Source organism: Argopecten irradians, chromosome 8 (assembly GCF_041381155.1).
Source record: "Argopecten irradians isolate NY chromosome 8, Ai_NY, whole genome shotgun sequence".
NCBI classification, from domain to species: Eukaryota; Metazoa; Mollusca; class Bivalvia; order Pectinida; family Pectinidae; genus Argopecten; species Argopecten irradians.
Window position 1 is genome coordinate 19,804,378 of NC_091141.1, and position 144,179 is coordinate 19,948,556.

Here is a 144,179-nt window from a genome sequence, read left to right on the forward strand (position 1 = left end):
GTAGATTCCCTTATTTTAGTCCATTCAAAAGTGTTTCCAATAGACATCAACTGTAATCGCTAGCACGGCAATTGTGACGACACCATAATATCTATGATGACGTCATGATATGCGGATGGTACAGTATAAAGTTGTTTCATACCTTATTAGTCAACGGTCAAAACTCTTTTCCCGAGGTGTTGGGACCGATTCCCGAGGCTGCCCCAGATGCCCCAACACCGGTGGGAAAGAGTTTTGACTGTTGACTGGTTAAGGCATGAAATAACTGTTTGGTAACCTGAATAGTCCAGAAACACCAAATCGGTGTTCAATAACGCAAAAAAAAGAACTTGAAAATTCGCTAGATTTGTATCATACAATACCGTGCGAAGTTGTATTTCGCATGATTGATGTTCTCCGTATTTACAGCACTTCTGCTTTCCGTATGTCATCGGCCGGAGATTTTATCAAATCATTGTAACGCAATTTTAAAGTTATTAAATATTTGGAATAGGTGTAACGTTGAAAATGGATCTCCGTTAAAGATGCTCCACCTGCGACAGAGCATAAATGGTACTCATCATTTGAGCAATAATTGGTGTTTAATCGTGTATATATATATGCCTAATTAACACAAAAAATAACATAAGATATTTTTTTGCCTTTGGTGCATGCGCAATCATTACTTCATTCCATATAGAATACAGTGCCACGGAATTTTTTCGGGATGCAATTAATTATTTTTCATATTTTTAACTTGAAGTAAAATTAGAAGCTCAAACTTTTCAATAGTGGTAATGATGTAAAGTTAGTAACTTTTATAACTGAAGAAAAATACTAGGTGATTCATACATGTACCATAGATTTTCAGAGAAATATCTTTCATCTTTTTAATTGTTCTTACTTTTTCTTAAAAGCGAAAGGAATAAATTTACCATCAATTTGTAATTCTTTAACGTTTTTTAACGCTTAACAATTCAACTAATTTTAAAAACAAACTTAGTCTTCTGTAATAATATTTCTTAACAAAGATTTGGCATAAATCTACATAATATGGACCAAGGATTTATAAGTGAGATTCATCATCAAGCTCACTTGAATCGCAACATGTACACAATCTATTCTCTTTGAATTGTGTGACGAAAGTCTTATTTTTGTTAAATATCTTTTACATTCCGTGTCAACAGGCTTTGTTAAATACAGTTGAAAAACAAATTGTCTACTAAATGTTTATAAAGTATAGAGTGTGTTTTGTGTACCTCTTGTTGTATTATTTACATTGTTAATAACCTCTTCTCTATACACAGCATGAATTCTATTCTCAATAATGTTATATGTAAAACAGTCAGCAGTATCCCAATCCATTTTTACTAGTCCATGTTTAATGTAAATAATCCATTCATCATTAGTTTCAATTATACTTTAATTATGTAAACATTCTTTTAAAATATAGTTAGAAGTACCTTTTATTTTTATTCTGTACTCCAAAATTCTTATTTTTCTAGGTACAAAGATAATAAACCTTCCTAATTCTAAATGTACAAAATTATTACATTTACATGCTGTTTTATTGATAGGGTCCCGGTGGCCGAGTGGTTAAGATGTCTCGACATACATTTATATATACCACAAGCCCGGGTCTCTACCTCTTGGTCGCAAGTTCTAATCCCATGTGGGGCAATTGCCAGGTACTGACCGCTGGCCTGTGATTTTTCTCTGCGAACTTCTGATTTCCTCCACCAATAAACATGACATGTCCTTTCTTGACCCTGACTGTTAATAGGACGTAAAACAAAATGAACCAAAATCAAACTAAGTAAGGTCTTGGTCCTATGACTATTTGCTCATTTCTGTCCTTAATTGCTTCATAATATCGTTAAAAATCCAATAAAAAATGTACAAAAAGGAATCTTGGCGTTTGAAAATTATGCATCGAGTCGACTTTGGCGAATCATGGGGAAAGCGTTGTAGCGTTGGGTTACGTAATGATAAACGAGTTCTTATGGGGTCACTTTTCAACGGGGTCCATTTCCAACGGGTCGGTGTAAAAAGTGCGCTTAAAGTTCAGTTTTCAACCACAGGGGCCAACTCAATGAAATGGATGTTGCCATTTTTGTATTATGACAGTCGTGTGATTTTTTCAGAACATACGAGATTATAGAACATACGGAAATATCCCGTTTTTTTTAATAACTTTTCAAATCTCGCGACCGGTCAATAGTTTCTAAGGATTTGTATACTGAAAGTTTATATGACGATTTTCAAGCAACTTCCTGTGAAAACAGTCGAAAATATTTCAATTATATTTAATATAGAGAGAGTCAGGTAACAATACAAATGCAGTTTATGCATTGAGCAACGCCAATCGCGTTTGGTAAGGTTAAGTAGGGCTACTATACTTTTTTTGTCCTACAATAAAAAATAAGTTTTATGTCACCTCTGTGATGTATGTCCAATCTATAGATAATGATTGTGTGAGAGATCATCTACAACTATATATGTATGTCTTTAATTTCTGTATGTATCTGAACTGTATCTGTATCCTGCTAGAACCACATCATACATATATGTTTCAAAGAAAGAAAGACTCGTCACTTCTTTTAATATAAACATCACTAAAATACAACTTATATTTTAAGACTGATCATGCATTTTCTATACATACTGAAGTACAAAGCAGTTTGTTAAAAAAATAAAAGACATTTTAAAAAAAAATTGGCATTTAAACTCAAATCACATATATAAAAACACAATAGCAGACTAGCTATAGATAATAGCAGAGATTTAGAGTGTATTAATTTATTTTGATAAATAACATAAATTTAAAAATGAAACAATTAAAAACATTATTTTTTAAAACCGATCACTCAGAAAACATGTCATTCCGGCGAATCCGGATTGTTTTGTCGTATCCGGACCGAATCGTATATTGTAACGAAGACTTCCGCACTAAAAACAACTGTCAACGTGAGTCGTTGGCAGTCAATTTCCAGACGAAATCGTTTTATATGACATCGATGTGTCAAAAGTGAGATGTTAAAAGTGTGGTAGGTAAAGACAATATCTTTGAAAAATTATGTTATTATTATTTTGGTTTTTAATAAATCGATATCGATTCATCGAATCGACCACAGGGCCTCGTTACTATTGATGATATATATAAGATAGGTCACGTCTATTTACATGTAAATAGACGTGACCTATCTTATATATATCATCAATAGTAACGATTCATGTGAATCGACTAAACATTTGTTCGGGTAACAACCCGACAACAACTGACAAAAACAGGAACTGTTCAAATATCAGTAACGTTAACGTTACTGCACTGTTTACGTTTAATGTAGACCAATTCTGCAATATAATGCGAACTCTTATTTTAAAAAGGTAGATTTAGCCTTTAAGGGCAACTTGAATTGGTGATCGGTGACCAACTGGCCAGCTGGTACAATTTGTGGATCTGCCTAATGATCAATATTGGTGAAAACATCCATGGCCCAGTTTCATCAACATTCCATTAATCTAAAGAATTACCTAAGTTACAATTCTCTATAGAAAAGCATTACAGAAGTTTAAATGCTTTCCTGTGGATAGTTATAGAATGCTGTACACTACGTATACTGGACATGTACAGTAACGTGCCAAAAGTCTTCATAATTTTTTGTTTTTCCCTATATATTCTATGTATTTTTTACATTTTTTATTTGATTTTTCCTGATCTCATCTATTGGCAGGTTTTAAGCAATTTTGGCATACTTGTAGAAAATTTATAATTACAGTTTAAATTTCAGCACATAATATTTGAATGTATAATTTTCCGTTATTTTGTTTTCAAAATATATTTTTTTGTGCACCACTTAAACTTATGACAACATTTCCTTCTTTATTCTTACCAAAATGGCAACGAAAAAGCTTTGCGTGGTAATAAAATACGGTTTTCTCAAAGAGTGCATTAAGGAAAATAATGTAAATATAATTTATGAGCTGAAAGTGTAGATAATTTTCTACAAGTATGCCAAATTTGATTAAAATCTGTGACTAGATGAGAGCAGGAAAAATCTAAGAAAAAAAGTAAATATGTGAATATATAGAGAAAAATGAAAATTACTAAGACTTTTGGCACACAGCTGTACATGTACATGTAGAACGAATATATACGTACCCGGCCTACAATACCTTTAGGCCAGATACGAAATGGTCCCTAACGTTATGTGTCCAAGTGAAGCACTGTCTCTGAAAATTCCAAATTTTGCCATTTTTATGATAACTTTAAACAAGAGATAATTTGGTAATCATGACATTAGATGAACAGCACATCAATAAGATAATTTTTTATAACAATATTCAACCAATAAAAATTCTATTCCACATGAGACCCTTTTTCCAGTACGGTTCTTTGGAGGGGAGACAACTTCCTGTGGGAGTATCAAAGAGATTGACTTGATAGAAAATGTCATTTAAAATTTAAATGTTATTAATTAAATTTGTGTCTGATTTCACACAGTGTGGAATGAATGGATATTTAATAATCAAATGCATGGACATTATAAACTTATATCAATTAACATTTAAATCGTCTTTATTTATCAAAAATGGCGAAATACATGTATGGACCCCCTACAGGAAAATGGTTCCTGAAATAGAGAGGTATTATAACCCTATTCATACAAAAATATAGTATTCATACTTTTGCAAGTAATTAGATTTTGTAAGAATATACGGAACCTATCATTTAGATCGTTAATTTTATCTCCTGTACAAACAATAAAAATCTACTCCTGGAAAAACAAGTAAAAACAGTGAAATATGAACACCTGCTATATATATAGATTTCCAATTTTTTTATGCGTATACATGCACATTTATAAATCATTTTTGTCAAAAACATACATAACCACCCTTCTTAATATCTACCGTATCCCTCAAAAGACATTGAGTCCACAATTTGTAGACTTAAATTGCCATATAAATTCCCTCCGGAAAGACCTTTATTGTGTATATACCGGTATGTAAAAAAAAACCTACTGTCTCGCTGTGAATTTGTTTTTTATATGGTTTAGTTTTATTGCTTTGTAGGTAAGAGATATAAATCAAGTACAATAAAATACATACAAACGCTTAATAATAATGTTTTGTATGATCATTACTTTGCTACATGAACAGTATAGGCACCAATTGTATAGTTCTAATTAAAATAAAGATGATACCATTTTCTGTCTAAAAGTCTTTTGAGCTACAATATTGCAGCTAATATACATGTACAATATACATAGTAATTCACCAAGTACATTGTACATGTACGTACACTGATCATGAAGTACCAATTCCCATCATGATCATTGCATGTTTATTTGTATAATATATCAACCTTCATGTAATTTTGGAAGCGATCTGTTTTGGAGCATACATTTTACAATGTCCACAACTATTATATATTGATTATTACTTCTTTTTATATCTTGTTTTTTTTCTTTTTACAAATAATCATGTTTAATCAAACAATATATATATTGTGATGGAGGGAGTAATTATAACGTTACATGTAGTTACCTATACCGTACAATGTATACACTAGGTACCCAAAGAGAATTTATTGCCAACCCATGATGTACAGATCAATAGTGTACACAGTCCTTGGTGTACATGAGTGCTCTATTATCTATATCTTTAATAATTTCTTTATGTTATAATTATATAATAATTGTTAGTTGAGGTACACATGCCCCCCTGTTTGTATTTATGTATTTAGTTTGTATTTATATAGAAAAAATAAAAACTAAAACAAAACTGCCATCGATCTGCCGCTGTTCTTCATTTATATTTTGTTTGTTTGTATTTATATATATATAGTTGCAACTCTACATGACAAAAGTAAACCTCCATGTAGAATCAGTTTTATCGATAAGACAGTTTTTAATTGAACGCTTTTTGTACTGTCTTTAAAGTGCTTATAGTCAGTTATTTCCTTGCAGAATTTGGAAATTCTGAAAAAATTATGAGGCCATGGATATGTTTAACAAAATCCGAAGTGCTGTAAGCAGTGCCCTACCGGGTAATCCCCTATCAAAGGACTTTGATGTTTTAAACCATATAGCCAGTGGAGGACCTGGCTTATCCTGGAAAATCTACAACGGCATAAAACGGACATCAAAACAGGTAATTAAAATGAAGTAATTAACACCATTCTAACTCCCGTTTCTAATGCTTTCAAACATCAAATACATGATGATCAGTATATACTTTTCAACTCACTTATTAGCCTAAATAAATTAATTATGACTTCAAATTTGCCTTACAATACATAGGAAAGCAAAATCATTTCCATATAAATGCACATTAATTAACAGGACACATCAGAACTTAATTAAACTCGATCCTTAACATTTTAAGCCAGCTGGAGGTCAATCCTAATTGGCATGACATGGACATGAAAAGTGATTCTTTTCAGGGTTTTTGCCAGGCCTTATAGGATCGGTCGATGGACCCATTACGGGTAATTCCAAATTGAAAAATAGCACTGTATTTTTCAAATTCAGTCAGTATTTTTCCAATCGCAGTAAAGTTTAAACCCCAAATACGACATCAGTAATAAGTATCTTGCAAATGTTGAAGAATATTAAAATGATATTGAAAGAAACAATTAATTGTAACTTTATTTCCCCACTTTTAAATTTTTCAACTAAATTGTGCTGAAAATTTAATAAAAATGATGATATTTTCCCAAAGTTTGCTTATGGTCTTAAAATAGCTGTCCAAAATCCTTTTTATGGATAATATAAAGAGTCAGCTGCCTATAATCACATCGGTTTTATATGGGTGCTAATTATATATATCCATTTCACACTTACACAAAATTGGGCCATTGAAAGTGTTTTGCAAAAGATCTAAAACTTGTTTTGAAATTGATGTAAAAAAAAAAGTTTATTGATAAATTTGGACCCTGCTGAAATCTGTTAATGTGACTCAAAATGCATTTTTTATCTACGACTGTTTATGTACCAAAGTTCATGCTAAGTGTTTTTCGTTTCTACAGGAGGCTGCTGTGTTTGTCTTTGATAAAAAGTCTTTGGAAAAATATTCTCGACGTGATAAAGAAATAATTATAGAATCTTTAAAGAAAGGGGTATCCCAGCTGACTCGACTACGTCATCCGAAAGTGCTGTCCATCTTAGCTCCTCTTGAAGAATCCAGGTAATTCTGATTATAGGCTGGTATTAGTAAACCTGGCTTTATATAACAATGAAAGTCGATTGTTAAACAACTGAGCTTTAATAACAAAATATAAAGGCAGCCATTTTGGACTCACCAGGAATGTCTCACAAAGGATTATTGATAATCTGAATCTTCATTAGTTTTCTTTTACTTTATATTATAGTTGTATTATTTTTTACTTGCATTTTTAGTACATTCCTCATCATGATGAATTTGCTGAAAAGTTTTGATTTTGTTGGGAAAATATTCAAAGCGTTTTCAGAATATAATCTCATAATTACACTGTGTTATATAATTTCAGGGAGGCACTAGCGTTTGCAACAGAACCAGTGTTTGCCTCCTTAGGTAATGTTCTTGGTTTCCATGACAACCTACCCAGCCCATTACCCAGACAGTTGGCAGATTTTAGTCTGTACGAGGTGGAAATAAAGCATGGACTCCTCCAGGTAACATCTCTGTCGATATAACGGAGTTATCTGCCCTTCTGGGTAGTATGTCAATTGCCTATTATCATAATAAATGTTTAAAGATGCTCCACCGCCGACAGAGCATAAAAGATATTCATCATTTGAAAAATAATTGGTGTTTAACTGTGTATATATATGCCTTATTAACACAAAAAATAACATAAAATAATTTATTTCGCCTTTGGTGCATGCACAATCATTACTTCATTCTATATAAGATATAGTGCCACGGAATTTTTTCGGGATGCAATTAATTATTTTTCATATTTTTAACTTGAAGTAAAATTAGAAGCTCAAACTTTTCGATGGTGGTAATGGTGTAAGATAAGTAACTTTTGTAACTGGAGAAAAATACAAAATCGTCTGCTCCTGTTTTTGATAGTGAAAAAATACCATTTCTCAGCGGTGGAGCATCTTTAAATTACATAAAAAATAAAAGAAAAATTGGTAGCTCAGAAAAAAATGTCACAATCAATACACACATCGTGTAAGAGTTGATAACTCGATTGGTGATATTGATATACAGATTGAATAGAATCGTAACGGAAAAAAAATCACAAAATGCGCTTTTCTCAACTATGTCATTTTTTGTATAAGTTTAAATAATAACAGGAAATAAGTAAGAAAGACTATTATCATTGCTCTGACCACAGTATTAAACTTTTCCTCTGTAACCTTTTATTATTAGTTTAAATATCTTATTACTCATTCATGGAGGAATTTAATCTGTTGTCTGTACAATGATGTTGAACTATCCCATATTAGCCTTCTTTTGTTATCAGCTGGTTTATTGTTTATTTTTTTCCCTAGTTGTCGGAGGGGATCAGTTTCCTACATAATGATGTTAAACTGCTCCACAGTAATCTGTGTCCAGAGAACATCATCATTAACAGAGATGGCTCCTGGAAACTGTTTGGGTTCGAGTGTTGTATCCCGAACTCCAACACACAGGACCAATGTGTAAGTTACTTACAGCCACACAACATCAGATTTGTCCTTAAAATACTTAGGCAATTCATCTGAACTGTGTGAAAAGAAACATTTGTAGAAAATTAAATTCCTGAAAACATTTGTGGAGTTTATCCAATACAATCCTGATCTAGTAATAGGGAAATTTTTAGTATAACAGTCATTGTGATGCCTTTAATTAATATCTCATATTTCAGTCGATTAATTCAGAGGATTTCTCGTATATGTCATTTAGCTTTAATATTGCCTCTCAAAGGAAATTAATTCATTAAGTTTACACATTTATGGTGGACAAAAATTTCAGGATCCTCTAAGACCAAAAAAGGTAAATGTATGTGGATTAAAAAATTTTTGTCATCCATTCATCCTGGTTCTTTTCACATTCTGCTGGGCTAATTTTTACAACCATAGATAGATAGATGATCCATGAGACAGTCTTACACATGCAGTGATGATATCCATTTCACCTATGACAGACATTTTCTGCTTTGTATTGAAATTCAGGAAGATTTTGCATATGCTGGTATTAAATTCCTCAATCCTGCCTAACTCTCTCGAATACTTTCTTTCCATTAAATATGAATCAAATCAAGGCTTTCGCTAGACTTGCTTTAACTTCTGTCTAGGTATTGTGATACAAAGTTTATAGAAAAGGTAATATTACTATGTCACTGATCATTTCACATTGATCCCTTTTCATCCCTATAAGGTTATTTATGTCAGATGGAACCTGAGAGTGGGTGCTCCTCTCTTTTAGTTTTTCTTTCTAAACAATGGAGTTTGGTGTTCTCAGTGAAAGGCTTTGGTGTTTTGCATGCTATATTTTGGGGGAATCATTGTATTGATTTAATTATTTGTCGATATACTGTAAACAATCTTTTTTTCACGGCTAATATATATACACATAATTTTGCAGTATCCATTCTAAAAATTAATTTTCGCAGATTTAAAGATATGAATTGAAATATAGGTCATGTAGATATCAATTCGCAGAGATAAACTTTTGTAAATGTTCTTGGATTATCAAATCCACCAAAGTAATTTACATGTGAAGTGTGAAAGAAAATTGGTTTACATTGTGTATTTATATATATTATGATTTTTTGAGAAAAGTAGGTTTCCCAGGCACCGTAAAAGCGGTTGGAGAGGCCAAGGGATTATCGACGTATGTCGGTATCGCTTGGTAGGCAAAGGTGGTGGTAAAGGGGAGTGTGTATTTATATTATGATTATTTGAGAAAGGTGGTAAAAGGGAGGCAACTTTTACATTATGGATGAACAAATACCTTTTTCTTAGAATAATAAAGTGAGATATTAAAAATTGATATTTTAATAAGAAACAACATTTTCTGCATGTTAAAAATGTAGGTCTAGTCACTGTAATTCTATGTATGCATATATGTGTTAATTTTAAATAGTTTATTTGATGTAAATAATTGGAAATGAGAAATATGTGATCAAAACATGGAAACTATTGTTGTAGCCACTGTTTTCTTTCCGAGAATGGGATTCTGAAATGCCGCCTGTGGCCCAGCCCAATCTGGACTATCTAGCCCCAGAGTATGCTCTTACAATGAACTGTAGTTTGGCTAGTGACATGTTCTCTATTGGAGTTCTAATACACACAATATTTAACAAAGGGAAGCCACTCTATGAGTGTAAAGATCAACTATCACAGTTCAAGAAGTTTGCTGCAGAGGTAATTATAAAGTACCAAATATTGACTGAACTATACATTTGTACCCTTTTATTTTGTATTGGTTAATAATATAAGAAGACATTATATGATTTAAAAAAAGGAAATGAGTGTGTACGTAACCCCTTAACATCTTAACATTCTACTTCTTTTATTTTTTTAATTAATTATAGTAGAATTCTAACATGTTTTTCAATATATACAACTATATGTTAAATATTACTGTATTATTGTTTCAGTTATTTTTGTTTCTTTGTCTGTCTTTGCCTAAAACACACACCAACAGTTGACTTTCGATATGTTTATACCCACTTTGACAGATACAGAAGTTTAGATCCTCCTTACTAGGAAATGTACCGAGTGAGTTACACGAGTATGTCAAGTTGTTACTGAACTCAGAGCCAACAGTGCGACCTGATCCAGACCAACTGACTAAAGTAAGTATAATACCAGCAATAAACAGATGATGCTCTAATGTAATGAAATAGTAACTTCTAATGACAATAATATCTGACTGGTTTTTGACAAGTTACTGGTTTGTTTTACAGATCCCGTTTTTTGAAGATGTGGGTTGTATGACACTGCAGTACATGGATTCCCTATTCCAGAGAGACAATCTACAAAAATCTCAATTTTTTAAAGGCCTTCCAAAGATTATTTCGAAACTCCCAAAGGTATGTGCATGTCAAACCTTGTGTCTTTGATATATTAGATTAAATAATTTGGTTTGTAAAAGTTTTAAAAGAAATAGCTGGTAAGCAGAATTTTAGGTGTCTGTTTTTTAGGTAGATTTAATACATTACAGACCAAATAGTCTGAATGTACTTATTAAGTCTGACTTCTATTTAAGATTGACCAAGATCATGCCAAGTATTTTCCCTTTGCTTTTTCACTGAACGTCTATCTACCAGAGATACAGCTAATGATTTCAAGTAACTGTTCCAATAATTTTGACTGTACACGTATAGGATACATGCCAAATGTTTTCACTCAAGACATCACAATATCATTTATCATTGAAATTTCATATCGAATGCATCCTTGGAATTGAAAAAGTTTAAATGTGTTAAAAAGAGTAAATAAGTTAGAGCGGTATCATTGTTTCAGAGAGTGAGTTTACAGCGAATCCTGCCTCCCCTTCAGAAGGAATGTGTTAATCCGGAGATGGTACCATTTATCCTGCCAAACATTCTACAGATCGCAGAACAGAGCACAGACGATGAATACCTCACCCATATTCTACCTTTACTTAAACCGATGTTTAAGATTCGTGAGCCACCACAGGTAAGAAGAAATTCTTGTTTTACATAATGCAGCTTCCACACCAACCCCAAGATAAAAGAAACACACAAAAACTGTGTTAAAACTTTGTTTAAATTTCCAGAGTCACTGAAAATCTTGTTTAAGCTCAGAGAAGCACTGCAGATGGAACCTATTTTAGATAAAGTATCACTGGTTTTGCTCATTAATTAATGAACCTAATTTACACTAATCATGGTCATCAACAAAGTCAATTAATGATAGACAAAAATAATATCTATTGTAATGTAATGCCTATTGTTTTCAGATTCCTTTGATCTTCATGCAAAACATGACTTTGCTATTGAAGAAGACGCCCCAGAGTGAAATTAAAAACCATGTGATACCAATGATTCACCTGTGTTTGGAGGCCGAGAGTCCACAGCTACAGGTACATATTCCGTCTTTGTATATTACAGAGTTAGCTCCATTGCGGGTAGGTATCGATTGTTACGTCATTATTTTGTGAGTGCAATTCATGTCATTTTCTCCAAAAAGTATGACGTTACGCTCGCAAAAACATGACGTCACAATCAGTACCTACCCGCAAATGCAGATAACTCTGTAATATGCAAATCCGGAAAAGTTATAAACATATCATTTAGTGAATTCCTTTATATTGCTTCCCCCCTTACCTTGTTGGAGGTATCAGAGGGTATATTTAGTCAGTTTGATGAGGCATTTGATATACAATTCTAACTAGAGATTAATTACCTTAATAACATTCAGTTTTGTGTAATAACTTTAAAGATGCTCCACCGCCGACAGAGCATAAATGGTATTCTTCATTTGAAAAATAATTGGTGTGTTATCTTGTATATATATGTCTAATTAACACAAAAAATAATATAAAATATTTTTTTTTGCCTTTGGTGCATAAACAATCAATACTTCATTCCATATAATATATAGTGCCACAGAATTTTTTCGGGATGCAAATAATTATTTTTTATATTTTTAACTTGAAGTATAATTAGAACTTCAAACTTTTCAATGGTGGTATTGGTGTGAAGTAAGTAACTTTTGTAACTGAAGAAAAATATCAAATCTTCTGATCCCGTTTTTGATAGTGAAAAACACCATTTGTCAGCGTTGGAGCATCTTTAAATAACACTCAGTATTGTATATATAATTACCTTAATAACACTCAGTATTGTATATATAATTACCTTAATAACACTCAGTATTGTATATATAAATTACCTTAATAACACTCAGTATTGTATATATAATTACCTTAATAACACTCAGTATTGTATATATAATTACCTTAATAACACTCAGTATTGTATATATAATTACCTTAATAACACTCAGTATTGTATATATAATTACCTTAATAACACTCAGTATTGTATATATAATTACCTTAATAACACTCAGTATTGTATATATAATTATTAATAACACTCAGTATTGTATATATAATTACCTTAATAACACTCAGTATTGTAATATATAATTACCTTAATAACACTCAGTATTGTATATATATATTACCTTAATAACACTCAGTATTGTATATATAATTACCTTAATAACACTCAGTATTGTATATATAATTACCTTAATAACACTCAGTATTGTATATATAATTACCTTAATAACACTCAGTATTGTATATATAATTACCTTAATAACACTCAGTATTGTATATATAATTACCTTAATAACACTCAGTATTGTATATAATTACCTTAATAACACTCAGTATTGTATATATAATTACCTTAATAACACTCAGTATTGTATATATAATTACCTTAATAACACTCAGTATTGTGTAATTACCTTAAATAACACTCAGTATTGTGTATAATTACCTTAATAACACTCAGTATTGTATATATAATTACCTTAATAACACTCAGTATTGTGTAATTACCTTTTTATAACATTTAGCATTGTTAAGCATGGCTAGGCGAGATTTGTTCTTTGTGGATCACACATTGTTGTCATGGTTTTTGTAATGATTGTATATAACCAATATAGCTTATGTAGTCTAGTTTATTTACATGGAAATGGTGTAATTGCTCTTTAATTGTTAATGGCCAGTTTGGGCAAAATATAAGTTGTAGGCTTTAAATATATGCTTTCATTTTATCATGCTTATAGTGTTTGCTTTGTTTTAAATGAAAATCCAACAGTGATTCACTCTTTAGTATGCTTTGTTTGAATTGAAGGACTAACCCATTAGTATACTTTGTAATGTCTAGGAATTTATTACTATACAGAGAAACCAGCGTGCACGCATACAAGTATTGGTATGTTGAGAGGGACTGGCTGCATGTTTATTTTAATGCACGATACCATTGTTTCAGTGGTAAAGAGACTTATATTGAAAACTGTTGAAATCATTAAATTCTCTTCATGTATTGGACATATATAGTTATAATAGTGTTTATTACTGTAATGTGCTGTGTATTAATTGCATTGTAAATGAGTTTTTTTGGTAAGTTGAATACATACAATGAAAATATCAATAACATACATCAGTGTTTTTCCTGGGTATTTTGGGAAATTGCCACCTGATGAAAATTAGGAAATTTAGTGCGATATAAGTAGGAAATGAAAAATTTGAACAGTGTGTATGGAAGTTTTGGAAAAGGTAGAATAGATAATTATGCTTCTCTAAGAATCAAGTGTAAGAATGGTTACTAAAATACCACATTCAGACTTGGGATTTCCTGATTTTTTTAGTTTCGTCGCACAAAATACGCGTCAACTCTCTGATTTGGGAAATTTAGACATAGATATGGGAAGAAATAACAAGAAATACAATTGGGAATGAACCTTATTTCGGCCCCAAATATATGGGCAGGAAAAACACTGTACATTGTATAATTAGATATAAGTATTTGATTGAAAGTCTTACAGATAACATATTGATTTGCATGCCAATGGATATTTGTGAGGGATCCGCTACACACAGTGTACGAACTGATCTATTTTTTTTCTCTAATTCAATTTTAACAGGCATCTTACATGTAGTCCTAATTCAGTTTCGTACCTAAAGGTGGAGTACATAATCAAACCATTTCGTAATCACACAAAGTATTTGTATGTCTTTCCCTGTATCACAGAATATCATGGTAAAGTTTCTTTTGTCTGTTTTAAATTCAAGATATTTATACAACAGTCTATCATTATATTCTTCTGAGGGGTCATCATGGACACTTTGGTTTGAGAAATCTGTTTAGACTCACTTAATTATAACAGGTTATTATAAATACCATTTTAATGCCCCATATCATTTGCTAATCAATTAGTCATTAGTCAGTTTAAATTTTAACAATTTTGACCATTGTAATACTAAATTATAAATGTAAGTAGTCTAAAAGTTATACACATTGTTTGTAGACAAGTGTTTGTTGATACTTAAGTAATCATATTCACTATGTGATCATGACTGTTGAAAAATATTCTTATAGTGGTAATTTGTAACTCCTTTCTTCCTTCTAACTCTCATTTGCTTAAAGACAGAAGTATGGTATAAGAAGAATGCAGTAAGGAAGGAATATACACTGATTTATATGATATGTTTTCTTTGTTTCAGGAGTTGTGCCTGTCCATTGTCCCAACCTTCGCTGAGTTGATTGAATTCAGCTCTCTAAAAAATTCAATCATTCCAAGAATAAAGAAGTTGTGTCTTTCTACAGGCGTATTAGCAGTAAGTAGTGATAGCGTGAGCACAATTTATAAGTATGTATATATGTCTACATGTATTAATACACATGGTTGAAACAATGAGTCATTTATCAACCGCATAGTCAAATGATACATGTTTTATGTATTAATTTAGATTCAAATTGTATTCATTTATACTTTATGTCAAGATATTTTTATTTTTAGTCTGTAATAGAAGTTATTTTTGTGAGCCATACTGTTGTACTTGATCATTTCTCTGACAACATAAAGCCCAGATAAGGTCTTTCCTGGTACTGAAACTCTGTTAGCTATGATATAACTTGGTGATCTCTTTTATAGATGCATTAATCCAAGTCATTTTCTTTTTCTGACCTAACTTATCACAATGTCTTCAAATATCTATTTGAACTTGGGTAAGTTAAAGATCTCCTTTAAATTAAAACATTGTAAACAGTGTTAATTTAATAATGGTTCTGACAAAACCTTTTTATGTTTAGATTTCCATTTAGTATCTTTGACTTGAATTCCCTGATAACGACTGAGTATTGGATTCTTAACTTTTGAAAAAATGTTTCAGATAAGAACAAATTGCCTGCTGTGTATTGGTAAGCTGTTAGAATACTTAGACAAGTGGACGGTACTGGACGACATTCTGCCCCTCCTACCACAGATCCCGTCCAGAGAGCCGGCCGTACTGATGAGTATACTGGGTATATACCAGGTCACGCTGTCTCATACTAAACTAGGAATTACAAAAGACATGATGGCCAACAAGGTTCTACCATTCATCATCCCACTGGCTATGGACAACAACCTCAACTTATCACAGGTAAATCTTCCTCACTACGGGATATATACCAGTGTAAAAGGAGCAGGTCGGCAAAGTTTGTACATAGTGTTAAATATGGTTTCTGTCACTCAGCTGGTCGAGCATGCTTAAAAGTATACACAGTCTCATTATATTATTTGTTAATACTTTTACACATTGCATTGCCCTTAAAGATTCTTCATGTTTAATTAAGTAACAAAATATTATTTAACATCCTATTAACAGCCAGGGTCATTTAAGGTCATAATAAACTTTGAGGGACACCTGGAAACTGCCCTACATGGGATTCAAACTTGTGACTAAGAAGTGGAGGGCTTGTGGTAATATGTCCGCCCTCTTAACCACTCAGCCACCATGGCCCTTTTTCCTTAATTAAACTGTGCTTATTGTATTTAGTGTATTTTGGTTTTTATTTGCCAGTTTAATGCCTATATGTCGGTGGTAAGAGACATGCTCGGGCGTATGGAGAAAGATCATCGTCAGAAATTAGAGCAGCTGGACCAGATGAAGCAGGAACAACAGTATGTTGATAATGTTTGGTATTTAATAATGACTTTTGTAAAAATAATATTATAATAATTACTTTCATTGAGTACAGAAGGAATTACACTTTAAACAATACTTTTAATTGATTGTTTAATCACAATTCAATTTGAGTAATTTAATTTCTCGTAAAATAAAATAAATATGACAAAAGGAGTCATGATATCATTTGTTTCCCTGTATTATTTTCAATGATGTAAGGGATGTAAGAGATGAAATTTTTTCAATTATATTGGATACAAATTGTATTATGTACATGTTCACCTTATTGACCATGATATATGTATAATATAGGTTTAATTTTTCATGATACAATTCAGAGTATATTCCTAATAAATCACTGTCACAGAAATCAATAGTACCCTTAGCTAAAGTTCACCTTGAATTGCTTTATTTTGGAGAATTGATTTATCATTTTATGTAGTATTTTGAATGCGTATCATTTCAAAGAATTGATTTATCATTTAATGATGTAAGTATTTGTTTTGTAGGAGTATTCACATAACAAAGGTTGAATCAACAGACAACACACAATTAGTCACAGGTGTGGAGCAGGGACAACAGTCAATGGTAATTAATATCTGTCAGAAATAAAAATTGAAAAAAGATGGAATTTTGGGAGAATGGTTTGATGTACATATATGAATTGTATGTATTTTTTGCAATGTATTCGGTATGGAGAGACCATGACTGTGAAAATAGTATGAAAAGTCCATTTATTATGTGTTGTCTAAAGACAGATATTGTTAGTTATACTGAGAAGTCATTTAGTTAGAATAGTAATTTGAAAAAAAGATAATTGATATAATACAAATTTTTTTATTGCAGATGGACAAGTTTTTAAGTGGATTTGGTATGGGTGGTATGATGAGTGGTGATAAGGTCACACCTAAGTCTAGTAGTCCCGCCCCGCCCCCGGTACGACCGAGCAGTGGGGGTGGGGAAGTGGTGAAGATAGAGGAGGAGGACCCTAAGGCAGCGATCCCCATCAGTCAGCCGTCCAAGGTATTCATAGAACTATAACAGGGAACTTATAATGTTTTAATATAGTTCTAAATACAAAATTATTTTACAAAGCTATAGGCTGGTTATACCATGATCAATGATGCACTTTCAGCATTATTCTACCTGCAGATGCTTTGATAAATCAGAACTGATCTTGGTGATATTGCAAATAGATTCAATGATAAGTCTAAAAATAAACTTTCAAATGTTTCAGTTTCTGTTTAATTGCAAATTAGAAGAAGTCTTTTGATTCCATTGACTAATCATAACATCACTATTAACTTGGAATGATTTCCCTCTTTTCAGACATTATCGTTGGAGGAGAAGCAGAAACTGGCAAAACAGCAGGAGCAACAAAGGATTTACAAAGCTCAGAAGCCTCTAGCTACTTCAACCAAAGGTTCTACCATCAAGTCACCACAAACTTCTTGTGCGACAAACTCAGGGGTCAAAGACCTTACTTCATCTCTAATGAGTTCTAATATGATGGGAATGCCAAGTTCATCTAACAAAACATCCATGAATACATTGGCAGCAAACAATTCTATGACGTCGAATGCAGTGAGAGGAACTGGTTCATCAGCTCCAGCGTTTGGAACAAATTCTATGACAGCTAATAGAACTATGGCGCAACCTTTAATAGGTCAAAGTTCAATGAGTTCAAGTGGCATGGGTCAGAGTTCAATAGGTATGACAGGCAGTATGGGACAAAGTTCATTAGGTATGTCTGGGGGTATGGGTCATAGTTCAATGGGCATGGCAGGAAGTATGGGTCAAAGTTCAATGGGTATGTCTGGGGGTATGGGTCAAAGTTCATTAGGTATGTCTGGGGGTATTGGTCAGAGTTCAATGGGTATGTCAGGCAGTATTAGTCAAAGTTCAATGGGTATGCCAAGTAATTTTGGAATGAATACGAAACCAGCAATGACTGGTCAAAACAATGCAAATATATCTTCACTAGATAGTCTTTTACCCATGTCAGCAAGTCAACAACCAAAACTGTCCCTAAACCAAATGTCCCAGTCAGCTGTCAGACCCCCCCAGACTTCAAATCAATTTGGAATGATGGGAAACAACATGGCCGCCCCGATGGCTGGTATGGGGCGGGGAATGGGTGTTGGACAATATGGTGGAGGTTTCCCCCAGAATCCCTCTGGTATGCTCCAGCCAATGGGATCGCAGCTACAACAGCCTCTGATGGGTCAAGGAATTCAGCCAATCAAATCACAAGGAATGTCAAACAACTCGTCATCCAATGATCTGTCCGATATATTTGGTTAATTACTGTTTGATTAACAAGTGCTAATATAGGAAGAATGGGACGTAATGTTTATCTCTGGATGTTACTGTTTAAGTGGGAAGAGTCCAAGTAAGATCAGTATTTGAATTGCATGCTTTCAATGGACAGTTTGTAATTATAGAGGAACTTAAAAAGTACTTAAATCAATTAGGGTATTTAGTGAATTTACAAATTTGTGTCAAAAAGTGTTCAGCCGTTACGTTGACCTAGTGAATGTGGTGACAATAAGTGTGTAGTGAGAAATTTTTTGAAACTATCTTAATGGTTTATTCTTTTTAATCTGTTCTCAAATTTTCAGAATTAAACTGATATCATAAATTATGTACACAATGTGATCAATACATACTTTATCAAGCTACAACTTGTATTTTGTCAGGAAAAACTAAATTAAAATCCATGATCATGTTTAGGATCATACAAGACTTCATAATGTAGTTCGTATTTATGACTAAGGGTTATACTACAAATAGCTACAACGACGTCTGTATGATAAAGAATTTCTGATACGATGTTTAATACTTGTCCACTCTTCCACTTGTCTATATTTTCCATCCTTACTTGGTTAGAGTAGCTGTGCAATGTTTGAAATCATTTCATTGAATTAAAATTTGATTATGGCCTTACATCACTTACCATTATCTTAACTGCCACATTACAAGTTACAATGTAATATTGATGTCATTCTGCCTGTAGCATATAAAAGTTTAGATACATTATATGTATATATATCTACTTCCTTATCATTCCACAATAGCTCCAGATAATTATATGTTATGACGATGATGATATTCTGTGATAAACAATGGTCAAACCATACCCTTAATATTACTTTGTGCAATTTATTTTAATTTACATATCAATCATTTATTACTGTATGTTCTGTATATTACTATTATGTATTTGTCAAATGATGGGTTTACTCTGGACATCGATGCAACAATTGTTTTCACCTTTTTCTTGTGTTGGACTGAATTCCTCTATTCAATATATTAGCAATCATTACGTTTATTCTGTGTCTAGGCATTGAGAGACCGCAAAACTTGGATCTTATAATTTTTTTACTTTACAAATGATTTACGTCTATCCCCTTACGTTTGGTGTTGCTTTGTGCATTCAAACTTTCGAGAAAGATTCGGGATTCTATCTCCTAGCCAAGACTATATATAATCTGATAGGCCTATAGGGGTTCTTTTATCGTACTGACACAGTGAAAATGGATGGGGAGCTGGTTTGTCCTATCATGTCATTACAAATGTGACTTGAGTGTGGTGTGATGTTCTGTGTCTTTGTAAGGTAGCGTGTTTCAGATAGTACTTTAAATGGGAATTACAAGAAGACGTACAATAGCACAGATACATCACAAAGTCTCCCACAGCACACATACGTACCTGTCCTCTTGATTTCTCTAAACAAATAATGCTTCTGATTTTGACTGAAGTATTCAGTTCACGTACTGAAGTATTCAGTTCACGTACAGTGTAGATCATCCTGAAATGACCATAGCTGGTGATAAGCTGTCAAAAACACCCGGTAGAGAAGTTAAAAACGTGTTGTTCACAAGTACACGAAACCTGCACCTAACCTTACTACTCTTACCTGATACATGTTTACATTTCATGAAATATGCTATCAAATAAACTTTTAAGGTGGTATTGCGACAGCGTTATGTATGAATGAATATGTATCCAAAGAATACAATAATACAGTGTACCTGTATTTTATTTTTCCTCTATCACTTACGACAGATGTGTGTTGTATGTATTATGTATGGAACATAAATGAATAAAGAATTATTGGTGATAAAACATGTTTATTTAGTGATAAGTAAAACAGAGTGCACAATCATATAAACTTAAAAAATATACAATTATATCAACACATAAATAAATCGCTCACGGATCTACATCGAACCCGGACATTAGTAATTCTCTCTGGCCAACCTTTCAGAGCAATATTGTTATAATTGTTAACATTACCACCATAACTTGCTTCCGTGTTGTTTTTCAAATTTGTCAAATGTTGGAGAGAAGTACGGTGGCTGATTTATGCCATTTCGTCTTTTCGTCTTTTCGCCCCGAAACGACTAAAATTAAATTTCTGGACGTCAAAAGTTTAACTTCAGTGAGGTGGACCATAAAATTCGAGTTTTGAAAATTGTTTTGAGTCGTTTTTGTTTCCATTCATAATGCATTTTGCAGTTACTTCATTGAAAGGGTCTTCGACGGGATAAGTTCGTTACGCATTTTATAAGTGACCTAATCCGGAAAAATATTGGGTCTAAAATAAACATGTATCACGTACAAGTTTATTTTAGAGCCAATATTTTTCCGTGTTAGGTCACTTACAAACTGTGTGACTAATATTCTCTAGAGAAGGTGAAAGGCCAAAGTGAAACATAACGTTACAGCGAAACTTTCCTCTGAAGATCAATAACAAGCCACATTACGTCCATCAAAATATTACATTACATTCGTTCCTTTCCACTTAAAGTTTTCACAAATGAACTAAATACACTGCTCGAAGTATGTACCATTCATAAGAGTGTAAAGTGTAAAATGCTACAGGAATAAAAATGGAATTCAGGAATAATTTTGATCGTATCCCGCTACAATCTAGCACATACAATGTATACCTGCGTAAAAACAACATTTTAAGCACCTACATTTAAAAAAAAAGACATGGAGTTTCCATAACATGTGTATATATTAAAGCGTTTTCACCACCTGTCTTTGTAGCGATGTGTTAAATAAATCATCTAAAATATCAATTCATCAATTGTAATGATGGAGTTGTAAACACGTTTAATTCATGATCTTTTGAAATAAAATTAGATTATGCATAAATACACAAAAAAACAAAAACAACAAAAAAAAACATAAAAAAGACAATGATATGTACATTATAGATCTAGTTGTATTATAAACACGCTTGTATTCCTAAACTGGGAAAAGAGAATACGATTATGCATAAATAATATAAATAACTCCATTTCGACATCCACAAATAAAATATCTACAGCCTTTAACAGCTACATGTGCAAATGTTAATTACAAAGCCTTCGGTTTAAAATCTATAAAAATAAATGTTGAATCACATATCTTCTCAAATTCTAAATCAACTACATCGTGACTCGTGGTGCTGAATAATTTCATAATATGAAATTTTGGTATCTTCACTTTTCGACAAAATTGCTGATGATGTCCCACGCGAAGTGGGAAACACTAACGATGGTGGAGTTTTTCTCGCTAGCGATGTCGTTGAGCGTCTGTAAGATACCGAAGCTGAATGGCGGCTGGGGAAGCGGCAAGGATTTCGGACGCCTCCTTCAAAGCAAGAGACGAACTCTGCTCTCCTTCCGCGGCTATGACCTGTAGGCAACAGAACGCGGAGATAAAAGCGAACATTAAGTTCTACATATCACAATTTAGGTTTTCTTAGAAAATTGACCATATATTGTTTTGTTCTGTTGATATGAAATGACATAAATACCTTGGCCCTAGCCTGTCGTGAAGCCTCCGCCTCGGCCGCCATGGCTCTCTGTAACTGGTGTGGTAGCCGCACGTCCTTACTGAAGACAGATGATAACGATATCAATCAGTGCAGGGTCATAATAATATACTCTCATCTTAGCGAGAACATATGAATGTTGTTTTCGTCGAAATGCGTAATGGAGACCTATCAAAGTGCATTGGCTTCATTTGAGATAAATAAATTGATATGAGACTTAATATTCCTTTGGTTGATACAATTTACCAGATAGGTTTCAATTTTGGATTCAAGGGTAACAAATAATTGTGAGTAGAGCCCCCACAGTTTAACCACTATTATCAACCATTTGACGGTGGACCGAGATATTACTATAAAAACTAAATGCATCATAATGGAGAGGAAAACTTACATTTCTACCCGGTCTACCGTCACTCCCCAGGGTTTAGTCGAAGTGTCCAAAAGTTGCTGGAAAATGATACAATAATGAAGTTTATTGACATAATTTCACCATTGCTACAGGACGTCGTAACACCATGTCATACCTAAACATAACAAAAACCTGTATGCTATCAGCCACCACTTCACGATACTCCAGATGTTACTCTAACTGTCTTTATATCCACTCCTGGAAGATGCCATAACACATTTTCATATTTTATGTCCGACAACAGATGTTTCATGTTCATAAAAATGTGATTGACTGGTTTTGAAGTTGGGCGTCGTTGTTACTGTAATCTTCCAGTGAAGTTTATAAGCTTGTGATTGGTTACTTGTGTTTTCTCCTGAACTGTCATCAGTGTTACTATGCATATCTCAGGGGTGGATATAATGACAGTGATAGTAACATCTGGAATATCGAGTAAGTAGACTCCAATGCCAATACATATATGTTGAAAGGTTGATTACTTACCTTCATATGCCTCGTGATGGAGTCCCTATCTGACAGCATTTCAGCCATGTTCTTCGTACCCAGGACATTCCGCAGAGTGGTGGCAGCTAAAAGTTTAGTGGACTCGAAAGCGTCCTGCACATTACATACTGACATCACAGCGTCAAAAACATAACAATATATTACAGCGTCAACCGCCACCGTAACGGAGTCCTTGGATAGGATCTTAAAAGACAAAAGGCAGTGTCAAAAACATAATAGATTAAAGCATCGACCGTTACTGTAACGGAGTCCTTGAATATGATCTAAAAAGGCAAGAGAAAGTGTCAAAAACATAACAGTATATTAACAGCGATCACAATCATTGTGAAGGATGTCTCGGATAGAATGTAAAAAGACAAAACGTAGTGTCAAAGTGTGAAAGTCTCAAAACACAATAATAGATTAAAGCGTTGACCGCCACCATAACGGAGTTCTTGGATAGGTTCTAAAACGACAAAAGGTAGTGTCAAAAACATACTAGATTAAGATTACCAAGCACAATATCGTGTATATATGCTAGTCTTATAGTGAGGAAAAGTAGTCGAAAAGAGATGCGATGATGTTTAACTTTGGTATCTGAATATAAGTATTTTGTATAGGCCTTTAGTACCGCGTATACCCGGATACCACAACTCTTTAAGAACATGACCTAATACACAAGAAAACGTCTCAAAATGCCCAAAGTTGACGATTTCAGTCGGAGTTATCGCCAAAACTAGTCTATGCACGCAACTAAGTACAATCAGAGATGCATACCTCTTGAGGCGGAACGTCGAAGCTAAGAGTGCGCATGTCAACCTTCTTAAACTCGTCGATACATGGATATAGACAAAATAGACCTGTAAATAAAAATTGACCAGAATTATGGTGCATTTTACGTTTAAAGTTTTATCTTCATATGGAATTAGTATCAGATCTTATAAAGGACATTCAGTTGATGATATGCTGAAGTTTTCTGATACCTATATCGTAGTATTTCATTTAGAGCATTGTTTCTATTATACCTAACTGACTTTCCACCTAATGCACTCCCTGTGGATGTCTTTTTTTGTGACGTTTCATTATCTAGTAAGATGTGTATTCTGTCACCTTCACCAGAAAGACCAGGTAACATACGTACACAAAGTGAAATGAATATCGTGATCGATGATCAATTCTTAATTGACTTTGCAAAAAGTGTCCAATGGGACGACCCATTAGTACAAAAGTATATGCGTTTGTTATAAATACATATTGTGGTACAACATGCATTGCATTATGTCTTAATTTAATTAAGATGTAAATATAAGCTATATATAAAGTTAACGTATTATTTATATCTACAGATGTATTACTAGTTTTACTTACTTTATTACAGACTTACAATGATGCCCTCATTCATAGGAATGACACAAATACACAAGTTGACAAACAAATATTAGGGGAAATCCTGATAATAATCAGTCAGAGAGAAAAAGAAAAGTACAAGATAATACCATTTCGTTATAAATACGACAGGCGGACGCTTCGAAATTAAAATAATCAATAACACATATCGTAGTATATTTAGCATTGTTACTATCATAATTACCAGCTACAACTTTTTTGTAACGCGCTTCTATAAGATGTGTATTCAATTTTCCAGAAAGACCAGTTATTTTACACAAAGTTTATGATTTGTGATCGATATCAATTCTTATTACTTTGAAGAGAGACGGTTTATTACAAAAGCATATCTTTATATACATTTTGTGTAAACATATTATATTACAATTTTTAACATGTAAATAAGCTATAAAAATGGAATTCATCTTCATTTTCCAAAGCATTACAGTTTTATACAATATCTATGACAGGGTATATTCAATATGTCCTTTTGATTCATAGCTGAGTTGTGTGCTGAAAGTCCGACAAACAAATATTAGGGGAGTCCTGATAATAATCAGTCAGAGAGAAAAAGAAAAGTACAAGATAATACCATTTCGTTAAATACGACAGGCGGACGCTGGAAATTAAAATAATCAATAACACATACATATATGCATGTTGACTATCATATTATTCTACAACTTAGCGCTTCTTTGATCAATTTTCCTAACAAGTTCATTTTTTTACTATTTGTGCTCAATAATTTGATTACTTTGAAGAGAGACGGTTTATTCCAAAAGCATTTCTTTATATATTTTCGTCTATTAATATTTGAATATTTTTGACATATTAGTAAAAAATTGAATTCATCTTCAACTTCCAAGCATTACAGTTTATACAATATCTATGACACCTGGGTATATTCTTATATCTTTTTGATTCTACAGCTGAGTTGTGTGCTGAAAGTCTCAATTTCGCTATCAATTTTCTTATTTTTTATTTTATTAATTTTTTAATGAGGTAAAATTGCAAAGTTAGATCACATTTACTCGACATATGTAATGAGTTAAAAAAAAGTCTGACAGGCCTGATAATTAATTCTTTCTTTTAAAATTGAGGCAAATACACAATATCAACAGGTAATTGACGTAGCCATATATGTCCAAATCCAAGTTCAAATAATGTTTATCTTGACGTATAAAAGCCAGTTCTGCTTTGGATTTTCTTTCTTGGCATCTATGTACAGTGATTTGTGATTGTCACTCAGTATACTATTATCAGAATTCATCAATTTGAACCAAAATTTTAACTATCTAGATAGTTGAATATTCTTGGGTGAGAGTCGCCCAAGTTCGATATAAACCATAGTGTTACACATAGATTTTTACAAATACTAAATAATTGAAATGGTATACATGTACTTGGATGTTTAAACCGTCATATATCCATTATTCATTATCCTTGACAATGCCACCCTTCCTTAAAACAACAATTTTTGTATTATTTGTATTCAAGTCATTTTCCATTTCTTAGAATAAGACCTTAAATTACCAAAAAGGCACTGTAGATCTTCAACTGTTTCTGAGAATAGCACTAAACTAAAAAAAGACTTAGCTCTCAGAAGTCGTAACTTGGGGCTCCATTTTCGATAAAGTAATTTTCAAAATTATTAATAAACAGGAAAAAAGTAAGGGAGATAAAATCTGCCCTAGGAATTAACCGACCTCTGTGTTTTTCCGTTATGTAAAACACATGATTTTACGGAGTTATATAACGATTTTACTGTTTTTAAGAAATTACCACGTAAGCCCAATTTAGAAATTTTATACCATAGGCGTACTCTGTCTACATAATCAAAAGCCTTTTGAAAATCAACGAAACAGCAATACAGACGTTTTTGCCTTTAAAGGGAATTTTGGTAATTATAGATTGCAACGCAATAATACACTGTAGCATTAATAGTACCAAGTTTGGTCGAAACCCAAACTAAGCATCCGATAAAAGATCGTTAGTTACACAAATATCCATCACCTTCTTGTTTAGAACAGAGGTAAACGATTTACACAGACAACTTATAAGAAGTTGTTTTGAATGTAAATGGTCCACATCAATCGTTTATTTTATATCATGAAAGCCAAATCTAGATTGCAGCATATTACACCTGTAAACTCACCTGGACCTTTAGCTCCGCCGGACACCACCCGACCGAGTCTGAAGATGACAGCCTTCTCGTACTCCTGTACAACCTGAGTGGGGGTGAGCAAAGAAATTCAGTAATGATTTAAGATGATTTCTTTAATCGTTCAGTTTTTTTGTATATCTTTTATTTTTGCAACCCATTTTGCCAAATTTTACTATAAAGACCAATGAAATCGAATCTAAACCCTTGTTTCAAATTACTGTCTACAACTTTATTAAATAAGCCTAACATCATCTATGTAAAAACGGAATCATGAGGGCAATAACACGCTAAACCGTTTGTGTCTATGATAATGTTAACATTACGTTCCTTTATATGTTTTCTATATTGTCAATAAAAAAATCTTCATCTTGTAAACGTTTGAAATACTAAACAACGTGTTTGTGGTGTTGATTTGCTGATACGTTGTGTCTGACAGGCTCACCTTAATAGAACCATACAGTGAGAAAGGAAACAGAAGAACGACGAGACAGCCGGATAGGAACATGAGTATGTATCCACAACAGCCAAGGTCGCCATCCCGCTCTTGTGTATAGTCGACCCGGGAGGACCTTTCTGGAAGGGAAAATATAACAATTGATCATCCAATTAAATAAGCAATACAGTCGGACAGGAACATTAATATGTAACTATTACAGCTGAGGTCGACGTCTCGTTCTGGTGTATAGTTTGAAAAAAAATAATGGAAACATGATAATTCCATTTAACCAAGCGATAAAAAATGAAACAGAACAACGACGAAACAGTAGGTTAGAAAAACGAGCTAAGACGACTTTTCTGGAAGGAAAAGATATAAAAAATGATCATTCGATTTAGCTTAGTGATAAGTGATATAGAAGTGCGTTGGGACAGCTGGTCAGGAACATCCGATCGCGATACCACCGTCCCGTTAATGTTCAAAGTCGACCCCATGACGATCCGTCTAAGAGATAGTCTAATTATCTATAAACTATAAAAAAGATTGATGATCGTGTCTGAATCATTTTATTAATGTAAGACGATTGAGACTAATATATGGGTGGACGAACAGAAGATCAGCACATTTTTATCGAATGTCCTAAGCAGGAGTCAAACTCAGGCATCTGGCGTGATAACCAGCGTCTCTGCCGATCGCTACTGAACCAGTCTTTTCCCTATCAGCCGAGGGACAAAAAAAAACAAAAAAACGGCACGGGTATTGTACAAGCATCATCCAATTAACTAAAACACATATTATCTGTCAACTAATAAATCAATGTTACTTGTTATGTACTATCAAGGGGGTATACAGTACCTGTCATTAGATTAAACCACTGGAGTAAAAATCAATAAAACGTGATGAGCAAATTCTAAATCAATACTAGCATCATTTCGCTATAAAATGGATTATTAGTTAGGGGATTTAGCATCCTCTCAAAAGCAGCTTCTATCATAGGTGAATGAGAACATCAACAACGAGGGGCGTTTGAGGACAAGTTTGAATTACACGCAAAATGTCAGGAGCAATATGGTTGAGATAAGTGTCATTTAAAATCAAACAATACGGAAAAATATGTAGCAACAAGACCCGCACTGTGAAAATACTATGATGATTGTATTAATGTGATACAACGCCAGGGTAATATGGGAATGGGTTCAGATACGCCTTAAGACAACGTCAACAAGAAACAGTAAAGGTCAACATGATCATGCAGATGAGTAGAGGTCATGACAACCAAAAGAACTTACATCAAAACACACAACAACTTTAATTATAATATCGCTGGTTAACTTATGATCATCGACAAGAAATATGTTCTTGGTTATATACACAATTGTTTGTTTTGCTACAATATCGTAGCTCTAAACTTTTCGACGGTTATTGTCGTCCTGAAAAAATCAATGGCACCATGCACTATATGGAATGAAGTACCAATTGCGCATGTTTCAAAATCAAGATAAATTATCTTATATGTATTTTTGTGTAAATTAGACCGATATACAATACACGATTAAACATCAGTTATTGTTCAAATAATGAATATCGTTTAATATCTCCATTAACATTTTAACATTTGGATTTGTTTTAGTTCTATGCTAATAATTAAGACAGTTTATGAGAGCTGATCAATAGTGCACTGTTCTCGTGTTAAATGGAATATTGACAGTCAGGAACATATGACAAACATTTAAAATTTCATTAAGACAAATGTTTAGATGTCATCAGACAGTTCTAAGCTCTGACAGACAGAATATCATCAATACTTAACAATAAGGAAAATGGGGATCCATTTGAAGAAATAAATTCGATACTATGATTATTCAATGTCTACTAAGAGAAGTTACTATGATACGGACGAGAATCCTCTTTTTACCGCGTATATTTGAGGTTTTATGTTTGAATCTTCCTGTTTACGTTGTTTCTTTTTACCTGGGATTGAAGAAGTATTTACAGTCATTAGGTAAACAGAATCACAAATTAAGTCTTTTATGTTTATGGGATCAAAATAGCACAGTAGGTTTGTCCTGCTGGATTGTTTAAGCACGTGCATAATTATTTAATAATAATAATAATTTATTTTACCAGTTTCAAGCCGGATTTATGCCTGGTCATTCAATAAATAAAAATCTAAAAAAAAAAAAAATAAAAAAAAAAAAAAAAAAAGTACTGAAAGTACTGCTGCGGTAAAACTTCTGGATGATAGGAGTTGATTCGAGTGTTAAAGATTGATAAGTCAATGGTTATATTATCAGTATAACTGCAAATTGGAAAACTAGATTAATCAAAGTACTGAAAAAGTATGCTGCGGTAAAACTTCTGGATGATCCAAAAGAAAACAGGACTTAAACTAAGGCTGAAAAACTAATACAAATAATTGTTTTTTATTTGGTCGTAATAATTTATCACATTGATTTATTTTCTCACATTTTGTACAGGTCCAGTTATTCTAAATACACATAATGCATTTCAGTGTAGAACCTTCAATCAAAGAGGAAGTATTTATGTTGTCAAGTTTATATAAAGAAAAGTTTCAGCATTATGGTGACTTGTAATGTCAAATTAAATTGTTTTTTTTTTTGTTAAAAACTAAACAGGCATTCTTCAGATATCAAGAAAAAAACTTACTGGTTATATTATATAAAATCTCATATAATGTTTAAGCGATACCGTACACGTATTTGACCTTTAATGACTAATATGAATGACATCAAGGATTTCCTTTTTAACAAAAATGTATCTAGCAAGTTTAAGAACACCATACTATCTATAAGTACAAAATTTAATGGTTGTCAGACCGTGTAACATATATAACTAACGTATATTGTCATAAAGGATGACTTTCATGCTTCATAACTTCACGAATACTACTTTGGCAACATATCAGGGAGAAAGAGGGGAAAGAGAGGGAAAGAGAGAAAAAAAAATCTCTGTCAGCTATCAGCTGTTTACCGGTATATGCTTTATCAAGTTTCAAGTACATGAATGTATATATATATTAACTAAAGAACTAAATAACCTGAGTTAATTAACTAAACGACATGTAAATGGCACGAAGGATGTTTTTTGTCAAAACATGTTAATATTTTTTCTCTATGTCTATCAAGTTTGTAGTACATTACAACATATATTCTAACAAACGGTAACGGCACGAGTTACCTAAATGACAGATATTGTCATCAGTGTCCTTTTCTAACTACAATTTGTAAATATCTTCTTATTAAACATTATGGAAAGTTGTTCAGCAAAATTTGGAGCAAGGATAGGTCCAAAATTCGGATCGCAAATTCACTCAGAAATTTTTTAAATTTGACTATGATAATTTACTTGAAATGAAATATGAAATATGAATATTGGTAGAAAAACTGTTCTTATAAGGCTTGGTTCAAGAAAAACATAATTGTAGTATATGAATTAATGAAGGATAGTGACACGCTTACTTTTTACTGTTTTGATGAATTGATACAAATCTATCAGATTAGTACTAATTTTGTGGAATATCACGGTTTTAGTATCTGCTATCAGAGAATACCTGAATTAGGCTGACTCTGAAATATGTCAAATTTGTTTCCTACTTACATTAAATATTTCATATTGATCTGTACAATGTAATGAAAAAATAACATACTCCTACCGGGAGGAGAAGATGGGAAGACTTAATTAGTTCAGTCGAATCATTTGAAATGGGTTGATATTTCTAAAATTTCCTTTACAGTAACGAAAATTATAAGCTTCAGTGGTTTCAATATATATTATAGCAGATTCACTCAGCAATTTTACTTTGACATGATAATCTACTCTGAAAAAACATTGTGTTACAAATTATATAAGTACATTTGCCTAGTACAGAATAGTACGTACATGTATTACAATTTCATTTATATTTTAAACACCTCCGAATTTTCATTTCATTTGCATAACCAACCAAACGATAAGATTTCGTTATAAAATGACACTTAATCCTCTAAACAATAGAACAGCCAACTCTAGATCACTGCTTATTGTTTTGATATTTTCCAAAAGAATTTATGATTTGTCCTTTCCTTATATGTACATATTTTCTACTTGTCAAATTTTTGAAATTGATATTTATATATTATGTTTCTCTATGCAATGTATTTGTCAAAGAGAACTAATAAAGAAACTTGATGTGGTCATGATCAATGTATCACACCTTCACGCTTGGCTGCACACTGCTACAGATACGAAGAGATGTATATATGGGGTGGTTATCTATCCTTTAATCTTTGAAATATTTTTCTCGAAAACCCAGCTCCCTACCGCTCCGAACCGCTGTAAATGAAAATGTGTATGAGCAAGGGACGTCAGAAACATTATATAACATGTGTTGAGAATATGTATAACAGTATTTACATTAAAACCTATCTATTAAAACCACCCAGTGGTCCGAGTAAAAGTGGTCTTAATAGCGAGGTGGTCTTAATTCTGAGGTGGACCAGGTTTCTTCTATGATCATGACGATCAAGAACAGAAACTCTGTATCCTAGCTGACCGGTACATAATATATGTACTGTATTTTTGTTTCAAAATTGAAATTTTATGAAAAATGCAATATACATGTATATATAAATGTATATTATATATATATTTTTTTTATTTTTTTGTTCAATTTTTTGCATTTAACACATTTACAAATACATGGGACATCAACATAAACTTGACATGACATATACATTACATTTATATAAAAAAAAACATAAGAAACATAACATAGCATGCTGAGTATGTACATGTACGTGTGGGGAAAAAACCAGTTTGATATATTTTGGTTAAGATAAATTTGCAAATTACTATATTTGATCAATTAGTTTTGTCGGCCATTAGAATCTTAATCATATCATATTTTAATGCATGCGTATCTAATCAAAACCAATAATTTACAAATATTTTTTAAAGATTGATAAATTAGGGACATATAATGACTATACCATTTATTTCTAGAGCATAGACATATTTTTTTCATTAAATTAAGTTAATGGTGTGTGCTTACTTAAATCTTAAACTGAATTTCACTGAAGTAATTGTTGACAATCTAAATGAAAATACTTTTTCTAGACATTACTTTCTATTATGTTTTAATTATAATTCAAATACATATCGTTAGTTTAATCAGAGATTTAGATAGTTATTAAATTATCTATGTCTCTGGTTTAATTATCACATAGTATCACCTGAGGTAAATGAGAATCTATGTGTTTTAAAATTGGTATTGATCTGTGTAAATTATTATTAATATTTACGTAAATCGATTTTAATTACCCCGCCATGTGCAATGATTGGTCAAATAATAACTTACGATCACAATCGGTAAAGTGTTTTTGAAAGACTACTGTGCAATAGTCAAGCGTACTTTTAACTAATGCAAAACACCGATTGTTTACCGCAACAAAATAGATGACACATCTATTGAAATGAGATGATTGACGTACGGTACTTCATAAAATATCTGAAATAAGATCAATATATCTCATACATTAAAGAATTTTAATTCCATTGGCGTTACACGTATGAGAAAGAACTGCCTAAATCGTTCGATCTCGCCACCAGAGCTATCGAAAGAACGTTGCATTACTTGTGGTTTCGATCACGTCAACTGCCAGTCACAAGTATGCAAATGATGGCGATTAACACTCTCCTAGTACAGGTAGATAATCTGATAATTAGGTCGACGGAAACAAAAGACTGACTGATGTACCTGCGGGTAGTTGTTCACGGGTTGCTGCGTGCGGGAAGGTGAGGCACAGCGAGGTGTGAAGTCACATGTGCCTGTGGTCATAATCAAATGGTCAATTAGTGTTAATTTAGTGGTCGTTGGGACTATTAAAATTGGTCGTAAAACGGAATAGCGGTGTGATTGTATTTCTGAAGAGAAAAAAAAATCGGAACTGAAAATAAGTGGCCGTAATAGTGGGATGTTCGTAATTTAGTGTATATGCTATACATGTCTATGTTTGGAATAAACTTTTGGAAAATAAAAATAAAATAAAACAAAAATAAATATAAAGACAAAATAAAGAATATTTTCAAGCATGGTGAATTAACAACAAATAAAAATATGAAATAAAAAAAAAAATAAAAAATTAACCTGCCGACGATAAGGGTTGAACCCGGGCCGTAGCTTAGAAAGCTCAGGACTTACCACGACACCACTTGTACCTGTTATTTGCCTCAGGAATATTATTAAGTTGGTAATGAAATGCAGTTCACTATATTTTCTTATTTTCTTCGCAATCCACTTAAAATTATACAGCTAATGTTCGTCTTATCGAGTACATTAGCCTGAGTTCCTACAGCTAATGTTCGTCTTATCGAGTACATTAGCCTGAGTTCCTTATATAAAAATGTAAACTCTAATATATCGACCGTTCGGACCTGACTTCTAGTGATAGTGTAAAAAAAATTTTGAATGGATGTGTAAACAATGATTGTATATGTAATTAATGTGAAAATGGTGGAAGTGCATAATTAAAATAATTAATTAAAATATGGAAATTGGCATGGAAGTCCTTCTGTGAAAGGAAAAACATTGTTATTTTACATGCATATATTGAATAAAAAATTATTTTTTTGGGGAAAAAAAAAATCATCAGTACACTTCCAATATTATAATTAATATGTTCCATTTTTAGGACATTAAACATTTTATAATCATAACTACAAATATTGTTGCGAATAACCTAGAACAATTTGGGTTTCTTATTCCCGTAGCACGCAAGAACAATGTACGCACGAAAAACATGTTAAACATATAACTACACCAACGGGAGTTATAGGTAATTATATAAAGTATGATCTCGTAAATTACCTTTTGGGTTGGTAAGATTATATAGTGTCAGTCCCGAGCAAATGAAAATATATAAAACTATACCAAGCCAAGCGTTTGTTCGAAAGAGCCCTGCTAAAGTGACCTTATATAACAGTGATTTCCTGGCTAGTTCAAAACGATCGATGCCCACAGACCTTTCATTAATATCGGAGGATTTAAAAAGTTCAGCCTCTCTAGGTACAATAGTGACCACCTTTAATTAATCGTGAAATTAAAATATGTACATTGTGCGATTTCATTTAACAAAAGCTCAAATATTCTTGAAATAATATCAATTAAGTGTAAAACGACAAGATATTTAAAAATTGGAAATTTAAAATTTAAGTGGTGCACAACAACAGGAGAGTTCCAGGAAGTACAAATTGCAGTTAATGCTGTAGATATGTGTTAAATGATGGAGTTATAAAAAGGAAGAAAACCCATGGAATATATACATTATATCGGTGTATCTAATATTCTGAGTCAATAGAGTATTGTATTCATTGTGTGAAATATTTCCTATTTTGGATTAAAAAATAACGGCATATTCGTGGTTGTGTGTTGTGTGTTAACATAATAATAGTGGTTATGTTCGGAGACCTACTCACCCGTATTGTGTAACTCTCCGATAAGTTACCTTTTAATAAGTGACTGTATTATATATAAGAGTCACATAGACCACAGTAAAAGGTAACATCTAGGACAGTTACAGGTAATGATCCGATAATGTGGGAGTTAAAGTTCAGAGACAACAATAGATGACATCACAACTATGTTTTAAATATGTATATAGATTCAGATTAAGTATTTTTCTTAATGTATTCATGATAAAAAAAGTTGACTTTACGTCTACAAAACAGAAGAAAATGGAGCTTAATGACGATGATAATCAGTTTACATAACATTTTGATCTCGCTGTTACAGACACTTTATTGTTGATGTCATTCAAAATACATAAATAGAATAATCAAATTAATACTGCATCAGATGTTTTCTCCGTGGCTAAACGTAGGCAACATCGCTATTTTGATATCCCTTTGTTTCGAGCGTCTTCGGAAGCCGGCTCAAAGCCACGAAAAGAAAGGAGCAGTAATTTGGGGTAACAATAACCGGTTCTGGGTATCCATGGTGATGTATGTCCGAGTGAGTTACTTATCTAAAACGGCGTAAATATGTAAATAAGTTTGACTTACCCAACAATAGACAAAATGACAGAGCAAAGAAGACATATTCCATTGCCATCCCAGCGTGGGTACTCGACATCCTACGGACACTGTACTGAGTTTTATCAGTAACACGGGTACATCTACCCGGAGTATTACTAGCTTACTTACTGTATCTTATCAATAGTATATAGCACGTGATTTACTCATCAAAACATTTGTCCTATCTGTAGGATTTTATGTATATTTTATTTACTTATATATCGAGAAAACGTCATTTTAAACATGTGTTTGAGGAGACGATCTCCATAGTATTGATTTTTTAGGATGACAATACATTTAGAAATATTTGAGAGAGATATGACTGTTATCGTACTATGTACACACAGGTACATCAGACCTATACATATCTACCCGGAGTATTACTAGCTTACTTACTGTATCTTATCAATAGTATATATCACGTGATTTACTCATCAAAACATTTGTCCTATCTGTAGGATATTTTATGTATATTTTATTTACTTATATATCAAGTAAACGTCATGTCTTTGAGGAGACGATCTCCATGTTATTGATTTTTAGGATGACAATACATTTAGAAATATTTGAGGGAGATATTACTGTTATCGTACTATGTACACACAGGTACATCAGACCTATACATATCTACCCGGAGTATTACTACAGTACAGCTCACGTGGGTTTTTAATTTCCAACTAGCCCGTCACGGGCGTGGGCATAGTGGACCCCACGGCCCACCGGATATGACGATCCACGACGATCCGTCATATAGCGTGGGCATCAACAGTGCCCACGCGATATCGCGGTACGTGACGAGCCGCGATATATAGTGGGCTTAATTTCACTCGAGACACCGTGTTTCGTGACGATCCGTCATACATCGTGGGCATGTCACAAGGGTAGTCCTTCGCGGTCCACGATATACCGTGGGCAAGAGCTGCTTTTTTTTTGGTACAGAATATATACGAGTTAACTCCCTTTGTCTTACGGTATTCAGATCGACCATCGGGTATATAGGGTCATCAAGAAAAGATAACATCTTGGATTAAAATTTGGTCGAGGTACATATATTTTGTACCACAACTTATCGAAAAGAACACAAGAGTATTTGATATTTCAAGGAAAGCCATTTACGCATTGTACAATATTGTTTTATATATTCAATAAACTGTCATATAAATCATAAAAACTATGATGTCAAATACATGTATAAAAACTAATGTCAAATACACTTTGACATTATAGATATTTATAAATCATAATTTTTTGTTTATAAAATACCACATGCAGACTAATATTTAAGTATTCCGATAACGTTTTCAACTTCTTCCTTTTCGTATTTTAGTATAGAATAATTGATTGATTGTCAATGTATATTAATGCATATAAATCTACCATAACTTCATAAATTGTTCGTACAGTCAAAATATTAGGGAAAATAACAAAATGATATATAGTAGTATACATCGAGAGTGTTACGATGAGCCTACTATTTTATAATTATATTTAGGATTCGTTACTGTTAAAGATTCATTGTTTCAAGAGAAATTATATAACAAATGTTTATCAAAGAAATCCTAGTTTAATAAAATCATAGGCCGATTTATTATATGTAATGTAACTGTTTTGATAAACATATGCAATTTTTGTTTAACTGTAATGTAATACACTGTTATGCTATGTGTCCTTTATACATGCCTGTCTATATTATGTATATGTGACTTCTTGTTACATTTGCATATGTCCGAGAGTGAAATAAGATTTGAAGTCCCTAAATCCGTAAGTGTTCCTGACACAAAGCGATGCGCTTATTTACGATAACTTTCTGTTTAGGTTCTGGCTATGAGATTTAGTTAATAAAACATTCGGATTAAGTAAGTCATATATATAGTATACAGTCATCAGCATCATCATCATCATCAACATCATTTTCAGCATCATCATCATCCGTTATTCATCAAAATGAAAATGAGAGAAAAAATAAATACGTTGGAATGGACTTATTTACATTGAAATATTGTAGATCAAAGTTCAATCTGCGGTAAAATCGTGCAACTACATATAGATTACTTTACAAGTCAGTTATAAAGATCTCGGAACACACATGCTTCAAAACCGTTATGTATTTTAAGAGACAAACGATTTACGTGTACGTTTTGTTTTTAGTTTTATATGCCAGTTGAATCTTACCTAACAAGATAAGTGACACAAATGTTTCCCATCGCCATGGCTGATATGTGTAGTAATAACTTTTGCGACTTAACAAAATTATCGATCTCGTTTTATCATGCTTTATTTCAATTCAAACTTCTGCCATAACGATGCTCACACGGTACATTTTTTAATTTGAAAAAATGAAATGTGGGCGGTCGCTAGTTCTGTTTTAGATATTGGAGTAACCGTACCAGCTTAAAAAGAAAAAGAAGTATCCATATTGTTGTATTTCAAACTTTATGCATAACGGTAACTGAATTATTCAAAGCAGAAATATATCAATGATATTTCTGATATAGTATAAGTGCATATTGAAATTTACTAATTTTAACATTATACTAAATCCTAAAAATAGTACATTTATTGTCGATCCTTTTGTATATCATACAGAGATTTAAATAGTAAAATATATGAACATTTATCATAAAATTGCAAAAAGTACCCACATAAATTGTTACTTCATAGCAGAGATTTAAATAGTATATATAATATATGTATTTAAATCTCTGTTCAAAGTAAAGTCGAGGTGAAAAGTTAGTATATTTATCGAGGCATTTGGGATGAAATTACTTGTACATAGGTATTATAAATAATCTATAATAGTTGGTACCTTTTAAAAACTATACTCAATGATATTAAAATAAGTATATTTGGTATGGTAGTGCTGTAACCCGCGTGTATTACTATAGATTCGAAACGGTGAATACTTTAGAAATTACGGAAGTACATGCCAAGATACGGTAATTACAGTACTGAAATAATTTTCAAGATTAAATCCTAAGTTGAAATAGTTCTTAAAACCGTTTTTGTTGCTGTATAAATCAACTTGATTAAAGTTTCTTTACATGCGCAGCGGACGTCATATAATATACCATGTATATTCCTAGCGGTATGATCGGGAATATTTTATTTCCTTTTGCTTTCACATCTACATTTTAAATGGAGGTGTCAATAAAAAATACAGAGGCGTTGGAAGCGGGGAGGGGGCAAACATGTCTTTTTGTCCCCCCCATTTTTAGACTGAAATGTTCTAAGAATTCATACATTTATTTGAAAGAAAAAATATCACACTGTACATTTTTCGTACTTCATTTTAGAAATTTTCCGCTGCGCGGCACATTTCTTAAAAGGTTAGACTGAAAATGTCCATCAAGGGAACTCTACTATTTCAATAATGTCTCTTAAAAGATTTGTATAGACAGACAGACATAGCGAGACATTTAATTCATTATTATTTTGATTTACCCAACAATTTGTCGATGGTGTAAAGCCAGTATGTTCAGTTCGAGCACGGTTGCGTTATGACATTCACACTTATCATTTCTAAATGCAGGTAACATAATATCGAATAATTACCATGTTAAGAATGCTTTAAAATCAACAAAATGCTTCGTAAAATTCATTTCAGTCATTCTTAATCTCAGTATTTTCCCCGGGGGAGACCCCACACTCATCTCAGCCATTCTAAATCGTAATAGTTTTCCCATGGAGGCCTCGGACCCCACAAACACCAAACTCTCGCGCTTCGGCCCTCGCAAATTCATCAAAATACATCGTAAAACTCATCTCGGCCATTCTAAATCGTAATGTATTTCCCCGGGAAGACCCCGGACCTCCAAACACCAAAGTTTTCATTTCAAAATATTTTATTAATCAATACAAGTTATACATGAATTACAGAGAAAGATAAATAATATTAATGTATTGCCAAATGGATTAGTATATAGCAAAGCCTATATAGGTCCTCTCCAGAAATCCGGTTTTACTTAACTAATTAATTATTAATAAATAAATATAGATAGTGTTGTCTCAGTATATAAATATAATAGAAATGAAAAGAAAAGAGTATAATATTAGGAGCATACCCAAGCGGGCCATAGAAAAGAAAATAACTATTTACAACAGATAGACAAATAAGTAAATATATTTTTAAATGAATAGGTAATAAATAGGCAATCTCATTTATAGAAAACAAATTAATTAATGTATACATATCACATCCACACACACATACACACCCTCTCATACTGGCCTTAAATATATCAATACATGCATATATTTTAATATTATCATAAAACTATTTGTACAATTGAAATCTCTTAGTTTTCCAAAGTTTTGATGTGTATGTAATGATATATGAAAAAATACATATAGTATATCAGAAACATATATTATATATATTATATGGTTGTGTGTTGAATTAATATCGCAGGGGGGGGGGGGGGACCAATCTCGTTCAATCTTTATACACCATTGAAAACCAAGCAAATAAACTTGTATACATACGGGATTTCTGTAATTCAAATCACAATTTATTTAACGGATGTTCTAACGTGCTTGACAGTAAGACAATTTAGCTAACACCCGATATAGTTCACCAAATACCAAATTGCCTGCGGCTAGATAATTACAGGTGAGTTCGATGAATGAGTTTGCGTACAGGTAAATACCACCCTGGTCCAGGTATTACGTAACCATCAAACCAAAGGCATACTAATTATATATCTTTATCGGTATATCAAAAAATGCATAAACAAGGTATTTTCTGGCCTTTCCGAGTTTATACTGTCGCTAATGAAAACTACACCGGGTACTTCATCAACTCATAATAAAGTAATAACCGTTGGTGATAATTCGATCGATCTTGCATGTTAGGTTCTATGTGGGACGTCATAGGAGATTTCAGAAAAGATGGCGATGACGTCACACAAAGGTACATCCGGGCGCTCAAAGGTACAACTCCGTATATCTACACATAAACATAGCGGGAAAACAGCCGCTTGCGATGTTTGTTTACGTTTTATTGTAATACATAGTACGACAATCCGAGAACTATTGCGTTATTTTAATTATAAAAAGGGTAAATAAATATATTCAACAATAATATTTAGATATAAACATCAGGTATTTGTATTTTACTCCGTTTATACTCAATTTTCTACCGCCACGAGAAAAAAACACGGTCGCCATTAGACCTACGTATAAACATTGACAGAAGTTACAAAATTGACAGAAACTTCAAATTAAATTCCAAGTTTCCCCAAATATTATACTGATATTTTAATAAGCAATTACTGTTTTCTAAGTCTTACTTGGTAAAACAGCTTACGATGTGTGATTATGACCAAATTAAAATTTGCCTTCGTAGATACCCCAAGCGCACTGCAGCCATTACGTACAGTACTGCCGAGATCCCGAATTTCGTCATTTTTCATAGTCACAAAATTATGTATTCTGGTTAACTTTTTCGTCAGAAATATTGGAATTTAGTTTATAACATTCAAATGAGTCATTTTATAGTTACTTTTTATCATGTTTTCAAACAAAACTTCGAGTATTTTAGGATTCTCGAGGCCGTGCGCAATACATATGTATGTCCTGGTCGGCATTTATAGAAATTACGATCTACATTGTAGCTATATTCATAAATCTAAATGTAGTCTATCTAACATGTATTCAAATTATTTAAAAGTAATATCTCCTCAATTTGGGACTTCACATAACGGCACATGGAATACAAGTGATTAAAAAATATAAAAATAAACTCATGAAATTGAACGATTTCACTATTTTATTTTTTGAGATATCGGCAGCCATAGGCCTACTGTACGTCTACGTACACATGCATGTATATCTTCATTTATGTGTAACGGTGGTTTATACCATTCATTTAAAATAATATATACATGGGAAATAACGAAATATATATATATATATTACAAGTACTTATTGAGATATGTGTTGGTAATTACGTATAAATATTATTAATTTCCCAACTATCGGCTGTTGCCCGAGGTAATCTACCAGCGAAGCCATGCACGAGCGGCCGTGGTCTGACCAGGTGGTTCACATTTCGTTATATTTATATTAAATAGTGTTATGGACAGATTTTTCGTGTATAACAGAAATATGATACATTGAAATCAATTATCTATTCATAACTTTTTCACAACATGGATTTCTACGTGTGAACAAAAAGCGGGTACGTGTGACGGCCCGGCACCGCTTCGCAAGCTGGCTTCAACACTAAATCTAAACAAATATATTTAGCAATAAACAATTGTAAATAGAAATGTCTGTAACCTCTGAAACAATAAGGAACTATTTTGAAATCAGAATTTGCAAGTATGAAAGTGTATACTTTTGTCAACGTATCGATTGTGTAGCAGGGATGTACGTATCTGTTATTGTTTTTATTAGTCGCCATACCGTGTTTGTACCTTTGAGGACCCGGATGTAAACTTTCTGTGACGTCACGCCATCTTTTCTGAAATCTCCTATAGCGGCCGAGTCGCCGACTAAGCGGGCTGAAATGCAAGATAAATTTGATTGGTTAATAATATCAGTTTGATTGACAGGACTGATCTAGGTATTGATAGAAGTTGACCAATGATCGAGCGTTACCTCGCCCACTAGCAATGGTCAGCCATCCAAAACATGTTTCCCGCTGAGGTCCCCGGGCTGTGTGGGACATCAAAGGGATCAACTGAGGGCCAGGCAATATGATTTAGTTTGATTGACAGCTGCCGGTCCGTCAATTTGCTGTTAAAAATTTGCTAAATAATATGTACAAGTAAATCACTTACAAACATATGTCGGTTATATAATTAGATATTTTGGTTATATAGAAAAATGGCGGAAATAAAGCACTCTGAATATGGCGATTTGTTTCATTTTCTTATTTTTTTCCGTAATTTGTGAGCTTGTAGGGCCTTTGTCATTTAATGTAGGGTGTTGATTTTTCGTAAATGTAGACTTTGGCATATTGTCTGTACAGGCTTGTAATTTCAAAGTCATCAATTTGAAAATGGTGGAAAAATAGCTCTCCGAATATTGCGTTTCGTTCATTTTTTAACGTAAATTTTACCGTAATTTATGAAATTTCAAAGAGAAATGTTTTGAATTGGATGTGAAAGAGCATGCTCTCAGACACATAAAATGACTAATTTCAAGGTCATATGATTCAAAATGGCGGAGATATAGGACATCAAAATCGAAATTTTAGTTTATATTTGTCCTTGCGGCACGCGTTTCAGCGCCTTTAAACCTGTATGTACAATGTAGATTTTTCATACCTATGTTGTATAAACTTTTGTCTTCAAAAGTTATGGATTTCAAAGGGGTTATATAGGAAAATGGCGGAAATATAGCATTGGTCCAAGATCTTCATAAGAAAAGGATAATTTTTGCACTTTGAAAAAACCTGAAATTCTAATGTTTTTACCTATTCATTATCAAAATTGATATTTTGAACCTAAATCTCAATCTGAATTTCCAATTTCATATCATGGTTATCAAGGAATAATTACCTGTCAGAAAACATTTAAACTTTTGAAATTCAGAATTAGCCAGCCAATCAGCGGCCGGGTTAAAATTCTGTCCTGGGCTCAATCTTCGTTACACACGGGCCGTTTCGAAGGTCTTTTTTCATTTAGTTTTGAATACTTTTCGGGATGTTTTAAGTTCTACATGTACACGTATATATGAACAATGTACACATGTTTGCGTAAATACACGTACATGTGACGCTACACCGCATACATGGGAGGCCGTCCTTACGTGACCCTAGCTGTTAATAGGACGTACATTTGAACAAACAAACAACAAAAGTAATGCACAAGCCAAATAACTGACAGGTTTAAAAACCTTTTATGTGTGTGGCAGAGCTGTCACCTGTGACACCGGATGTTCAAACACAACCGGTGCTATTTTGGGAAAATACCCGGCAGTTTTGAGATCACAGAACTAAATAAATTCCCATAGAGACCGTGTTAACGTTTGCTACTATTCAGGTTAAATGAAGTTATCAAAATGCTTTACAAATTTTGCATCTACATGTATTGCCCGACCCACACATTAACCATTAACTGATGTACCTTGAATATTCACCTCTCTATGAAGTCTTGTGCCCAAAGGGGGATTCCCCTAAATCTGTTTTTCAGTTGGACCAGACTACTTTCGTAAGAAACGCTTTCTGATTAATATTGAGTGAGATCGTCCGTTCGTTCAAGCAATCGTCTGTTCGCTAACATTACGTATATCATTACATAGGTGGAAATCCCGTCTTGTGATCGCGATCAAATCTAGTTTTAATTGATAATATAAAGTAATATGTATTAGTACAAGTTATAATTAATATAAAAGCAAAATTAATTGCGTAGCAAATTAACTGCGTACAGGTCGTTACGGTAAACCACTGCTGGTTATGTCTCATCAATGGATAGTTCAACCCGCATTTTCCCAGTAAAAACTGTTTTTCTTAGCTTGTGATATACATGTATAGTTAAAACGTTGACTTTTATCTAATAAATCTTACTTTGGATAGTTCGAACCAAGGACGTAGATGAAATTCTTGTTCGAACACATAGTGTAATGAACTTAGGTGAAGTCAGAGATTTTCAGTGTTAGCAAATCGTCGCCCAAGAGATATTTTGATCAGCAAAATATTTTTATTGAAAAGGATATATTGATGGGCATAATAATTGCAAGGACATATAAACATAAACAGATTAAGTGCTTCATAAAATGTTTAACTACATGTATGTATGTATGGAATATAGTTTTCATAACGGCAAGGTGCGTGAAATAGTTTTAAGCCCTGTTAAATGTATACTTTTGCTACATGGAACCTGGCGCGTTGCAAAGCATTGGAAATATGAGAAATTACATTTTATTGTGTCAACCGATTGAGGAACCTCTAAGCACTGGTTTAAGCAAGAAATAATTTAGTATCGGGCATGTGGTTGCTCGCGAGCATCAAGACTGATCAAAGGACCGATCGCTAAAATGTCAGGTCACATGCCTGATAATAAATTAAAGAGACAGAATCAAAATAAATCCAACATCTGCCAACTGAAACTGTAGATACATATATTGTTGTTGATTAGATTCTGTATTTGTCGCAATTATCTTTTTTTTAGAAACTCTGATAATTTGACAATATCCGATTCTGACCTTCTATTACAAACTGCATGAGTTACGTGGTAACAAAATCAGCTGAAAATGTGTGATCAATACATGGATATACTGAGATGTAGTACGTGTAATGAAATATTTTGATCAACTACTGTACACTAGTTACATTAGTTACTGTACACTAAAATATGCCTGCTCGAAAGTTAGATCGCTAGTCTAGAACTGCAGTTGCCATGGTCACTTGGACTTCATACTATTCGTATCCGATAATGTAAATTACCTAACATGTGGTCAGTCAGGTGTATCACAGACTAACAACACCTGTATACAGTGTACGTAATGTACCTTATCCCGACCCCAGGAGGTCCATTTATAGCATGCTGTAGGTGGTAGCCTCTCTTCATATATATATATACATTGTACTCATCACACAAATACGTACAATAAGCAACAATGCAAGTCAATAGGGCTATGTATTTTAACTGGTTGTTGCATTTTAATTAATTTGATAATGAAGCTTTGTATACTAAAATTAAAAAAAAAAAATCAAAATACCAGGTGTATAATTAACAAAAATATTTGTTTCTAGATTATTGAAATATCTAAATTTCACCCAATTGCTCTTTATTAATTCTATTATTATTATTTTTTTGACACTGGCTTTATATATATATCAGAAACTATGTATATAAAATACCATTGAATAAGTACCTAAATTAATTTTGATCATTTATATATTAATACATGTATTATTGATAAATGTATGGTTGTGACAGGTATGCTTGATTTACGCATATAGTACAAAAACAGCTCCCGTCAGCTCCACTTCACGACTGCCTGTCATGACAATATAATTGAGGTGTAATCAGCATCACTGACTATGTTTTACCTCATACCAATCTACCCCCACGTATAAATCCTTGCCCCCAGGATACGGTGTACATGTTTACTCAGGCTCCCCAACATGCATGTACATGTCTCTAATAAGAATGGTATTTATGTGTTTCAAATTCATATACCTACATGTATATGATCTTTAAACGGCAAAGTATTTGTTTACTTCCTACAAAGGTATCGTCTCATTCTCGTAAAGCCGTGAAATACAGAAGGCAACCATTCTGCCCTCTGGCCATCTATCGATGGTCACCTTGAGGTACCTGTTAGCTGGATACTGTGGCTTACCTGTATGTTTGACAAGTTATAATTATTGGACCATGACGCAATATACGGTCAAGATAACTTGCGGGGTTGGGTCATCAACATATTGTGTTTACCGGTAATAAACAAAAATAAAAACAAGCTGAATTGGGTACAAGCCTGCAATAAGTGGAAGACGTCACATAGTTTGAAATGGATTTAATTCTGCATGATCTTTTATAAGCAATCAGTTTTAATAAGGCATAATTAAGCTATTTTTACGTACACTACATTTAGAACTTAAAACAGCAAAGGAAAATAATATACAAATGTATCTATTTTAATGAAAGACGATTTGCAAGGGTATCGCTAGATAACTGATTGATATGAATCAAATCTTTTTATTTAAAAGCTATGTATTACAAGGTATATGATTGTATTAATGATAGCTTATTATAAAATTAAAAGTGTCTCAAAAGCACACCAGGACTGGTTTTTGCTGCAATTCAAAGTTATTTTTGACTGGTGAAAATGCTTGTATTTCATTAAATGATATATATATATTTAATTCAATTTATCCATAAAATATTGACTTTTGAAAACGTAATATATTCTAGATATGAAATGGAAACTAATATAAAATTAAACAGAAAGCCACATATACTTAATGAATATAAATTAATATTTTTTACTTTTGCAGTGAAAAGGTCTTATTTATGTACAGAGATGTATTTACTAAGAAAAATAGCGTATATTGTTATATATAATGTACACTAAATTGTAGATGTTATAATTAACAAATGCACATTAAAAAAATTATAATTATGTATGATTTCAAAGTGAAGGATGTATTCTTCCCCGATCCCTAGCTGTAACACATCACCTTGTCTGTCTAGGTCTGAATGTATCTGGACACCGTCCGTGTCTACCTGTAGTCTAAATCTTGTGCACTCCATGTCTACCTGTAGTCTAAATCTTGTGCACTCCATGTCTACCTGTAGTCTAAACGTAGTGCACTCCGTGTGCACAAGGGTGTAACCTTTAGTCTACTACCAACTGTATATACATATTAATTATACAACATCTGGTCATTTGATTAGCTCTGCTTAAAATCAGGGGATGCAATCAAATTTCGTGTCTTTAAAACATACTTCAGGTATGATTCGGTACTTTTTTGTTGATATCTTTCAAGGACGTAGATGATATATACAAGTATGTACGTTCTCAATATTTTGAAATAAATTGAATACTGCTCGCAACTTCTATATGACTTTAAATGTGTGATTACTTTCAAATTTGTTAATTGTGTTCATTGTTTAAGTTTATTCAATATACATTTTTGATACGATATGCTTATTTCGCACCTCAAAATAGTCGTCTGTTACAGCACTGTCCTGTCTCTATGCACGTGAAAGCTGACCTACCTGTGTCATGCTTGGGTGCATATCCAGACCGATAACGTATAGTTTTCATTTGATACACAGGCTTTTGACTTGATATACGGACGACCTCTATATGTGTACCCAGTATTACACATATAGAGGTGTCCCTATATCTACAGAGTCGAAAGTCTGTGTATCAATAGTGACAGTGCATGGCCGGTAACAATTTCTGATATATCTTATTTGTTTGGTTTAGATACATAAAATCTTCAAAGGAGAAATTGATCAGTGGCTTACCCGAAATTAAAAGAAATAATTGAACACATAACACGTGCTTTCGCATAATAAATACATATTAAAGGTTACCACGTGCGCACATTTCATTTAGACGATTGGACGAGTTACGCACTGCATTATGGATAAATAGATACATGTAGCTACGTATTTGTGTGGGTTTTTTTTCATTTCCTTACTAGTATATATTAATTTCATATGTTACACTCATTTCTATTTGTTAAATCGTGGAGAATATTTTTCCATTGACCGAAAGAATTGTACGTCAAGTATTATCAGAGATTTAAATATAATTAAATCTCTTGTATTATGACTTCCTAATACAGAACATTTACGCGGGGAACTTTAAAAGCGGCACAGTCATTGGCCAAACTGAATTATTGGAAAGATATCGATGCGCCACAACTCGATTTTTTAATAGTAAAAGTAAGTAAAATCGCGGAAATTTATGTTAAATTGGTACCTGGTTGAGTTATCTGAATTACATTATAATCGTTATTCTATTCTAAATACATATATGTTCGGATATACATGGAATGAACATGAAAAAGTAAGGCGAATTTAATTTGTTGAATTTGTTTTTTGAGACAACCGTCGAATTTTGGAAGTCCGTGTCGGTGTCCGTACTCCGTGTCGGGCAAAATGAAAGATGTCTTATACCAATGACATAGAAGATGAGTTTCACTTCGTTCTTAAATGTCCTTTTTATACCCAACTATGAGTTAGATATCTGAAACCTTATTATTTTTATCATCCAAGTGTGTTCAAACTTGTTCAATTACTCAGTGTTAATAATGTCAAAGATTAAATAATCTCGGAAAATTCTTAAAACTTGCATTTCAGAAACGTTCTCAGTCTCTTATAAACTGTAACTGTATAGTATCTGATGTATAATAATTGTGCGCGAATGTTTGTGTTTTATGGTATACAATCACTCTCCTGTACATATATTTAAATTATTTAATATGTATTAAAATTGTACTTTGTGTCTTATAAGCCGCAAGGCTTGTGGAAATAAACAAATTGAATTGAACATCAGAATCACTCCAAAAAGCCGATGTCGTGCTGCTTTGTAATCTCTATACATGTACATGTATACTGTGGTTACTAAAACGCGTTGTCAACCCCGGCTAATGAGGGCTAATTGTGACCTGTCACGCTTTGTTGATTAGCACACGTGTCAAAATATTCACAATATATTATACATTATTCATATAATCATATCGTCATCATAACTGTTCAAATATTTGTAAAATTCACGTAGTCCTACATCACCCCCTTTTGTGTATAGTTGTACTTATGACGTCAAATCTGTTATTCCCCAAATCAGCGTGAGCGACCGATTCCTTAAAAATCGAGCACTTCAGAGGCGGTATCTCGGTACTGAAGCTGCCGATTTTGACCCTCATGCCTTTCCAATCCTAGATACGCCGCTGAAGTTATATCAAAGGTTGCGCCGGCGGATATCAAAGGAAAACCGTCGTCTACCAACGGGACGCCCAATGAACAAACAAAGAAGCGCTTGCGGCGTGACAATTTATCCTTGTCGTCCATGCGCTACGTTAGAGAGGGACGGGATCGGGGCGGGGTAATTTTTTCCTAAAACTTGGATGCAATTTTGTTGTTTTATTCTTAATTCAATGTTGAAATTTACAAAGATGTAATATAAAATATGACGCAAAATTTTCTGTCAAAATGCAAAAATACTGTACTGTAAACCTCTATTTCCCCACTTTTGACAAACTACAGGTAAATGAATACAGGTAAGCACAGGTAAAAATTATTATGAAACTGACTATAATTGGTTTTCCATTGTTCTCCTATACCACACACGTTTATATATTTTTTAGATAGTATACCTATCTAAATCTCTGATAGTTGTAACTCTATCTATCTAGCTATAGGCACATAGGTATGTTGTCATGGCCACATGCCACCAGGGCCTTCCCACCCTCATTCCAGTCATTCCCTGGGGCCATACCCCACCCCAACACCAAATGAATCGAATTGATTGACACCTTATATATAATTACCCGATGTGATGACCAGTCAAGCGTCACAACATGTAGGTATACCGTATTATTATATATTATCCTCAGGGGACCGGTTTATAACATTCAATTAAATTGATATCATGTCGTGACCATACTACCCCAAGTGGTTGTGTTTCAAACAAAATAAAATAATAATTGTAAACCTACCTATTTTATACAAATTTACTTTAATTATTTTATTTGAAATGTATGCAAGTATTATTAGTGTGCTGATTTTTCCCCATATATTACTATATATGTACGGTATATGTTGTCAATCAAGACTACCTTTATCCCCACCCAAATTTAACTGTAACTAACATCTTGGCTCAGGTATGTACAGGTAATTGTCCATTAGATCTAATATAGTAATAACCTGAATTAAGTCCCGTGAAAATAAACCAAGAAACAAAATAACGTAAAATCCATCTGAAGATAGAAATCTATATTCCGGTCTACATGTACAATCGTCATGAAACTTTAGTTTTACATTGCTGAGAATTTTGTTTTGTGACATATCATTTTGTGAATATATCACAAAGAATTTTGTGATAAATTTTTAAGTGCTTTGAACTTCTGTTAATAGTTGCTAAATTTTAACATCAATTATCAGTTAATACTATTGTGTGTAATTTGACATTCCTAAGGTTATATTCTTGATCATATTTACTCTACATATATCGTTTGTGACATTTGAGATAAAAAACCCATATGTGTGATAACTGTGTATATCCTCTTGGGCAAGGATTTATAAGTGAGAAGGATCCGTGTCTGTCTCTTTACATTACTAAACACCACGCGAGACGCCTATGAACCGGGAATAAAAACCGTTTTTCTCAACAAATACTTGTCTTATCGAGTCAAACGAAACACCATTGTAGAGTTTATTAAATTTCACGACGTTTATAACTTGCTTTAAAGACGGAATATTTAGGGGATATGTCTTAAATTTTCGTTAAAAAAATTGACAGCCCATGAAATGACAGCACCGCTTCAGAAAGTAAGACGGTAACCCTCGCACCCGCAAGCTACATCAAAGGCTGCGCCGGCGGATATCAAAGGAAAATCAGTCGTCACCCAACGTCACGGTCACTGCACAAACACAAAAGCGCCTGCCTCGGACTTCCCCAAAACCCAGTGTGACTTATCCTTCTCATATACGTCCTTGCTTGAGTTGACCGACTACACGCTTTATAAAGACAAATCTGAGGCCAATACGCCGAGCTCTTCTTTGTTCGCAAAACCAAAGACCACTTGTAACCAACATTTCAAGAAAACATATCTAAATCAGAATGTAATTCTGTCTGGCAGAAAAAAGCTATACTTCCAATCATGTACTGATATTTTTACCCATATATTGTACCTGTATTGAGACTGACACTGAACGATTTATCGCGAAGGTACGTAAAACCCTTGAATTAAAGACGGACACTACTCGGGCATTGATTGATCTCTGTCAGCTGGGGATCCAGACACAGGTGTTTGGTTACAAATCAATTTTTATTGTTTTTAGCAATTTCCCCATTTTTAACAGGCTACATGTAGCTTAGATGAACGTGCAGGTAAACCAATATGTTACTGTTGTTTTCACTTTTCTCTATTTTCCTAAAAGTGAGAAAGTGGAGATCATGCATTACAATACAGTATATTTCAGGGCCAAGAAATCTTGGTCCCTGTTCAGGGCGAGCCCACTCGAGTGTGACGAAATTACCATTACGTACGCTCTCGCATCGATCGACCAATCAACTGCCTATACAGCATGACTGACAGGTTAACGAGAGACATCTACCAATCAAATGCGGATACAACTTTTGATTGACAAGTACAAGAACTAATATATGAGAGATGTCCCGCTTATAAATCCTTGACTTTAAGGTATTAGCGTCGATTATCGTTATTGTAAATTGCCTTACACGTACGTGAATGCATTAAAATAAATAAATAAACACAATATAGAAATAAATCATAATTATACTTGTACGTAGAATAGCAATGATAACCATTTATTTATTTTATTTTAAAGGAGTACGTGTATATTTCTTCACACGTAAGTGAAAGCAAGGATTTATAAATTATTGGTAAAAGCTTAATATGAAATAAATACATGATTGTGACAATCATTTTTTTCGTGTCTCATACTCGGTTTTCGGTTTAAACCGGAACAAATACAAGGAGACTGGAATACATTGTATGTTGACTCATCAGCTGGATATACATATTTATACACGATTACATTTAAATGGTATATACCATGGACACTAGGGTCTGTTTTAACTTACCCTAGTGATACATCACAAACATAAATATCGACGGTACCACATTCGGAAGAATATAACCAAGGTCTTAGATATCACGTATAAATCCTTGCTTGGTATACATATGTTATTAATTGATAAAGATCTTTTTGCATAAGCGACTTTATTGCATTTTGCATTATTCTCAAATTCTTTTACGTTAAAAAGTTATATTAATTGATACGTACACGTACTTGATTTGCGAAACATAAGTTTTTTTGATGAAATTTTACGGATATCAGATTAACATAGGAATTACATTTACAGCATCGTATAGATTACGGAAAACATATATCTTAAATGATGTGGTATAGGTATACTATGGTAACAACCGTTTTCTAGATAAGATTGTGCGCAGAGATTAGCATTTTCAAAACGTTATCTTTCAATTTTGGTTTTGGTAAATAATATTGTAAACAAAACTCGTATTCAAGACATGAGTAAACGGATCGTCTGAAGATGTTCGTACTCTTTATGTTCAATAAAATCTTGTCAATACATATCCATTAAGTTTTGCTTGGTTATACCATAAAAATGCTATCTACAGTGTATTTTATCTGTTTGCCAAAGGTAATCTAAATCTATTCCATACAATTCATTATCATATTTATCACTCATAAATCAATTTGTTCTAACAGTCCCGTAGTTGACAACACGATTTAAAAATGCAATTTTGAGTTTGTACCAGGTTTTAGTTTATTCAATACTCAATTTACTTAAACAGGGGATATATATCACGTTTCATAGTGCGCCTAGTAAACGTTTGCAAAACATGATATACATATAATTTTTGTAGATTCATTAGAATTGTCATTCCATGTATACATATTTTGACCGCTTTTGTAAATCCTTCCATAAAAACGATCATAGAACTATGGTTTAGTATATGGGAACAATGAATAATGAAGACCTTATAAACATCTTCATACAAAAGAATATGTAGACAATATCGCCTTTGATTTGTGTAACTCTTCCTAATCGTAGTCTGTGAATCTGACACCTACACCCTTTAGATGTTTATCATATGTCATTAAATGTAGACCACACATTTGCAAGATGTGTGATATAACATTTATAAGTAAAACACTTTAATATTGGAATATGAAGCATTGATGTATTCCACACAATGATCACAAAATACATGTACGTAGGGAATCCCGAGATTTTTAAAAATCCACGTGAGCTGTACTGTATGTGCAATCCCAACAGAGTGGTGATTTTCTTATAACCTAACACTTTACGGTATCGCTGTCATTGGGAGCAAATATATAAATACAAACACGGATACAGCGTAATGAGTGTATCATATAAATAAATGGCAAGAATATACGATGACCGAGAACGGCCGGCAAAAAGCAACTCCTACAAAATGTACTTACCTCCAGTTACAGTCAAAGTAGTGGCAACACTGTTACCAGTTCCAGCACTGTTGATAGCAAAACAAGTGTAAGATCCAGCATCTCCAGAGTCGGCAGCGATAACTGTTAAGGAAGGTGTGCTTGTGGATGATCCAGAGTAGTTAACTTGCAAATTCTGATTTTAAAATGGTTTCTTATGGTTTAAGAGGTTACAGACATTTATATTTTCATATTTGTTTATTGCTAAATATATTTCTGTAGATTTAGTGTTGAAGCCAGCTTGCGAAGCGGTGCCGGGTCGTCACATCACACGTACCCGTTTTTTGTTCACACGTAGAAATCCATGTTGTGAAAAAGTTATGAATAGATAACTGATTTTATTGTGTCATATTTCTGTTGTACATGAAAAAGCTGCTCACAATATTTAACATAATGAAAGGTGGACCATATCTGGCCAGACCACGGCCGCTCGTGTATGGCTTCGTCGCTGGTAGATCATCGCAGGCCACAGCATTGTTTGGGAAATAAATCATATTAATATCTACCAACACTTTTATCTCAATAAGGACTTGTTTAAGATATATATTTTGGTATTTAATATGAACATGTTGTTTTAATGGAATGCTCTTGTATCGTAACAAAATGACGAATAGTAATTAACACGTACACGTATGGCTGCCGATCTCGAAAAATAAAATGGTGAAATCTTTCAGTTTTAATGCTGCAGATTTCATTTTTAATATTTCATTTTCAGCCGCTTTTATCCCATAGACTGCTATGTTAAGTCTCAAATTGAAGTGATATTACTTTTAGATAATTTGAATACATATTAGGTAGACTTCATTTAAATTGATATAAATTACAGATCGTAGTACTGTATATGCCGACCAGGATACATGTACATTGCGCACGGCTTCGAGCTAGAATCCTAAATACTCAAGTTTTGTTTAAAAATATGATAAAATGAACCTACAAACTGACTCATCTGTATGTTATAAACTAAATCCCAAAACTGATGCCAAAACAATTAACCAGAATACATAATTTTATGACACTGAAAATGGACGAAATTCGGGTTCTCGGCTGTACTGTAATGGCTGCCGTGGGCTTGGGGTAATCTACGAAAGCAAATGTTTAATTTTGCACTAATCATACATCGTAAGGCATTTTATCAAGTAACACTTCGAAAACAGTAATTGCTTATAATTATATTTTGGGGGACTTTGAATTTAATTTGTAATTTCAAGTTGATATACGTAATGGCCACCGTGTTTTCTCGTAGCGGTCGAAAATGGAGTATAAACAGAGTAAAATATATGAATACCATATGTTTAAATTTGTATATTATTGTAAAATATTTTTATTTACACTTTTTGAAATTAAAATAACGCAATAGTTCTCGGTTTGGCGTACTATTTATTACAGTGTGTTCCCACTATGTTTTTGTGTAGATATACAGAGTTGTACCTTTGAGCGCCCGGATGTACCTTTGTGTGACGTCATCGCCATCTTTTCTGAAATCTCCTATTCCCGCTAATGGTTCTCTGCCAGAACACAGAGGTTACCGTTGTAGCTGATGATACTGTACAGGTGAGTGTCACACTAGTTCCTGTTGTTGTACTGTAGGCAGACTGTGCAACAGTCACAGTTGGTACAGCTGAAAACAGAGCATATATGTACTACTACAGAAACATATCATTAATTATATCTCTATAAAAGTCAAAATATAAATGAATTTTCAAAATCCGCCACGGGATTCTTTTATATGACTGGATACTGTAAGCTAACTGTGTTCATTAAATTATGGAATTTTGTCAAAGTTGTCAATTTGAAGAAGAACTATGTTGTTAAATTAAGTATTATACAAATGGTATACTAAATCATTGGTTCATTATAATAACTTATTATATACACATGCATTTTTAAAATATAAAATGGGTAAACATGTTATCTAGTTACCCAGTTAATCGCAATGTGTCATGTTCGGAATGAGTTTTTTATATTTCCTGGTAAAAAAAATCTTAAATGTTACACGGTGACTTGGATCGAATATTAAAACATAATTTTGTTTGATTGTAATATTCTTTCTCTCGAACAAAATACTTTTAAATTTGTTCCATTTTTTATATAAATATTGAATTATCATATTGTATTAACATTGAACAGAATATTTCCATTTGAAATCAATAATTAAAATATTTCATTTGTATTTACATTAGTTGACTTATTATTGGTCTTACATATTGTTGTTAAGTTCATGCGATGGTAAGCAAATGATAAAGCATAACATGTATAGGATTATGAATTATCTTTCAAATACTAGTTCTCCAGAGGAAGAATATATATAAAATCAAATAGTATAAATATCCCTTCCACAAATTTTCGGCCTCTTGGCCATCTTCAGGTACATAGAAACACAAGAAAAGTTAGGTGAAATCCATCTTGAACGTTTTAGATGGATTTCACCTAACTATAGTTATAAATTATCATTTCATATTATATTCGATTTTATCAAAAGATGGATGTAATTAATATGATGAATAAAATATTATTTTGGTCTGAATAGTGGACAGGGATATTTTCACGAGGGTCAAAAGATCCATCTGAGTGACCCATGTTTGATCATATTTAATTTTTTACAATACTTTAAACAAACGTTATGCGAATTTTTAGTTGTTTAGAAACATTTTCATCATCGGAACGTCGTAATGCTTCCAAATTGATGACGTCTTCGGCATTTGAAATCACATGTACTAATGGCGAAACACCATTGTCTTGAGGGTGTGAGTTGTAATTGGGTTTGTAATTTCCCTAACTCGTTCGTTGTCTGTTTTAAGTTTGGTTAAGTTTTAATTGGAATAATAAAACTTTTTTTTTCATGATTCCTAAATGAAAATTTGTATGGCTCATTCAAGAACATATGCTATGACGCGTCGCAAGATACTGGTGATACTTAACGTTTACACTAGCGTGACGTCGAACGGCGTTAAATACGGACAACGGCATGGATTAAAAATGGCATTTAAAGAAATTTCGAATATAGAAATACAAAAGTTATATATGTATCGAATCCTTTTGATATGACCTATAAGACCATGTATATAAAATGTATGTATATACATCTGTATATTGTGTCTGTATCTGACTTTTCTTTGATTTTAATCGAATTAAAGATTCCTGTAATGTTTCTCTTGTGCTTGAATGGAGTTTCCAATATTCATGTTGAGGACTAAAATCATATTTCATCTTTATTTTACTTCCAAAATGTACATATGTATAATAACGGTATAAAATGCTAATCTTGTACACAAAGCTGCAGTTAAGCCGTTCTCGGTTTAGAAGTCAAATACGGCGATTGTATTTTCATAAGGCAACGTTAACGTAAGGTTTTAATGAAAAAGATAGTATTACGATATTTGTTATTTGGCATCAGTACAGTAGTATTTCCTGTAAATAAAATAGAGTACCATGATAAATACAGATCGATAAAGACTAAGTTGAACTCACTACATGAATATTTTAACAAAAAATGCTTGACTCAAATTTTTGATCATAATGTTCTCTAATTCTACGACCCCGGCAAAAGGACACTAAAGATAGCATCGTAAACGGTCAAAGGTTTTACTGAACAATATAATACATACATGTATCAACAAAAAGTATAGGTGATTTAGATATACTTAATTCGTGAAACGCTCAATTTTGTAGCCACATGCTTCCTGACAATGACAACACAATAAGAGACCAACGATTACTAGTATACATGTATCAACCTTTTAAACTTATTCTGATTGGGGTAGGGGAGTGATTGGCGGTTGGTGCAATAATAGAGTGATAAAGATAACCCGGCGTAGTATCACTAACCGTCCATCTCTGGGTCATGAGTTGGAAACCAATGTGGGACAATTACATATAACATGTAGTGACCACAGGTCGATGTTTTTACTTCTGATGCTTTTACTTTTCCACCTTATATGCTTTGTGCGCAGCCAATTAATATGTTATAATAAGGATGTTAATTAAATGAAATAACAACACCCTGACAGTTTCAAGGTACGTGTACATGTACTGTGCCGCTGACGACCACCTGTTTCTTTTACTAAACATAACAATGCAAGTTTGGAATTATATGGATTTTCTTATAGACTAAAAGTTAGAAACCTATCGTTAAATACGCCATATTAAACCCAGTCTATATCCAAAAAATGTTCAAAAGTTCAGAAATTGATGAAAGTGTCCGGTACATGACGCTTATGCTTTAATTTTGGTCACCGGTATCCGGGGTTAGAGGGTAATCGGGAGTACACCGGTACCGGTGGTTTTGCCATTTTTCCGACATCGGACAATACGGTCAAAAATTGTCACACATCATTTACATAAAAAGGAGGCCGTACGTACGGTAATCGTATGGCGTTTGTTTCGAAAGAATTTTTTTAGGGGACCGGTGAGACAGTGAATATCAACCGAACATATAATGCTGATCGGTCGATTATCGTATGGTGACCGGGCGATAACCGGTCTATTCACCGGACATCGTACGAATATCGCCCGAGTATCTTACGGACAACGAACGATAGTTGTACCAGGCCCGGCCGAATGTCGGGCAGTGTGATTGCCACTCGATTCCCGGAAGAATATCGGACGATATTAAACTAGGGGGAAGAATATGTTGCCGGTTATGAAAATCTACGGGACACCGGAGAGATTTTAACTTCGAGTAAAAATCTTCGGGTACCTCACCGATTATGCCTGAAAGCCTCGGCCACCGGCCGGACATGTCTGGTGTTCGGCCGGGATCAAGACCAAAATGACTAAAACCAAAAAGTCAATGTACAATTAATATTGCATAATTTTAATACTGGGCTACATGTATTGCATGTACAGTATTATGTTCAGGTAAGCATACGCACATAAATTATATACCAGTACCAGTATTCATTTGAAGAGGTTATCGTGAAAGGTCACAGACTTATCGTAGTTCCCATTTGTTGAGACTTCTCTTATGACATCTCGCGAGCTTCTCAATGTATAGTAATCTTGTCGCCTATGAATTCATTAAATGGAAATACATTTACACATGCACATAAGTTAGATACGGAAGCCTATGCGTGTAATCTATTTTTTCGGTGTTTATAGCTTGAAATTTTAACCAAAATGTTCCCGTCAGATACCGTCACGGCTTGTATTAAAATTTTATTACGCAGATGTCTGGAACATTTCAATATTCTGGGGACATTAATTTGCAGATAAAAATATGTTTACAAGAAAATAAACAATAGCATAAATAGGATAAGTAATATCATGACCACAACACTGAAATCGAAATGCCCACAACACTGATAATATGGAAGGTGGTAGGGAGAAGTTGGGGTTCGCACCTTTAGTGCAAGCCTTTAGCTTTTTTCATTAATTACCGTAAAACATGGTAGCCGTCTAACGTCAATGACTTTTGCAAATAAAATTTTGCTTGATATTAGTATCGGTATCGGGTATCAGTTGCGGAGGGGGTGGGGTTACAAGTTTAATTGTTATAATTACTGTTCGACTAGTCTTTAGAAGGACTCATTTTAATTAAACTTAGTGTATTATCATACGGAAACATTTTCAATATATGGTTGTATGAGTGAATGTTGTTTTATGGTTGGATAAACGGCGACGTCATGATGAAACAAGTTTTTACGTATGACGTAAAAGTGAACTTGGGACATTTCTATGTAACATGCGGCAATGGATATATCTTTTATAATTTGCAACTGACTTGGGTCATGTTATATATGAAAATGAACAACACAAAATGTACTTTTATATGCTTATAGAGCCAACAACACAAAACAAAGCGATTTTGGTATGAGTACGTCATAAACGTAATGTCGTTGATTAAGGTCGGGCATATTCGCATTTGGGACATTTGCTTTGGACACGGCAAAATCAATGTAATTAAGATACCGTTTTATTTCTGCATATGATATCTACCTCAGATAGTTTTATTGAACCTGTACTTTGTAATGATTGTTTATTGTCCACTTATATCGTCTTATTAATACATTTCAGCGTAGCTAAACAACGCGGTTCTACTTCTTGATACTAGATGGGACACTTTTGCTCTTTTTCTATTCTACTCTTTTACTACTGAAAAAAAGACTCAAATTCCAAAATGCCGTTATCTACAAAATAAGTATATATCGTACTTAAGATGGACGAATTTTAACAGTTTTGAGTGAAAAATTACGAGAGTACCGTGACTTTCTTACGTATTTGTGCAACCGCGATGTAACATGGGACAACGAGAAAATGACGTTATGTTGACAAATTTCTACGAATTTTTCCTAAATATTTTCTTCATATCTGTCAAATAGTTACATATTTGAAATCTGTGAATCCTTCCGGTTCGTTTGGTATATAATACTTCATATTTAGAAACTTGACTAAATGCATCACGTTTAATACTAAACCGCGAAGTACGGATTACGCGAAGTATCACCAGTATCTTGCGACGCGTCATAGCTATATACAATGGTGACTGTAGCTGTAGCACTGGAGCCAGTTCCATCAGCATTTGTGGCAAAACACTGATATGTTCCTGAGTCGGTTGTGTCAGAATTGATGATGGTCACTGAAGGCACAGTAGGAGTTGAACCAGAGAAGTTGATCCCATCAACAGTGATTGTTTCAGTCCCCGATCCTATATCACGCTGCCAGAAGACGGACGTGACAGTGGTGTCTGAGGTGACAGTACAGCCGAGTGTGATGGTTGTTGATACCTGTGCGCCGAATGCAGTTTGGGCAATAGTTACATCTGGCGGATCTGAAAGAGAAGCATTGAACACCTATGATATATCTTCATATGTGCTACATCGCCTACATATAGTATCTTGAAATAAGCGTAATAAGTAATTTCTTCAGTTGCAAAATTTATATATATTTGTACTTCAAAACTTTATTGTCTCAAATTGAATGATTTACTAATCATGCAAGCGCCATACAAAAAGTAGCGCATTTGTTTTATTATTAATTATGTATTTGCATAATGACGACACAAATGATAACTACCCAAATGGGAGGTAACTTTGTAACATGCAAAGACGGGATATATTGTAATCCAGCCTGTCAATGTCATTTACTACAACCAACTTGGGATTAATCTACAAATTTAGGGGTCACTTACAATATATGGGTATATACCTATAAAACTTTTCTATTCTCTATTGAGCTCAGCTACTTCGGTTCAGACATACGACTTAAACGAAGGTATTTCATCTTTGTTGAAGAATGTTACAAACCAAATATGAATTGAACCGTTTCCTTTCTACAGCAGAATGGATAAAAATATTTCTCTATTTCCACAAAAGCAGTAACTCTCTTTCAGTCACAAATACTGCACATCATATCTACTAACACATGCACGGCGTACTGTAGGCATCACCGTGGCGATATGCGTTCATACTATATACTTTTATTTAAAGCTCTGTAATGGGTGCTGAATGCGAGGCTTTGTCGCACATCGGAGATAATATAATAAGAAATATTAGTGTAATGAGATCGTAATATAAAGATTTCAATAGAAGAACAAGAGTTGTTTAATACATGTACAAACATCTACTAGATACCTTTGAGCTGTTATCAGAACTACATGTAGCTTAGTCCTTCAATTATAGACACACATAGCTGATATACATGTAACTTATTTCAACACTAAAATTATGTGACATATACCGGGTCCGTTCCAGTCACAATTAACCGATGATCTATACAGTGTCTACATTACGTACTGTTCCTATCAAATTACTCAGTGCAAATATGTACAGATATTACACAGCCGACTTAGCTGTGATTCTATCTATCCCTAAATATTATAATCAACAATATCAATCCTATGATTACTCAGTGCCTCTGACTGATCACGATAACACAACTTCAAAATATACAAACAGCATAAATGATTAGCAACAAATACCGAGTGATATTTAAGCCTATGCGAGTTGTCTCCCCTACCTTGGGTGATTCAATAATCGATCCCTACTCGCACATATATATAACAAGATTACGATAAAATTAATGTTATATTATCTATAAGAACCTTTCCCTAAGGCCTAATACTACCGAGCTACCGAGTACTCAAAATCGCTGAGTATTCTCTGCTACCGAGCACTCACGTTTACCGAGTACTCTCTGAGCAATCACTCAAGCAAATGATTCACACACAATCATTACATATTACTGAGTACGCACAGAGTAATTACCCATACTCTCAATGATTTGTATAAACGTAATCATTCAACGAGCGATCCCAAGGCTCAGTTTTCAACTTACTTACTCTCCAGAGTATTTAATGCGGAGGAGGAAAGCCTTGTTCAGGCACGTCAATCTCCAATCTCAACTCTACCGTTATCTCAAAATCTCAAAGCTAAGTTATTAACAACTGACGCATATAGGCAAGCCTTGTTCAGGCACATCTATATATTGACCTTGTATTAACCTATTAGGTGTTTTCACTCCAACTAAAAAAACCCAATAAAACTCTCACTGAAACCGCGGCTTTATATACTGCCGGGCAACGACATTAGCGCCCTCTATTTACAACAATCATATGCCCTTGAACGCTTAACTTACATATAGCTTAACATAAGAAGCGTCTACTTGACGGCGAGACTAACAGACAAAATAGAGCGGACAGCGATTCCAGATAGCATGGGAATACAACCGTAATTCACCATATTTAGTGATGCGTGAGATGCATGAAGCTTCACCAAAATACACAGCAGATCATACTTACTTTGTGAAAGAGTCCCGGGTAAAATAACTATTAATAGGATCATTGAAGACAGATACGGTTCAACTGGAGACTGCTGCGCTAGCCAGGCCATCATAAGACAGTCATCTGTTCAGAGAGAAGAGTCTTTATCAAATACGCAATATAGTCTACTGACTAGTCTTGGTAATGGTAACACCTTTAGGACTGGAGCTGTATTATATTGGATTATGATGTAATTTTAAAGAGTTTTGGTTGGAAAAAGTGCAAACATCTTTTAGAGCCCAACCGACTAAAGAATGTTACATAGTCACAGTGATACAATTTGTTAAAGTTTTGTAATGTATTATTAAAACAACTGGATATTATTTAGCTACTGTGGTCTATAATTTAAGTCTAGTTTATTATATAACACTAGTTAGAAAAAAAAGTTTCAGTCCTTCAGATCAAACTCCGACCGGGGTAGTTATTTTGAAAAAAAAGTATAATTTTTATGTAGGAATAATGATCTGTCAGAAAACAATTTTAATTTTGAAATTCATATTTCACCATCTAATCAGTGGCCGGGTCAAAATTCTATCCTGGGCTTAATTTTCTTTACAAAAGGGCAATTTCGAAGGTCTTTTTTATTTAGCTGGTTGTCCCCTTTTTAAATCTGACATCATATTTCAGATATTGATTCAAAATGTCATATCTTTTTATGTTTGACTTGAAACACAAATACATGTCTTTAAAGTCATGATCATTCCATCATTGTGTATTACAGAGTTATCTGCCCTTATGGCTTGGTACTGAAAATTATGTCGCACCAATCCAAACTTTCACACAATGGCAGTTTCAATATGGGAAGACAGAATAAGGTTAGGGAAAAGAGACGTGCTTGTTTGGTGAGAGGAACAAACTGGTAAGGTACATTCGTAACCTAAATTATCAGGTGTCGCAAGCGATGATGAAAGGATAAGACCCAGGTGACCGTAATGACATATGCATGTGTATTTCGACATGTAGATTTATACAGTATCACACAAGTATTTACCTTATTATTCACAATAATGTATGACTATTGCCATATTTATCAATAACAGGCAGACGGACACACAAATAGCACCGATTGCAGACAAACTAATTGCGTCCTATTGCCCCATATATGTACATCATTATGTCGAATTTGCTGTATATCAAATCTACGCACATTTTGGTATATATCAAAATAGTTCAGTTTATTTTTCTCCGTATTCTGCCTTCGGACTATTTTACCTTGCCCAGGTATTACCGTCACCAAGTTCAAGAGATAAAACGACTTACAATACAACCCTTGTCATTATAGTATTCACATAAAAAACTAACAAGCATTCAAACAAAGGGTTTATATCAATACAAGAATGAAAAAGTATTCTTTATTTATGATACGAAAAAAAATAAACAAATGAATAATAAACAAACATGTTTTCAAACAATCGTGACAATCAGTACACTGTTTTGAACATGTGTTATTAAGTGAAGCGGTATACGTAACTGAAATTAGACGCCAAGCCCACAAAATCCTTACGTTATTATAAGAAGTTTCGTGTTCATTCGTAAACATCCCGTTTTTTATCATTGAAATAAAAAAATCATTATTTTGCGAAAGTTTTTATCCAATACGTTTAAATTCATTTTATGGCCTTAAACCATCCATTAGTACGATTGACCATGCAGCCGTTCACAGCGTAATATATATTCTCATATTGTTTTTCACAAAGTAAACAGTATGACCATACACACGTATGTACATAGCTAGACTATTTATATTATATATTCGGTTGCTTGGCTATATAAATAACTAGATATTTGTACAAGAATCGATATTAAGTACCTGTCTCTGGTCACACCTTCAACAGTGCCTGGACTTTACAAACTAGTACTTGAATTTGATATCAAATTACATCTAATATAAAGCCAAGTACGTCTTGTGCTAGGCTTGTCGAATCAGCACATGTTATGACAACGTTAACAATAAAACGCATGCCTAACAACGCTGTATCACACGGCGTCTGTTATATCATTGACACAAAATCATAGTACTAGTACATGTACTCCATTTTGTTTATTCGTTATTAGGGAAAATGGAAATTTTAGAAAAGATAATTTCTACATCTACTCCCAAAGGTATTTCAATTTTACTATTAAAATGACAATTATTTTTGGTGGATAATAACTGGCTTAAAATGGTCCATGGAATAAAATTATATAAAAGAAATAATATAACCAAAGAAACTTACGTGGTTTTCATATGAAGATGTGATGACCAACATGCAACTGAAGTCATACAATCCTGTATTAGAATTAAGAATATATCCCTATGTCACACTATATGTAATACCAATCTACAGTCATGTGTCAGGTGGATACATAACACTGCGCCAGTCACTATTATCCAAACATATATGCAGTAAAACGAAAAAGTACGAAGGTCTCTGAGTATCGTATACGTAATCGATTGTGAGTTGTTTGAATTAACAAGAAATCTGTTTTTATTATTTTTCGTTGAACAAATCAATGAGCAGCAGGTAATTATCGATACATGTTATATAGAGACAACAAAACAGAATAACAGTCATATATTGTAACACTAGTAGTATCCGATAGACAGGCTCTATAAAGCTTTCGCATTCCTCTATTTTCATTGGCTAATACATGGTCATGTGACATTCAATATATAGTATATTGACTATTGACTCGATGTTTCTATTTTTCGAAACATCGAGTCAATCATTCCTTTGTGAATGCGATATACCACCATAATGCACCTCAACAAAGGTTCATACTTGATATAAATTTGCTATTTCACATGGTTATTACGATTATTATTCCTTTCAAGTATATCTATGAACTATTTAAATTATTATTTATGTTTTGTAAACATGCATTGACATTTAAATGTTAACATTATATTAAAATCACTGCGTCTGCTCTTTGTTTCTATAAGTATCGTAAGAACCATCTTGAATGTATTGATGATATAATATAAAGATAATTCTATAAATCGCATATTGTCTGATGCAGTATAGAGAAGAGTTCATTAGTGTTTGTATGTGAAATGTGCATTGATATATATTACATTTGTATTATTATGTGACTTACTTTATTTGAATGTATTATTAAAATATGTATTAAGCAAACCCCCAATGTGATTAACAGTAACGAAACATTTTTAATACAACGCGATTAGCGTTTGTATTATTGTTATCTGGTATACTATATATGTAGGACCTACATTTGTACAATGCCATCTAGTGTTGATCTCTAGGAGATTTCAGAAAAGATGGCGATGACGTCACACAAAGGTACATCCGGGCGCTCAAAGGTACAACTCCTATATCTGTACACATAAACATTGAGGGAACACAGCCGCTTGCGATGTTTGTTTACATTTTATTGTAATAAATAGTACGACAATCCGAGAACTATTGCGTTATTTACATTTCGAAAAGTGTAAAAAAAATATTTTACAATAATTTACAATTTTAAACATATGGTATTCATATATTTTACTCTGTTTATACACCATTTTCGACCGCCACGAGAAAACACGGTCGCCATTACGTATAAACATTGACAGATATATTGCAAATATCAATTTGATATTACATATTAAATTCAAAGTCACCCAAAATATAATTATAAGCAATTACTGTTTTCAAAGGGTTTCTTGATAAAACACCTTACGATGTGTGATTAGTACAAAATTAAACATTTGCTTTCGTAGATTACCCCAAGCCCACGGCAGCCATTACAGTACAACCGAGAACCCGAATTTCGTCCGTTTTCAGTGTCATAAAATTCCGTATTCTGGTTAATATTTTTGTCATTAATTTTGGGATTTAGTTTATAACATACAAATGAGTCAGTTTGTAGGTTCATTATATCATATTTTTAAACAAAACTTTGAGTATTTAGGATTCTCGAAGCCGTGCGTAATGTATCCTGGTCGGCATTTACGTACAGTACTACGATCTGTAATTTATATCAATTTAAATGAAGTCTACCTAATATGTATTCAAATTATATAAAATTAATACCATTTCAATTGGAGACTTAACACAGCAGTCCATGGCATAAAAGCGGCTGAAAATGAAATATTAAAAATGAAATATGCAGCATGAAAACTGAACGATTTCACCATATATTATTTTTCGAGATCGGCAGCCATACATGTACGTGTACGTGTAACACAGTAGTTGATACAAGGGCATTCCATTAAAACAACATGTACATATTAAATAACGAAATATATATATATATCTTAAACAAGTACTTTTTTAGATAAAAGTGTTGGTAATCATTCATATGATTTATTTCCCCAACAATGCTGTGGCCTGCGGTGATCTACCAGCGATGAAGCCATACACGAGCGGCCGTGGTCTGGTCAGGTGGTTCACGTTTTGTTTATTCATGTTTAACAGAAACATGATACATTGAAATAAATCATTTATTCATAAACACCTTTTTCACAACCTCAATTTATACGTATGAACAAAATCGGAAACGTGTGATGGCCCGGCAGCGCTTCGATAGGTGGCTTCGACACTAAATCTACACTTGTTATATTTAGCAATAAACAAATGAAAATATAAAAATGTTAACATCCGTAACCTGTGAAACAATAAGAAACCATTTTAAAATCAGGAATTTGCAAGTATGAAAGTATAAACTTTTGTCAAAGTATCGATTGTGAAGCAGGGATGTACGTATCTGTTATTGTTTTTATCAGTCGCCATACTGTGTTTGTACCTTTGAGGACCCGGATGTAAACTTTCTGTGACGTCACGCCATCTTTTCTGAAATCTCCTATTGAACCATTTCATTCATAAATTTCCTTTCATATTAATTCCCTATTCATTGAATAATATTCCTTTGGGCCAATCAAATGGTGGCATTTCTTTTGCTGCATTACTGTGTATGCAGTCATGGGAAAACTGCCTTCTGATTGGTGGAATTCACAGTCTATGTGTAGAATATACACACACCTACTCCCTGACTGGCTGTACATGTGTATAAACATAAAATCTATACACATGGATGGTGACTCCACTATAAAGTAAACTAATCAGAGTATTTTTCTGTGTACAGTAAAATAATGTTTTCAAATTATTATTGATAAGGCTTCCCTCATGTGTACATGGTTTTACCTACATAAGTGTGCAACATAAGAGTCAAGAGTGTAGGACAAAAACTCATTGTTAATGAATATAAGACTTAAATGCTTTCTTTATTGTGAAATTATTTTATGTAGGAGTTTAATTAAGAAGAATGTCAAACAAAACTTATACATACACTGTATATTTTTTTTATGTATTTTCTTTCATACCTACGAGTGTAATACTGGCTGGTCCAGGGCAGTACACTCATGTCGCCTGAGGCTGTATTGCATGGCTACCCATGCAATAAAGCCTCGTGACGTTACGGCGTCAAAAATTTAAACATTTTTTTTCACAAATATGACTGGTTTTACTATAAAAGATGCAAACAACGAAATTTGTGTTGAAAATATCACGTGATTTTTCATGTATGGAAAATTGACTTCCAGTCGTAGATTTCGTTATTTCAAAATGGCGGGATGTTATAGTTGTAAAATTGCAATAAAACGTCGAGGTTTGAAAGCCTCGTGTTTTACCACATTTTGTGACCCTCGGGTAGAATATCCCTATCCTTCATATCCACACATGAAAGAGTCTTATATTCTATGATCATTTGAATATTATTAGATTGATATCAAAGTCGGTCACCCAGCCACCAGACATTAGATTGCTGATAGATACACAAAGCCATCAATTAAGCTTAATTTTCCAGGACATACAGTATCTGTTTTCTAGGGAATGGTACATCTCCCCAACATGTTGATGATTTTATAATGGATTGGTCAGATATTCACTATTAGGATTTTTTTCCACATGGTGTATCAAATGTCATAAAATCAACATAACTTGAAGCTAATAAAAATAATTTTGAATTATATTATTATTTGTGGCAGTACTGAATTCATCAAATTCATTTGATTTCATTCTAATTTTTCTGTTTCTGCTGCGTTGTATTTGCTTTGATTTACAAATGTACATCGATTCGTTGAAGTATTGGCGTATCTCAACGATCTCAGGTGTTTGAAGAAATCACCGGCGTTCATAGAGTAACCAAGCGGTCATACCTGGAGAAAACTGAAAATAAACACTATAGTCGGTACATATTTTAAGAAGGAAAGGAAACAACTAGCTAAACACAGCTGAAACTTTTTGGAAGGGAAAAAGGGAGACAACTAAAATTTCACAGATAACGCATCTATTTGGAGGTGTGGGGAATAGGCGGAAGGAATCTTTAGTAGAAATGATAAATGAGATTAAAAAAACGTTTTTCTAGGCTACTTACCGGAATGTTGATGTGATGTAAAACAAAATAATTTAACTTCAACATCCTATTTTGTTAACAGCTTAAATGCAAAACTCGTTTATCTAAATCCAGCTAACGTTCTACACCCATTTCACTAAGTCAGTAAATAGCGGTTGTCTGTCTGTTGTCGCACCACAAATAAAATCTTTCTAAATGATCGTTAATTGTTGATCTTAAACCATTTTATATCTTCTAAGTGTGATTTTATTTTTATCCGTTTCAAAGCCATTCGGGGGTGAAACATCATGGGGGTAAAGGGGAGGGGGGGTGTAGGCTAACCGATTTCACATTTTTTTGCGTATTTTAGCAATTACATAAGCAAAATCTGTCTACATAGACCAAGAGAAAATTGGTTATTAGACCAAGTGGTCGTCATCCACAGGGCAAAATGTGCTGCAATTTACCAGTTGGGATCCTGAGAAAGTGGTCCCATCAACCAGATGGACTTTATACCAGATATAGTCGCTATTGCAAGTTTGACTGTATTTGATGCATTAAGCAAGTTGTGTGTAGTGTATTTTCTACATACCTTTATACATAATGATAATACACTCGACATCATCTCGGAATTCTGGTTTCAAACTGCAAAATAACCGAATGGTTTTTCACTATTGAAGATTAATAGTACCATGATGGTCGGACAGAGAAATCTCTACCCGTGGAGAAAATAGCTTCTTTCTAACCCGAGGCTTGTCGATTTTCCTTTCCAGCAAATACACAAATTCATTCAAAGCGTTGTCAATTGATTAAAAAAGGCTATGTTTGTGCAGGTAGTTTTAACAAAAATGAATGCGAAGATTTCAGGCCCTTTAGGCCTTTTGAAAATCACAAACGGAAAAAGTAATGTGATTTTAAAGGGATAACTAGTAGTACTTTTGATATGCAAAGTTTCAAGAAAATTGGACTGTGGGCAGTTTCTATGAGATTTTTAACATAAGCTTGAACACCACCTTTACATCAAGATCATGCTAGCTTTATTTTGTTTGGTTGGAACATCGTGTTCTCGTGGATGTGGATATTCGAATATAGTAATAGCTGGTTACTGGCTAGGGTTGTGTCTGTCTCTCTCGATTTATCTAGGTTTAATGCTAAATTCAAAATGCTGTACAAAAGAATGTCACTTTGACATGCGTCTATATAGAGATTGAACAGTGTTTTGATTGCGTTAAAGGTGGTATGAACGCAATGGGATACAGACATATTCAATGTAGCGCGTTAGCGCTACATGTAGAATATGTCTGTATCCCATTGCGTTCATACCACCTTTAACGCAATCAAAACACTGTTCAATCTATATATTTACATAAATAAGTCTGCTTTTACGTCAAATTTAAAACGGTGATGGTTGCTAAGTTGGGTAACTACGGTAGTCAGGATGACCGAAGATATAGTTCCGATTGTTGAATGTTATAGCTGCAGTTTCGTTTGAAATATAACAATGACACCTTTCAATTATTTTTAAAATATGTTTTTTTTTTCAATTTGATAATATATCAATAATGTCCATTTCGAATAAAAATTGAGATAACCGAGGCGGAACGACTACCGGTACGGTATCGTTGTCAGGGTAGTGATGCGGTCCGAAGTGGAGCGAACCGCCATATTTGATTTTCAACCGAGGAAAGTTACTGTGATATAGTCTATTGATGGTATGACCGTTGAGCTACTGAATGTTTGTCATGTATGTATAGGTCTACGAATACGATATAGACTAAATTCTTCATAGTCATGACTTTTATTTTATTGTACGGATGATAGACAAGTGTTTGCGTGAGTGTAGGCCTATTTTGAATGCTAACGGTGGTAACGCTGATGATACTGTTTCGGATAGGCTTCCTGTAATGTTTATTTTCTGGAAACCTGTATATGATCTGTTAACCTATTGTTCGCTTAGATGCTCCAAGAATCATATTTAGGTGAAATGAGTGACCGTACACACATGTACTACTGAAGTAACTATGGAATTCCCCGAACATTCCTGAGGAAAGCCCTCCGGTTGTAGCCCGACCAGCAAATCATTTTGTTGTTTACTGCCGTTACAATGCTAGAACACATCTTTTGTTTTGATGTCAAATAAATATTTAATTGGATCTAATAAAAACTCTTCATTGTTTTATTGAAATCCGTCAACTTATGACGCAAAATCTTATCGAAGCGTGAACTAGAAGTAGTCCGAACCTGTACTGCGTTTGTATTCATACGTCATTGCGATTACGTTAATTTGAACGCAACGCCCCTCCCATTGACTATATAGGGGCATATGTAAATATATTGAAAAGCAAATAGGTTCGAGCAGGTTTACCGCTGATCCACAAAACATGGCCATAAATCCACGCTACCGTTACCCGGAAGATGTTTCGCTAGTGTAATTCTGTGGTATGTGACAGAGTGACGTTGATTATTTAAACCAACTATAACATATAGATTCTGAAATCATTTATTTAGACTGTGAAAACGATTTATAACTCTGTTCGTCCTCGGTAAATCGGATGCGCTACTCTCCCAAGGAAAAGCTTAAATATATAAGTGCGATACAAAACTGACTAACTGGAGAGGTCTCAAAATGAACCTTCCTACAAATGTTTCTCACCCGGTAGTCCTGCTGCTATTTATGATACTCATCCTACCAGGGACTCTATCTCAAAGTAAGTAGTGTGTTTGTTTAGGAGATTTAGGATCTTAATATTGTATGAGAGGTGTGGTGTGTTTTTGTACAGTATGAAGTGTGTATTTTAGAGTACGAAGGGTGTATTTAAGAGTATGTATTGTATATTTTGGAGCATACAGTGTGTATTTTGGAGTATGAGGCGTGTATTTTAGAGTACGAAGTGTGTATTTTAGAGTATGAAGTGTGTATTTAATAGTATGAATTGTAGATTAAAGTATAAAGTGTGTATTTTGAGTATGAAGTGTGCATTTTGAGTATGAAGTGTTTCTTTTAGGGTATGGAGTGTTTAGTTTAGAGTATAAAGTGTGTTTTTGGAGTAGAAAGTGAGTATTTTACAGTATGAAGTGTAGTTTACAGTATGCAGTGTATATTTTAGAGCATAAAATGTGTATTTCACGTTGATAAATCTTAGAGTGTACCTAATCCTTGTAACATTGAGAAGGAATTGAACACAATAAACGATTAGGTTAACATAATTAATTATGTTGAATTAGAGAAATGTAAAGTTAGCACCGGATTCGGGATTCGGGATTCGAATAACAAATCCGGTGCCAACACTTTATTCGTTATTCAGTTTTCAATTTTAATAACGAATCCGGTACCAGCACTTTATTCGTTATTCAGTAAAATATACAAAGACATCATTTAGAGACTTTAAAACCGTATAACACCTCTTTAGATCATTTTTCGATAATCAGTTTTAATAACGAATCCGGTGGTGGTATGTAAGTCGTACTGAGAAAAGAATAAGATGCCGGTACCTGATGCGTTATTCAGAATTGAAAACCGAATAACGAATACGGTGCTGGACCGTTAAAAATTTTAATTGCTAAATGAATGTATTAATAACGAATCGTTTTAATTATTAAAACAACTATTCCATGCATTTCTACTTACTGAACGTCTAAGAATAGCTACAATAGTTTGACAGTGCAAAAGCCTATATATAGTATCCAGTAGATGTTTCTATTAAACCATCTCTTGTTTTGATTTAATCTTTTACCAAAATTAAATATCTACAAATTCCTTCAGTAACCAAGTGGTGTTCTTATAAGAATGCTTATATTATTATTCCATAACACCGATACCCCTTATCATATTATCTCAACTGTAAGACAAAGCCTTGTTGTAAACATTCAGTTGTTGCAACTGTCAACATATGCCATAGTCTGCCTTACTACCCAATATGTGGTATTATCACGGTCAGCCTACAGTACGCCGTACATGTTTTAGTATTAGTACTTTATTTGTTGTGTTAGTATTTACTTTGTACTACAATAGGTGCTCCAACAGTACATGTAAGTATTGTCTACACTATCAAATCCGGGGTTAATTCAGTTACACTATCCTATACTGTGAATAATAATGAAAGAGCGCTGACTGGTGTAAGCTTGACACGAAATGGAGTTACTGTGCCAATAGATGGCACCAAGTACCAAAATGCGAACACTGGAACCCCCTCTCTTATCATTACTCGTGCTGATGATGGTACATATGTTTGTTGTGCTTCAAACAGTCAAAGGAACGATCTTACCGTGGTTTCAAGTTATTGATATGTACAACCTCTATTTATTACACAACGTTTACCATCAATTTTGACAAATAGTTTGAGTATGCAACATTTACTCCATTATTAAAAAGTACTTGTATTTAGATTGGGGTCTGGCTTGGCGATGCAGTTTTCCAGCGTCGTACTCGAAAATTGTACGTTTAGCTCTGGTTCTGAAGAAGGAAACACATTTACTAGACCAGCCAAATTTGAAATATTTCATTTAAAACATTTAGCAAACAGATTTATTTCAGGAATTCGGGGTTAAAGTATTTTAGACTGGTTATGTTTTGCAATTAGTTCAGTTTCTAACAAGTACAATGCTATAAATTAATAACAATTGGATTATTAGTGTGTGCTGATACGAGGGGTGTTCCAAAATAATGTCATCTGACCTCTGTTTTGTGAACATCATGACCTATGTACTCCAAACTGTCTGCTGACAGAGTGATCAATGGAGCATAACACAGGTTCACATTTTCATAACCTGACTGACCTTGTTACAACGCTCATTGTTTATAACGCATCCATTACACTCTATGCAATATAACTTAGAGCAGAACTTTAACATGCTATTGAAATTAGGGCCTACATATAAGGTAGGTCGTAAAACGATAGATATCACGGCAAAGCGTGCGACATTTATTGGGAAGGTATTAATTCTCGGACGTCTATTTGTTTTAGCACGTATCCGCACCGTCTATCATCGGTACACCGGAAATAGCTATACTCGAAGCGACAGCTCAAAAATACAGCATGACAGGGGATGATTCAGTCATTGTTTTAAAGCCACACTATACGTAACTATCAACAAAAAATAAAGTTAAAATTATCCCTAGATATTGATACTATTTGTTTATAATGCTAAAATTAAGCTAAATCTAAAATATCTATTAATTGTTTCTAACTAGTATTGGTGTAGTAAAAGTTGAAATCGCTGCATGTAAACATGCCTTCCTTTGAATACGCCGTCATGGAAGTGACGATTGTTTCCGAACGGAAGTCGGAAAGTTCATGACCTATTCTCGTGAGAGTTCGGAAATTGTTTATCTGGGTCACGCCGCCATGTCTACGGTAAGTGTGTTCATGTTTACATAGTTTGTATGTCATCCCTGTAGATTTAACATAAAACAACCATGGCTTTCATTCGTTTGTATTGTACTGACTGCGGAATTAAAGTTAACTTAGATTGTCCATATCCAATGAGGCCAGAAGCATCGTGGATATCGATGTTGAGCAGACGACTAAGCTTAGTAACAATCAACAGCTGATCAACGTATGGCCTAGATCAACGTTATGCTTATGTACAGTACCGCACTGTCAAAAATAAATGTCCCCACTGTCTTTACTTTTCTTTTTCATTTGTATGTACAGTAAGAAGTCATCATACTGACAGTAGTTCTAGAACCTGACAATTTTAGTGATCAAACACGTTAGCCTAGAGCTTACGCAAAATAATAACTGTTAGGCCGTATACTAACAATACTGGTGAGAATTGTGACGGTCATGCCCGTGTACAACAGCTGATTTTGTGTACTGTTTATCACAGCTGTGGGATGATTTGTTTGAAACTATACTAATGTTGGTCTAATTTATACTCAAGCTCGTCTGATACAGTAGACTATAATTACCGGTAGAGATTTAAATAGTATACTGATAATAATGAGTAATAGTGTCCCATGTATGAATTTTTGTGTATCCCATATTACTTTTTTATTAGGCAAATGCAACATGCTCATGACTAATGTGTTAACGCTATATAGATCATATGTATAATGTATAATTAAAAATCGATAAAGTTAAAATAATAATCATTGATCACACCATTTATAAATAATTATATGTAGTACAGTGAGTGGGCATCATTACATATTTACAGATGACTATTAAAAATGAAATCTGTACTATAGGATGAAACTAAGATGTGCATGTTTAAAGGAATGTACATGCATGTATATATTAATTGTCGCAGAAAAAAAGATGTATTTTAAATTTAAAAGTGAACTCCAGAGTCACTGACTGTGTGACTTTACTTGATATATAATTGAGTGATTTTTCTAGTATAGTGTGATACATGTATATCATATTTAAAAGTAATAGATTGTTTAATGTTGCTTTCATTGTCAAAATGTCTTATAAAATTATCATTTCATAGAGTACTTTAATTATCATGAATTTACAGACATCAGATAGCTTCATACATGATGACAGTGATGATGAATGGATGCCAGCTGCAGCAGTACACAGAGGGCAGAAGAGCGGACGAGGCAAAGGTAATTGGGTCTGGATTGATGCATATGGTATAGATATGGAATTTATTACACACAAGTGAGTTATTTTCTTAAAGTAACACAAAAGACACAAGCTTTAGCGAGTAGCGAGTGTCTTTTGTAACTCACTCATGTGTAATAAATTCCATATCCAATAATCTCGAGTGTGTGACATGTCTCTACGTAGACACAATTAAATCATCTACAAGAATGCCAAAACAAGATAACGTTATTCGGCGAGATATGCAATAACACAACGTAATGTGGTAGAATTTTTTTTTATCTGAAGATATCTATGAATGGTTGAAGGTATCACCTCAGACATTGATACACTGTAAACAAACCTTCTCTTCATGAACACATGATCATACTGTGTGGTGCAGGAACATTTGCAGCTTATGAATAACTCATAAATTATTATGAATGTTCATGAAATAGTTCATTCATCATTCTTCATTATGGTAACAGGTTTTAAGTTTGCATGCATATTTTTTCAAACATTCAATAAGTTTTGATTAATTATCATGAATAGAAATTATCATGCATGAACATTTGTAAGTTATAAAAATCTATGCTTTATATATAGGATTCATGAATGTTCATAAAGTATTTTTCTCAAAATTATTCATGAAATTTATTTAGTGAAATTGAAGAATATTAATGAATTATTCACAAACTTTCATGGATTTATCATTATTGATAACAAACAGGGACTGTTAAACGAGGAAGAGGTGCCAGTGGAAGGGCAAGAGGCCGGGCGAGAGGTCGAGGTAGAGGAGGGAACAGATCTGTAGTGCTAGAAACTAGCCAATCAAGGGAAGAAAGAATGAAAGTAAGTATTTGTATTAAATTGTTCAATAATTATTACATGGTTTATGCAATAATATTAGGTATGCTATTTATGATTTTATCCTTTTATAATTTAAACTACCTACACATGCTCATGTAAAGGTGAATATATTTTGACATGTATATGACAGACTGACAGTATTGTAATTATATGACATGACAATCAAATCAATATTCTGCTGTTATATCCCAATATTTCCATTCGACTTTCAGTTTCCCGTTTGATCATTGTTTAACCAAATGGGCAATATCAGGCTATGAACTCCAATCTGGTCAAGCATAGGAATATTTAACTTTTCCGCCGTGTCACTGACAATGTGTACAATGTATACTTACGCCTATACATAACGGTCAAATAATTTAAAAAGTGGTTTTAAAGTTGTGCGGTCTATGAAATCTAATAGTATCATCGTATTTTAAAAAAATTCTTCGCACCTCATTTGTTCGCTTGTTTCAAACCATTTTGTGTTGAACTCTATTCAGAAGTTGATGATATATAATGGCTGTTCCGTTTATTAAACTTGGTGATGTCAACAATAGCTAAAGCGGGGAATTGAAAGGATATACATGTATAGTTTTGAATTTGAATGATCATAATTGAAATATAAGTAATAAACTGTTACCAGATTCTAACAGTTTATGGCTTAAATGTTCCAAAGTTGAGTTTCTCATACAAGATGTTTTCTGGTTATCCTTGTTATTGTAGCATAGAAAATATTTGCATAATATTTTAAAAAGTAAACCTACCAGGAATTATCATAGAACTTTATACAAAGATAGATAGGGTCCATAACTTAGATAGATCAAAACTAATACTGGTACCATATATATAAATATTTAACATTTGGACTGAAGTCTGATATCTTTTTAAACAGGCCCTTGTGCGGACCATGGATGAAGAGAGAGTAAGAGACACACTGACAAAAGCCATAAGTTTTCATCCTGGCCTAATCTTTGACATCATTGAGCCAATGGCACGTCAGTCTGGTGGATACCATCCATTTCATGGTTCCACACAAGTTGACTGGTGTGCATGCAGTAGATGCAGAGAAATGCCTACAGCAGCTGAGAGAGTTTGTTGTGGGAAATCAAAGGAAAACTGCATATCAACTCTTCCGGTATGGAGTTAAATTGACTTGCAATATTCTATGTACAACATAAAATTACAAAAAATTCACCAATAACTGATTATTTCAGGTGCAAAACTTAAATTTCTCTGATTCTAATAAATAAGTCAGTTTCAACTATAAAATGTGTTTTATCAATTTTATCAATTCAAGTCTGCCTTGTATGAATTAAGTTGAAATTTGTGTTTGCACACCAGACTGAAGTCAATGGGACTGATTCATACACGATAACGTTTGTTCGGGACTAGTATCTCCAGTGGTGATAAAACGTAACTCTTTGTAATATTCCCGCTGAAATGACGTTATCCTGCGATAATGTCATTTGACGTCATTCCATCACCAATAGAAACAATAGTCCCGCACAAACGTTATCGGGTATCCGTGGTACGTGAATGAGTCCCATTGATTTTTGATACAACGTGTAGCACTTATATTATATTTTGAGTACTTTGATTTATTTTGATATAACTATGTATTTCAGGACTTCCAAGTATTGATACTTGACGAAGCAGTGTTGTCACTTGCCAGGCTCTATAGACGTGATGTTCTTGTCCTCAACCAAGAAGTCGATGTGATGAAGGCAAATAGGCACCAAGGATATAGACAGTTTATCCTTTGGCAGCATGGCCGACTTGGAGCTGGGAGCCGCAAGGTTATTCGAAGCTGCTGTGTTTGGAGAATAAGGGATACATACCCAGATGCATTTGGGCAGTACACTGGGTATATTCCAGGACGGTTGGCATAAATCTTAATGAATGTATAGTAAAGTAACTGCTAGTGAACATATGAGTGTAAAGTAACTTCTAGTGTACATTTCAGAAATAAATGTTATTTTTGTTGTTCAGTGGTTTATGAACGTCATTTTTTGACAGATATTTTAAATCACAAGCAGGACTTATTTGTGTAAATATGAGTGTAAAGTAACTACTTGTGTACATATGAGTGTAAAGTACATATGAGTGTAAAGTACCTATTTGTGAATATATAAGTGTAAAGTACCTATTTTTGTACACATGAGTGTAAAGTACCTATATGTGTATACATGAGTGTAAAGTACCTACATGTGTATTTATGAGTGTAAAGTACCTATATGTGTACATAGGAGTGTAAAGTACATACTTGTGTACATATGAGTGTAAAGTACATACTTGTGTAAATAAGTGTAAAGTACATACTTGTGTATATATAAGTGTAAAGTACCTACTTGTGTACATATGAGTGTAAAGTACATACTTGTGTACATATGAGTGTAAAGTACCTATATGTGTACATATGAGTGTAAAGTACATACTTGTGTACATATGAGTGTAAAGTACCTATATGTGTACATAGGAGTGTAAAGTACATACTTGTGTACATATGAGTGTAAAGTACATACTTGTGTAAATAAGTGTAAAGTATATACTCGTGTTATATATGAGTGTAAAGTACCTATATGTGTACATATGAGTGTAAAGTACATACTTGTGTACATATGAGTGTAAAGTACCTATATGTGTACATGGGAGTGTAAAGTACATACTTGTGTACATATGAGTGTAAAGTACATACTTGTGTAAATAAGTGTAAAGTACATACTTGTGTATATATGAGTGTAAAGTACCTATATGTGTACATATGAGTGTAAAGTACCTATATGTGTATACATGAGTGTAAAGTACCTACATGTGTATTTATGAGTGTAAAGTACCTATATGTGTACATAGGAGTGTAAAGTACATACTTGTGTACATATGAGTGTAAAGTACATACTTGTGTAAATAAGTGTAAAGTACATACTTGTGTATATATGAGTGTAAAGTACCTATATGTGTACATATGAGTGTAAAGTACCTATTTGTGTACATATTAGTGTAAAGTAACTGCTAGTGTATATTACTGATAGTCAACATATGAGTGTTACGAAACTGATAGTGAATATGTGAGTGTAAATAACTACATTTGAGTGTAAAGTAACTGTCAATGAGTGGATATAGTAACTACTTATTTATTTAAGTTGATAGTGTACATATAGTAAAGGTTAATTAAGCACATAATAGTGGTTCATATACTATTTATAAAAAACAGAGACATCTGTTAGTAAGTTTTATACAATTTTAATTGTATACATGTATGTCGATTTCTTCATAAATTTGATCAACTCTACCAAAAGTTGATACGTGATTGTCAAAGTTTCGCATTTATGATCTTTTTGTATTTTTTTTTGTTTTTTTTTTCAAAGATTTTCAAAATGCATACATTATATTAAGACATAACATCAACAATTTAAGAAAATTTACGACGATATATCAATCAGCATTTGACCTTTACTGATACTTCACAAAGTTTTCCTGTAGTTTTATACTAAACATACAAATTGTACTTACAAGAAATAGACCTTTTCTATAGATTAAGAGATTACAAAGATTCATTGTGAATGAAAGAAAATACAAGAGTTTATTGGAATGCATCGGTCACTTGCTGCTTGGTATTTTCAGTCTATGCTTTCAACTTTAAGTATAAGATCCAATAATCCAATTAATAATATATGTAGATTTCTAAAATTAAGCATAACACAAGTTAAATACCCAGGTATCAGGTCTTTAGGTCTCATAGCTATACTATTGACATGCAGTTGTTACAAAAAGCTTATTTGAGCCCTGTAATTTTGAATGAAGGTCAATGTAATTACATGTAATTAAATTATTTGGACATACTTTGAAGCCATATAATTTGTGTTGAATTTTCTTTCAGTTCTAATAATGTATAAAGTTATTTTGTATCTAAACTAATGACAAGAAGTCATTTAAAAGTATTTTCCTATTTGATCCATGTGACCTTTCATTAAGAGTCACTAGTACATCATCAACCATTATTGATCATGTTTATGTAAATAATACTGACCTCATCTCATCTGTTCATGTACCGTGTGTAACCATAAGTGATCATTATCCTGTATGTATAACAGTACGTCAGAATTTTACTGATGAAGAAAGAAAACCTTAGTTACAACATGACTATATCAAATATAGATGTTTTAAAAAGTTTGTTGATGAATATTTCTTGGCAGATATTGGAAACTCTGATTTAGTTAGTATATTAAACACAACTGATCCAGATGAAGCACTATCACATCTTTATAACGTAATGCTACAATTGTTGAACAAACATGCTCCCTTAAAATCAAAGAGAGTAAAAAGAAACAAACAGCCGGAATGGTATAATGAAGAAATATCAAAAGCTCGGAAATTAAGAGATCATTATCATAAAACAAAGAACTGGGAGAATTATAAGTATTGGAGGAACCGTACAAGTGCGCTGATTTTAAAATCTAAAAAATATCTTTTTAAAAATACTATCATTAAAAACAAGCCAAGCGCATTATTGTGGAATCATCTTAAATGTACAATGTATGTCTAAATGTCAGAATCATAACAATATTCCTAATCAACTGAAATGTGATAATGGTGTGATTATTTCGGATCAACAAGAGATTCTAGACAAAATAAATGCATAATTTGTAAATGTTTCAAATCTAGTTGAATACAAAGAATTTGATTATGATCATGTGCAAATGGAAGAACATGCATCAAGGCTGATACCCTCTCAGAATCCTTTCTGCATTCCTTACATAAAATTAGAGGAAGTTGAATCATACATTAAAAAGCTTGATGAAACAAAATCAACTGGTATTGATGGAATAGGTCCAAGGGTTATAAAATTATGTAACGTTATTATTTCTCCCTATTTGACTTACATTATAAATTTAAGTTTATCAAAGTCTCGTTTTCCATCGTCTCTTAAAGAGGCAAGAGTGACACCATTACAAATGGGTGGCGAAAAATACAATCTTGATAATTACAGACCTATATCTATATTACCAACTTTTTCAAAAATATTTGAAAACATGTTATACATCATCTTTATAAATATCTTGTAAAATACAAACTTTTACATGCTGCACAGTCAGGTTTTAGGGCTAAACATTCATGTCAGACAGCCCTAGCCTATTTGATTGATAGATGGATTGATTGCATAGATAAAAACGAAATGGTAGGAGCAATATTTATAGATTTTAGGAAGGCTTTTGACTTAGTAGATCATAATATACTTCTTCACAAGTTAAAATATTTAAATATTTCACCATCAAGTATTAGTTGGTTTGCTTCATACTTATGTGGCAGAGTTCAAAAAGTTCAGTATAGAAATCGCTCCTCCATCACCTGAATTCATAAAATCGTGAGCTCCACAAGGATCAATACTGGGTCCTTTATTGTTTATAATTTATGTAAATGATATGCCGCTATATGTGAAAAATTGTCAAATAGATATGTATGCAGATGACAGTACTATGCATGTAAAGGGTATTGACTATACTAGTGTTACATGTCAACTACAAGAAAACTTGAATCAAATCCCATATACGTTCGTCATTTTGAACGAGATATAACCTTGAAATTGGTCATTATACATTATATATACCTGAGAGCATGCTCTATCATATGCAGCCTTCTAAACATTTCTAATGTAATTTCGTTTCTGACCTTTGTTTGACCACATTTTACCCCATAATAAACTCTTGACCTTGACATAAATTTCTAATAACATGAAGTAAGTGTTGCAAGCAGTAGTGGGCCCTTAACAATAGATATACAGGATTTATTTCATCTCCCTTTTTCTGGATTTCATCATATCTACTAGTTGCTTCGTTGGTTCTGGGCTAACTGGAGCAAGATGTGAAGATAGCCTCCGTGGGTCATCTGCTGCCATTTCCTTTGGGCGATGCATCCCTTCCCTGTCATCCAGTCGTCTGACAAGCATGTTCTTCAGAAGGTCATTCACATATCTATATTCTTTCTCTAGCTTGCAGGGATAGACCGACCATCGTCCACTTTTCTTATTAAATGTTCTGTGATATCTAAAACAAAAAGAAGATCACTGCACAAAAATGTCTTCCCCATAAATCTTGCTCCTTTTAAATTTACATTTTTGTGTGCCATTTTCTTTACTTGGTACATTTATGGAGGATAAGCCCGAGATATTTTATCTCTTATACCAGACTTATAAATGTGTGGTGTAGGGCTATTGTTATCATTTCCCCATGGTATGAAAATCTTGACGGATTGCTATATTTGGGAAGAAATTATCCATTTGTTGAAAAGACTCTTTTTATTTAAAATTTTCAATGTTTATAGATATAGTCAATATTTAGTATGTTATGGATATATATGGATACAAATTTTCTAACTATACATAACACTTACACTACTTCTCCTTTCTTATTCAACTTCAGCTGTCTATCAATATGAAAATTGTTGTCCAGGGCTGCCAACTGATTCCTTGTCCTATATGCAGGAGGGCTGTATGCAAACCGTTTTGCACAGTACATCAGAATGAGGTTATTAAACACCTCAATATCTGCGGTCATTCTGCATAGGAATAAGTAATCAGATATGATTATTCAATATGAATGGTCAAAAGGGTTTGATGCTATTCACTGTAAAACAATAATCACAGTTCAGGTATTAATTCTCAAAAACTAACTACATGTAACAAGAGATCCCAGAGGGTTCTTGGCATCCTCTAAATATTGATCTGTCTGACAATAGAAAGAGGAATATTTTCTCTGCTTTTCAAACTTTGAGTACATATACAATTTGGAACAGATCGCTTCAATACTTTCTTTGAAATAGTGGTAAAAAACTATAACTATCAAAATCCAAGATGGCTGCCTGACGGCCATATTGTCTTTTCGATCAGTCTCAAAATCAGCATGATAGTGTCTTAGGGATCAAGGGAACATTGGTAATTGGTTACCTGAAATTTTCCAAATATCCATAATTGTTTCTCAGCCTGCTGTCCAAAACAATATCACTTATAGCTCTAGCTGACGGAGATTCCTTTGTGAGCCATTCTGGTCTGCTCAAGTCATCAAGGTCTCCATGTGAGCACTCAGCAGGTCCCTCACCCTCAGACAGGATCCATTGGTGCTCATTGCAGACATGATGACGTGCCTGTCCCCAGATGTTCTACAAATAATTACCTTTTTATGAATATGTAAACATATTTAATTTATCACAAAAGATTCCAAATGTGTCAGTTGTTATTATGGTAAGATTTGACAATAAATGATAATGTAAAATAACCTGGAAATGTCTGTAATATGTAACATCTGGAAAGACAAGACTGAGGACAGGACTGTATGCATTATAATTACCTAACAACCTCTTTACTGTTTGCCACATTGTTTTTAGGTCTGTCCAGAAACAATTTGTACATTCATCTTTATTTATGATCCACATGTTGAAATAATTGATACTAGGTAATATATTCAAAGACTTAAGGATGGAGGTACATTAATATCCCACTTAATTACAAAGATACTCACAATGAAATTTAGGTAACTTGTGGCTTCTCTACAGGCATACCAGAAATGATTCACAATATGTTTGGCCCATGCCAGTATATCTTTGCATCCTTTCTGCTGTCCTGCCTGAATAAAAAAATCCTTCCTTCAAATTACATTCACTATAAATTGGTCATACATGTTGATTTTATAGGGGACATAACTCTTAATTGCAATTGATTGTGTCATAAATACTGCAATTGTAACAGTATTCCATAACCTTATAAGATAATAAATAATAAATTCAAATGCTTACAGGAAGGAGTATAGTATATACCTTAGATATTTTTTTGCCTAAGTTCTTTGCCACGTGCCATATGTCGTACTGTGCTTTAAACCTGGATAAGCTGTTCCTAAAAATAAAAACAATATACATATATAATGATTATAAGCATTGATAACACAGTTTGCAAACCATTTCTTTTTGAGACAAATTCTTTTAAGTACTTTCTGAGAAATAGTGGTTACAAGAAAAATGGACAGATGGACAACCTGGTTTCTATATGGCACCCACATCTCAATGCAAGCACTAATTAAGAAATAGTAACTTCAATGTGTCACTATTGGTCTTTTAGTTATTTAGTTATTTTATTCCGTCTTTGCATATTACAGAGTTAGCTCCCTTGCGGGTAGATAACATGTGACATCACAAGTAACTAATTCTATAAACAAAATTAGAGACAGCTACTCACTCATCAAATATCCAATTCCAATATGAGCATCTGTGACAACCTCCTTCACATCTAAGCCTTTATGAATCAGGTCATTAAGACTTCTTTGGAAAGCCTCTTTTTCCATAGTGGTTGACTTGCGTCCAACTACACGCTTGTCCATAGTCAACAGGCTCATCACTTTTTTTGACTCTATTTCCATCAAAGTGTAACTACAGTATTGAGCACTGTGTCCTGGGCTATCCATTCGTCCATCCCCTGGAAGAAGTAGACTCCATCATCACAACCATTATCATGTAAGCACGTCTTATTGTAGACATTAGCAACCAAATGAAGTGCCATTTCCGGAAATAGGAATGCAGTATTTGTCATCTTTTAAAGACTCAATATTTTTTCATCTCAATCGAAAGACATCTACCTATCAGTAGTTATGATTATGTTACCATAATAACATTAATTGTAACATCATGATTGGTACCGATGATGGATGCATATGGCAAACAAATTGTTACTTAAAATTGTCCCAGACATACAAAAGTTTCATAATTTCTTGAAAACATACCCATTAAAACTACTTCCTTTCCAGCAAAACTTTGAATTAGATCTGCCTGATGTTCCTGCCAAAACTGATCAACAGTTGGTCCAATATAGAAATTCTGTATTCGGTGAAATACCGCTGCACTAGGGAAATGCAACTTGAGCATCTTAGCCCAAAGTGCAAGTTTCCCATAGTTGTTTCCTGATGTAATACAGGTTGCAGAAATAAGAAAATCTCCACTATGCAGGCGTCTATTTAAAATGGGCTGTGAACACCAAGTGTGCTCAATATGTCCGTTTGCACAAACCTGCAATGAAATAATCACAATTAACAAAATAACCCAATTATTGCATTTTTAAATACAGCAATTTACCTGGTAACTGACTGTTCTGTTATTACACTAAAGACATTGTTGGATTGAGATATCCAGACAGTATAACTGAACTAATGTTCATAATTCAAAATCAAATAATTAAATTTTATCTATTTTCATATTATATCTGACTTTCTGATTGGCAGATCCTTTTTATTCATATACAATGAAGAAAAAATCCGAGAATGACGTTATCATGACGTCGCAATAGAGATTCCATTGGAAAATCAATGGAATCGTACGTTTAAACGTATTTTATATGATCAAATAGTCTGAAAAATTAATTATAAGCATTGATGTTAAATATTTTTTAAACTTCATCGTGTTATGAAATAAATTGTGTTTGCAAACTTTTATGAGAATCCGCTACACGGATTCACACAGTTTGAAAACAAAATTTATTTCATAACCTGATGAAGATGAAAAATAGTGACATCAATGCTTAACTGATGAATACTAACTTTAACAATGTTGATGCAAATTCTGTTGACTTACCCACTTCAAATAAACAGCTGATCCCAGGAAATCTGTTTCAATCATCAATTTAAGTGTACACAGTGAGCACTGCTCCTTTGAAGTATGTGCCAAGGTGATCAGTTGACTAGCAAATACCAGACAAACTTCATCTTCTACCAGCCCCTCAATTGCATCATGACTCTTTACTCTCTTCAAACCAGGACCAGCCTCTTCTTCACTCATCTCAATGCTGTTATCTCCTTCTTTAATAACTCTTCCCCAAATTGCGATTCCTCAAATGCCAGCTCTTCTATGTTGTCATTCATCCCTTCTGGCCTATTTTACATAAGAACGATAATAGGATTAGCAACAGTTTGTCAACATCATAAGGAATACTAAAAGAATATTTACATTCACTTGTCACTATCACTTAGTATTTATAAACTAACATTTAATAGTGCAATTCTTCTGCCATCCAAAATGTGACCCTTTACTGATTGACTGGGACATGTCAACTGATTACTGTCAAAAGGGCTGTTCTAGGTTATAGTTAAGAGTTCTTTTGGTCTAACATCAACAACGTATAAGCATGCAGCCCAAAAATGATGAAACTAGATATGTAAATATAAGCATTAAAATATTTATTTATGGTATCAATGGTATTTACCTTCATTCAAGGTCACATGGGTCAAATAGTCTAAATGATCAACTAACAGACCATGATATATATATAGATGCCAGTTTTGCAGGCAATTGATGACTTTGTAAAGCACAGATTAAAATACATGATATATATAATCTCACAGAGTCAAAATCACATTAGGATTTATGTAGCAATACAAAAAGAGAGGCAGAATTTTTGAGGATTTATGTAGCAATACAAAAAGAGAGGCAGAATTTTTGCAACTTACATAATGGAAAACTTGAACTCTGGACTATAGTCTGGGTCTTTTATGAGATAAGATTCCTCCTCAGTTTCTTCTTCCGATATATCAAGTGTCAATCTGAATAAAGAATAATTATTGTTACTGAAATGTATACTTTCATGCAAAATTGTTATAGTTCATGTATTTCATACCTCTGCCATAAATGTTTTTATTACATTTTTAGAGAGAGGGCAGTACTCACAAAGGGCCTTGCTCAATTTGCCTTACAATTAGAAAAGAAATATCTTGACAATAAAATGTACAGTTGAAAATATGACTTAACAAGAGGCCCATGGGCCTTAATGGTCATCTGACTGTTGGCACAATAAAATACCTCAAAAAATATAGTAGTAGCAAACAATTAAGACAATATAAAAGAACTCTTTCAATAGAAGAAGTTCAAGTTCTGATACATTTGATGAATTAGACAATGAATGAAAAGACCTTAATCCCCCACCTTAGTGATGCTATTAGTCCAATATCCAGTCTCTAATAAAAAGCCTCTTAGTTATTTACAAGAAGTTGTTTAAAAAGATTTTTACTTATTTGATTATTGTGACCTTGGATGAAGGTCAAGGTCATTCATTTGAACAAACTTGGTAGCCCTTCACCCCAGCTTGATGCCCCAGGCCCAATATGAGTAGCCTGGGCCTTTCGGTTCTTCACAAGAAGTTGTTTAAAGATTTTAGCCTTTTTGACCCCTGTGACCTTGAATGAAAGTCAATATTATCAATTTTAACAAACTTGGTAGCCCTTCATCCCAGCATGCTGCAGGCCAAATATCAGTACCCTGGGCCTTTCGGTTATTGAGAAGAAGTCATTTGAATGAAAAGTTTATGCACGGCGCATGACGATGGACGATGCTATAGCCAGATGACCTTAAAATACTTATCACATAACTAACCCGACACATCCAAGCCTGATTTCTACTGTTTTATACAGAGACGAAACCTAAGTTTTTACTTATAATTACTCTATTATCAAAATTTATATTTATGTGATAAATAGAATCTTACACTCATGACTATGTCATGTGAAATTTATCAAACTCGTTAGATAATTTGATATGCCACGAGCTTTAATATGATTTGATATGGCACTCTCCTAAAGGCTTGCGGCATATCAAATTTTTGAACTAAAAAAAATGTTTGATAAATTTCATATCACTTTAGCGTGACGAGTGTAAGATTCTCTATATGTAACATGATGATTACAGTAAAATATTTCTACTTCATAAAAAAAAAAACACACTTACTCTAATGGATTAACAAATGATCCAGACAGTACTTGTTTGCGTCTACGCTTCCTTGGATCATCAACAGCTTTACTATCTTCAGAAGTCAGCAGTTGTTCTATAGATAGCTCTGGAACTTCCTCTAATCCTGATAATGTTGTTTCCCTAATGGATCATAATAATCATTAATTATAGACATCAGGACTGTATCATAAATGAGATTATATAAATTCAATAAGACATGAACAAGTTTGTCAATAGTGGAATGCAAATTCTCAAAATTTAGGATTTTTAAGCCCTAAAATACCAAGAATGCTTATCACATTCTTCTCCAATCATTATCCATGTGCATGTTCTGACATTGATGCAATGAAAAAAATATTGAAAATGCTTTTAATTTAACTATAATTTCTTTGCAACTTTATCTGATAATTCAAATAACAAGCATTTTTATTAGCTTAAAAAGTACTTATCAGCCCTAAAGTAAAAAATGGCATTGTCACTGTTTGTAATATTGTTTCTGATTGGCTGAGATAATGGTGTAATGATTTCATAGACAAAAGAGTCTAAAAATGAATTTTGAATACTGAAGAGATTATCTTTGAAATTAGTTAATTGAACTATAAGGATTAATTCTAATAGATTTTATATGTCATTGGGATATAACACAAAAACTAAAGAACTTACCCAGCTGATTCTGCAACTGATATTTCAGAAAGTACTGGTGTGTGATATGCTGAAGATGATAGTATTGGGCCTGCTGAATGTATCAGTGGTGTTGATGTCAATGTTGATTGGCCCAATTTATTAATTGTAGACAATATGGTGCTCGAGGGGCAATTCTCTTCAGAGATTTTATAGCTGAAAAACAAATCAGTATATTTTTATTTATTTTCACTGCATCCTCACTACAGGTATCATTTTTGAAATGACAATAATGAATTAATGATAATATTTGCAATAAAATTATAATGAAAAACAAAGTATAATTTTCCATGCATTATCAAATTTAACTGAGAGTGAACATGCATATTTTTTTCAATGTTATATACATTGTACATGTTTATATCTTTATACATGTACATATTATAGCCTAGTACCCCCATTTTATATTTGTAAAATTGTTTCATGTAGAATTGTTATTGTTTTTGAGTACGGTGAAGAGGATCTCTATTTAGATCCTGTATTTGAACATAGTAGGGGTTGGCTCTGATACATGTACTCGACACCGATACAGTATTGTTACTCGTTTTAAAAAAAATATCGGTAAATATACCCGTATTAATTTTAAAGTACTGATACTATTATCGTTTTTATTGATACCGGTATGGCATCCTATCCTAAGTAGGGGTAGGCTACATAAATATATAAAACCTGCACCCTGCTACAATATTTTTTTTCCCAAAACCAGAAGCAGACATCTCTAAGATCTATGAATACCTAGGACTGACAAAGCACTTACCCAGCTGATTCTGCAGCAGATATTTCAGAAAGTACTGGTGTTGATGGCCCCAGTGTACTTGTAGACCGTATAAATGTAGGGTGTTTTGGGAGGATATTCTCTTCAGAGTGTTCATATCTATATATATATTAAAACAGCAATGTAAAAACATGTATTAAAAATATATCCATCAACAATAATAATATAACCTACAATTAAAATGAGCCGTGTGTGTATACACATGTAGAATAAACATAAAAGAAAACTTCATGACAATCATTTTAACTGTCATTTACTGTCATCACAAGACACAATAAGATCATAAAGTTTTGTCAGCTTCAAAAAAAACTTGCCTACTAAATTGGGCCTAATAAAAGTACAGTTAGATTATACAATTCTATTTATCTAAGTAATTTAATTATTTGTAACATACAAACCTGAAATATGTATCTACCAAATCATTTTGAAGGCCACATAATTAATATATTATTACTTTCATAAAACCACCAGTGCTCTAAACGTCGCTTGAAGGAAAGTGTCTCATTGTTAAAACATATACGATTACGGAACCAGCTAGTCTATCGACTGTTTGAGACTTGTAATCAAAAGTAGAGTGAGTGTCAAATTTGTGATGGAGCTTATCGCTCTAGGAAAAAGTAATCGATAAACTACCGGATACTTTATAGTAAGTAATGCGGTTTGTTTACAATACAGCGATTGCTCCGTCAAGAGTCTGACGTTTTCGGCTTATATAAGGACCGATGCCTGATTTTAGCAATGTTAGCAGAATGAGTTAGTTAATAACAAAAACTTGTACATGAAGTATGAGCCCAGACATAGGAATTTAAGATTATTTAGGATAACTAGTCTGCACACTCGTCAAAAAATGCAAGTGGATAATTTTTCTACTCGCAATTTCAGAAATAAACTCGCTTTTTACGAGTGTTAATTTTGAAAGGACAACAATCGTCGAAATAGATAATTCTGCAAATATATTTATAAGGAAAATGTGCTGATAATGTGCTGATATACCATATAGTTTGATATCACATAGACTATAGGCCTAAGCTTATATTACAAGTACTATAGTACTAGTACCTGTCCAATAGCACTGCAGCCAATTCCGCATCAGTGCGTAATTTCAGTTTTTCCCTTAGGTTTCTCCACCTCCCCGACTGGTCACCAATTCGAATCCGGTTCTGGGCCCGTGAAGCTTCTAATAATTTCCGCCGCCGCTTTGATTCGCCGGGATCCGTAAACTTTTGACAGCTGCGCTTACGCTTCGTGTCGTCTGCCATGTTTACGTACGGAACACTGCCGTCACATGACTTAAGTCACGTGATGTTATTGGCAACCGCTGTCATCTGACTTCGGCGGCTGGGGTAAGTGGGACCCACCTAGCGGTTTCAACTTATTTTACATATTTTTTTTAAAAAAAAGTTTCCGAATCGGTACCGTCCATCTTGACTTCGGTTTAGTTCTATCTCAGCATGATTTACAACAGGGATTTTTTTCAAAATTCTTCTGAATCATGAAAAAATCAGGCAGATACGGATATTGGGCCTTTAACTATACTTATAAGTATAAGTAAGGTTATAACTAACCGCACAATAATGCGGACTGTATCCTGGTCTCGTCGTTTCAGAAAAAACATTCGAATTAAATTAAATGTAAAACTTGTGGAATTTTAATGCGTCTTTATTGAATAATCTGTGACTAGCGAAGTTGATGTGTCCAGTAAAATGACAAAATCAGTCAGTATCTATGGAAAAGCAGTCAAAACTGTTAATACGGCACCCGTAATAGAAAATGAATTTAAAACAGAGTTTGATTTCAAAGTTATAATTTAAATATAAAACAAGTTTTTTTTAATTAATAGTTTTTAAACTATGGTATGCAGAAGTGAAACGATTGAATTTGGTATAACGTATTTACTTACGTGATCTTGTAATTCCCCAGTACATATATGTGTTACAGTGGATATATTTTCTGATGATAGTACAGTGTAATTGTAATTTTCTTATAAAAAGATATGTGAAGGAACCAGTCATGTGTTGGTGTACATGTTGTTCTGGCGATAGTATTGCTGTTTCCCCTGTTTTACTTTTAACGTTATCATGAACGTTTGTCGCTTCGACACAAGACGAACAAGCAAATCTCCTTCATTCTCTTTGCTGACGGCAGAGGGACCATCGAGTTATAGGCTTAGTTTCCCTTAGCTAACTATTTTTTAGTGTATTTGTGCATAAATATAAAGTTTAAACATTATACCATGGTCTGATATAACTAGTTTTTTCAAATTAATATGATTAATATTAGTATGATTTTTGAAAGCATGAAAATAAGTTATTTTACCAGGTTTGTCCAAAACCTGACATTCAAAACCGACAGTGCATTTTCTTTTATTGGTGTATAAGTTAACATAATTTTATTATCCTACTGCATCTAACTATTTAGGAGTGTATTTAAAAACCCCAAGAGGCATACAGAGGTACATCTGTCGATCGTAAAAATGGTGAAGTTGCCAAGCTCTCTAATTAATATCATATTATAAGACTCTTTCATATGTGGATATGAAGGATAGGGATATTCTGCCACAACTAAAGTCAATTTTCCATACATGAAAAAGTAAGTGATATTTTCAGCATAAATTACATTGTATGCATCTTTTATAGTAAAACCAGCCAAGTTTGTGAAAAAATGTTAAAATTTTACCGAGGAAATATAAATTTTGTTGACGCCGTGACGTCACGAGGCTTTATTGTATGGGAGGCCATGCAATACAGCCTCATGCGACATGAGTGTATTGCCCTAGACGAGCCAGTATGAAACCCGTAGGTATGAAAGAAATATATATATGTTTCTGGTATGGAGCAATGTATACAAAGGGTGGACTAATCCCCGTGTGCCTGAGAGGTGCCATGACAGGAGAGATTTGGTTATATTGCTATAAACGACTATGAAAGTTATATATAGGATATTGCTGTTTTTTGTATGTATGTTTGTTTGTTTGTTTTAACGCCCTTTTAATAGCCAGGATCATGTAAGGACGGCCTCCCGTGTATGCAGTGCGTATCGCGTGTGAAGTGCGAGGTGCGTGTTTTGGGAGACTGCGGTATGTTCGTGTATTTATATTTATATTCTGCGCCAGTATATTGTTAGTAAATTCCGGATCCGCATTATCCGGAATTGGTTCCTTATATTACGCTCGCCTTGATGACGTCATTACAAGCTTTACAGTCTGCGTTTGTGTTGTGATTTGTCTTCCAACGTTTAGCCTAATATTGGCGTGGTGGCAGCGAGATTCTTACTCACACCTTTTCATCAGCAAACGGATGAACTTTTGAACTGTAAGAGACATTTAATCACAGCGTATAAACATTATACCCGGGTCGCAAGCGTGGTGTGTAACTGTGTAAGTCAATGTCCCCCAGGCACGGAGGAAAACACGTGCACAGAAAGTCAGTGCACTTGAAATGATGTTGGGTCAAATCGCGAACTTTTGTCCTATAATTTCACGAAGTACCATAGTGAAGAACTCAATTTCTCTCCCGTCAATCTGGCAGACAATTCGCTTGCACTTCGGATTTCAATCGACCGGGGCTCACTTTATCGATTTCGCGTCAATAACACTCGAAGCTAATGAAAGGCCGGAAGACCTGTTTCAGAGAATAACGGCGTTTATTGAGGATAATTTACTTCGTCGCGACATGGGAATCACTCATCACGGACAAGAAATCGCTGACGATGAAGAACTGTCTCCCACCATTGAAAACATGGCAGTCTTAACATGGCTTCGCCTAATAAACCCTGAACTTCCTCGTCTTGTTAAACAGCGATACGGTACCGAATTGAGAACACGAACTCTTGCATCAATTAAGCCGGAAATATCGCAGGCTTTAGATTCATTGTTAGATGAAATAAGAGCTAGCGACGATGCCAAAGTGATGAGAGCAGCGATATCGAACACTCGATCTCAAGGTCTCGCGTTTCCGCCCAAGCCCACCCCGCGTCCACGCGCTACCGTTTCATCGAAATCGTGCCCCCTCTGTAAGGAAGCAGGCCGGCCAAGCACACACTTCCTCAGTAAATGTACATTTTTACCCTTGAATGATCGAAAATACCTCGCTAAAGCGCGATGTGTTATGAATTCGGATGCTGCACCCAGTGACGAAGAAGACTCCGATTCTTCCAATACCGCGCGTGTCGAAGTTAGTGTGAATAGGGTACAAATCCGCCAATCACCGTATCTCGACGCCTTTTATGGACATCACACAGTTCGTTTAACGATTGACAGCGGCGCGACAGGCAACATGATTCATTCGTCAATAACTGCTAAGTTAGGCGTACATGTAAACAAGTCATCACATGTCGTGAGTCAGGCTGACGGTATCTCCGCATTACACGTTATCGGTGAAACGCGCTTCTCATTTCATCACAATGGTCATGATTTGTTTTTCGAAGGTCTTGTTGTGGACAATATCGCGACAGATGTTCTCGCGGGTATCCCGTTTATGGAGAAAAACGACATCTCTATCCGACCATCTCGACATGAAGTAGTCATAGGCGATAACTACGCGTACACGTATGGTTCCCAGCTACGAGGATCAAACCAACACATCGTACAGCGTGCACAAGTTCTTCGTGCTCCGGTCGCCACAACAACCACTGTATGGCCGGGCGAATTCCTTGAAGTGAAACTCCCTGACGATGTTGCGCCTTCTGATGAAACTTTCTCTATAGAGCCTCACCCCACGACTGATGAACCGTTTTCCTGGCCGCCACCGTCTCTTGTATCTAGCGTGGCAGGGACAATCAGAATACCCAACCTTACTACTGAACCTCAAACTGTTAAACGAAACGAGCACCTGTGCAAAATCCGATCAACATTTTGCCCCGAACCGCTCCCACCGTTAAGTGATATGAACATGTCAACCAAAACTCAAACTCAAAAAGCCGGAAACGTTAGGTATTCTGACAGTGTAAACCTAGACCCTGATAATATTCTGTCTGGAGATGTGAAATCCCGCTTTCAAGACTTGTTAGGTCAACACGATAGTGTCTTCAACCCTACCTTCTCTGGTTATAACGGCGCTGTTGGTCCATTGAAGGCTACGGTAAATATGGGCCCGGTACAACCCCCTCAGAGGAAGGGAAGACTGCCCCAATATAGTAAACACCAGTTGGATGAACTTCAAAATAAGTTTGACGAGCTCGAGGGTCTGGGCGTTTTTCGTCGCCCCGAGGATGTGAGCGTAAATGTAGAGTATGTGAATCCATCCTTCCTCGTAAAAAAGCCTAACGGTGGCTTTCGGTTAGTTACCGCGTTCGCCGACGTAGGACGGTACAGTAAACCCCAACCATCGCTCATGCCCGATGTGGACTCCACGTTGAGACAGATCGCACAATGGAATTACATCGCCGTCACAGATCTGACAAAATCGTTTTACCAGATCCCGCTTGATAAAAACTCTATGAAGTACTGTGGTGTAGTGACTCCGTTTCGAGGCGTCCGCGTTTATGCCCGGTCTGCCATGGGTATGCCCGGTTCTGAAACGGCTTTGGAGGAATTGACATGCCGTGTTCTCGGTCATCTCGTTCAGGAAGGAATCGTTGCGAAAGTAGCAGACGATCTCTATTGCGGGGGAAACTCGGAAGAGGAATTGCTATCAAACTTCGGTCGATTACTGGATGCCTTACAAAAGTCTGGCTTGAATCTCTCCTCGACCAAAACCGTAATTGCACCAAAGGAAGTCACAATCCTCGGATGGATTTGGCGTCAAGGAACGCTCAGAGCATCGGCACACCGAATCGCCGCACTCGCCTCGTGTGAACCACCGACAACAGTCACTGGTCTGCGTTCTTTCGTTGGAGCCTATAAGGTACTCGCACGCGTCATAAAAAGCTGTTCGTCTTTAATATCGCCACTCGATAGCGCTACTGCTGGAAGGGAGTCGAAAGACAAAATATTATGGTCCGATGAACTGTTGTCGTCTTTCCGTAAAGCTCAGACCGCTTTGAGCACCAACAAGTCCATAACATTACCGCGATCAAACGACCAATTGTGGATAGTCACCGACGGTGCAGTCAAGTGTAAAGGTCTGGGAGCGACTTTGTACATCGCGCGCGGTAATAAACTACTGCTTGCCGGCTTCTTCAGTGCCAAACTGCGACAGAATCAGAGTCTATGGATTCCCTGTGAAATTGAAGCCCTTTCGATTGCTTCCGCTATAAAACACTTCAGCCCTTACATTATCCAGTCTACGGCTTCGGCTTGCGTGTTAACAGACAGTAAACCATGTGTGGAAGCTTACGAAAAACTGTGTAGGGGCGAGTTCTCGGCTAGCCCGCGTGTCTCCACATTTTTGGCTACCGCTAGTCGATATCAAATTTCTATCAGACATGTCGCCGGTGCTGCTATCTTACCGTCGGACTTTTCTAGCCGGAATGCCGCAGAGTGTGAAGAGCCCAACTGTCAAGTTTGTTCGTTCATTCGGTACACCGAAAGCTCTGTGGTACGCCACATTACCACAGAAGATGTGTTGAACGACTCAGTGAAGCTGCCGTACATAAGCAGACCTGCGTGGATATCTATTCAGAGTGAATGTTCTGACCTGCGTCGCACACATGCCCACTTGAAACAAGGGACACGGCCGTCGAAAAAACTCACAAATATCAAGGACGTCAAACGTTATCTACAATCTGCCTCAATTGCACAAGACGGACTTTTGGTTGTGAAGAAAGATATCCCGTTTGAACCACAGCGTGAACGAATAATCATTCCGCGCAACGTATTGGAAGGTCTTCTGACGTCGCTCCATATCAAATTGGACCACCCGTCAACTCATCAACTCAAAGCCGTTGTACATCGCTATTTCTTCGCCCTCGACATGGACAAGGCAGTTGAACGAACAACATCCGGATGTCATCAATGTGCGTCACTCAGCAAAATTCAGCGTCACACTCGGGTGCAAAGCACTGGGGATCCCCCAGCAAAAATCGGTCTGATGTTTGCGGCAGATGTTATGAAACGCGAACGCCAACTTATTCTCGTGGTTCGCGAGTACGTCACATCGTTCACTGCCGCGATAATATTGGAAAACGAACGACGCGAATCTCTTCGTGACGGTCTGATCTACTTGTGCTCGGAAATGCATCCGTTAGACGGCCCATTCTCCGTTATTCGAACAGATGGCGCGCCTGGGTTTTCCGCTCTCGTGAACGACAAGGACTTGTCTAAACACCGATTGAGGATTGAAATCGGCCGTGTCAAAAACCCAAACAAAAATCCTGTTGCCGAACGCGCGATCCAGGAATTGGAGGACGAAATCCTACGACAAGACCCTACGTGCAGAGCAGTAACACCTCTCCTCTTAGGACTCGCTGTGTCCCGGATGAACACGCGCTTTCGAAACCGAGGGTTGTCCGCTCGTGAAATGTGGACTCAACGAGATCAGTTCACTCACCATCAAATCCCAGTTGACGACCAGCAATTGATTTCGCGTCAACACGATCTCAAAACCGCAAACCATCCTTATAGTGAGAAGTCGAAATCACCGTCCAACTGTCTGCCTACGCCTCCGCAAAGTCGCGTTGGAGACATCGTGTACGTGAACGACGACCGTAATAAGTTCTACGGAAGGGACAGATATATCGTTGTATCTTGTGACGGTCAGTGGCGTAACATTTGTAAGTTTGCAGGATCTCAACTCCGTAAATCGTCATACCGCGTGAAGGATTCTGACTTGTTTAAGGTTCCTTCCACCACTTCGACAAGAACGGAAAGAGAAACTCTCGCGTCTGACAATTCTGTACTCAACGATGAGGACGAGTCGGACTCGTGTAATGAAACATTGCCAACTAGTATTGGAAACAGACCGATGACATTTCGCGAAAATGAGCAACCGCTAGAAACTCCACAACCACAACCACTACCCGAAATTCCTAGCGTCATATCGGAGATACCAGCGCATGAATTCAACCCTCAGTCGACCCTTAACAATGGACAAGAAACTTTCACAACCCCGATCGTAACCAACAGGCCTCGCCGGGAAATCCAGCGTCCCAAGTATCTGGATGACTATGTGACTGATTAATAAGTAAACCTTTTTGATTGAACGTGTTAGTTATGGAGTGACTAGTGACCATGTACCAGTAATGTTTTTCCAACGCCTTTTAATTGTTTCTTATTTTTCTAAGTGCCAAATAGGTAGCTTTGTAATAACTTTTCCGATTCCAATTATCGGATGTAACTTTGAACTCTAATCTTTTGAATATGTTAAGTGTGTATTTTTTGTGAAAATAACCGGGGCAGAATAATCCCCTTACACGCACGAGGGCAGTCTACCCAATGAGTGTGTTCATGTTTAAAAGTATATACTATAATTCTCTCTTTGAAAGAAAAAAAGCGGTAGCGCCAGTATATTGGTAGTAAATTCCGGATCCGCATTATCCGGAATTGGTTCATTATATTACGCTCGCCTTGATGACGTCATTACAAGCTTTACAGTCTGCGTTTGTGTTGTGATTTGTCTTCCAACGTTTAGCCTAATATTGGCGCTGTATGTATATACGGAAGGGAACTTCAAATTTCCCATGGGGTTATTGGAATACATGGCTAGTTGTGCCTTATTATAAGTCAGATAAATGTTGAATAAACCGTAGGAGCAAAACAGGTTATCTTGGAGAGCGGATTTAAGAAAACAGACAGATGGACGGATAAATTGAAATTGCATGCAATATCCCCTGTGTCGGTGAAAGCGGGTATAATTAAAAGTTAAAAACTTTGGAAATGTCTTATATTGTTTCGAAAGACTGTCCAAAGTGTTTGCATAACATCACTATTGTTATAGTATTGTATTGGAATGAGTGATGAAACCCTACTTGGATCTAGTTGTGGGCAAGGGGGAAATAACTCTAAATCACATTTGGAACTTTGGAACTCTTTTGTTGTGAAAGATAGAACATGATCTTCACAAACATATCTGTGCTCGAGATCTTGAATCTGCTGGATTATGCCTGATACCTTTAAGTCTCTTCTATTCTTACACACACAACCCCACTTATTTCTTACCAATATCAAGTACTAAATGAGAGTTAACTGAACCTTTAAAATGTAAAACGTCAACACTGTCTCTTCTCTACATCGGACTCTATCATGACAATATCTTAACTTGAGTAACAAACGGTATTCCGCATGGTAACACAACGACGTACCCAAAGTTCGCCATCGAAGACTGATATTTTTTGACCTTTGACCTAGTTATGTGCGTATATAGAGCAAGATAGTACTATTTCCCAAAGATGGGTCGCTCTATTTGAACTCAGACCAATCCAATGCAAAAATAAAGGTCAATATCCACTATAATCCTTCTCTCTTAACACACTCACACAGAAGTAGTCACCTAATTACAATTCGTGCGTCATGGGTTTAATTTACACACATTGCGATAAGCAAAAATGCACACTCAATTAAGAACACAAACGTATACCAGTGCTCTAAAATTCTTACCAATGTCTGGGGGGGAACCTTCATGATTATTTCTTCGCCAAAGAAACCTACTGTTTGTATATGATATGATCATAAACATGTTTATGGAATAATCTATTACTTCATTTCACACAAGCCATACACCCCATGTCACTGACTATTATTTCACACTAAAAAAACCATAAGGTCAAATCCAATATCCAGATAATGAATACAATCTACAACATCCAGAGGAACGGAAATTACACTAACTTTCTCTATTGCGGCGGCAACACAATTGGAATATACTGCTACGTCTAGAAACAGCTCTCATCATCAGTAGTACCGTACATGGTGGTCTGGATATAATACTCTTTTTAATGTCTAACCATAGAAAAGTCAGACATCAAAGAAAAACAAATTATGTTGGCAACACTTAGTACAGACCCCCTAAATCTGAACGTATCTTCACGGACATTTCACCTATTGAAAAGCTGTTTTAAGATTTTCATACATTAGACCTGTCTGAAGCTCTTTATTCCAGCATACTGCAGGGTGTCTTAGTTATTGTCAAGAAGTCGTTTATGTTTGCCAATTTTGGACCCTGTGGCCATGGATTAACGTTAAGGTCATTCATTTGACAAACAGCTTTGTAGCCCTTTATTCAAGAATACGTAAGGTCTAACATCATGTTCCGATGCCTTTCAGTTATTGAGAAGAAGTCGTTTGAATGAAAAGTGTATGCATGACGGACGGCGCACCAAGTACGATCACTATGTCACCCTGACCTATCGGGCAAGATGATTTAAGAACATTTGCCCTTCATCCCAACATGCTACATGTATAATACCAGGTCTCTAGTCCTCTTAATTATTCACAGGAACTCGTTTAAAGATTTTAGTCTATTTGACCCATGTAATCATAATATAGGTCAAGGTCATTCATTTGATCAAACTTGGTAGTCCTTCATGCTAGCATTCTACAGTCCCAATATCAGATTCCAATGCCTCTTAGTTATTCACAATAAGTCGCTTAAAGTTTTTAGCCTATTTGACCCTTGTAACTTTAAATGAACTTGGTAGCCTATCATGCCAGCATACTACAAGCCTTATCAGGTATCTAGGCATCTTAGTTATTCACAAGAAATCGTTTAAAGATTTAGCTTTTTTGACTTCTGTGACCTTGAATGAAGGTCAAGGTAATTCATTTCCACAAACTTGGTAGTCCTTCCAGCATTCTACATGCCTAATATCAGTTTCTTTGGGCCTTTCGGATATTGAGAAGAAGTCGTTTGGATGACAAGTTTACGAAGGACGAAATGCGAACAGCGCACGACAATGGATGAAGCATGGTGACTATAGGTCATCCTGACCCTTCGGGTTAGATGACCTCATGACATTAAAATGAACTAATGGGCGTTAGAATTGTACCCACTGTCCTTATTGTATGATCTTATAAGGTGACCAAATTCAGAATCGTATCTTAGCATCTTTTCTTCCTAACTTACTTTATACTTCCTAACGTCACCCGTGACACCTCCTCACGTTATGTCTTCGATTGTGAGGTAGGCTCTGGGCTCTGTCTCCTTGCCGAGACACACCCTGCTTAGCGTTCAGCATTAAGCGAGTAGGACGACTGGTTCGCCTGTTGTCAGTATAATGTGACTGGGTGGGATGTGTTGCTTGGTGTCTTCGGCGGCATGTTTCAGTGATATAGCACTATGAAAAGGACAAGAGTTCCACTATAGAAGAAGACACAACATGAATATAACGCAGTCTCCCATATCACATACCAGGCACTTCATACACGCGAGACACTGCATACATGGATGCCGTCCTTACATGACCCTGGCTGTTAATAGGACGTTGATTTAATCAAACAAACATTAAAAACGATTTTATAGAGTCAAGAATGCAGGAATCGGTCTACCGCGAAAGCAAACTGGTTGATTCGCTGATTTTTACTGACGTACTACTACAGCTATAGTCATTTAAGGACGGCATCCGGTGTATGTCATTTGATATATTCTACGGTGTTGCCCCACCAAAGGACAGAACCAAGAGATTTTTCCCCAGAATTAATTTAGTAACAATAGTATTTTTTTTTAAATAGTAATATCAACATTGACCGACATATTATGATTTAAACTAATTGATATGCGTATTACGGTCTCCCTTTGTTCTAAGAAGTTAGACGAAAATCTTTAGCAAAATGAAGCTGCTAGAAAGCAATGGCCATTGAAGGATGCACTTTCATGAAGGATGTTGGATGAGAAAAAGCTTATACTTATGTAATCAGTACCTGGTAAACTTTTTGTTAGTATTATTTCGCGATACCTATAGGCTACTAAATGTAAACTGAGACATAGAGCCTCGTCTGATGTCTGATTGACGCCAGCAAAAAAGGTACCAAATTTTGTCGCCTTTTACGATCATGCAATTGGTATAGCAGGTGCAATTCTAACGCCCTTCATGAGACGATGGCAACATTGATTGTTCCCTTTAACCGTGGGCAAAGGACACATACTGTCGTATTTGATCTTTATTACCTTAATGCTTATACAGTTTCTGGAATGCAACATGTCATTGTGTATATGTTAAATCACCACTGTCAGTATTATATGTCATACTCTTTCAAAACGGATAAGTAGAATTTCCGAAAAAATATTATAAACATGAGTTTATGATGATAATTTCAAGGTTTGGTCGAAATACACACCTCATCATCACGTTCTACTCTTACAGTAAAGTCGATAATATATGACAGTGTACTCTCAGTACTTTGATATTATGGAAAAAAAATAGGGGGTAGGGGAAATTAATCTAAAAAAACGTGGCATATCCAGTGATTCATCAACTTGAGCTGTTTATGGTGAAACGATGATAATCTGAATATAATTTTAAACATCAAAATTTTAGGGTACTCGAGTAGTGCCTTACTTACTTATTCTGTCGCTCAAACGAAAAATAAAAAAACTTCAAAAAGTCGTATTTTCTGTCATATTTGATATTTACGTTCGATTTGTGATAGAATGATATTGGATACAACCAAGTGTGATATGTCGTTAAAAAGGCATTTTTATGTGGTATTTTCAATCACAACGAAAACGCGATTTTAATGTTTTTACTATGACTTATGCCAGGTAAAAGGCCCAATAGGCTTTAAATTTACCAGTGTTAATGTAGGGGGCGCTGTAGTCATAATAATAGTCCAATCGGGTTTTAAGTATTATAGACATATGTGTATTAATGCAATTAACTAATTTAAATTCAAAAATCAAAAATTTATCGTGGGCGGATTTTCACCCTATATGCAACACCTCCTTTCCATATTTCTTTGCCATTTTCGCCCCCAAAACACGAAAATTAACAAATTTAAATTTCGTCTTTTCGCGGCGAAAAGACGAAAAGACGAAAAGTCAAACACGAAAAGACGAAAGTGAAGCACGCTAATTAGCGCCTTTAATTTTCGTCTTTTCGCCACAAAAAGACGAAAATTAACAAACCTTAAATTTCGTCTTTTCGCCCCGAAAAGACGAAAAATAACAAACCTTTAATTTCGTCTTTTCGTTTTTTCGAAAAGCCCCGAAAAGACGAAAATTAACAAACCTTAATTTTCGTCTTTTCGCCCCGAAAAGACGAAAATTAACAAACCTTAAATTTCGTCTTTTCGTCTTTTCGCCTTTTCGCTCCGAAAAATTACAAATTACAGATATACTTTGTCATCTTTCATATACGACGGAGATTATAATGTAATTTCTAATGTACAATTATGATGAAGACCATGTCATGTATGTAGTCAAAATGTCTTTTCAAATAATATACAGTACATTGTACCTACTGATTGACTGACGTTATAATTAACTGTATTTGAGCTATTTCTTGGTACAAGTCCTTCCTTTAAACTCAAAGTCTTCACGAGTTGTCTTTCATAAAAATATTTTGTTAACAAGTTGATCCGTGGTTCAAACGCTTTCAAATATTACCCGCCGACAACTTTTTTTTTTCAAGTTGTGTAGGGGAGGCAACTCCTGTAAGTACTATGTTTAGCATCTTAAGTTCATTATGTCCTAACAAGATAAGCGTAATTGCTAAATAGGGCGATTAGAACACAAAAAATAAGATATTAATGAATTTTAGAAAATGTATCAATCACGCTAAAAGATTTGCGGAATGATGAATCTGTTAGTGGCACGTACCACGTGTGAGAAATCTACGTAACTGCTGTAAACATACATGTTGACTTATGTTTTAAAACTTCTAATCTTAGTTATTGATGAAGATACTTGTAATACTATCAATTTAATAAATCGATTGTTATCATAAACTAGTTTGATGCTTCCATATTGTACAATTAAGTCAATATTAAGATAAACAGTATTTCAAAATGACTTCCACACCGGACCGGAAGACGAAAAGACGAAAATTATGGTTTGTTAAATTTCGTCTTTTCGGGGCGAAAAGACGAATAGACGAAAATTAAGGTTTGTTAATTTTCGTCTTTTCGGGTTGTAAAGACGAAAAGACGAAAATTAGGTTTGTTAATTTTCGTCTTTTCGTGGCGAAAAGACGAAAATTAAGGTTTGTTAATTTTCGTCTTTTCGGGTTGAAAAGATGAAGGACGAAAATTAAGGTTTGTTAATTTTTCGTCTTTTCGGGGCGAAAAGACGAGATTTTTGAAGGCGAAAAGACGAGAATTAAAGTCGCTAATTAGCGTGTATCACTTTCGTCTTTTCGTGTTTGAGTTTTTGTTAAATTTCGTCTTTTCGGGGCGACAATACGAAATGACGAAATCAAAGGTTTCTTAATTCTCGTTTTTTCGGAGCGAAAAGACGAACAGACGAAATGGCACAAATCAGCCACCGTAGAGAAGCGATATTTATTAATAAATGGTCCTTAGTGGCCAAAAGGGCATCGCCAGAAACCCGTATTAATTTTTGGATTGTTTTTGTAAAACGTATCGTGTATGAAACATCCGATATACCAGAAACCAACATTATATACATGTATTATCCCGCCTCAGACAAGAATCTTGTATTTATATTGGTTAAAATGACGTCACGTGATATCCAAGATATAGTCTTATACCGCCTCAGACAAGACTCTTGTATTCCTATTGGTTAAAATGACGTCACGTGATATCCAAAATATAGTCTTACCCCGCCTCAGACAAGAATCTTGTCTTCATATTGGTATAATTGATTTTTTGTTTTCATACCAAATCTGGCTTTCTGATTGGCCAATATTTTTTTGCATACCACTATGAAAAAAATATCCCGAGAATGGCGCGAAACCCCGACGTTATCGTGACGTCACAGTAGAGACATTGACGTTGCGTATTGATTCGGAAAAAAAGAATCCCTTGAAAAACCACTATAATGTTACATTTAAACATACTTCATTTTATCAACTAGAGTCTAAAATTGATTAGAAGTATTGATGTCACTATTTTTTTTAATTTTATCGGGGTATGAAAAAAAAATGTTCGCAAACTTTTGTGAGAACGCGGATTCACACACAGTTTGCAAACAATTTTTTTTTCATACCCCGATAAAATTAAAAAATAGTGACATCAATGATTAATAAAATGACGTCACGTGATATCCAAAATGTAGTCTTATCCTGCCTCAGACAATTATCTTGTATTCATATTGGTTAAAGTGACGTCACGTGATATCCAAAATAAAGTCTTACCCCGCCTCAGACAAGAATCTTGTATTCATATTGGTTAAAATGACGTCACGTGATATCAAAGATATAATCGTATCAGGTTTGTAGAAATCGTATCAGATTTGGACGATAGAGTTATTGTTCTTTGCCACTAACGTCCTTAGCAAAAAGATGGCAGTCAAGTAACGCTTCGAGACGACGGCACTCAAAGAGATGGAAACAAAATGTTTGAACGATAGAGCTGATGACCACTTTCAAAGCAAACCGAAATCGGCAACACTTATTTAACAGAAATGGACCATAGCAACGCATTCGAGTGTTCAGTGAGGTGAAAATTGTTTTGAGTCGTTTTTGTTTCCATTCATAATGCATTTTGCAGTTACTTCATTGAAAGGGTCTTCGACGGGATAAGTTCGTTACGCAGTTTATAAGTGACCTAATCCGGAAAAATATTGGGTCTAAAATAAACATGTATCACGTACAAGTTTATTTTAGAGCCAATATTTTTCCGTGTTAGGTCACTTACAAACTGTGTGACTAATATTCTCTAGAGAAGGTGAAAGGCCAAAGTGAAACATAACGTTACAGCGAACCTTTCCACTGAAGATCAATAACAAGCCACATACGTCCATCAAAATCTTACATTACATTCGTTCCTTTCCACTTAAAGTTTTCACAAATGAACTAAATACACTGCTCGAAGTATGTACCATTCATAAGAGTGTAAAGTGTAAAATGCTACAGGAATAAAAATGGAATTCAGGAATGATTTTGATCGTATCCCGCTACAATCTAGCACATACAATGTATACCTGCGTAAAAACAACATTTTAAGCACCTACATTTAAAAAAAAGACATATGGAGTTTCCATAACATGTGTATATATTAAAGCGTTTTCACCACCTGTCTTTGTAGCGATGTGTTAAATAAATCATCTAAAATATCAATTCATCAATTATAATGATGGAGTTGTAAACACGTTTAATTCATGATCTTTTGAAATAAAATTAGATTATGCATAAATACAAAAAAAAAAACAACAAAAAACATAAAAAAGACAATGATATGTACATTATAGTTGTATTATAAACACGCTGTATTCCTAAACTGGGAAAAGAGAATACGATTATGCATAAATATAAAAAAACTCATTTCGACATCCACAAATAAAATATCTACAGCCTTTACAGCCTACATGCATGTACATATGTTAATTACAAAGCCTTCGGTTTAAAATCTATAAAAAATAATGTTGAATCACATATCACTCAAATTCTAAATCAACTACATCGTGACTCGTGGTGCTGAATAATTTCATAATATGATTTTGGTATCTTCACTTTTCGACGAAATTGCTGATGATGTCCACCGGAAGTGGGAACACGATGGTGGAGTTTTTCTCGCTAGCGATGTCGTTGAGCGTCTGTAGATACCGAAGCTGAATGGCGGCTGGGGAAGCGGCAAGAGGTATTCGGACGCCTCCATTCAAAGCTAAGAGACGAACTCTGCTGTCCCCCTCGACGCGGCTGATATGACCGTGGTAGGCAACAAGAACGCGGAGATAAAGCGAACATTAAGTTCTACATATCAGCAATTTAGGGTTTTCTTAGAAAATTGACCATATATTGTTTTGTTCTGTTGATATGAAATGACATATATATAAATACCTTGGCCCTAGCCTGTCGTGAAGCCTCCGCCTCGGCAGCCATGGCTCTCTGTAACTGGTGTGGTAACCGCACGTCCTTACTGAAGACAGATGATAACGATATTAATCAGTGCAGGGTCATAATAATATACTCTCATCTTAGCGAGAACATATGGATGTTGTTTTCGTCGAAATGCGTAATGGAGACCTATCAAAGCGCATTGGCTTCATTTGTGATAAATAAATAGATATGAGACTTAATATTCCTTTGAATTGGTTGATAAATTTACCAGATAGGTTTCAATTTTGGATTCAAGGGTAACAAATAATTGTGAGTAGAACCCCCACAGTTTAACCACTATTATCAACCATTTGACGGTGGACCGAGATATTACTATAAAAACTAAATGCATCATAATGGAGAGGAAAACTTACATTTCTACCCGGTCTACCGTCACTCCCCAGGGTTTAGTCGAAGTGTCCAAAAGTTGCTGGAAAATAATACAATAATGAAGTTTATTGACATAATTTCACCATTGCTATAGGACGTCGTAACATCCTGACATACCTAAAAACCTGTATGCTATCTGTAGCCATCACTTTCACGATACTCCAGGTGTTACTCTAACTGTCTTTATATCCACTCCTGGAAGATGCCATAGCACATTTTAATATTTTGTGTCCGACAACAGATGTTTCATGTTCATAAAAATGTGATTGACTGGTTTTGAAGTTGGGCGTCGTTGTTGCTGTAATCTTCCAGTGAAGTTCACAGGCTTGTGATTGGTTACTTGTGTTTTCTCCTGAACTGTCATCAGTGTTACTATGCATATCTCAGGGGTGGATATAATGACAGTGATAGTAACATCTGGAATATCGAGTAAGTAGACTCCAATGCCAATACAGATATGTTGAAAGGTTGATTACTTACCTTCATATGCCTCGTGATGGAGTCCCTATCTGACAGCATTTCAGCCATGTTCTTCGTACCCAGGACATTCCGCAGAGTGGTGGCAGCTAAAAGTTTGGTGGACTCGAAAGCGTCCTGCACATTACATACTGACATCACAGCGTCAAAAACATAACAATATATTACAGCGTCAACCGCCACCGTAACGGAGTCCTTGGATAGGATCTTAAAAGACAAAAGGCAGTGTCAAAAACATAATAGATTAAAGCATCGACCGTTACTGTAACGGAGTCCTTGAATATGATCTAAAAAGGCAAGAGAAAGTGTCAAAAACATAACAGTATATTAACAGCGATCACAATCATTGTGAAGGATGTCTCGGATAGAATGTAAAAAGACAAAACGTAGTGTCAAAGTGTGAAAGTCTCAAAACACAATAATAGATTAAAGCGTTGACCGCCACCATAACGGAGTTCTTGGATAGGATCTAAAACGACAAAAGGTAGTGTCAAAAACATACTAGATTAAGAGCGATCACAGCCACAGTGTAGGAGTCCTCAGGAACAGGACAATGAGAAATATTACCAAGCACAATATCGTGTATATATGCTAGTCTTATAGTGAGGAAAAGTAGTCGAAAAGAGATGCGATGATGTTTAACTTTGGTATCTGAATATAAGTATTTTGTATAGGCCTTTAGTACCGCGTATACCCGGATACCACAACTCTTTAAGAACATGACCTAATACACAAGAAAACGTCTCAAAATGCCCAAAGTTGACGATTTCAGTCGGAGTTATCGCCAAAACTAATCTATGCACGCAACTAAGTACAATCAGAGATGCATACCTCTTGAGGCGGAACGTCGAAGCTAAGAGTGCGCATGTCAACCTTCTTAAACTCGTCGATACATGGATATAGACAAAATAGACCTGTAAATTAAAATTGACCAGAATTATGGTGCATTTTACGTTTAAAGTTTTATCTTCATATGGAATTAGTATCAGATCTTATAAATGATATGCTGAAGTTTTCTGATACCTATATCGTAGTATTTCATTTAGAGCATTGTTATTATACGTAATTTTCCACCAGCACTGGATGTCTTTTTGTGACGTTTCATTATCTAGTAAGATGTGTATTCTGTCACCTTCACCAAAAAGACCAGGTAACATACGTACACAAAGTGAAATGTTAATTGACTTTGGGTCAATGACCCATTAGTACAAAAGTATATGCGTTGTATAAATACATATTGTGTACAACATGCATTATATTATTATTTAATTAAGATGTAAATATAAGCTATATAAAGTTAACGTATTATTTATATCTACAGATGTATTACTAGTTTTACTTACTTTATTACAGACTTACAATGATGCCCTCATTCATAGGAATGACACAAATACACAAGTTGACAAACAAATATTAGGGGAAATCCTGATAATAATCAGTCAGAGAGAAAAAGAAAAGTACAAGATAATACCATTTCGTTAAATACGACAGGCGGACGCCGGAAATTAAAATAATCAATAACACATACATATATGCATGTTGACTATCATATTATTCTACAACTTAGCGCTTCTATGATCAATTTTCCTAACAAGTTCATTTTGTTTTCTATTTGTGCTCAATAATTTGATTACTTTGAAGAGAGACGGTTTATTCCAAAAGCATTTCTTTATATATTTTCGTCTAATATTTGAATATTTTTGACATATTAGTAAAAAATGGAATTCATCTTCAACTTCCAAAGCATTACAGTTTATACAATATCTATGACACCTGGGTATATTCTTATATCTTTTTGATTCTATAGCTGAGTTGTGTGCTGAAAGTCTCAATTTCACTATCAATTTTCTTATTTTTTATTTTATTAATTTTTTAATGAGGTAAAATTGCAAAGTAACCTTACTAACCATATGCTTGTATAGATCACATTTACTCGACATATCTAATGAGTTAAAAAAAAGTCTGACAGGCCTGATAATTAATTCTTTCTTTTAAAATTGAGGCAAATACACAATATCAACAGGTAATTGACGTAGCCATATATGTCCAAATCAAAGTTCAAATAATGTTTATCTTGACGTATAAAAGCCAGTTCTGCTTTGGATTTTCTTTCTTGGCATCTATGTACAGTGATTTGTGATTGTCACTCAGTATACTATTATCAGAATTTATCAATTTGAACCAAAATTTGAACTATCTAGATAGTTGAATATTCTTGGGTGAGAGTCGCCCAAGTTCGATATACTGAACCAAAATTTTAACTATCTAGATAGTTGAATATTCTTGGGTGAGAGTCGCCCAAGTTCGATATACATGTAAACCATAGTGTTACACGTAGATTTTTTTTAAACATCCAGTTAGTTTTTACAAAATTCTAAATGTACCTTTTTAACTTCTAATGTACATGTACACCATATTTCACACGCATAGCAATGTAAGTGTCAATCGAATCCAACATAGCTTTTACATTCAAATTCAAAAACTAGCTTTAGACAAAGACTTAAATGTGTTATCAAAATTAAGAACAAATACTAAATAATTGAAATGGTATACTACTTGGATGTTTAAACCGTCATATATCCATTATTCATTATCCTTGACAATGCCACCCTTCCTTAAAACAACAATTTTTGTATTATTTGTATTCAAGTCATTTTCCATTTCTTAGAATAAGACCTTAAATTACCAAAAAGGCACTGTAGATCTTCAACTGTTTCTGAGAATAGCACTAAACTATCGGCGTACATATACAATACCAGAAAAAGACTTAGCTCTCAGAAGTCGTAACTTGGGGCTCCATTTTCGATAAAGTAATTTTCAAAATTATTAATAAACAGGAAAAAAGTAAGGGAGATAAAATCTGCCCTAGGAATTAACCGACCTCTGTGTTTTTCCGTTATGTAAAACACATGATTTTACGGAGTTATATAACGATTTTACTGTTTTTAAGAAATTACCACGTAAGCCCAATTTAGAAATTTTATACCATAGGCGTACTCTGTCTACATAATCAAAAGCCTTTTGAAAATCAACGAAACAGCAATACAGGCGTTTTTGCCTTTAAAGGGATTTTTGGTAATTATAGATTGCAACGCAATAATACACTGTAGCATTAATAGTACCAAGTTTGGTCGAAACCCAAACTAAGCATCCGATAAAAGATCGTTAGTTACACAAATATCCATCACCTTCTTGTTTAGAACAGAGGTAAACGATTTACACAGACAACTTATAAGAAGTTGTTTTGAATGTAAATGGTCCACATCAATCGTTTATTTTATATCATGAAAGCCAAATCTAGATTGCAGCATATTACACCTGTAAACTCACCTGGACCTTTAGCTCCGCCGGACACCACCCGACCGAGTCTGAAGATGACAGCCTTCTCGTACTCCTGTACAACCTGAGTGGGGGTGAGCAAAGAAATTCAGTAATGATTTAAGATGATTTCTTTAATCGTTCAGTTTTTTTGTATATCTTTTATTTTTGCAACCCATTTTGCCAAACTTTACTATAAAGACCAATGAAATCGAATCTAAACCCTTGTTTCAAATTACTGTCTACAACTTTACTAAATAAGCCTAACTTCATCTATGTAAAAACGGAATCATGAGGGCAATAACACGCTAAACCGTTTGTGTCTATGATAATGTTAACATTACGTTCCTTTATATGTTTTCTATATTGTCAATAAAAAAACTTCATCTTGTAAACGTTTGAAATACTAAACAACGTGTTTGTGGTGTTGATTTGCTGATACGTTGTGTCTGACAGGCTCACCTTAATAGAACCATACAGTGAGAAAGGAAACAGAAGAACGACGAGACAGCCGGATAGGAACATGAGTATGTATCCACAACAGCCAAGGTCGCCATCCCGCTCTTGTGTATAGTCGACCCGGGAGGACCTTTCTGGAAGGGAAAATATAACAATTGATCATCCAATTAAATAAGCAATACAGTCGGACAGGAACATTAATATGTAACTATTACAGCTGAGGTGGACGTCTCGTTCTGGTGTATAGTTTAGAAGAATAATGTAAACATGATTATTCCATTTAAGTGATAAAAAATGAAACAGAACAACGACGAGACAGCATGATAATGGAGGTCGCTGTCTTGTTCGCGTGAAAAGACGAGCCAAGACGACTCTTCTGGAAGGAAAAATATAAAAATGATCATTCGATTTAACCTAGTGATACGTGATAAAGGAGTGCGTTGGGACAGCTGGTCAGGAACATCCGATCGCGATACCACCGTCCCGTTAATGTTCAAAGTCGACCCCATGACGATCCGTCTAAGAGATAGTCTAATTATCTATAAACTATAAAAAAAGATTGATGATCGTGTCTGAATCATTTTATTAATGTAAGAGACTAATTGAGACTAATATTTGGGTGGACGAACAGAAGATCGGCACATTTTTATCGAATGTCCTAAGCAGGAGTCAAACTCGGGCATCTGGCGTGATAACCAGCGTCTCTGCCGATCGCTACTGAACCAGTCTTTTCCCTATCAGCCGAGGGACAAAAAAAAACAACAAAAAACGGCACGGGTATTGTACAAGCATCATCCAATTAACTAAAACACATATTATCTGTCAACTAATAAATCAATGTTACTTGTTATGTACTATCAAGGGGGTATACAGTACCTGTCATTAGATTAAACCACTGGAGTAAAAATCAATAAAACGTGATGAGCAAATTCTAAATCAATACTAGCATCATTTCGCTATAAAATGGATTATTAGTTAGGGGATTTAGCATCCTCTCTAAAGCAGCTTCTATCATAGGTGAAGGAGAACATCAACAACGAGGGGCATTTGAGGACAAGTTTGAGTTACACGCAAAATGTCAGGACCAATATGGTTGAGATAAGTGTCATTTAAAATCAAACAATACGGAAAAATATGTAGCAACAAGACTTGCACTGTGAAAATACTATGATGATTAATAAGATACAACGCCAGGGTAATATGGGAATGGGTTCAGATATGCATTAAGACAACGTCAACAAGAAACAGTAAAGGTCAACATGATCATGCAGATGAGTAGAGGTCATGACAACCAAAAGAACTTACATCAAAACACACAACAACTTTAATTATAATATCGCTGGTTAACTTATGATCATCGACAAGAAATATGTTCTTGGTTATATACACAATTGTTTTGTTTTGCTACAATATCGTAGCTAAACTTTTCGACGGTTATTGTCGTCCTGAAAAAATCAATGGCACCATGCACTATATGGAATGAAGTACCAATTGCGCATGTTTCAAAATCAAGATAAATTATCTTATATGTATTTTTGTGTAAATTAGACCGATATACAATACACGATTAAACATCAGTTATTGTTCAAATAATGAATATCGTTTAATATCTCCATTAACATTTTAACATTTGGATTTGTTTTAGTTCTATGCTAATAATTAAGACAGCTTATGAGAGCTGATCAATAGTGCACTGTTCTCGTGTTAAATGGAATATTGACAGTCAGGAACATATGACAAACATTTAAAATTTCATCAAGACAAAGGTTTAGATGTCATCAGACAGTTCTAAGCTCTGACAGACAGAATATCATCAATACTTAACAATAAGGAAAATAGGGATCCATTTGAAGAAATATATTCGATACTATGATTATTCAATGTCTACTAAGAGAAGTTACTATGACACGGACGAGAATCCTCTTTTTAACGCGTATATTTGAGGTTTTATGTTTGAATCTTTCTGTTTACGTTGTTTCTTTTTACCTGGGATTGAAGAAGTATTTTCAGTCATTAGGTAAACAGAATCACAAATTAAGTCTTTATGTTTGTATAGCAAGAAGGTTTGTCCTGGTGGATTTTTTTGGCTTAACGGATCATTAAGACCGCAGTCGATAACGTCATCTAAAGGAAATCCAAAAACATACTAATGCTTCATGTGATGATATTGATAAACAGCCAGTGAACATTTCATGTGTAACGTTTTGATGAAATTATAGTATATTAGAACTCTGTCACCTTTATATATATATACTAATACATCGTTCACAAAAATCTACCACACACATGCTACTCAGATATAGCGATAACTAACCCTGGTCCATAGCGTTCGGACGTAGACCAACTCAACAATGTTACACCACAGAGTCGTTATTTCCCTTTGTTAATACTCTTACCTTGCATTTCCATGACGTCGTTCTTTCTTTAGCACTATACTGGACAGACTGACGGAGGAGACGTCGTACGCCGCGTCGATCTGGCGGTACACGACCTATAATGAGTCCATTTACATGGTATGGTAATTCCTGATGAATATTTCGCAACAGATATAGAAGTCATGTGTAACTGTCTATTTACAAAAAAACTGGTTTCATTGCAAAGTCGATATCAGCCTATCAACCATACATTGTGTACTGTGGTAATTGAGATATGATTACGGTGAATCCGTGCTGAAAAGCTTACAATGTAAACATGTCTGTATTTATCATGGAAGCGTTGACTCTAACGGAGGTGTACACTGTTCCTACTGGCCATTATCTGTACGGACGGTATCGATCCGAACTAAAAGCCTTCCACAAACCACATCAATATCCTCATTGTCGAACATCCATTCTTTTACGCTCAGACGTCATTATCTGCTTTGACAAATTTCAACTTGAAGTAACTGAACCTATTGATTCGTACCATCCATTACATGTATTAGGTTATGGAATGGGACGTTGATGATTAAGTTTTGATATGTTCATTACAGTAATTGTCATGTCTAGGAGAAAATGTACATGCAAATTGCATGTATTTTGGAATAAAATGCATTTAAGTATTGGATTTGACAGCTGAAAGCCTTGTATTCTCTAGAGCTCACACAGTAAAACGCTAAATGGCAATCATCCCGTAGACATTTAAATTGTGCTCATTTCGTGCACTGAATGACAACTTTAAACGATGAATACAGAATGCACGTGTAAAATATGTAAATTGATTGAGAAGTTCCTACTTTCTTTTCAGGCGTAAGTTTACGGTTTTTATGTTATGTGTTAAATCTCCATAAATATAAACGTTACTCGTAAACACACTAAAACAGCGGCAAAACACAACTCTCGATTTCAATATTGTCATGATCAAAATCTAGTCTTTTTGAGGGATGCATTCTACAGTATGCAAAAATGAGAATAAAACCGCAGTCTCTGAATGAGGAAACATCTTCTGTATTTATAAGAAATAATGTGAACCAAGTTTCTAATGTATTTCCATGGAAACATTTTTTTTAAAGTAAGTTTTAAAGGCAATTCCATGGATATATTTTACTGAACGATCTATCATACGTGTCGACTTACTGACGTCAGCCCATTATGTGTTCATACGTGTCGACTTACTGACGTCAGCCCATTATGTGTTCATACGTGTCGACTTACTGACGTCAGCCCATTATGTGTTCATACGTGTCGACTTACTGACGGTCAGCCCATTATGTGTTCATACGTGTCGACTTACTGACGGTCAGCCCATTATGTGTTCATACGTGTCGACTTACTGACGGTCAGCCCATTATGTGTTCATACGTGTCGACTTACTAACGGTCAGCCCATTATGTGTTCAGACGTGTCGACTTACTGACGTCAGCCCATTATGTGTTCAGACGTGTCGACTTATTGACGGTAAGCCCATTATGTGTTCATACGTGTCGACTTACTGACGGTCAACCCATTATGTGTTCATACGTGTCGACTTACAGACGGTCAGGCCCAATATGTGTTCATACGTGTCGACTTACTGACGGTCAGACCAATATGTGTTCATACGTGTTGACTTACTGACGGTCAGCCCATTATGTGTTCATACGTGTGTCGACTTACTGACGGTCAACCCATTATGTGTTCATACGTGTCGACTTACTGACGGTCAGGCCATTATGTGTTCATACGTGTCGACTTACTGACGGTCAGCCATTATGTGTTCATACGTGTCGACTTACTGACGGTCAGCCCATTATGTGTTCATACGTGTCGACTTATTGACGGTAAGCCCATTATGTGTTCATACGTGTCGACTTACTGACGGTCAGCCCATTATGTGTTCATACGTGTCGACTTACTGACGGTCAGCCCATTATGTGTTCATACGTGTCGACTTACTGACGGTCAGCCCATTATGTGTTCATACGTGTCGACTTACTGACGGTCAGCCCATTATGTGTTCATACGTGTCGACTTACTGACGGTCAGGCCAATATGTGTTCATACGTGTCGACTTACTGACGGTCAGGCCATTATGTGTTCATACGTGTCGACTTACTGACGGTCAGCCCATTATGTGTTCATACGTGTCGACTTACTGACGGTTAGGCCATTATATGTTCATACGTGTCGACTTACTGACGGTCAGCCCATTATGTGTTCATACGTGTCGACTTACTGACGGTCAGCCCATTATGTGTTCATACGTGTCGACTTACTGACGGTAAGCCCATTATGTGTTCATACGTGTCGACTTACTGACGGTCAAGCCATTATGTGTTCATACGTGTCGACTTACTGACGGTCAGCCCATTATGTGTTCATACGTGTCGACTTACTGACGGTCAGGCCATTATGTGTTCATACGTGTCGACTTACTGACGGTCAGGCCAATATGTGTTCATACGTGTTGACTTACTGACGTCAGCCCATTATGTGTTCATACGTGTGTCGACTTACTGACGGTTAGGCCATTATATGTTCATACGTGTCGACTTACTGACGGTTAGGCCATTATATGTTCATACGTGTCGACTTACTGACGGTTAGCCCATTATGTGTTCATACGTGTCGACTTACTGACGGTCAGCCCATTATGTGTTCATACGTGTCGACTTACTGACGGTCAGCCCATTATGTGTTCATACGTGTCGACTTACTGACGGTCAGCCCATTATGTGTTCATACGTGTCGACTTACTGACGGTCAGCCCATTATGTGTTCATACGTGTCGACTTACTGACGGTCAGGCCATTATGTGTTCATACGTGTCGACTTACTGACGGTCAGGCCAATATGTGTTCATACGTGTCGACTTACTGACGTCAGCCCATTATGTGTTCATACGTGTCGACTTACTGACGGTCAGCCCATTATGTGTTCATACGTGTCGACTTACTGACGGTCAGCCCATTATGTGTTCATACGTGTCGACTTACTGACGGTCAGCCCATTATGTGTTCATACGTGTCGACTTACTGACGGTCAGCCCATTATGTGTTCATACGTGTCGACTTACTGACGGTCAGCCCATTATGTGTTCATACGTGTCGACTTACTGACGGTCAGCCCATTATGTGTTCATACGTGTCGACTTACTGACGGTCAGGCCATTATGTGTTCATACGTGTCGACTTACTGACGGTCAGCCCATTATGTGTTCATACGTGTCGACTTACTGACGGTCAGCCCATTATGTGTTCATACGTGTCGACTTACTGACGGTCAGGCCATTATGTGTTCATACGTGTCGACTTACTGACGGTCAGGCCATTATGTGTTCATACGTGTCGACTTACTGACGGTCAACCCATTATGTGTTCATACGTGTCGACTTACTGACGGTCAACCCATTATGTGTTCATACGTGTCGACTTAATGACGGTCAACCCATTATGTGTTCATACGTGTCGACTTACTGACGGTCAGCCATTATGTGTTCATACGTGTCGACTTACTGACGGTCAGCCATTATGTGTTCATACGTGTCGACTTACTGACGTCAGCCATTATGTGTTCATACGTGTCGACTTACTGATCAGCATTATGTGTTCATTAGTGTCGACTACTGACGGTCAGCCATTATGTGTTCATAGTGTCGACTTACTGACGGTCAGCCCATTATGTGTTCATACGTGTCGACTTACTGACGGTCAGGCCATTATGTGTTCATACGTGTCGACTTACTGACGGTCAGGCCATTATGTGTTCATACGTGTCGACTTACTGACGGTCAGGCCATTATGTGTTCATACGTGTGTCGACTTACTGACGGTCAACCCATTATGTGTTCATACGTGTCGACTTACTGACGGTCAGGCCATTATGTGTTCATACGTGTCGACTTACTGACGGTCAGCCCATTATGTGTTCATACGTGTCGACTTACTGACGGTCAGCCCATTATATGTGTTCATACGTGTCGACTTATTGACGGTAAGCCCATTATGTGTTCATACGTGTCGACTTACTGACGGTAAGCCCATTATGTGTTCATACGTGTCGACTTACTGACGGTCAGCCCATTATGTGTTCATACGTGTCGACTTACTGACGGTCAGCCCATTATGTGTTCATACGTGTCGACTTACTGACGATCAGCCCATTATATGTTCATACGTGTCGACTTACTGACGGTCAGCCCATTATGTGTTCATACGTGTCGACTTACTGACGGTCAGGCCATTATGTGTTCATACGTGTCGACTTACTGACGGTCAGCCCATTATGTGTTCATACGTGTCGACTTACTGACGGTCAGCCCATTATGTGTTCATACGTGTCGACTTACTGACGTCAGCCCATTATGTGTTCATACGTGTCGACTTACTGACGGTCAGCCCATTATGTGTTCATACGTGTCGACTTACTGACGGTCAGCCCATTATGTGTTCATACGTGTCGACTTACTGACGGTCAGCCATTATGTGTTCATACGTGTCGACTTACTGACGGTCAGCTCATTATGTGTTCATAGGTGTCGACTTACTGACGGTTAGGCCATTTAATGTTCATACGTGTCGACTTACTGACGGTCAACCCATTATGTGTTCATACGTGTCGACTTACTGACGGTCAGGCCATTATGTGTTCATACGTGTCGACTTACTGACGGTCAGCCCATTATGTGTTCATACGTGTCGACTTACTGACGGTCAGCCATTATGTGTTCATACGTGTCGACTTACTGACGGTCAGCCATTATGTGTTCATACGTGTCGACTTACTGACGGTCAGCCATTATGTGTTCATACGTGTCGACTTACTGACGGTCACCCATTATGTGTTCATACGTGTCGACTTACTGACGGTCAGCCATTATGTGTTCATACGTGTCGACTTACTGACGGTCAGCCCATTATGTGTTCATACGTGTCGACTTACTGACGGTCAGGCCATTATGTGTTCATACGTGTCGACTTACTGACGGTCAGCCCATTATGTGTTCATACGTGTCGACTTACTGACGGTCAGGCCATTATGTGTTCATACGTGTCGACTTACTGACGGTCAAGGCCATTATGTGTTCATACGTGTCGACTTACTGACGGTCAGCCCATTATGTGTTCATACGTGTCGACTTACTGACGGTCAGCCATTATGTGTTCATACGTGTCGACTTACTGACGGTCAGGCCATTATATGTGTTCATACGTGTCGACTTACTGACGGTCAGCCATTATGTGTTCATACGTGTCGACTTACTGACGGTCAGCCATTATGTGTTCATACGTGTCGACTTACTGACGGTCAAGCCATTATGTGTTCATACGTGTCGACTTACTGACGGTCAGCCATTATGTGTTCATACGTGTCGACTTACTGACGGTCAGGCCATTATGTGTTCATACGTGTCGACTTACTGACGGTCAGCCCATTATGTGTTCATACGTGTCGACTTACTGACGGTCAGCCCATTATGTGTTCATACGTGTCGACTTACTGACGGTCAGCTCATTATGTGTTCATACGTGTCGACTTACTGACGGTCAACCCATTATGTGTTCATACGTGTCGACTTACTGACGGTCAGGCCATTATGTGTTCATACGTGTCGACTTACTGACGGTCAGCTCATTATGTGTTCATACGTGTCGACTTACTGACGGTCAGCCCATTATGTGTTCATACGTGTCGACTTAATGACGGTCAGCTCATTACATATGTGTTCATACGTGTCGACTTACTGACGGTCAGGCCATTATGTGTTCATACGTGTCGACTTACTGACGGTCAGCCCATTATGTGTTCATACGTGTCGACTTACTGACGGTCAGGCCATTATGTGTTCATACGTGTCGACTTACTGACGGTCAACCCATTATGTGTTCATACGTGTCGACTTACTGACGGTCAGCCCATTATGTGTTCATACGTGTCGACTTACTGACGGTCAGGCCATTATGTGTTCATACGTGTCGACTTACTGACGGTCAGCCCATTATGTGTTCATACGTGTCGACTTACTGACGGTCAGGCCATTATGTGTTCATACGTGTCGACTTACTGACGGTCAGCTCATTATGTGTTCATACGTGTCGACTTACTGACGGTCAGGCCATTATATGTTCATACGTGTCGACTTACTGACGGTCAACCCATTATGTGTTCATACGTGTCGACTTACTGACGGTCAGGTCATTATGTGTTCATACGTGTCGACTTACTGACGGTCAGCCCATTATGTGTTCATACGTGTCGACTTACTGACGGTCAGCCCATTATGTGTTCATACGTGTCGACTTACTGACGGTCAGCTCATTATGTGTTCATACGTGTCGACTTACTGACGGTCAAGCCCATTATGTGTTCATACGTGTCGACTTACTGACGGTCAGGCCATTATGTGTTCATACGTGTCGACTTACTGACGGTCAGGCCCATTATGTGTTCATACGTGTCGACTTACTGACGGTCAGCCCATTATGTGTTCATACGTGTCGACTTACTGACGGTCAGCCATTATGTGTTCATACGTGTCGACTTACTGACGGTCAGCCCATTATGTGTTCATACGTGTCGACTTACTGACGGTCAGCCCATTATGTGTTCATACGTGTCGACTTACTGACGGTCAGCCCATTATGTGTTCATACGTGTCGACTTACTGACGGTCAGCCCATTATGTGTTCATACGTGTCGACTTACTGACGGTCACCATTATGTGTTCATACGTGTCGACTTACTGACGGTCAGCCATTATGTGTTCATACGTGTCGACTTACTGACGGTCAGCCCATTATGTGTTCATACGTGTCGACTTACTGACGGTCAGGCCATTATGTGTTCATACGTGTCGACTTACTGACGGTCAACCCATTATGTGTTCATACGTGTCGACTTACTGACGGTCAGGCCATTATGTGTTCATACGTGTGTCGACTTACTGACGGTCAGGCCCATTATGTGTTCATACGTGTCGACTTACTGACGGTCAGGCCATTATGTGTTCATACGTGTCGACTTACTGACGGTCAGCCCATTATGTGTTCATACGTGTCGACTTACTGACGGTCAGCCATTATGTGTTCATACGTGTCGACTTACTGACGGTCAGCCCATTATGTGTTCATACGTGTCGACTTACTGACGGTCAGGCCATTATGTGTTCATACGTGTCGACTTACTGACGGTCAGCCCATTATGTGTTCATACGTGTCGACTTACTGACGGTCAGGCCATTATGTGTTCATACGTGTCGACTTACTGACGGTCAGGCTCATTATATGTTCATACGTGTCGACTTACTGACGGTCAGGCCCATTATGTGTTCATACGTGTCGACTTACTGACGGTCAGCCCATTATGTGTTCATACGTGTCGACTTACTGACGGTCAAGCCATTATATGTGTTCATACGTGTCGACTTACTGACGGTCAGGTCATTATGTGTTCATATACATGTCGACTTACTGACGGTCAGGTCATTATGTGTTCATAAGTGTCGACTTACAGACGGTCAGGCCATTATTGTGTTCATACGTGTCGACTTACTGACGGTCAGGCCAATATGTGTTCATACGTGTTGACTTACTGACGTCAGCCCATTATGTGTTCATACGTGTGTCGACTTACTGACGGTCAGCCCATTATGTGTTCATACGTGTCGACTTACTGACGGTTAGGCCATTATGTGTTCATACGTGTCGACTTACTGACGGTCAGGCCATTATGTGTTCATACGTGTCGACTTACTGACGGTCAGCCCATTATGTGTTCATACGTGTGTCGACTTACTGACGGTCAGCTCATTATGTGTTCATACGTGTCGACTTACTGACGGTTAGGCCATTATGTGTTCATACGTGTCGACTTACTGACGGTCAGCCCATTATGTGTTCATACGTGTCGACTTACTGACGGTCAACCCATTATGTGTTCATACGTGTCGACTTACTGACGGTCAGGCCATTATGTGTTCATACTGTGTCGACTTACTGACGGTCGCCCATTTTGTTCATACGTGTCGACTTACTGACGGTCAGGCTCCATTATGTGTTCATACGTGTCGACTTACTGACGGTCAGCCATTATGTGTTCATACGTGTCGACTTACTGACGGTCAGGCCATTATGTGTTCATACGTGTCGACTTACTGACGGTCAGCCCATTATGTGTTCATACGTGTCGACTTACTGACGGTCAGCCATTATGTGTTCATACGTGTCGACTTACTGACGGTCAGGCCCATTATGTGTTCATACGTGTCGACTTACTGACGGTCAGCCATTATGTGTTCATACGTGTCGACTTACTGACGGTCAGGCCCATTATGTGTTCATACGTGTCGACTTACTGACGGTCAACCATTATGTGTTCATACGTGTCGACTTACTGACGGTCAGCCATTATGTGTTCATACGTGTCGACTTACTGACGGTCAGCCATTATGTGTTCATACGTGTCGACTTACTGACGGTCAGCCCATTATGTGTTCATACGTGTCGACTTACTGACGGTCAGGCCATTATGTGTTCATACGTGTCGACTTACTGACGGTCAGCCCATTATGTGTTCATACGTGTCGACTTACTGACGGTCAGGCCATTATGTGTTCATACGTGTCGACTTACTGACGGTCAGGCCATTATGTGTTCATACGTGTTGACTTACTGACGGTCAGCCCATTATGTGTTCATACGTGTGTCGACTTACTGACGGTCAGCTCATTATGTGTTCATACGTGTCGACTTACTGACGGTTAGGCCATTATATGTTCATACGTGTCGACTTACTGACGGTCAACCCATTATGTGTTCATACGTGTCGACTTACTGACGGTCAGGCCATTATGTGTTCATACGTGTCGACTTACTGACGGTCAGCTCATTATGTGTTCATACGTGTCGACTTACTGACGGTCAGGCCATTATATGTTCATACGTGTCGACTTACTGACGGTCAACCCATTATGTGTTCATACGTGTCGACTTACTGACGGTCAGGCCATTATGTGTTCATACGTGTCGACTTACTGACGGTCAGCCCATTATGTGTTCATACGTGTCGACTTACTGACGGTCAGGCCATTATGTGTTCATACGTGTCGACTTACTGACGGTCAGCCCATTATGTGTTCATACGTGTCGACTTACTGACGGTCAGCCCATTATGTGTTCATACGTGTCGACTTACTGACGGTCAATCCATTATGTGTTCATACGTGTCGACTTACTGACGGTCAGGCCAATATGTGTTCATACGTGTGTCGACTTACTGACGGTCAGCCCATTATGTGTTCATACGTGTCGACTTACTGACGGTCAGCCCATTATGTGTTCATACGTGTCGACTTACTGACGGTCAGGCCATTATGTGTTCATACGTGTCGACTTACTGACGGTCAGGCCATTATGTGTTCATACGTGTGTCGACTTACTGACGGTCAACCCATTATGTGTTCATACGTGTCGACTTACTGACGGTCAGCCCATTATGTGTTCATACGTGTCGACTTACTGACGGTCAGCCCATTATGTGTTCATACGTGTCGACTTACTGACGGTCAGCCCATTATGTGTTCATACGTGTCGACTTACTGACGGTCAGCCCATTATGTGTTCATACGTGTCGACTTACTGACGGTCAGCCCATTATGTGTTCATACGTGTCGACTTACTGACGGTCAGGCCATTATGTGTTCATACGTGTCGACTTACTGACGGTCAGCCCATTATGTGTTCATACGTGTCGACTTACTGACGGTCAGGCCATTATGTGTTCATACGTGTCGACTTACTGACGGTCAACCCATTATGTGTTCATACGTGTCGACTTACTGACGGTCAGGCCATTATGTGTTCATACGTGTCGACTTACTGACGGTCAGGCCATTATGTGTTCATACGTGTCGACTTACTGACGGTCAGGCCATTATGTGTTCATACGTGTCGACTTACTGACGGTCAGCCCATTATGTGTTCATACGTGTCGACTTACTGACGGTCAGCCATTATGTGTTCATACGTGTCGACTTACTGACGGTCAGCCATTATGTGTTCATACGTGTCGACTTACTGACGGTCAAGCCCATTATGTGTTCATACGTGTCGACTTACTGACGGTCAGGCCATTATGTGTTCAATACGTGTCGACTTACTGACGGTCAGCCCATTATGTGTTCATACGTGTCGACTTACTGACGGTCAGGCCATTATGTGTTCATACGTGTCGACTTACTGACGGTCAGGCCATTATGTGTTCATACGTGTCGACTTACTGACGGTCAGGCCATTATGTGTTCATACGTGTCGACTTACTGACGGTCAGCCCATTATGTGTTCATACGTGTCGACTTACTGACGGTCAGGCCATTATGTGTTCATACGTGTCGACTTACTGACGGTCAGCCCATTATGTGTTCATACGTGTCGACTTACTGACGGTCAGGCCATTATGTGTTCATACGTGTCGACTTACTGACGGTCAGGCCATTATGTGTTCATACGTGTCGACTTACTGACGGTCAACCCATTATGTGTTCATACGTGTCGACTTACTGACGGTCAGGCCATTATGTGTTCATACGTGTCGACTTACTGACGGTCAGCCCATTATGTGTTCATACGTGTCGACTTACTGACGGTCAGCCCATTATGTGTTCATACGTGTCGACTTACTGACGGTCACCCATTATGTGTTCATACGTGTCGACTTACTGACGGTCAGCCCATTATGTGTTCATACGTGTCGACTTACTGACGGTCACCCATTATGTGTTCATACGTGTCGACTTACTGACGGTCAGGCCATTATGTGTTCATACGTGTCGACTTACTGACGGTCAGCCCATTATGTGTTCATACGTGTGTCGACTTACTGACGGTTAGGCCATTATATGTTCATACGTGTCGACTTACTGACGGTTAGGCCATTATATGTTCATACGTGTCGACTTACTGACGGTCAGCCCATTATGTGTTCATACGTGTCGACTTACTGACGGTCAGGCCATTATGTGTTCATACGTGTCGACTTACTGACGGTCAACCCATTATGTGTTCATACGTGTCGACTTACTGACGGTCAGGCCATTATGTGTTCATACGTGTCGACTTACTGACGGTTAGGCCATTATATGTTCATACGTGTCGACTTACTGACGGTCAGCCCATTATGTGTTCATACGTGTCGACTTACTGACGGTCAGCCATTATGTGTTCATACGTGTCGACTTACTGACGGTCAGCCCATTATGTGTTCATATGTGTCGACTTACTGACGGTCAGCCCATTATGTGTTCATAAGTGTCGACTTACAGACGGTCAGGCCATTATGTGTTCATACGTGTCGACTTACTGACGGTCAGGCCAATATGTGTTCATACGTGTTGACTTACTGACGTCAGCCCATTATGTGTTCATACGTGTGTCGACTTACTGACGGTCAGCTCATTATATGTGTTCATACCTGTCGACTTACTGACGGTCAGGTCATTATGTGTTCATACGTGTCGACTTACTGACGGTCAACCATTATGTGTTCATACGTGTCGACTTACTGACGGTCAGGCCATTATGTGTTCATACGTGTCGACTTACTGACGGTCAGGCCCATTATGTGTTCATACGTGTCGACTTACTGACGGTCACGCCATTATGTGTTCATACGTGTCGACTTACTGACGGTCAGCTCATTATGTGTTCATACGTGTCGACTTACTGACGGTCAGGCCATTATGTGTTCATACGTGTCGACTTACTGACGGTCAGCCCATTATGTGTTCATACGTGTCGACTTACTGACGGTCAGCCCATTATGTGTTCATACGTGTCGACTTACTGACGGTCAGCCCATTATGTGTTCATACGTGTCGACTTACTGACGGTCAGGCCATTATGTGTTCATACGTGTCGACTTACTGACGGTCAGCCCATTATGTGTTCATACGTGTGTCGACTTACTGACGGTCAGGCCATTATATGTTCATACGTGTCGACTTACTGACGGTCAGCCCATTATGTGTTCATACGTGTCGACTTACTGACGGTCAGCCCATTATGTGTTCATACGTGTCGACTTACTGACGGTCAGCCATATGTGTTCATACGTGTCGACTTACTGACGGTCAGCCATTATGTGTTCATACGTGTCGACTTACTGACGGTCAGCCCATTATGTGTTCATACGTGTCGACTTACTGACGGTCAGCCCATTATGTGTTCATACGTGTCGACTTACTGACGGTCAGCCCATTATGTGTTCATACGTGTCGACTTACTGACGGTCAGGCCATTATGTGTTCATACGTGTCGACTTACTGACGGTCAGCCCATTATGTGTTCATACGTGTCGACTTACTGACGGTCAGCCCATTATATGTTCATACGTGTCGACTTACTGACGGTCAGCCCATTATGTGTTCATACGTGTCGACTTACTGACGGTCAGGCCATTATGTGTTCATACGTGTTGACTTACTGACGTCAGCCCATTATGTGTTCATACGTGTGTCGACTTACTGACGGTCAGCCCATTATGTGTTCATACGTGTCGACTTACTGACGGTCAGGCCATTATGTGTTCATACGTGTCGACTTACTGACGGTCAGCCCATTATGTGTTCATACGTGTCGACTTACTGACGGTCAGCCCATTATGTGTTCATACGTGTCGACTTACTGACGGTCAGCCCATTATGTGTTCATACGTGTCGACTTACTGACGGTCAGCCCATTATGTGTTCATACGTGTCGACTTACTGACGGTCAGCCCATTATGTGTTCATACGTGTCGACTTACTGACGGTCAGGCCATTATGTGTTCATACGTGTCGACTTACTGACGGTCAGCCCATTATGTGTTCATACGTGTCGACTTACTGACGGTCAGCCCATTATGTGTTCATACGTGTCGACTTACTGACGGTCAGCCCATTATGTGTTCATACGTGTCGACTTACTGACGGTCAGCCCATTATGTGTTCATACGTGTCGACTTACTGACGGTCAGGCCATTATGTGTTCATACGTGTCGACTTACTGACGGTCAGGCCATTATGTGTTCATACGTGTCGACTTACTGACGTCAGCCCATTATGTGTTCATACGTGTCGACTTATTGACGGTCAGGCCATTATGTGTTCATACGTGTCGACTTACTGACGGTCAGGCCAATATGTGTTCATACGTGTCGACTTACTGACGGTCAGCCCATTATGTGTTCATACGTGTGTCGACTTACTGACGGTCAGCTCATTATGTGTTCATACGTGTCGACTTACTGACGGTTAGGCCATTATATGTTCATACGTGTCGACTTACTGACGGTCAACCCATAATGTGTTCATACGTGTCGACTTACTGACGGTCAGGCCATTATGTGTTCATACGTGTCGACTTACTGACGGTCAGCCCATTATGTGTTCATACGTGTCGACTTACTGACGGTCAGCTCATTATGTGTTCATACGTGTCGACTTACTGACGGTCAGGCCATTATATGTTCATACGTGTCGACTTACTGACGGTCAACCCATTATGTGTTCATACGTGTCGACTTACTGACGGTCAGGCCATTATGTGTTCATACGTGTCGACTTACTGACGGTCACCCATTATGTGTTCATACGTGTCGACTTACTGACGGTCAACCCATTATGTGTTCATACGTGTCGACTTACTGACGGTCACCCATTATGTGTTCATACGTGTCGACTTACTGACGGTCAGCCCATTATGTGTTCATACGTGTCGACTTACTGACGGTCAGCCCATTATGTGTTCATACGTGTCGACTTACTGACGGTCAGCCCATTATGTGTTCATACGTGTCGACTTACTGACGGTCAGCCCATTATGTGTTCATACGTGTCGACTTACTGACGGTCAACCCATAATGTGTTCATACGTGTCGACTTACAGACGGTCAGGCCATTATGTGTTCATACGTGTCGACTTACTGACGGTCAGGCCATTATGTGTTCATACGTGTCGACTTACTGACGGTCAATCCATTATGTGTTCATACGTGTCGACTTACTGACGGTCAGGCCATTATGTGTTCATACGTGTCGACTTACTGACGGTCAGGCCATTATGTGTTCATACGTGTCGACTTACTGACGGTTTCAGCCCATTATGTGTTCATACGTGTCGACTTACTGACGGTCAGGCCATTATGTGTTCATACGTGTCGACTTACTGACGGTCAATCCATTATGTGTTCATACGTGTCGACTTACTGACGGTCAGGCCAATATGTGTTCATAGGTGTGTCGACTTACTGACGGTCAGCTCATTATGTGTTCAGACGTGTCGACTTACTGACGGTCAGGCCATTATGTGTTCATACGTGTCGACTTACTGACGGTCAACCCATTATGTGTTCATACGTGTGTCGACTTACTGAAGGTCAGCTCATTATGTGTTCATACGTGTCGACTTACTAACGGTTAGGCCATTATGTGTTCATACGTGTCGACTTACTGACGGTCAGCCCATTATGTGTTCATACGTGTCGACTTACTGACGGTCAGGCCATTATGTGTTCATACGTGTCGACTTACTGACGGTCAAGCCCATTATGTGTTCATACGTGTCGACTTACTGACGGTCAGCCCATTATGTGTTCATACGTGTCGACTTACTGACGGTCAGCCCATTATGTGTTCATACGTGTCGACTTACTGACGGTCAGGCCATTATGTGTTCATACGTGTCGACTTACTGACGGTCACGCCATTATGTGTTCATACGTGTCGACTTACTGACGGTCAGCTCATTATGTGTTCATACGTGTCGACTTACTGACGGTCAGGCCATTATGTGTTCATACGTGTCGACTTACTGACGGTCAGCCATTATGTGTTCATACGTGTCGACTTACTGACGGTCAGCCCATTATGTGTTCATACGTGTCGACTTACTGACGGTCAGCCCATTATGTGTTCATACGTGTCGACTTACTGACGGTCAGCCCATTATGTGTTCATACGTGTCGACTTACTGACGGTCAGCCATTATGTGTTCATACGTGTCGACTTACTGACGGTCAACCCATTATGTGTTCATACGTGTCGACTTACTGACGGTCAGCCCATTATGTGTTCATACGTGTCGACTTACTGACGGTCAGCCATTATGTGTTCATACGTGTCGACTTACTGACGGTCAGCCCATTATGTGTTCATACGTGTCGACTTACTGACGGTCAGGCCATTATGTGTTCATACGTGTCGACTTACTGACGGTCACCCATATATGTGTTCATACGTGTCGACTTACTGACGGTCAGCCCATTATGTGTTCATACGTGTCGACTTACTGACGGTCAGCCATTATGTGTTCATACGTGTCGACTTACTGACGGTCAGCCCATTATGTGTTCATACGTGTCGACTTACTGACGGTCAGCCCATTATGTGTTCATACGTGTCGACTTACTGACGGTCAGGCCATTATGTGTTCATACGTGTCGACTTACTGACGGTCAGCCCATTATGTGTTCATACGTGTCGACTTACTGACGGTCAGGCCATTATGTGTTCATACGTGTCGACTTACTGACGGTCAGCCATTATGTGTTCATAGTGTCGACTTACTGACGGTCAGGCCATTATGTGTTCATACGTGTCGACTTACTGACGGTCAGCCATTATGTGTTCATACGTGTCGACTTACTGACGGTCAGCCCATTATGTGTTCATACGTGTCGACTTACTGACGGTCAGGCCATTATGTGTTCATACGTGTCGACTTACTGACGGTCAGGCCATTATGTGTTCATACGTGTCGACTTACTGACGGTCAGGCCATTATGTGTTCATACGTGTCGACTTACTGACGGTCAGGCCATTATGTGTTCATACGTGTCGACTTACTGACGGTCAGCCCATTATGTGTTCATACGTGTCGACTTACTGACGGTCAGCCCATTATGTGTTCATACGTGTCGACTTACTGACGGTCAGGGCATTATATGTTATTACGTGTCGACTTACTGACGGTCAACCCATTATGTGTTCATACGTGTGTCGACTTACTGACGGTCAGGCCATTATATGTTCATACGTGTCGACTTACTGACGGTCAGGCCATTATGTGTTCATACGTGTGTCGACTTACTGACGGTTAGGCCATTATGTGTTCATACGTGTCGACTTACTGACGGTTAGGCCATTATATGTTCATACGTGTCGACTTACTGACGGTCAGCCCATTATGTGTTCATACGTGTCGACTTACTGACGGTCAGGCCATTATGTGTTCATACGTGTCGACTTACTGACGGTCAGCCCATTATGTGTTCATACGTGTCGACTTACTGACGGTCAGCCCATTATGTGTTCATACGTGTCGACTTACTGACGGTCAGCCCATTATGTGTTCATACGTGTCGACTTACTGACGGTCAGCCCATTATGTGTTCATACGTGTCGACTTACTGACGGTCAGCCCATTATGTGTTCATACGTGTCGACTTACTGACGGTCAGGTCATTATGTGTTCATACGTGTCGACTTACTGACGGTCAGCCCATTATGTGTTCATACGTGTCGACTTACTGACGGTCAGCCCATTATGTGTTCATACGTGTCGACTTACTGACGGTCAGGCCATTATGTGTTCATACGTGTCGACTTACTGACGGTCAGCCCATTATGTGTTCATACGTGTCGACTTACTGACGGTCAGGGCATTATATGTTCATAGGTGTCGACTTACTGACGGTCAACCCATTATGTGTTCATACGTGTCGACTTACTGACGGTCAGGCCATTATGTGTTCATTACGTGTCGACTTACTGACGGTCAGCCCATTATGTGTTCATACGTGTCGACTTACTGACGGTCAGCCCATTATGTGTTCATACGTGTCGACTTACTGACGGTCAGCCCATTATGTGTTCATACGTGTCGACTTACTGACGGTCAGCCATTATGTGTTCATACGTGTCGACTTACTGACGGTCAGGCCATTATGTGTTCATACGTGTCGACTTACTGACGGTCAGGCCATTATGTGTTCATACGTGTCGACTTACTGACGGTCAGGCCCATTATGTGTTCATACGTGTCGACTTACTGACGGTCAGGCCATTATGTGTTCATAGTGTCGACTTACTGACGGTCAGGCCATTATGTGTTCATACGTGTCGACTTACTGACGGTCAGGCCCATTATGTGTTCATACGTGTCGACTTACTGACGGTCAGGCCATTATGTGTTCATACGTGTCGACTTACTGACGGTTAGGCCATTATATGTTCATACGTGTCGACTTACTGACGGTCAACCCATTATGTGTTCATACGTGTCGACTTACTGACGGTCAGGCCATTATGTGTTCATACGTGTCGACTTACTGACGGTCAACCCATTATGTGTTCATACGTGTCGACTTACTGACGGTCAGGCCATTATGTGTTCATACGTGTCGACTTACTGACGGTCAGCTCATTATGTGTTCATACGTGTCGACTTACTGACGGTCAGGGCATTATATGTTCATAGGTGTCGACTTACTGACGGTCAACCCATTATGTGTTCATACGTGTCGACTTACTGACGGTCAGGCCATTATGTGTTCATACGTGTCGACTTACTGACGGTCAGCCCATTATGTGTTCATACGTGTCGACTTACTGACGGTCAGCTCATTATGTGTTCATTCGTGTCGACTTACTGACGGTCAGGCCAATATGTGTTCATACGTGTCGACTTACTGACGGTAAGCCCATTATGTGTTCATACGTGTCGACTTACTGACGGTCAGCCCATTATGTGTTCATACGTGTCGACTTACTGACGGTCAGCCCATTATGTGTTCATACGTGTCGACTTACTGACGATCAGCCCATTATATGTTCATACGTGTCGACTTACTGACGGTCAGCCCATTATGTGTTCATACGTGTCGACTTACTGACGGTCAGGCCATTATGTGTTCATACGTGTCGACTTACTGACGGTCAGCCCATTATGTGTTCATACGTGTCGACTTACTGACGGTCAGCCCATTATGTGTTCATACGTGTCGACTTACTGACGGTCAGGCCATTATGTGTTCATACGTGTCGACTTACTGACGGTCAGGCCATTATGTGTTCATACGTGTCGACTTACTGACGGTAAGCCCATTATGTGTTCATACGTGTCGACTTACTGACGGTCAGGCCATTATGTGTTCATACGTGTCGACTTACTGACGGTCAACCCATTATGTGTTCATACGTGTCGACTTACTGACGGTCAGGCCATTATGTGTTCATACGTGTCGACTTACTGACGGTCAGCCCATTATGTGTTCATACGTGTCGACTTACTGACGGTCAGGCCATTATATGTTCATACGTGTCGACTTACTGACGGTCAACCCATTATGTGTTCATACGTGTCGACTTACTGACGGTCAGGCCATTATGTGTTCATACGTGTCGACTTACTGACGGTCAGCCCATTATGTGTTCATACGTGTCGACTTACTGACGGTCAGCCCATTATGTGTTCATACGTGTCGACTTACTGACGGTCAGGCCATTATGTGTTCATACGTGTCGACTTACAGACGGTCAGGCCATTATGTGTTCATACGTGTCGACTTACTGACGGTCAGGCCAATATGTGTTCATACGTGTCGACTTACTGACGGTCAACCCATTATGTGTTCATACGTGTGTCGACTTACTGACGGTCAGCTCATTATGTGTTCATACGTGTCGACTTACTGACGGTTAGGCCATTATATGTTCATACGTGTCGACTTACTGACGGTCAACCCATTATGTGTTCATACGTGTCGACTTACTGACGGTCAACCCATTATGTGTTCATACGTGTCGACTTACTGACGGTCAGGCCATTATGTGTTCATACGTGTCGACTTACTGACGGTCAGGTCATTATGTGTTCATACGTGTCGACTTACTGACGGTCAGGCCATTATGTGTTCATACGTGTCGACTTACTGACGGTCAACCCATTATGTGTTCATACGTGTGTCGACTTACTGACGGTCAGCTCATTATGTGTTCATACGTGTCGACTTACTGACTGTGTCAGCCCATTATGTGTTCATACGTGTCGACTTACTGACGGTCAGCCCATTATGTGTTCATACGTGTGACTTACTGACGGTCAGCCATTATGTGTTCATACGTGTCGACTTACTGACGGTCAGCTCATTATGTGTTCATACGTGTCGACTTACTGACGGTCAACCCATTATGTGTTCATACGTGTCGACTTACTGACGGTCAGGCCATTATGTGTTCATACGTGTCGACTTACTGACGGTCAACCCATTATGTGTTCATACGTGTGTCGACTTACTGACGGTCAGGCCATTATGTGTTCATACGTGTCGACTTACTGACGGTCAGGCCATTATGTGTTCATACGTGTCGACTTACTGACGGTCAGCTCATTATGTGTTCATACGTGTCGACTTACTGACGGTCAGGCCATTATATGTTCATACGTGTCGACTTACTGACGGTCAACCCATTATGTGTTCATACGTGTCGACTTACTGACGGTCAGGCCATTATGTGTTCATACGTGTCGACTTACTGACGGTCAGGCCATTATGTGTTCATACGTGTCGACTTACTGACGGTCAGCTCATTATGTGTTCATACGTGTCGACTTACTGACGGTCAGCCATTATGTGTTCATACGTGTCGACTTACTGACGGTCAGCCCATTATGTGTTCATACGTGTCGACTTACTGACGGTAAGCCCATTATGTGTTCATACGTGTCGACTTACTGACGGTCAGCCCATTATGTGTTCATACGTGTCGACTTACTGACGGTCAGCCATTATGTGTTCATAGTGTGTCGACTTACTGACGGTCAGCCCATTATGTGTTCATACGTGTCGACTTACTGACGGTCAGCCCATTATGTGTTCATACGTGTCGACTTACTGACGGTCAGCCCATTATGTGTTCATACGTGTCGACTTACTGACGGTCAGCCCATTATGTGTTCATACGTGTCGACTTACTGACGGTCAGGCCATTATGTGTTCATACGTGTCGACTTACTGACGGTCAGCCCATTATGTGTTCATACGTGTCGACTTACTGACGGTCAGCCCATTATGTGTTCATACGTGTCGACTTACTGACGGTCAGCCCATTATGTGTTCATACGTGTCGACTTACTGACGGTCAGCCCATTATGTGTTCATACGTGTCGACTTACTGACGGTCAGGCCATTATGTGTTCATACGTGTCGACTTACTGACGGTCAACCCATTATGTGTTCATACGTGTCGACTTACTGACGGTCAGGCCATTATGTGTTCATACGTGTCGACTTACTGACGGTCAGGCCAATATGTGTTCATACGTGTGTCGACTTACTGACGGTCAGCCCATTATGTGTTCATACGTGTCGACTTACTGACGGTTAGGCCATTATATGTTCATACGTGTCGACTTACTGACGGTCAGCCCATTATGTGTTCATACGTGTCGACTTACTGACGGTCACCCATTATGTGTTCATACGTGTCGACTTACTGACGGTCAGCCCATTATGTGTTCATACGTGTCGACTTACTGACGGTCAGCCCATTATGTGTTCATACGTGTCGACTTACTGACGGTCAGCCCATTATGTGTTCATACGTGTCGACTTACTGACGGTCAGCCCATTATGTGTTCATACATACGTGTCGACTTACTGACGGTCAGCCCATTATGTGTTCATACGTGTCGACTTACTGACGGTCACCCATTATGTGTTCATACGTGTCGACTTACTGACGGTCAGGCCATTATGTGTTCATACGTGTCGACTTACTGACGGTCAGGCCCATTATGTGTTCATACGTGTCGACTTACTGACGGTCAGGCCCATTATGTGTTCATACGTGTCGACTTACTGACGGTCAGCCATTATGTGTTCATACGTGTCGACTTACTGACGGTCAGGCCATTATGTGTTCATACGTGTCGACTTACTGACGGTCAGGCCATTATGTGTTCATACGTGTCGACTTACTGACGGTAGCCCATATATGTGTTCATTACGTGTCGACTTACTGACGGTCAGCCTATTATGTGTTCATAAGTGTCGACTTAATGACGGTCAACCCATTATGTGTTCATACGTGTCGACTTAATGACGGTCAACCCATTATGTGTTCATACGTGTCGACTTAATGACGGTCAACCCATTATGTGTTCATACGTGTCGACTTACTGACGTCAGCCCATTATGTGTTCATACGTGTCGACTTACTGACGGTCAGCCCATTATGTGTTCATACGTGTCGACTTACTGACGGTCAGCCCATTATGTGTTCATACGTGTCGACTTACTGACGGTCAACCCATTATGTGTTCATACGTGTCGACTTACTGACGGTCAACCCATTATGTGTTCATACGTGTCGACTTACTGACGGTCAGCCCATTATGTGTTCATACGTGTCGACTTACTGACGGTCAGCCCATTATGTGTTCATACGTGTCGACTTACTGACGGTCAGCCCATTATGTGTTCATACGTGTCGACTTACTGACGGTCAACCCATTATGTGTTCATACGTGTCGACTTACTGACGGTCACCCATTATGTGTTCATACGTGTCGACTTACTGACGGTCAGGCCATTATGTGTTCATACGTGTCGACTTACTGACGGTCAGGCCATTATGTGTTCATACGTGTCGACTTACTAACGGTCAGCCCATTATGTGTTCATACGTGTCGACTTACTGACGTCAGCCCATTATGTGTTCATACGTGTCGACTTATTGACGGTCAGCCCATTATGTGTTCATACGTGTCGACTTACTGACGGTCAATCCATTATGTGTTCATACGTGTCGACTTACTGACGGTCAGGCCATTATGTGTTCATACGTGTCGACTTACTAGCGGTCAGCTCATTATGTGTTCATACGTGTCGACATACTGACGGTCAGCTCATTATGTGTTCATACGTGTCGACTTACTAGCGGTCAGGCCATTATGTGTTCATACGTGTCGACTTATTGACGGTCAGCTCATTACATGCATGTGTTCATACGTGTCGACCTACTGACGGTCAGGACATTATGTGTTCATACGTGTTGACCTACTGACGGTCAGGCCATTATGTGTTCATACGTGTCGACTTAATGACGGTCAGCTCATTATGTGTTCATACATGTCGACCTACTGACGGTCAGGCCATTATGTGTTCATACGTGTCGACTTACTGACGGTCAGCACATTATGTGGTCATAGGTGTCGAGTAGAATGAACAGTTTACGGATTTGAGGACCAGAATGACCCGTGACTACTATTTTAAGAATTATTTCTACCAAAACCAGATCTATGGTGCTGCCAATGTATTGGTGGCATTGGTTGGGTTTAATAATGAGTAAAACTGTCTTGTAGAAAGAACCCTGATAACGTAAAAATCCCTTATTAGAGATCTGAAATACAATAACATGCGTATATTAATTCCTTTGGAAATGGAAAGAGAATGCAAATACATTTTATGAGACCTAATATTTACATTGCTACTACAAATTCGCCTAATGTTACTACTTAACCCAATGTATGACAATTTCCAGTGTTTACATTTGCAGTTAGGACTTGGCGTATTAATACCTTCATCAGAGTTCAAGAGGTCACGAAAAGACTGGGATCATCATTTAGCTATTTGATGATGTCTAGCTAGTTTATCTGATGCTATAGAGGAGACTGCGTGTATACAGTGTACATGTAATATAAGGTAAATTTCCGATCCTTGGCTTTCTTGTTAATGTTTCTGTGACTTCTTTTAAAAGCTTCTTCGTGGCCAAATCACAGGTGTCCTCCACCATATTTAGGAAATTAAAACCTTATAAGTAGTAAGTAGTTTGTAACTCCGGTTTCGCGACATCGGTTGTCCCCAACTCACGCAAAATAACCATGGGACCTCTTACTGCCCATCAATATAGAAGTTCGAAAGATGAAAAAACCTGTACTATATTGGGGTGCCTCTCTATGGGAAAACATCACAGCATATATATACCTATCCCAATCATTAGGCTTTTCTGTACATAATTTTCCTTAACATTGACTTTAGGGTTCCATTAAACCGCCTGAAAAAAATCCGTTACATTGGGGAGGGTAAGCTGTGGTTGTGAGTTGTGACATACAAAATGTAGGTAGTAGACGACTTACCTCCTTCATTAAGTCGGAAGTAAACAGTGTCCCATTATCATTCAGGATCTGGCGCGGAAATCGGTACACTTCTCAAGAAAAAGGTCTTCTGACAAATGTCACTTTATCTACAAAACATTCTTTATAAATTCTTGACCAGCAAATTTGAGTGAAGATTTTATCAGTGGTTTTCTATTATCCTAAATGTCCTGGAAATAGTGAGTCGTGTGCTATTTCCATGACAAAACATTTCATTTTTCTGTGGTATTGCAAATTGAGTAATAGGAACTGCCTTATCTGTTTTAAATTTCCTCTTGAGTGTACATATTTCAGTAACAAACCACCCCTGCGAGATGTATTCATGACATCATGAATATTCATGAATGATTCATGAACTTTCAAGAATGTTAGCAGATTCTGGTTCATGAAAAAAGTTCATGAATTTTCAACAAATGATCTCTTCATGAAGTTTTATGAATCCATGAAACATTCATGATTGTTCATGATCAATGTGTCAAGGATTATCAATGAAGTTTTAAGCATGACTGATATTCATTAAAATTCATAAAAAAAGTGAATGAAAATGTTTCATGAATATCAGTTATGCATAAAACTTCATGAATAATTTTTGACATGTTATTTCATTCAGTTTGATGAATTTTAATGAATATCCACTGAAATCACATGACTTGTCACATGACCACATGAGTCATATGACGTCTAAATATATTTGCCGCCAAAACAGTCACAATCCAAAATGGCTGCTGTATCTGCAGGCGTGTGGAAGAGGAAACATTATTCATCTTAAAATGGAAGTTTTGGCACATTAGTGAACGGATTATTCCATTCCTGGATTTCTTTAAGCACAGATGAACACTTTCAGTAAGTTTTAATTTATCTGCAGTTCTTTTTTAACTTGAAATTGTTGCACTCTGATATTGCTATTGTGATTATATGCATATATATTGGTTTGTGAAATTTTGTCAAATGTTATTGAATTAAATTGTCCGTATAAACTATCATTCTTTACAAGTATAGGTTTATTTTGGACAAATACTAATTTACTTGGAATGTATTATGGAATTGATTGCTGCGTATCACTGAAAACAGATTTTGTTAGCACTTTCTGTGCAGCATGAAAATGTAATGAACACAGTAAACTGTTGGTTATTTCATGTTAAACTCTTCTGATGTTATATATTAATATATGGATTATACCTATTGTCATAATAATGATCAAATATTGAATTGATTCCAATAGAATTGTCATTGATTTCAATTCTGGACCCCCAGTAGAGTTAATGAAATTCAGATGCCGCTGACTCCAACTTCCATTCATTAAACTTCAGGAACACGACTAAAGTCCACGAATATTCATGAATTGTTCCAGTTCATGAATTTTCATGAATATTCATGAATTGTTTGTGCATACTCTTGCGAGTTGTAGTTCATGAATAACTCATGAATTATCACGAATAAACAATCATGATGGTTTTAAGTTCATGGATATTCTTAAAATATTCATGAATTTTCATGAATGGGTTTTTCATGAATTCATGAATGAAAGGATTCATGAATGTTCATGAACTATTTTCCCCCTAAATTATTCATGAAGTTTTACGTTCATGGACGGCATGGAAATAGTTATGAATAATTGAAGAATATTCATGAATGTCATTCATAAATAATTCATGAATTATTCATGAATGTTCATGAATTATTCATCAACCTCTCGATAATTAATATCGTAGATTGGATTTTCAAACCACAAAACCTTCGTTAAACCATGATGAAATGGCGTATTTACTGTAATTTCTGTCACTGGCACTTTGTTTATGTTTCCATTTGTTTAAATAGTTAAAACTCAGTGTCACCACAGGAGCTTGACGTTCTGACTATAATCTATAGCATAAACATACAAAAATGCCCCTTTATACTATATAAAACACCAGGAATGAAAGGTATCCTTTGCTAAATTGTTCACCACCTTCGGTTAAAGTTCTATAAAATTTATTCTGGGCAATGTCTGCATGTGTCACAGCGTCGATAATATAATAAGATGTTATTCTTAACATATATAAACACTAACCTGTTCACAACCCCATCACAATAAGTTTAATTAAGTTCTTTTGAAAGTTTGCAGATTTTGTAGCCAGTTTTCTTTCTTCCCGTTGTGTTTCATTCCTGCTGCTTTATATAGTGTATCGGGGTATTTTTTTATATATATATTTATGCCATATATTATTGATAGAACGTCAAACTCCTGTAGTAGGACTTAACAGGTTCAGACTACAGCTAGTCTCTGGGAACGGAAACCTCCGTTTGATCTATGTGATCTATGTAACCTTACATTAATGGTAAACTTTTCGAACTCGCCACTTTCAACCGGAGACCAGACCAGACTACCCATTATTCACGGTCAAGAGGCTTATGCTGAAGCTCACGAAATGCAGGATGCTGAGGGCTTCCCAGAGTAAAACCCTTCAAATTCACGAGTATTTGTTAGAATACTATGCAAGAAAGGTTGTTTGGACATTGTAGTTTACATATGTATATATAACCTTGTAGAATGTGGAGTACTTGACCTTATCCCAACCGGAGTCAGCATAGCCTGATACCTTAATGAGCAGTGGATCCAAATCATGTTGTGAAATTTCAACGACGGAATATGCTTGCTGCATAGACTAATAGTGTTTGCGCGGGGAATGAAACCTTTCTAGGGCTACATATGTGTATATTATATGTAGGCTTGTATTTTAAGTAAGGGATATATATTAAATAGGATTAATTATGTGTGAGGTCAATTGATCGATTGACTGGACGGATCGAGTGTGTATTTCCAAACATTTAGTTTTTTGTATATATTGTATATATGAATAAATTGTTAATTTGTTGTGGAATATATTCGCTGCTTATGGCCGATATCCATGATTCTTGACAATACTAGTAGTGTTAAGTTTAATTTGAATCATGTTCGGCTTCAGTATATCAAAATGTGGCAGTCTGTGAGTAGTTCACTGGTGGTCGATTATATATACATGTATCTAAGATGATGTACCCGGTACATAGAATATCACGCCAACTGGTAGACAATTACGTTTTATTCAAATAAAAATCCAAAATCAAATTCATATATCATGTTTTTCATAATATTCAAATTTGAGGTTTCTACACCTCACTATATACTTCTTAAATTATTCAGATCTTTTAATATAAAAAATGCATAATTATTGTTCTCTTGAATTATTGAAGATTGATTGAATCATCTGATGTGAAGTACAATGTAAAATTTCTTAAACGCACTTGATAAATATTGTTCGATATTTTATTTTAACATCAAAGTAATCACTTGGAATACCTATATTATTGTATCTGACTAATACACAACACATAAACTTTTAAAGCATGCTGAACTGTTTGTTAAATAATTGTCGTACATTGTGGTAATACTATGTAGAGTAGCAACACTGAACACTGAGTAATTGAATAACTTAAACGGCTGACCAGTTCTACTTTTCGGACCAGTAAATGACTTTTCGAATACATGTAAATGAAAAGTTTACTAACTTTATTTCGATCATAATTGTTTCAAACGTTTGCAAATTTTGCACCTTTATTTGCCATGGTTTATCATCCACAATATGCATAAAGTATGATAATGTGGAAATTTTGACAACTTTGGTCCCTTTTTTGCTACGTATTTGTCTGAGAAACCATTGAGCGGATTCTTAATCAAACTTTAATATCTACTGAGAATATGTATGCAAATCCTAGAAGAAATATGAAGTTTGATCAAACATGCACTCTATGGCTTCTTAAACAAAAACTAAAAAAATGTCCAAAATTGTTAATTTTTTTAACAATTAGGTAATTAATGCACATTTTGGATGGTTACCATAGCAAATACAGTTGCGATATTAGAAAACAGTCATTGCAGTTGAATCAGGAATGTACTTAATAGAACAATTTAATCACTAAATAAAAAAAAATGAATATTTGATGGATTTGGGGCATAAAAGGGGCCAAACCATACATAGTCTTTTACATATTTTAAATTTTAAACATATTTAATTCAGCTGAAATTAGTTTCAGCTATTTATGCTGAAGCTGTAGTTGAGCTAGAAAGTGCCTCAGAACTGCTCTTTTCGAGATATTTTCATTTTTATGTCACAAACCTACAATGCTATATACAGAAAATAACAAAAACACTACATAAACACTACAGTCTAATAACACAATGTGTCATACCAAACAATAAACACTGCAAAATGGGTTGAAAATGCAAAAATATGCAAATAGTTGTAATTGATAAGCTAGAAAAATAAATTGTGCAACAACCCTTAAATGAGTATGCACTAACGTCGTGTACAACGAACCAGAAGTATTGTGGTCTGAGACCATATACCTTTTGATGTCGGGTTTCATGATGGTGACGTCATCATTTGCGGAAAGTAACAACGATTCCCGATTGCTTTGATATCATTCAGAATCGCGATGTCAGGAGAAAATAAATCTGGACATCGATCTAACACAAAACTTCTGTTTTTCACAAGACAAAAAATATATTTGTTATAGTATTGCATAACTTTTGTTTTCATGGTTTCATGAGTATTTTTACTTCGGTAATGAGTCATTTCATTAACTATCTATTAGAGCTAAACACTGAATACTTATAGTTGGATTTCTGTCATTAGAAACACATTATATTGTTAATGAAACATTGACAACAAAAATAAAAATATTCTACAACTTGGTTTGTGTCAGTTTTTTGTTCATGTCAATCCTGAAATAACTCATATTTACTACAAAATGGGACAATTGTTGGTTATTACCTGGATTAGAGCTGTTTATTTACGACTAGTATTATAATAATACGTACACTACTCAGTACGTACTTGATTATAAATGAAATGCGAACCAGAAATAGCTCTCATGGGCGCAGCCATGTTTCCGGTGCATCATGGGAACAACCATGTGCTGCCAATCTGGCGCGTATTTTGAAAAAAACATTATGGGTAATCTTAAAATAAAAGGAATGAGAGGATTTCCTAATTTGACATAATTTCCTGTATTGATATTCTGTCGACGTTATAAACTAAGAAATACTTCAGAAACTCTTGATATTAAGGATGTCTCTTTAGACAATATGGTTATCAACGGCACCATATATGGATGAACGCTGTGAAAATCTTGCACGCTTCAAATCACTCTTAACAATATTAACAGAGTCTATCATGCTTAATCATACATTCAACTTAATGTATAAACACATTATGCACATGTGTATAATACTTGGACAAGCTGATCAATGGATACATTCACAGAAATCATTAAAACATACCTGGAGAAGGAAAACAAACACATCATCAATAGCGGTTCAAATGTATCAATAATTGGAATACGTTCGATTACGTCATCAACTGAAAAGTTCGATTACGTATTTATACCGAAAACATTTATAACACACTATTAAACAGTCAAACCCTCTAAAGAATACTATCACATCGAAAATGTTATTTGATCAATGTGTAGCTTATTGCGTTGACATAGAAAGTAATAGGCATATGAAGATTATTTCGCATCAAATATTGAACAAGGATTTAGAACTGCAAGTTACGTACTAGTATATGCAAATGAGCAATAATATATGAAAAATTACACGTGTATCATACCAATAAGATATTTCAAAATTCACAGCTTACTCCTTATATCTACTATCGCTCCATGTTGCTTTCCTCCCTTGAAATATTTCATTTGTATTTATTATTTATTTATATGCCTATATTTTCATTTATCGTATGCGTATTGTTTTTATATATTCATTCATTCATTCATTCATTCATTCATTCACTCATAAAATTTACTTATCACATAATCCGCCTGATATCCATTGATATATATGGTATCATCACCCACATCGACATCATTCATAAAAAAGGATAATTGTAATAAATAATAAAAGGTCATCGCTGTACATTTTACATGTAAGCATCCACATTGATCTGAATGAGTTATATTTGTATACATATTTTTAATTGATTTGTGTACAAACAAACAGAACAAACGTACTGAATACTAAGGAGAGAGAGAGTGAGGGAGAGAGAGAGAAAGAGAGCGAGAGCGAGCAGACAAACAGATAACATACAGACAGGCATAGACAGGTAGACAGACAGACAGAGACAAGTAGACAGACAGACAGACAGACAGATAGAGACAAGTAGACAGAGACAGATAACGTTAGACAGACAGACAGACATGTAGACAGACAGAGAGAGAGGTTGGTGTAACTACGAGACATCAATTAGATGTGAATAATTTTATGTAGACGTGATCTAAGTAAAAATCTGACAGTAGTACGAAACCAGCTATTTTAGCAGTGGACTTCTCTCCAGTATCGCTGAATGAGCATGCAATAGGGTAGAGGCAAACCCACATGTATGACAATATTGATAGGTAATAGACAAAATTTACCATCATCAACCGCTTTACATCGAAAATATACAAGGGTTGTTTCCCTTACATCACATACAATCCGTCACATGATTAAATCAGGTAACTGACTTACACGACACAAACAATGTTGTGATATTAGGATAAACTGATATTGAATTGCATTGAGAAAATTAACCCAAATGGAGATCATATAAACATACTAACAAATGTAATTATACAAAATATAATGAAAAGTCATACACGGGACCCCTAATGAATGTACCCCTGCGACATCATGAATATCCATCATGAATATTCTTCAAATGACTCTCATGAACTCTTCATGAATTTTCATGAAATTTTAATGAATATCCACTGAAGTCACATGACTGTTCACATGACCATATGAGTCACATGACTTCTATATATATTTCCCGCCAAAACAGTCACAATCTAAAATGGCCGCTGTATATGCTGGCATGTGGAAGGGGAAACATTATTCATCTTAAAATGGAAGTCTGAAAACAGATTTTGTTAGCACTTATCTGTGGCAGTATGAAAATATAATGAACACAGTAAACTGTTGGTGATTTCATGTTAAAATCTTCCGATGATATATATTCTTGTCATAAGAATTTGTTTCATCAAATATATTGAATTGATTCCAACAGAATTGTCATTGGTTTAATTTCAATTCTGAAACCCAAGTAAATTTCATGAAATCCAAATCCCGCTGACTGAGTCGGACAACTTGAATTAATTAAATTTCATGAACACGACTCAAGTTAATGAATATTCACGAATTGTTCCAGTTCATGAATATTCATGAATAATTTGTGTATACTGCTGCTATTTGTAGTTCGTTCATGACTACTTCATGAATTATCACGAATAAACATTCATGATCATTCATGATGGTTTTAAGTTCATGAATATTCTTAAAAATCTGAACTACACGATGTTGGGACAGCAATGAACTATAATATGTACTTCAAAACGGTGTTTTATTAGTTTAACGTCCTATTAACAGCCAGGATCATGTAAGGACGTGCCAGGTTTGTTGGTGGAGGAAAGCCGGAATACCCAGAGAAAAACCACCGACCAGCGGTCAGTACCTAGCAACTGTCCCACATGGGATTCTCGAACTCGAGACTCAGAGATAGAAGGCTTGTGGTAATATGTCGAGACATCTTAACCACTCGGCCACCGCGGCCCCCCACTTTAAAATAACAAGAGATCGACGTTAATGCAAAAAGAAACAAAATGTCAATCGCACTTTTGTTTCCTTGTAAGCTCTCGTGCACTAGATGACCACAATCAGTTTATTTATCATCAAAAGTGACATTATCAGTTTGGTACAGCAGTCTGCTGGAATGGTAAATCATCGAACCATCGTGAACATGTACAAACTACCTATACATGTACACTCAGTACTGACAAGGCCTGGATACCACATACATGTACCACATGCAAAGTACAAAATCCCGGTACACTCAGTACTGACAAGGCCTGGATACCACATACATGTACCACATGCAAAGTACAAAATCCCGGTACACTCAGTACTGACAAGGCCTGGATACCACATACCACATGCAAAGTACAAAATCCCGTTACACTCAGTACTGACAAGGCCTGGGTACCACATGCATGTACCACATGCAAAGTACAAAATCCTCGTACACTCAGTACTGACAAGGCCTGGATACCACATACATGTACCACATAAAAAGTACAAAATCCCCGTACACTCAGTACTGACATGGCCTGGGTACCACATACAAAGAACAAACTCCCCGTACATTCAGTACTGACAAGGCCTGGATATCACATACCAATTACAAAGTACAAACGTTCTATACACTTAGTACTGACAAGGCCTGGGTACCACATACATGTACCACATAAAAAGTACAAAATCCCCGTACACTCAGTAATGACAAGGCCTGGGTACCACATACATGTACCACATACAAAGAACAAACTTCCCGTACATTCAGTACTGAGAAAGCCTGGATATCACATACCACATACCACATACCA

The 144,179-nt window shown here is 36.1% G+C and overlaps 7 protein-coding genes across 8 annotated transcripts; 2 read left to right on the forward strand and 5 right to left on the reverse strand.

Annotated features, from left to right (window-relative positions):
- The first annotated feature begins 2,897 nt into the window (after nucleotides 1-2,897).
- LOC138329614 (SCY1-like protein 2) lies at nucleotides 2,898-20,394 on the forward strand. 2 transcript variants are annotated; one of them, XM_069276707.1, is made up of 17 exons: nucleotides 2,898-3,026; nucleotides 5,952-6,135; nucleotides 7,013-7,170; nucleotides 7,493-7,637; nucleotides 8,469-8,618; nucleotides 8,932-8,952; nucleotides 10,110-10,325; nucleotides 10,643-10,759; nucleotides 10,871-10,996; nucleotides 11,430-11,606; nucleotides 11,890-12,012; nucleotides 15,178-15,291; nucleotides 15,847-16,098; nucleotides 16,519-16,619; nucleotides 17,133-17,211; nucleotides 17,470-17,646; nucleotides 17,953-20,394. In XM_069276707.1, the coding sequence occupies exons 2-17, from the start codon at nucleotides 5,983-5,985 to the stop codon at nucleotides 18,925-18,927; spliced, it is 3,084 nt and encodes a 1,027-aa protein (XP_069132808.1). In that variant the 5' UTR covers nucleotides 2,898-3,026; nucleotides 5,952-5,982; the 3' UTR covers nucleotides 18,928-20,394. The 2 variants fall into 2 exon arrangements, with proteins under 2 accessions (XP_069132808.1, XP_069132809.1); XM_069276708.1 differs by lacking the exon at nucleotides 8,932-8,952.
- Nucleotides 20,395-22,176: 1,782 nt separating this feature from the next.
- On the reverse strand, nucleotides 22,177-27,464 carry LOC138329616 (mechanosensory protein 2-like). Its single transcript, XM_069276709.1, has 7 exons — nucleotides 27,338-27,464; nucleotides 26,887-26,959; nucleotides 24,123-24,205; nucleotides 23,346-23,549; nucleotides 22,845-22,900; nucleotides 22,436-22,514; nucleotides 22,177-22,314 (listed from the first exon to the last, which is right to left on the reverse strand). The coding sequence occupies exons 1-7, from the start codon at nucleotides 27,398-27,400 to the stop codon at nucleotides 22,192-22,194; spliced, it is 681 nt and encodes a 226-aa protein (XP_069132810.1). The 5' UTR covers nucleotides 27,401-27,464; the 3' UTR covers nucleotides 22,177-22,191.
- An 8,683-nt stretch (nucleotides 27,465-36,147) lies between these two features.
- Nucleotides 36,148-60,452, reverse strand: LOC138329778 (uncharacterized). Its single transcript, XM_069277071.1, has 6 exons — nucleotides 60,407-60,452; nucleotides 59,480-59,815; nucleotides 54,576-54,667; nucleotides 53,032-53,185; nucleotides 41,818-41,904; nucleotides 36,148-36,320 (listed from the first exon to the last, which is right to left on the reverse strand). Exons 1-6 carry the CDS (start codon nucleotides 60,450-60,452, stop codon nucleotides 36,148-36,150), a joined length of 888 nt encoding a protein of 295 aa, XP_069133172.1.
- A 10,193-nt stretch (nucleotides 60,453-70,645) lies between these two features.
- LOC138329618 (uncharacterized) lies at nucleotides 70,646-78,816 on the forward strand. The gene is made up of 5 exons (XM_069276711.1): nucleotides 70,646-70,827; nucleotides 72,132-74,672; nucleotides 75,380-75,501; nucleotides 76,394-76,636; nucleotides 77,127-78,816. The coding sequence occupies exons 2-5, from the start codon at nucleotides 74,570-74,572 to the stop codon at nucleotides 77,388-77,390; spliced, it is 732 nt and encodes a 243-aa protein (XP_069132812.1). The 5' UTR covers nucleotides 70,646-70,827; nucleotides 72,132-74,569; the 3' UTR covers nucleotides 77,391-78,816.
- Nucleotides 78,817-78,865: 49 nt separating this feature from the next.
- Nucleotides 78,866-83,864, reverse strand: LOC138329779 (uncharacterized). The gene is made up of 6 exons (XM_069277072.1): nucleotides 83,723-83,864; nucleotides 83,338-83,383; nucleotides 83,013-83,136; nucleotides 82,442-82,653; nucleotides 81,889-82,053; nucleotides 78,866-81,542 (listed from the first exon to the last, which is right to left on the reverse strand). The coding sequence occupies exons 1-6, from the start codon at nucleotides 83,862-83,864 to the stop codon at nucleotides 81,284-81,286; spliced, it is 948 nt and encodes a 315-aa protein (XP_069133173.1). The 3' UTR covers nucleotides 78,866-81,283.
- Nucleotides 83,307-90,012, reverse strand: LOC138329617 (uncharacterized). Its single transcript, XM_069276710.1, has 9 exons — nucleotides 89,768-90,012; nucleotides 88,691-88,807; nucleotides 87,916-88,089; nucleotides 87,250-87,393; nucleotides 85,980-86,072; nucleotides 85,108-85,404; nucleotides 84,264-84,546; nucleotides 83,723-83,959; nucleotides 83,307-83,383 (listed from the first exon to the last, which is right to left on the reverse strand). The coding sequence occupies exons 1-6, from the start codon at nucleotides 89,965-89,967 to the stop codon at nucleotides 85,308-85,310; spliced, it is 825 nt and encodes a 274-aa protein (XP_069132811.1). The 5' UTR covers nucleotides 89,968-90,012; the 3' UTR covers nucleotides 83,307-83,383; nucleotides 83,723-83,959; nucleotides 84,264-84,546; nucleotides 85,108-85,307.
- A 15,391-nt stretch (nucleotides 90,013-105,403) lies between these two features.
- LOC138329780 (mechanosensory protein 2-like) lies at nucleotides 105,404-112,867 on the reverse strand. Its single transcript, XM_069277073.1, has 7 exons — nucleotides 112,555-112,867; nucleotides 110,162-110,292; nucleotides 109,712-109,784; nucleotides 107,213-107,295; nucleotides 106,385-106,588; nucleotides 105,889-105,944; nucleotides 105,404-105,554 (listed from the first exon to the last, which is right to left on the reverse strand). Exons 1-7 carry the CDS (start codon nucleotides 112,565-112,567, stop codon nucleotides 105,404-105,406), a joined length of 711 nt encoding a protein of 236 aa, XP_069133174.1. The 5' UTR covers nucleotides 112,568-112,867.
- Between the last annotated feature and the right edge of the window lie 31,312 nt (nucleotides 112,868-144,179).

Bases quoted from the DNA above. Each gene is read 5' to 3' on its own strand.
- LOC138329614 (XM_069276707.1), top strand. From the start codon at position 5,983: ATGGATATGTTTAACAAAATCCGAAGTGCTGTAAGCAGTGCCCTACCG. The intron at 15,292-15,846 runs GTAAGTAGTGAT...AAAATGTTTCAG, and splicing joins TTTCTACAGGCGTATTAGCA to ATAAGAACAAATTGCCTGCT. The intron at 16,620-17,132 runs GTATGTTGATAA...TTTGTTTTGTAG, and splicing joins CAGATGAAGCAGGAACAACA to GAGTATTCACATAACAAAGG.
- LOC138329616 (XM_069276709.1), bottom strand. From the start codon at position 27,400: ATGTTCCTATCCGGCTGTCTCGTCGTTCTTCTGTTTCCTTTCTCACTG. The intron at 23,550-24,122 runs GTATGCATCTCT...TTGTCTTTTAAG, and splicing joins TCGACGTTCCGCCTCAAGAG to ATCCTATCCAAGGACTCCGT. The intron at 22,901-23,345 runs GTAAGTAATCAA...ATCATTTTCCAG, and splicing joins CCATCACGAGGCATATGAAG to CAACTTTTGGACACTTCGAC.
- LOC138329778 (XM_069277071.1), bottom strand. From the start codon at position 60,452: ATGAACGCATATCGCCACGGTGATGCCTACAGTACGCCGTGCATGT. The intron at 54,668-59,479 runs GTAATCCGTACT...CTCTGTTTTCAG, and splicing joins AGATACTGGTGATACTTCGC to CTGTACCAACTGTGACTGTT. The intron at 36,321-41,817 runs GTACAAACACGG...AAAAAAAAGCAG, and splicing joins TTACATCCGGGTCCTCAAAG to CTCTTGCCCACGGTATATCG.
- LOC138329618 (XM_069276711.1), top strand. From the start codon at position 74,570: ATGAATTTACAGACATCAGATAGCTTCATACATGATGACAGTGATGAT. The intron at 74,673-75,379 runs GTAATTGGGTCT...GATAACAAACAG, and splicing joins GAAGAGCGGACGAGGCAAAG to GGACTGTTAAACGAGGAAGA. The intron at 76,637-77,126 runs GTATGGAGTTAA...TATGTATTTCAG, and splicing joins ACTGCATATCAACTCTTCCG to GACTTCCAAGTATTGATACT.
- LOC138329779 (XM_069277072.1), bottom strand. From the start codon at position 83,864: ATGGACAAGCGTGTAGTTGGACGCAAGTCAACCACTATGGAAAAAGAG. The intron at 82,654-83,012 runs GTGAGTATCTTT...AATTATTTGTAG, and splicing joins CAAGTTACCTAAATTTCATT to AACATCTGGGGACAGGCACG. The intron at 82,054-82,441 runs GTAACCAATTAC...ATTCCTATGCAG, and splicing joins GGATATTTGGAAAATTTCAG to AATGACCGCAGATATTGAGG.
- LOC138329617 (XM_069276710.1), bottom strand. From the start codon at position 89,967: ATGGCAGACGACACGAAGCGTAAGCGCAGCTGTCAAAAGTTTACGGAT. The intron at 87,394-87,915 runs GTAAGTTCTTTA...ATGATCCATTAG, and splicing joins TCAGTTGCAGAATCAGCTGG to GGAAACAACATTATCAGGAT. The intron at 86,073-87,249 runs GTAAGTGTGTTT...TTCTTTATTCAG, and splicing joins TCATTTGTTAATCCATTAGA to ATTGACACTTGATATATCGG.
- LOC138329780 (XM_069277073.1), bottom strand. The intron at 107,296-109,711 runs GTGAGTTTACAG...TTTAATTTACAG, and splicing joins CGGCGGAGCTAAAGGTCCAG to GTCTATTTTGTCTATATCCA. The intron at 106,589-107,212 runs GTATGCATCTCT...TTGTCTTTTAAG, and splicing joins TCGACGTTCCGCCTCAAGAG to ATCCTATCCAAGGACTCCGT.